Here is a 144,179-nt window from a genome sequence, read left to right as displayed (position 1 = left end):
ATAGAACCTGTTCTAATTCGGTTCATGTATTCGTACATGTTCCGTTCCGGTCCACAAAAATCATTCACGCAAACAGGCATTAACTCGTACGTGTTAATGTATCGTGTAAACAGGCCTTAATGACCTTATAGTTAGAAATTCTTAATACTGGATGTTTGTCCTTGTAAAAGTCTTGCTCTCGAAAGGAAATAATTTGATGCAGTAGTTATTCCTTGATTTATTTTTAATTTGGCAATTATAAGGATTCTCACTGCAAAAAATTTGCTTTTTTCCTCGAAATTAGTCATATTTGCCGTATGAATGATGGAAAAAATTACTTGGGGAAAAGTTTTTTCCCTTGCATAGGTACTTAAAAAAATGTTGGTATCAGTTTTGCCCTTACAAAAAATGTGAAAGCACTGTTAAATGTGAGTTTTAAAGAAAGCAGTGGCAAATATGAGCCATTAGTTTTTACTAGGTGAGAAGCTGATTGATTTCTTACAGTCAGATAAAGGTAAATAATTGCTGAATGGGTCTGTCAATAAAGAATAAATTTGGATGAGTTTGGCTGCTAACAAAATGCACATTTGATTCAATTGCTTTTGATTTCATTTAGGGTATTGTTACTTTGTCTTGAGTTCTCATTCATAAATCCAATTAAGTACTGTTGTCAACTACCTTGAAAAGTTAGTGATTTTGAGGTTAAAATGCAATTATTGCTGGAAAGAGTTTTGTTGCTGGATTAATGAGAAATTAAACTTTTTTGTCCTATTGTGCAAGTTTCAAGTGTGCATATTTCTCAGTCATAAGTTATTTTAAAAAGTAATTAATAAAACTCTCTTAGTCCTAATTTTTTCTTTTGTGTATGAAACTGCCGTACAGTGCACTTTCATAATCTCTAAAAAAATATGGCTCAACTTTGTGGCAAAATGCAGTTGCATTATTAAGGTGGAACAAGTAAGAGGATGCATTACTATTGCTCTAAAAGTCATATTTTGTCATGATTTTCTGACATGTTACATCATTTAAAACATAAATTGTCATTTTAAAATTTTCAAGGTGCATGCAACCTCTTTCCTAATTCTACAATGAGTGAGAAAACTGTGACTGGGGGGAGTTGTAGTTGCAGGGCTCGAGATGCACAAGCCGAACAAGGGAATGGCAATATTTTCGCCAGGAAATAATAGGAGGGTGGGAACAATGTATTTAGGAATAAGAGGATGAGGATGGTGAGATTAAAAAGTGATTGGATAAGAAGAGCCTTTGACGCTGAGATTTGATTGGCACTGCAATTTAATTACCATTGAAAAGAAGGAACTGTTAAGATAATACAATGATCAGAAATAGAGTTTTCATGGATGCTGGAGGGTAGGTAGATTTATTTCCCACATTGCTCATATAGTTTCTCTAAATTTTACCCTGGGGGAAACAAATTTAATAGTTCCTATAATAGGATCCTACTCACAAATAAAAAATGTAACTCAATACACTGAGTGTAGTCCCAATAATTTTACTAAGGCCCACACACGCACGCACATAACAGTTCTAAGGGTAGAAAAAAGGCTGAAATACGAAACAGTGGGGTGCTAACAGTATGGCATGAACATTCTCAATTTTTCCCTTGGCATGAACATTCATAACATCTGAACTATGCTAGGACTGGGCAATATCTTACCAGGAGGGAGGGAATTAATGTCAGGAGGCATACCTACTGTGTTCTATTTTACACATTTTGGTGTGGAATACAAGCACAGTTATTGGATCTGTGACTGGGTCATCTAACAGTGTCCTTTTGAGGGACTTTTCCAGTCTCTTTTCAATTTCTTTCGCCACATTTTGTGATAGGATTACAACCGGCTATTACCTCCCAACTTCAGTGCATGCCCCCATAATGCATCATCTAAGGGAAGAAGTGGGTAGTAGGAGCACTCCCACGTTCAATGTGGGAAAAGGAGGGAGAATGGGAATAGCTGCATCATTTACTGGTAGCCAGTGTGAAAAATTTGGTCTACTATCTGGCTGTTAACGAAGGTGGTCATGTTTGGCAGGGAAGAAAAACAAAATGAGGGAAGGGGGCATGATATTCATTCACTCACACAAGATCATTCTTTCAGAGTATTTTCCCAACCCTACTTAGGAAAATATATGCTATTTACAAAAAAACAACAATGGCTCTCATCAGCCCTAGCAAATCCCATTCAATTCTCCATTTAAGTAACTGGTTTATCTTAGTTTTTATGCAACTGATAATGTATTCTTACTGGTTCAAATTTGATCAAGCAATGTAAATTTGACCTTTACGAACCCACAAATGGTATTAAGGTTATGAGTTACATCTCAGCAATTAATTTCACAATTAAACACACTGAAAATTGTGCATTTCATGACATTGGTTCTTTCAGCAATGCAGCCATTGTGTAAGTAAGATGAGGGTAAGAGAATACACAAAACAGGTGAAATGCCATGTGGTATTTTTTGGGGTTACAGCTGACCTTTATGAACCCTTATCATTATTTTTCATTGCGGTACTGGTACTTCTATAAAATTTTCAGTTTTAGATGCATAATATTGTTGATATAAGTCTGCTGTTTATACCCTCTAAAGGCCTGGTTACACGGTACATTAACACGTACAAGTTAATGTACGTTTGCGTGAATGATTTTGGTGGAACGGAACATGTACGAATGCATGAACCAAATTAGAACAGGTTCTATTTTCCGTTCATGCATTCGCACAAGTTGGGTGGTTACACGGTGCATTTTGGCGTTCATTCTCGCATTCATCCATTTAGACATTAACCCGTACGTGTTAATGTACCATGTAAACAGGCCTTAAGTAACAAGATTATAGTGTAAGTTTTAAGCAAGTTAAGTCTGGTAAACAATAAAAAGATAATATGATCAGTCAAGTGGGGAAGTGTGTCGTCTTAAAATTGTCTTTAATTAACAAATAAAGTGACCATAAAAGAGAAGTTTGGGTCATAAATGGCACTTTCCAGCCGCATGTTGAAGAGCTATTTGCGGAGGAAATGAAGTTTTTCAAGTTAACTTTTCTTCTTTTGGAGATAAAAATTCCATTTCTAAGCATTTACCGTCTCTATTATGCATAATTAATTCACTACTATAGGCTTAGTAGAAATTCAATTGGATTTAATGATGCTTGCCAAGTCCAGTTTTCTCACCACTGCCTAGGATAAGCTGGTAGCATCGTCTATTTTCTCCATCCCTTTCATTCATTACATTGAGTAATTCATCATTTATTTTTTTCATGCAGATGGACAGTTCGCTTGCTGACTTAATTTTAGAGGTGGGATATGGCTTCTGTGGCTCAGTCGAAGAATGTCGAAACAACCTGGCAAACTTGTGCATGCGAGGAGGAAACAGTTCTGGAGGTCCAGCTGGAAGCACGGGAAACAATGGCTCAAGGGCGGGGGAAGGATTGGCATCTGTGCTCACTCCAGCTGCAGTTGCTCGAGTTTTGGGGATGTTTGTTCGGACTCATGCCGGATTGGAAGAGCACGTTGCCCTGCAGAGTTTGAGAGGATCCACAGGAACGTTCTGGCCGGATGGAGGAGGGGGGAAAGAGAAAGGGGATGGAGGTGGGGGCAATTCGAACACCAATCACCCAGTCACATGGAATGTTGAAGTATTTGTCCAGTCACTCAAGGAAATGGTATGATTATATTTCTCTTAAGTATTCTAAAATGATTCTTTTAATTATGATAAGGAATGGTTAATTTACTTTAATCAATAAATGTGTGTTTACAAGTGTTAACGAATTAATTATTTTCTTTGCCTGTGATCACAGATTTCATTAATTTTTGTTCCATCTCTTTTTCTTGAAATACAATGTTATGAAGAAGTTATCCTCATTCCTGATCTTAATTGTTTTTGTTACTCTCTCCTCTTTTTCTTCCCCCTATTTCTTCTCAGAATTTAATTTCTTGACCCAATTATTTCTCAAATGTTGGGTAATGGTACGGAATGGTAGTGGATATTTATTTTTTCCATAACCTATGTGTCGATGTACACAACCCACCGACCAAGTGTAGCAAATGTCCATAGTCCTTTCAATTTTGAAACTAGTGTCTTAACAATAGTCTAGCAGATCCTTGGACAAGCATTACCCTGCACCCATGAAATCTATGGGAGAGATTTCGCTTCCCCCTCCCCCATGACCCAGCTTTTTATTTCCAATGAGTGATTCAGAATGATTTTCCGTGGTATAATCATGAATTATTATTAGCCTGTTTCATTTTATGGAGGTATAACCCCAATACATAACTGATTTTTCTCTTTTTTTTTAGGTTTCAAACTTATCCTGGAATGAAGTAATAATGGAACTGGATCATCCTGAGTTTGTTGTGAAAGATAGGAAAGGGTTGAGTCTCTTGTTCACTGCATTACGTCTTGGACTGCAAAATCAAGGCTTCCATCCAGAAGTGTTTCCTGTTGATCTTTTGTATAGGCATTGGAAGAATGTAGATGGACAGGTATGAGAAGTGACAAACCAAAACGTGCTCTTTATGTAGTGTGCACCCATTTTGAGTTCAAATGAAATTTTTCATTTGTTTTGTGAATTTTTATTTCAGTTTTCACTCATTCAACAAATTCTAAATAACTCGGATATATTTTGTTTTGCTGACTACCATTTCCATGCTGTACAAGTAGACATTTTGAAAGCACCACCTGAGAGTGACAACAAAGAAATAGCAACATGGTATTAATGATATTTGCCTTATATGCTGCATCCTGCTTTATTGCTGCTACTGTTTTCTTTGAGACTTTCAATATTGTTCATTTTTTTTCAGGCGGTCAGTTGAACTCTTGGAAACGCTCTTGTTTTTGTCGGATCGAGGCCTTTACTCACAAGTACAAGAGATCTTCAAATTTCCCTTGCAGCATTGTCCTGATATTTTGCTAATGGGTCTTTTGCAAATTAGTCCATCCATGACAGTTTTACGCCAAGAGTTGCTTACCAGCCTCATTCCAATATTCCTTGGCAATCATCCTAATTCTGCCATAGTCCTCCATCATGCTTGGCATTCTCAGGTAAGGGCCAGTTACATCACCTTGTGAGCCATTTCCATTGCATTGTCAATTGCAAGGTATTGCTAATAATATCAGTGCTATGCCAGAGTGTTGGTTAGGTAAACAATAATGTGATAAATCTATCAGGTTAAGTGGTTGCTAAGGGCATATTTGTGTTAAAGTTTAATTTGATATGAGTTTAAAAGGAAATTCTCAATGTGTTCCATCGTGCATTCCTCAAGCCAGGAGTTTTTTTCGGTAGCTTTAAGAGGTAATCTATGATTTATAAATAATTTTGAAATATTTTCACATCATTAATAATCACTTTCTTATAATGAAACGATCAGCCCTGAATTAAAGTTTTCTGTTCAGTGATGTCACCAAGATTAGATCATTTACGGGTTATGATAATTTGAAATTCTTGTGATTAGTGGAAAAAATATCGATGAAGACATTGAATTGAATTTTAAATTTTAATTCAAGTGCCTCCATTGTGTGCATTGTGTTTTGCTTGGGAAAGATTAGTCTGTGTCATTGAAGGTATTCATTTTTAAATATGTTTGTTCAAATAATGCTAGTTTTCTATAATATATTCAAGCTCTTATTTAATTTATTCGTTTGAGCTCACAGAGATTCTACTTAACTTGATTTGAAATACATTAAATATTATTGGTATTCTCATACTGGGTAAATTTTGGATACAGTACAAATTGTCTATAGTGAGATACCTTTCTCTGTAATGCTTGCATTAAGATGGAAAGATGCCATGATGGGAATTTTTTTCATGTGGTCTTGTTTCTTTTGGAATTGATTTAGCAGTGCACTAACTGTGTATTTTTTTTAAAAAGCAATTTGCTCCTAAAGTGTGTTGAGAAATATCACAAGTTGTTTGAAGGGTATAGTGACGATCCTATGGTGGCAATGAAAGTTATTTGAACCAGATTGGTTTGGCCTGCAATTGTGTCCATAGATGTCCTAAGAAAGATTTTTCATCAACCTTGAGAAAGGATAAATATTTGTTTTTAACTACAGTGGAGGTCAATTTAGGTATGGATCTTTGGTACTGAATAATCACCTGCAACATTGAATTTTTGTTTAAGATAATTAAATAACCTCTCCATTGGCATTTCAATGCATATATTTGTGAGTGAATACTATTTACGAATTAATTTAAATCATATTTTTGATTTCAATCACCGTTAAAAAAATGTGAAAATCTTTGTGGTATGCCATATGCTGAAAGTTAAATATTTACTCCAGTGTCCTTGATTCTGGTAGGATTACTATACTGTGTGATATCATATTATTATTGCCCGTATTCAAAAACTTCACAACTGCATGCCACCCTTTCTGATTCGAGCATCTTGTCGTATACCTTCCTTGCTACTTAACTCCTCACTTTCACTGTACTTTTAATGCCATCTGGGGTGTACCTTGTGGATTGGTTACTGGTCTCCTGTGATGCCTGCAAATGGAATAATTTTTTATATATTCCATTGATTGACTATTACAAAGAAAGTGCCTTGGCAGATAGAGGAATGTTATTTAAATTTACATCTTTGATCCATGGCCTTTACTGATGATTTTCCTAGATGTAGAGACATTTGTTACAATTGTATATTTTGTTTACCTCACTACCTTTCAATATGAAAAAATTTTGCTTTCAGAATGTGCCTATTCGGCCAATTGTTATGCATGCAATGGCTGACTGGTATGCTCTTGGAGATAATGACCAGAACAGGCTGACTCGCATTTTTGATGTGGCTCAAGACTTAAAAGCATTGTCATCACTCCTCAATTCGCCCAATTTTTTGTTTGTGATTGATTTGGCATGCTTGGCTTCTCGGAGAGAGTATATGAAATTAGACAAGTGGCTGACTGACAAAATCAGAGAACATGGTGAAACATTCATCAGTGCATGTGTGAATTTCTTGCAGGTAAGTAATTCTCTGCAAGCATGGCTCTTGATATAAACGAAAGAGCGGAGTTTGGGTTTTGTTTCATGAAAGTGTATCATAGTAAATTAATCTCCGTACTAATCAATTCTATTTTTTCTTAAATTTTTATATTTCCTGTTTTTTCCTCTTAAAGAATTTAAAAACAATTGTGTTCATTTATGCTCTCTGTAAAAATAATTAATGTATTTTTTCATTGAAATTTTGTAGCTGTATTCATAATCTTTCATTTCTACCTTATTCATGGTCATAGCCTTTAATAATGATTTGAAAATGATTTTAATCAGTTTGAGTGATGCCTTATTATTCCGTATTTCAGAGGAAGTGCCCACAGGCTGTTGGTGGAATGGTGAAAGAAGAAAGTTTGCCAAAATCAGCTCAGTTGCCTCATGAGTCTTTAGCAACAATCCTGGCATGCCTACAAGCCTGTGCTGGGTATGGCTCTATTATTATTTGAAATTTTTAACTCTGTTGTTCAATTAAAATTACAGTCAATTTTCCAGTTTCTGTGCTATTGACATTGTTGTGTATCAATGAGGCAGAAAATAAAACTCAGTTTTGATATCTACATATCACTTAGCATGATGAAGATAGTTAATATATTTAAAAATGAGTGTAGTTGTTCTAGAAAGTCATAGAAAAAATAAGTATGACTAGGTCTCCTCCCTTTTCTCTAATTTTGACTATATTTGTTGACTTTGCCAATAGTTTAGCCTGTGTTCCAACTGGCATCCTCAGGTTGCCTGTGTTCAGGTGTTAGTTTGACCAATTAAATGTAATGCATCTGCCTAAACTTCTGCTTGGCTGTTCATTGACTGATGGTTTCTCTTCAAATTAATTTCCATACTTCTTGGAGAGGCTTTCACACTTTTCAATTAATTTTCTTATGTAATTTTTAATCCTAATAGCTTCTTGTGTCAATTGGTGACTATAGTGTTTCTTTTTCCTTACTTTGGCATCCTCCAAAAGTGTCTTGTTACCAGGTTTTCTTCAACCATGCTCGGCATTGATACAAAATTTGAACTTTTTTTAAATGAAGCGATTTAGCCTAATAATTTCTTGAACTTTGCGGCTGATATTAAGTTAGAGATGGGAGATATTTTTGAGAATAGGTTAAGGGTTGAATTGGGTGGTCGTTGAATTCAATGCCGTATAATGCTGTGCTTTGCTTGAATCTGCTTCGTTTTCTATGTTCATGTGTGTATTTGAAAATTCAGCCTTCTTCATAATTCTCACTCATTAGCAAAATGTTTATTGTTTCATTAAGGGAATACTGATGGTGTATTTACAATTTTTATCCCATTTATTTCAAACTTTGGGTAAAAAATGTTAGTGAAAGTGGATATTTTATATCATTATCATATCAGCCCCCACTTCTGTTATCAATGATATTTATCTTATGCCTACTGGGCGACTTATAAATTTAACCCGCACCACTTGATGGTGATTTTCTGTTCACAAACCCTCTGATTTACATAGTTTAGCCAATCATCAACTTAATGAATTGCATTGGAACCTCGATCTATGGTTTTTCAAGGGGAAGGGTGAAAAAAACTATGAATCTGGGAAAATGATCAATGTGATAATGTTTGACTAGGTTGCCTATGCAGCAGGAAACATGGGATTTTGGCATGTAATTGTGATTTTCTTTAAAGGATTCAAACAGGAATTTAGCTGATTAATAGAATATTTGAAAATTATGGAGAAAACTTGGGGCATATTGTTGATTCGTCTAACACCTCTTTCAAACACCTTAAGCGTGCACACCACCTCACGAAAAAATGATTGCATGCTGTCTCAGTATTTACACTGCTACAATGGATTTCTGTCGGGTGTATGTATTCTTATCTATCAAATGCCATTACAGTGGCATGCCCATATGTAACTTGGGTTTATCCAACTTCTTGTTTTCAACAGGTAGCTCGCTCTACCTCCACCTCTGCTATCATGTGCTAGCGGACAACCCAAGGTGTTTTGCAATATTCTTTTGCTTCTCCCTCAGATTTTTTTCTTCTTCAATTATTTTCAGTCCATCTTTGAAAGTTCTCATCAGATAAGCAAATGAATTCAAATGGCTAGCCGGCAGAAACAAAATATCCTGAGAAAATATCACTTCGTTTGTGTCTTTGACAAGAGAGATTTATAGCATAATTCATAAATTGTAACTTGATATCTTTTTCGGAAAAAAATGGTGCATCAACTTCCGAGAAGATCAGCTGCGAGGATATCGAGTTTTGCCAGAATGCTAAGTCTCCGTTGTATTTTTCTATTTATTTTCTTGCTTAACATGCTAAAATAATTTCAGAAATATGTTGTGTTTGGTCTTATTCTTTTTTAAATTATGCGCACAGTACTAATATTTCAATCCAATAAAGGTGTAATATCAATTTCTGTAAGTAATTGGTAGACAGCTTGCAGCAGTTGACCTCCAGAAATGGTAAACTTTGAAACAGGTCAGCTGAAAAAGGTCAGTGGGGGAGAAAGAGGGAAGGGTGGTACACGTTTCTGTTATTCTCGTGTAACTTGATATTATCTTTCGAAGCTTTTGATTTATGGTCTTCGTAATACGAATCTTGTGTGAGCAGGGGTCTTTTGTTTGATTTCGGAGAGATGGATGCGGGAAAATTATACATGGGGTTAGTGATCTTCAAAGGTTGAATGCGGGAAAACGATACTTTGGGGAACGATAGATGTGGAAAAAAATTACATTGTTTGTATTGGACTTGAATGCGGGAAAATGATCAAAGCAAGAATGATAGGTCGAGGTTCCCCTGTGGACATTCTTATTTACCTGTTAGATCAATCATTCTTGTATTTAGGTTGTTAGATTTGCCATTCATCTACTGCTGAAGTGAATGCTGACAATAAATCTATGTTCAGTTGATTGATAATGTATAAAAAAAGCTATGCATCATTTCATATTGCCCATTTATATTTATATTCACTTTGTACTCTTTATTCACTCACCAAATGCTCAACAATGTTGTTTTGGATGTTAATCTTATTCAGTATTTTAATAAAGAACAAATTTATTGGGATTTGAGTGTGATTCTTTTAAAATAATCATCTCTTATAATGTAATTTACTCTTGCAGGAATGTATCTCAAGAGCTATCAGATAGGATACATACCATACTGACTAATTGCAACATACTGCTCAACAAGACACGGCATCCTCCTCCTGGAGTAATCAGGACTCCCAGAGGAATGGAAACGGCTTTTAATCCATCAACCCTTGGAGGCCAGGTATTTATATTCACTTATTTGGTATAAGTGAATCTTTTTCATACTTCTGAGATGCTAAAGTACCTTATCTATTCCCTCAAACGGTGGTTCATTGCACCATTTATCTAGGTATTCATTCACTTCAGATACAGATTTGATAATGCTTAGTAATTATCTCTCTTTTTTAATGTAAGGCATGTGCAGAGGAAGCATGGCTATCAGGTTGAAAAAGTTTTTTATTTTCATAAACCAACATGGGTCGTAATGGTATTTATAATTATTAATTATTTAATGAAATCATTTCCGTAATTATAAATGCTGTAAATTTATTTAAAAATTTATTTAAATGCTATTAAAAAATTCAAATGTCTTTGTTTGTTACACAGTCAATAGATTTGAATTAATGCAGAATACAAAATAATTTGATCCTGATTTACCAAGTTTCAGTCATCCAAATCTTCGTTTGTAGCCTCCAAAATTGCTCTCTCAATCAACCATTTGTGCTTTTTTTGGTTATCAATCATGTTCGTGTACAATTTTTTGATAAGCTCATCTTTCGATGATAAGAAATTGCGAAGCCTCCAAGGAAATTTAATCAATCCGCTCGATTCGTCGACAGGTATATGGCCATTACTGTTAATCAACAATGGCTTGGAGATTTGTTTACACACACGGTAGTCCATCGGGGTGATATCACTTTGCATGTTTTTAAAATACAATGCCGCTAATTGATATTCTTGCTGCAGAACATTATCCTTCATTTCCCACCAAATTATTTCTGTACATCAAAGTTGACTTCAAATCGAGGTAACTTGATTATTGGCTTACATCACCGTTCTGCATTTTTTTCATTGATAGTTGTACCTTACTATGGATTATGAAATTTAAATATCACATTCACATGGTTTCTTACTATGGAAGAAGAAGGAGCTCCTCCTTCCATGGTATTATTTGCTTACCTTTCAAAAATTTAGTTCAGAATATCGATGACGCAATGGTTGGGGTGACTTAACTGAGTGTTCCATTATGTGGAGATAGCATAAGTATTTTTTTACTATCATATGTTTCATAAAATCTTCACAAAATAGCATTTTAGAAAATCTCTTTCTCGGATAACAACCAAATAAATTTTAAAAGATATCCTAAAGCCAAAAGAAGCTAGAAAAAAAACAGTAGTGAGCATTTTTGCGATGTATGTAATTAAATTCTAGAATTTAAGGAATTTAATATTATAAAGTGGAGATTTTTTGGTTCTCATGACTTTTTATTGTCAAGGGATTACTATGTTTCTATTCAAACATACTGCAGTTTTTTTTAGAAATAGATTAGAATTAGTGAAGTATGCTTTCTTACTGGTGAGACTTCTGACTTGCTTGCTTTAGACGTAGCAGACTCTGGCTTGGCTCACTAGCTTTTGCTTGAACCCCCTCCTATCATACAGCTCTTCCCCGCCAACCAGGTGGAAACCATTGCCGGCCTGAGTTCAGGCCTCTCCAACATGAATCTCGGAGCAGGAGTCTCAAGCACAGTGGGAGGGTCGTCCAGCAGTGGTACCAATGCTGCTCTGGGACCACCAAGTAACTCCACCTTTAACCTTCCCGGCACGCTTGGCCCTCTCGTATCAGCCCCTGGTTCTCCCTCACGCCTCCTGGTGCCACCGGCAGCACCACCTCCTGGAGCACCCGTCGCACCATCACCCAGCCCCTTCCCGATGATGTCCATGGGGTCCCAGCAGCAGCAGCCTCAACAACAGCAGCAGCCACAACAGCAACAGCAGCCGCAACAGCAGCAGCAGCCTCAACAGCAACCACCACCACCACAGCAGCCTCCCCAGCCGCAGCAGCTGCATTCTCGGCCTGTGGGCACACCACAGCAGGTTGGGCCTTCACCTGGGATTTCCCTAGTGCCAGGTGTGGGTGTTGGTGCTGTTGGGGCTCTGGGACGTATGGGGCCACAAGGAGGCTCGGAAAGGACAAGATTGGGTTGGTATCCACTTGTTGTGATGGCTCAAAATTGTTTTCCAGCTTAAGGAAATTTCTGTGTGAGGATTTTTAAGGGATGCTTTACACCTCGTCCTCAGCACCTGTCATGGTGACTGGCAATGAAAGTTCCTGCCACACCATGCTGGTCGGGGTGACTTGTCGTTTAGCCTTTGAATCACAGTGGATTTCTGATGCCACGGGTGACCAAGATCAATTTTTTAGGCGTGGATTGTGATGGAAGTGGTCCTTTGACCTTAGCACTTCTAAACAAAGTAAAATTCATGTTAGATTCATTTAAAATGATGTATTTGTGTGTATTGAAGCAACAACAGGCAACTGATACAAAAACGCCTATGGTGTCACAGGAAACATGTACTAAAACATCACAGCCTTTCATACAGTCTGGTTCTTTGTCATTCACTGGCTGTGGGGTGTCAAAATGTTGTGATTATGCCTCTGAGCATATTCTAAACAATCACTGGCTTGGAGCTGTATGTTACAACCCTCCCTTCAGAGTGGTGGATTATGAAGGAATGGGGAAGGGAAACACTTTCACATTCTTCTAGGGGTTGGGTAGGATTTTGACAGCTGTTATCACTGGATATCTGAACATTTTGTTTTGAGTGCAAGTCAGGGTATTCATAGGATGTTGCATTGAAGTGGAGGTGAAAGTTTCCTTGGTTTTGTAAAGCTGTTTTTAGTTCAGGAATTCATTCTATTATGTGTCTGGTTTAAAAAAAATATATATTGTGTATTGAAATGGATAGTGGGCTTGAGGTCACCCCAGTGTTTCTCCAATGTATTAAATTTAATTTAAATTTGCTTCTCATGGCAGATTATTAGCCATGAATAACAAACTGGCCAGATCTCTTTCCAGGCGATCACAAACTTAAATGCTTTATTTGGTGTACAGTGAGCATGCATGACAGTACATTATAAATTATCAAAACAAACTCTTTGTGATTTTGGCAATGTTTTTCTGTTTTCAAAAAATAATTTCAGTTCATGTCTAAGTACATCAATCCATTCTTTCTTCTTCTTTTATTAAATCACTTATTTGAAAAACAGAACATTCTATGCAATGCCATTTTTATGAAGTTATACTTAAACGGTATACTTAAAATTAGTCAAGAACGAACAGCTCTGTGTTCAAAGTCCGGGGCTGCTCTCCGGCTGTGGCCCTGTCCGCACGATTCGGACTGCTTTTGGCATCATATGCTCAGCAGTCAGTAACACCTAGTCTGGTTGTGTACACAAATATCCACAGAGAGGAATAACGCCTCGGTAGCTTAATTGGCTAAAGCACTCGACCAGAAATTGGGGGATCTGGGTTCTAATCCTGGTCAAGGGGAATGATTTTTTCTCTGTGGATTTTTCATTCTATAATTATAGCAGTGTTTCCATATTTACAAGACTTCAGATATTTTAACAGTTGAAAGTTAAACGTAACTCTTACAACTAATTTCATATCAACATATATTTATTTTCTGCCTATTAATTTATTTTCATTCATTCATAGGTGACAATTCAAATTTGATACCGGAACTGCCTCCAACTGTGTCAAAAGAGGTAGAGGACGAGGCCAATAGTTATTTCCAAAGGATATACAATCATCCTCCCCATCCAACTTTAACAATTGATGAGGTTTTGGACATGCTTAAGAAATTTCAAGAATCTCCTAATAAAAGAGAGCAGGTAAATATTATACTCACTACTACGGTTAACAGTGAAGTTTGAGTGCCTTCTTTAAATTGTATTTTGGCGTTGACTCAATATGACTGATATAACATAAATTCTATATTACTATGTACAGTAAAACCTCACCTTAACGAACTCCCGCTAAACGAAGAACTCCGTTCAACGAACAAATGCTATTGGTCCGGCCAATTGCCTATGTAAACTCATTAGTGAAAAACCCCGATGAACGAACTCCTCTTTTACGAAAACTCCCGATCAACGAAATGAAATTTCGGCGCGATCGAGTGAAATTCACCTCCCAATAACCAATTTTTCCGGTTAAATTTTTATTTTCATATGAATAATTTAATATTCGTAGCGTTGGAGGGCAAATCAGAGACTTCCACTGAATAAGCCAATCAGAATCGTCATTATTAACCGTAACCATAGCCTTCCGTCGTGTGTTTCCGCCGACCCCAACTCGCGGCGAATTGCGAAAAATGTTAATGCTGACTTTCGTAAATAACTCAATGTCCCAATATTTACACGCTCAAAGATATGATATCTAGAGCTATGTACTTCGAACGCATTCTTTTGACGGTTGTTTAAGATACTTAACAGAATTACAACGCGTAAATTCCGAGAAGCATTTTTTTTCACTGGCCGCCATCTTGGATAACTTCTTTAAAATTTAACTAAATTACGGAAGATACAATGTGCGCGCTAGAAGATGAAAGCCAAAATTTGCATCTCTTAATTATCTTTAATATATGACTCAGTAGTTACTCTTGTTTCATTCACACTGTTTATTTCAACATCATCTAAAAAATAGGAGAAACTTCTGCATTTGCCGCAATCTTGGATAAAAAATATTCGCACTTAAGACACGAAAGCCAGCATTTCCCATTGATCTAGACGTTACTTGAATTGAGTGCTTTATACTAAAGGTCAGTCTCTGTCTGTCGGCGATTGTAGCGATGTCCTAACGTGATGTGAAGCGGTGTTGATTTTCTCCTGAGAAAAAGGTTTGTGACGCCCGTCAATTGTTGCATGAAGAAGACGACACAGTCTTAACATGCCATGTTTAGACTGGGCCAATGGTGATGCCTCACCCCTGTGGTAGCAGCAAAAATCCATGAATGACAGCGGGATTAATTCAGCGGTGGTTGGCGGGAGTTGATGCACTCATGGGGAAAGTAGATTTCTTCCTCGATCGCTGCACGGGCCCAAACATAGGACTAACAATAAAAAATGTGCGTGTTATTTTCTTCCCCCCAACTGCAATAGCTAAGTTGCGACCTCTTGACCAAGGGGTCATTTCTGCGGCAAAGCGGCATTACCGTCGGATTTTAGTGGAGTTTTTGGTTTGTCGAATGGATGTAAGGGATCGGCGAAATTGAAGAGGACCATTTTGCAGGTAATGCAAGGGCTTTGCAAAGCTTGGAAGCGTGTCGCACCTGTCACCATATTTAGTTATTTTGCAAAAACCGGGTTTGCAGTCAACAGCATCATTATTGTGACTTATTTTACTTCAAGAACTCCTGCATGAGGCCTTCCAAGCTGTTTTCTTATCGGGAGTTGTCAATTCGGTTTGCAGTCAACTGCGACCACGCGATGGAGAGTGATGACGAAAGCCGTGAATCCTGGCAGGGTCTCTCAAAAGTCATGAATATTGAAGGGTCGTTTGATGAGTTCACTAGAATAGACTCAAATTTCGTAATCCGCGAAGCCAGCGAACTGAGGGTTGCAGAATATAATTTCTCGAAAACTCATTTTTCAAAATCGTGACGTATTTTACATCGAGAACTCCTGCATAGGGCCTTTCAAGATGTTTTCTTATCGGCAGTTGTCTATCCGGAATGCGATGGAAATGATGCTAGTACAATGAATTATTTACGAAGCCCGCGACCGCAAATATTGCTATGGAGTATTCTGGATTCGACTACTATAAAGAAATGCTGCCACCCACTGAGCTTTAATGGGTCGACGAAAGTCGCACTCGCGCCGTTATGGTAGAGCGATCTTAATTTCATGATGAAGCTATAATTGGCGCTGTTACTTTAACTTTATATTAGTAATGGTCAAATCTATCGAATTCTTAATTTTTCAGTGTAAACTTCGCGAATACATGTACTCTATTTCAAATATTGAGAATAAAGGGATGGCCTCGCACTCACCGCTACGTTGCATACATTTTTGAAAACCGATGAAAAAGCATGCGAAGTGATTGAATAATACGAACTGAGGCTTCCTAAATGTGGTCTATTGCCCGCGATTTGCATTGCAGCTGAAGAAATAAGCACTGTTTTGAAGTACAGGCATCCCCCGAGTTACGTAAGAGATGCGTTCCGGCAGACTCTGCGTAAGTCGAAATTTACGTAAGTCGAACCTTTGCGTTAGTGCTTCAGAGATTGCGATCGGAGCGGTGAAATTCTCAGCGGAGAAATGCGCGGTAAATTCTCGGTGAAGTTTCATTCAATTCACTGCGATATTCATGAACTCTACCGCGTATTCTTACGTTATTAGATACAAAATCGATAAACATTAATATAGTCTGAGAGTTGCATCTCGAGCATTGCCAATCAAAATGCGTAATATTATTCCCAGAGTTGACATCGCGTGGATTCAGGAAAGTGCGGTATCTCAACGCTACATTACTAAACTGAATAGGTACTTAAATTGATTCATTATGTTATACAGCGATCTAAGGCCCCAAAGAATGCATTATCTACCTACCTATAATCATTATATCTTCTGCCTTTTATATATTACGTTGATCGATGAATCTGGTGGTTTCACTGTCACAGTTAATACACGTAGGAGTGTCTAGGATTACGAGCAAATAACACACAAAAAATACCAGTAACTTACTATATTCTTAGATTCACGCACATACACTCAATCTTTCACGCACGGAAACATACTGTCATTCTCTCAAATCTCAATAAAATAACGTGAAAATATCATCATTTGAATATTTACTTCGCTGGAAACATCGAATAGTATTTCCAAAGCACGAAGCTAATTAAAAGTGAGCATTTATTCAGCCAACTCCGTCATAAACGTGCAACAAAGTTAGTGGGGAAAGCTATCAATGACGCAATATTAATTCATTTACACAATATGAGAGAACGAGAAAATGCAGCTCAATAAAATTTTCCGCCAGAAGCATGTAAACAATTACGCAATTAGTATCGTGTGTCAACTTTTTCGCGGAGTTCATTGCCAACACTCAAATTTTAATGCCGTTACGTGGTTACTAAACAATTCTTTTCCGCGTTAAAGATTTCTGCTTGAACTTCATTTTCTTTTAATTCCATAGATGGAAATTTCCAAACTTAAGGATACAATTTTAAAATCGTTGAAAGTCTGAGTTCGGGTGTGCATGCTGTATAACAAGTTGTATCGTACAGGAATGAGCGCAACCACATCCATCGCTAGAACTGCAAATTTTCACGTTGATTGTTGGCTTGGGATTTATAAGCGATTTTTATACATAAATTAATGAAAATTCTTTCGAGGAATGACAAAAATGGGTCACTTTGTTATTTGTAGCATGTAAAAAACTCGATAACTATTCGATATTTTTTCTACCATAGGTTGTACGAGCGAATATATATTTCTTCCTGCTCGCATTCGAAAATTAACGTAATCATTTTAAATACGGTTATCGCTTACGTAAGTACGGATTTACGTAAGTCGAGACATACGTAACTCGGGGGATGCCTGTATGTGAAGGTAGAATGAAGATAACGCATGCAGACTTGCTTCAATTTCCGAGCCCCTAGGATGATGCAACGTGCGTATCACCTCCGGGGAACGAACTCCCGATCAACGAAACGGCAAAATTTCGGTCCCTTGAGTTTCGTTTAAGAGAGGTTTTACTGTATCAGGTAATATACTGTGTCAAAATTGGACTCGGTATTTCACTATATTATTATATCATGTTGAATGGTCTTTAATCAATTCAAGTGTAGTGTGGTCATGTTTTTCCTTATTTTCTTCATCTCACTTTGTTTAAATTTGGGAAATGAACTGATTTTTGTGTTCCTTGTTTTCCTCTTTCAGGATGTCTTCAACTGTATGCTCAGGAACTTGTTTGAGGAATACAAGTTTTTTCCTCACTATCCTGAAAAGGAGTTATATATTACTGCACAATTATTTGGTGGTATTATTGAACATGGCCTAGTGAGGTAAATAATGTAACTGTAATGCATAATACTGCAGCAATCTCACTTAATTCATTGAAACGTCTAACATAATAACTAACTTCTATTATGATTTTACATAAAATTAGAGTGAAATAAAACTGTTGCCTCTGTTGAACATAGTAATGGATAGACTTATTACTGTGGCCACGACTGCTATCATTTCATCATATCTTATATCCATTGATCAGAGTAAAAGTGCAAAAAAAAAAAAAACAACCAACAAAAAGAAGCTAAATAAGTGTCAATGCGTATGAAAAGCTTTCAAAAATAAAAACATTATTTGGGTATCAGTTAAGGATTAGATTTTTTTTAAAGTTTGCTTTGTTGGTACAAGATACTGCTAAAACTAATCTCATTCTAATAAACATAGGAAGTGAAGGAAAATATGTGCTGAAGAATGCTGGTTAAAAAAATTAGGAATCTGTGAATAAATTAATGTTTTAAGGATTCTCAAAAAAATATCTGAATGAAATTAATCTTTGTGGTACTATAGGAGAATAGATAAAAGCTTCGCATATCCTTTTATTTGTTTAAATTAAGAGAAATTGTCACTGCGTGTGGAAAACATGATTTATCATGTCTGTCTTCTCGATAGCTCTTGCTACAGGAGCCAATTGAGTAATTTTGTGTATGGATTTAGACTAAGAAAGAAGAATTAAGTGATTTCTTTAAAAAATTCTAAATGGCTCTGATAATTTAAGTCAAAGAAGAAGTAGCTTGAAAAAATGATTGTTCCTTTGTTTCACTCATTTTGACTTTTAAAGAAAATCATGAAAGTGAATAATTGTTAAACATTTAAATACTGATTTAAAAGACACCTGAACCATCCATTGCTGTGTAAAGCTAGAGGTCCAAGAACAGAGTTTTGTGAAAGCCACTGTGGGTTTCCATCAATTCAAATGAGTTAAATCTTGGTCCCTTTGAATTCTGAAGATACATTTTCATTTAGCCTGATTGCTTAATTTCTTATTTCCTTTGTATGCTTGTATTTCTAATAAGTTACATTTCTTTTGCAGTTATCTCTACTTAGGTTTGGCACTGAGAATTGTTCTTGATGCCTTGAAAAAGCCTCATGGGAGTAAAATGTATTACTTTGGAATTGCAGCCTTGGATAGGTTTAAAACCAGGTTAAAAGAATATCAGAAATATTGTGAGCACATAGCAGCCATTCCATCATTTCATGAATTCCCTGCCCATTTGATTGAGGTAAGGCATGAAGGATAGTGATAGTGATAACAGTCAAGGTAGTGTTACAAAGTACATGCATTGAAAAGTAGAAATCTCATACATTTCTTTTTAGAAAAAAATTCAGTTGCCTTTTTATTGTCGGTGTCCAAGTCCTTTTAAGTTGATTATTTCAAATACAGATAAACTTGTCAAAGTAAAAGTGAATGAACAAAAAAGATTGGATCGTAAAACTATCCTATTTCTTTTTCATGTGATTCATAAGTGTAGGGTGTAAAGTTTGTCTCAAAAATATTTTTACTAAGGAGGTGGCTAAAATAGTTTTTTACTCTTAACTTGCTCCCTATTAAATAAGGAATTTATTGATTATTGTGTCTTGTGAGTGACCTTGTGGAATTTTTAGACTAGTGTTTGATAATAAAATAGTTTACTTTTAGGCATTGTTTAATTTTTTCATGGCCTTTATGTGGATGTTATTTCATAGATTTAATTCATGTGCAGAAGGAATTATAAAAAAAAACTTCAAATGCAATGGATGTAACTCATTTTCTCAAATACCTAATCATCAGAATAGCTTCTTCACTTCCAGTGGCTGTTGGGGATATCATGTAATAACAAAGTTTTTTTCTTACCCTTTCCAGTATGTGGAATATGGTCTTCAATCACAAGAACCTCCTACTCGACCTCAGGGGCCTGTATTGCCATCTAATCTTGCTGCAATGGTAGCACCTATTCCATCTCCAGTGGTCACCACTTGTTACAAAACTGTCACGTCCACAACCATCACAACTACCACTACAATGGCTAAGTCTACCACTAGCACAGCACCCATTACAGCTAGGGTAAGTTTTTTTTTGATGGTTGGCAAAGAAGAAATTTTTTGTTCTCACAAATAATTATAGGGCAGAAGACAGTTGGGTCTAGATATATAATCGTTATATCCACAATATCTGGTGTCTTACCCAAGCCATATTTTTTTACAGTAGCATAACTTGGGATAGGCTCCTGAAAACTCCTGATAAAAATTATTTTTGAGTATCTCTAGTAAACATAGCGTACCATATTGGTTGCATTGGTTTCTTCTATTGAGAGCCCAGTGAGATTGCAATAGCATTGCCAAGATGACAATGCATGTTTCTCGAATCTGTTGAGGAAATGTCACAAAATGAAATTGTGAATTATTCATGCAGTGCAACCACGATAAAACGAGACCCCATGGTGCTCAAATAAACACTCACTATCGCGAATTGTCACTTTACTGGAGGTGGAGTAAATAATAGCCAATATACCTATTGCGGACAGTTACACAGGAACAGGAGTGGTGCGGCGACAGAGAAATTTATATCCGATAGAGATGGGTCAAACAGCAGATTTCTCAAACTCGAATATCGAATTCGAATAGTAAATCATAGCTCGAATACTCGAATATCTCATTTTTCGAATACCTAATACTAGAATTGCACAAACCATATTAAATGTCTTTCATCTATTTCACTTGATGAATGTGTAAATAAATAGGTATATATCAAATACATTTTAAAAATCAACTTTTTATTTCAAATTTAATGAGATAATTTGCATCAATAACATCATTAAAAACGGTAATTTAAAATAATATTAAAATGAAGAATCATTAAAAATTAGAGATGTGTCGAATACCAGATTTCTCGAACTCTAATATCGAATTAGAATAGTATATCATAGCTCGAATACTAGCGTTGAATAAGAGCGGTCCCAATTTATAATTTTCCCGCATCCATCATTTGACGAAAATGTGACGAAATACACGCAGTGTGTCTTTATTGCTAATTACGACAGGCACATAGTTTGAATCTTCACCATGAGATTGAACTACCATAGGGAAAAGCTTAGCGCCATGGGAGAGAAATATTAGCGTATTTCCCAAGATCCGCTATCCCCCTCTATTCAGCACTCGCCTCCCCCCTCTAAGCTTTCCTTTTCTCCAAAATCTAACAAAAGATTCCAGCTCGCGCATGGATCGTATTGGGAAGACCTTAGCTACGAAAGAAAATATCAAGTTACTCGAGAACAAAAGAAACCCTTTTTTCATGCCTCCCCCTTTCTCGCCCGCTGACCTTTTAGTTCTTGGGCAGTTGGTATTATTATTTTATTAGATTGAAATATTAGTAATCTACACGTCATTTAAAAAAGAATGAGACCAAAAACGGCATATTTATAAGGTTATTTAAAACATTTTAAGCAAAGAAATAGTTGGAAAAATGCAATGGAGACTTAGATTTCTGCCTCCACCAACGGTACACCCATGCCTTGCCTAGCGCAATGTCGATATAGCGCAAATTCGTTCCTCACGGAAACATCCCAACGCTGTGTTGCCTAATCAAATACCTTTAATGCTCTCTTGATAAAATGTGAACTTGCGCTAAGTAAACATGAAATTGCTATCATTTTATGCAAATTAATAGTATTACTTGCCTCTAATCTTCTTCTTTGTTCTTATATTAATTGAAATCCATTGTTGTGCAATGGCCAAAATCATTACTCGTCACCATCACTTGGCTGAAATCATTACTGGTCCAGATAGCCGGCCTACCAAAGTCATTAATCTCACCTCAGTAAAAGAATGACATTAGTGAGATCATTAATTAAGCTAGGAGCTAGTGGAAATTAGATTTTTTGTAAGCAATACTGTTTGAGATGTAATTTTTGCCATCTAACGTTATTGAGCGAATTGACTTCAACGTAGAGGGTCCATGCCTCAAGCCTTCAAGGCCATCGGTATTCACGGAGGAAAAATGGAGCGGTGGCCAAGTTCCGTACGAATAGCATCAACACATAGAAGGGTCCACTAGAGAGTCTCAAACACAATGGCTTCATTCCCTCCCAGCAGCCATAGGCCCTCTGCATCTCAAGAATACAGCGCAGCAGTTACCCAGCAGTAGGTGATTTCGATAGAGCCATATGGAGTACAAACCAAGAGAACAATGACAAAAAATAGGAATGTGGGTAGAAAAATCAAGAAGCTATCATGGAAAAGCATAAACCTAGAAGAGAAATTTAAAGTGATCAATTGCTGTGAAAATGGAGAGCGTCAAAGCGATATTGCGTGTTTATATGTTTAAACTAGAGATGGGTCGAATAGCAGATTTCTCTGACTCAAATATTAAATCATACCTCGAATATTCGAATATCTCAAATTTGGAATGCATCGAATACTAGAATTGCGCAAAGCATACTAAACGTTCATTTTCGGATTTTTCCCCCCGATCATTTTCGGTTCCCCACGTCGGACAATATATGTTCACCACTCTTCCGTGAATTTGATGTAGTTCGTCAACTTGCCTAAAACGGCACTTCATGCATTAAATGAGTAGAGTCCTCTACATTGTTTCTGAGTCAACTACCAATGACTTGCGTGTGACAGTGTATGGCGCAAAATTCAAAGTATTCGAGGTCGTACTTTTACCATAATTATTCGAGTATTTGTGGATACTATTCGCACATCTCTAATATCCGATAAACGTAAGCATAAATCCAGACGAAAGGTGATTTTTTTTGCATCACTAAATTTCCTTACTTAAATAACAACAAACTATTCAAACAATTTATAAGTGCCATACTGAATAAAAATCATTTGTCTGCTAGCACTTGACAGTAGGAGTGAGGGTAAAGCGAGCTACCTGTTGATAATAAGAAGTTGGATGAAGCCGAGTATCAGATTGGCGTGCCGCAGAAATGGAGTTTGGTAGATAAGAATATATACATTAGACAGAAATCCATCGTAGCAGTGTAAAAGCCGAGATGGCATGCAATCATTTTTTCGTGAGGTGGTGTGTCCCCGTTGGATATTTGAAAGAGATGTTAGTTGAATCAACTATTAGCCCAAATTGTTTCCATAAAATTAAAATATTCCATTAATCAGCTAAATTCCGGTTTGAATCCTTTAAAGGAAATCTTAATTACTCGCCAAAATCCTGGGTTTCCTGCTGCATAGGCAACCTAGTCAAACATTCCCACATTTATCGTTTTTCTCGTCCCCCCTGAAAAACGATAGATCGAGGTTCCACTGTATACCTTTTTATTTATACATTCATCAAGGGAAATAGAAACTTAGTAAGAAATAAGAAGCTTAAAGAAATAATATGCTTTGTGCAATTCTAGTATTCGAGGTATTCGAATATTCGAGCAATGATTTAATATTCGAATTCGATATTCGAGTTTGAGAAATCTGCTATTCGACCCATCTCTACAGACAATATATTATTATTATTATTATTATTACAAAACCATTGCTCGACCTCGGAAACTACACTGTCAGGCACCACACCACGTAGTCGCGTCTCGCACAAATCGCCCAAGTTGCAACTGCTGCGGGACGCGTATCTGTGATCACGGAGCGCGGAGACTTGGAGAACAGGAACAAGGTGCTCCCGTGAATGCATCTATCGTGCGATCGCTTCCATTTTACGAAGAGGATTCTAACAGAAATAATAAACCCGGTGTATCCTAGCATTAATGCAGTTATTCTGATGATTTTGCGTCCGATTTTATTTTTTTATAAAGATCACGGGAATTATTGAGCAAGAGTGAAAATCATGCACGGATATACCGCAGCTGGATAATCGGGAGTCTGCTGTACTTAATTAGTGCATTTACGTGATCATTCGATTATTTTGGTATATTCCACTGAAAATTCAAAAATAACTGATAAAACTGTATCGTGGTTATTTAATGCCTCAAATGCTTCCATTGGTTTATGTTTATTGTTCTTGTACGTTAAATGGCAGTAAAGTGAAATAACGTATTGCATTTGTTTCCGCAGATGAAAATGGTGGAAGGTTGTAAAACGATCCTGCCTCGGAAGACTTTTTTTATCACATAATGTAATGTCTTCATTATCTACGGTAAAAAGTTCGCTAAACATGCAAAATAATGTGATTAAAATTGTCGTTGTTAAAAAAAAGTTCCTTTTTGAGTATTATGCTCGCGACGCATTTGAAATAATACACTTGAGTATATCACGGCACCGCAGTAAAAACGATTTGAATTAAAATTGGTAACATATGAAAAGATATTCACGTGATATTATTTCACGAATAAATATAATGCAGATATTATGCTGATATCACTTAAGTAAATCAAAAGCAAGATACAAGAAACTGGGACAAATATAACTCACATTGGTAATATTTGCGGCAAAGATCCAGAAAGGCATATGCATCTGATGGAGCCCAAGGCCAATAAAACTTACAAGCATAAATTTATTGATTTAACATTCTCAGTAATGCCTGAGAAACATTAAAAGGAAATGCAGAATTTTTTAAATTATATAAACTAAAAGCGCAGCATCAGCTCTTCACATATGCCATCTGTGGCAGTGCCAAATGCATACGATATGGCACCAAACAAGAGTCAGTTGTTGTGTGAGTTCTTCCCGGGTGATGGAGGAGAATGCCAGTATGACTCTGACCAATGACCCGTGGTGGTGTATGTAAAGAGCTGATAACGGAGCCAAATGCTGACGACATGGCACCAAACGAGAGTCAGTTGTTCTGTGAGTTCTTCCAGTGACCACCAGGGTATGCTCGGGTGCCCGGGTGACGGAAGAGAGCACCGGTACAACTCCGACCACTGAGGCGAATAGTTCACCCTTGTGAATAGTACATTGTGATCGTGACTATTACTTTTAAATGCAACAGAGAATAAATACGTCCATCCGGACAATTCATGCTGAGTACCATTGTATCGTAAATCCTACATCATTGCTAAGGTGCACTACCTACATCTAGAAGCATCATTGCAAGAAATACCTCGTACTGTGAGGATTTTGTTGGGGAGTAGGTTGTAAAAGAGTTCCATTTCATCTATGTTATATCACGCAGGGAATACTTCTTAAGATCCTAAGGATCATAGTCCTTTTTTTCACGACTTCGGGTTTACACCGCAGGCATCATCAGCAATTATGATGGGAGATAACGCTTTGGTGATTTGTAGTAGTATAACCAACCTTCCGAACTCTTGAAGTTCTCAATTCCCATTCTATCCCTGAAATACAGTAAAACTTCGATTTTACGCACTTTGATTTTACATCAAGTCTCGTTTTTACGCAGCGACACTCAAGTCCGGCCGGAAAGCATAGGGAATTGCAATGGTGAAACTTCGATTTTACATCTTTTCTTGATTTTACGTAGTTTTTCGATTTTGCACAGCATAACCCCAGCCCCAAAGAGGCCTCTAATCTTGATTTTACGCAGTTGTATTTCGACTTGTTTTGAAAATCCCGACTGAAGCAATATGAAGTTAGGTTATTTATTCGTCTCAATGGGTTGCAAAAATGAATACAGGAACGGTTGAAATGACGTCGCGCTGTTGAGCGAGAAACTAAAAACATCGCGAATCTAATTATTGCTTCCCCCTGCGCCCTCTCAGTAATATTTCAGTCTCCTTTACGAACGCGAATATCGCTCTTAGTTAAAATTTGCCGTTGAAGGATATCGAAACCTAAAACATACGGCAATCGCCGTGTATTCGTAACTATTATTGATTGACAGATGATCGCCGGAGATATTAACATTATCACCTTTCGTTTATTATTCGACTTATTGGTCGACGCTGTTTATAACATATTTATTGCAATTACAGTAGATGGTCGTTAATCAGGAATTATGAACTACGGAATATCTATCCCCAACGGAAGGTTTTCTAGAATTTTGCCAACGCTATGCTTTCCGTCGCCCCAGCGAAATGAGTCGTTAAAAATCCTCCCGTGCCAAATTTTGGCTTCCAAGATGATCCAATAAAGATAGTCGTACTCTTAGTATGGACGTAAGTCGATGGTGATTCAACACGATGGTAAAAGCAGCATGCGTTGTCTTATTCCGCGGGCTAACCCCACATCTGCGGGACGAATGGAGGCGAGGGAAAGTTGATTGCGCGGCGCGCTTATCAGAACTGACTCAACTTGTATCTCATTGTCAGTGGGTTTAAATGAAACATGGTTGGATCTTGAATAGCTATTAGCTTAACTCCGTTAGATGGCAAGCGTTTATTTTTAACGGAACTGGAGTTAATGCCCTCGGAGAATAACTCGCGTCGTCAATCGTCATGTAATCATTGAAGTCAAATTCAAGACGTGAGTGATAAGGCAGTCCCTTTAAATTCAGGAATGGCTTAGCACCATTAAATCGAAATACAAAAAGTGTCCGGTGTTGTTATCAGATATGGGGAGCAAAATATTACGCGAAGATGAGTCACACATCGGCTTGTGAGTCGAAGGTTCCGGCGCTGAATTCGCGGAAGAATGCCGACAGAGAAGCTATCCCCGGTAGATTCAATCTACTAATGCTAAAATTTAATGGGAAAATGATTTTTTAATGCGTAAAAATTATAAAGAGGGAAAATTTTTCCGGACTACTAATCATTTGTTATTCATCACTGGCGGCATGACGGTAGTTTCGCCGTTATTTAAAAAAGTGATCTTAACACCGGAAAAATCTGAATTTCCGAATATCCCGGGTCCTGCGTGCTCCGTATTACCTATGGTATGCTATTTGGAAGGAGGTAACGGACAGCTGGGGTCATTAGCGCCATGAAGTAAGGGCTGGGGGGATAGGAACCCTATGTTGGCATTAACCAGGTTGTAATGATAGGCTCAAAAGGGACCAGGACTTAATGTCCCATCTAATGGACAGAGTGGTGCACTGGAAGTGCAATCCACATTACACTCAAGTAGGGATAGGGCCATCTCTGGTAAGTGTCTGCCTCTTCCAGGACTTGAACCCAGGCCCACAGGGTGTAAAGCCTTTGTGATGTATAAGCAAAATTTTGCTCCCTGTCAATGGGGTTAATTTGGGTGACTATCCTCATATATCTCATTTCTTCAATCTCCAATCTTTTTTTGTCTGCAGGTGGTTTTCCTGAAAACTGCTTTTTATGAGTATATTTTCGAAAATTAGCTTCTCTGCGAGCATTTAGTATCACCATTCCGAAATTTATCCAGGGTAACAGAAGTAATTTTAGTGCCAGAAATGCTAGCAATTCTACCATGTTATTCAACCAAGGGAAACACTGTTCAGGAATGCAACGTTGTTTCTCTTAAGGTAACACGTCATCTGTGGTGTTGCTTGTGAGTAAATGAGATTATTAGGCTTCAATTTCTAACCTCCATATGAGTAATTGAATCTGGGAAACATATATCTGATGCGATCGAAAAGGATTTCATGGTCTTTTATCGTAAAACCTCACATAGGAGACTTTTTCTTGTTCCGGTTCTGGCTTAAATCAGAACTATACAAAAGTGTAAGACGAAGCATTCTAAAAATAATGAGCAAGTGTTATCCTGAAAACTATACTCCACCTCAATACCAACTCTTGATTTTACACACTTTGATTTTACACAGTGCCCATATTTCGGTCCCTCCAAATGCGTAAAATCAAAGTTTTACTGTACTCCACATTAGGCTTAGACATAGCCTCTTTCTTAGAAGTTCTCGCAGATTGAAGTAGGCCATACTACCCGAACAAAGCTCCTTCTAACTCTTCATGGTCTACATTCCTTGGGCGCTTTTTTTTTATTGTGAAGAGCAAATAAGAAGATAAATTAATCATGCCACTCTCATATTACTCTATTATTTTTATTTTCTTGCTTAGCCGTGTTCGGTGTTTTTATTCACGGACATGCGGGTATGCTTCCGACTGCTTTCTGCCGCCCGAGGAACAAAAGAAGTTGAGCATTCTCAAGTTTTAATGCCACAATATATTCATCAAAATTAACTACTTATTTATCAAACGACAGAGTATTACATGAATTTGAGACTGAGCACTCCATGTTAACTTCATTTCTAATAGATTGCCAGAAATTTCAGATATTAGGGATTCTTAGTGAAGGTTTTCCGGTGATGGAAACTCTCGCCATGGGGAGTGCCAACACCAAAAGGGCCTCGCAAAAACGAATTTTTTTACATGCTTATTATAGGGTCAATTGACGGTGCCTCGGCTATCTCTCATAATGGTGGGGGTCTCACAATAGCTTGCTTTAGCTGGGTTCCACTGTACTCAACCAAACTTATGGGATTGAAATCATAATGAAATCATAATGAAATCATTTTGAAAGCATAATCTCATTGTGATTATGATATTAAAGGGATATTGTTACAGGCGGTCCTCAACTTTTGTACACACAACTTCACTACAATTCACACTTTCGTATGTTCCAAAGTGACACCTTTTACTTGACTTTTGTACGCTAATTCCGGACTTTCGAGCAATAGTCTGTAAGTGATTTTTTTTTATAGAGAGACTGCCTGCTATAGGCTCCTTTATCAAGAGGAGAAGAAAGCTGTAGTTCAGCCTTCATTGGAGAGATTTTTCTAAAGAGTTAAAACTAAAGCTAAAACTAAATACCATCAAACAGCTTTCAATAAATTAATAAATTAAAGGGCTTCTTTCTGTGTTTATCCGTTTGAGTGCTGTTTAATTAATTTAATTAATGTATGACATTTACACCTTCATCGCCGTTATTGCAAAAAATATCATCTGAATTCTGTATGTCCTTGGTCTTTTTTAAAGAACATGCAATAAATATGTGCAAAGACATGCTAAGGATACACAATCACGAGCTGTCACCCTCCAAGGAATTTTGATTTTAAAATTTAAAGGTATCAGGAGTGAGGGTTCAACAATTGGGTAGTTTCCTTCATCAAAGAAAACAGAAGGCATTGATTGTGATTCGTTACCCACCATTAGGGTATTCATAATATACAAATTATTTGGTTTTAGAAATCCTAGTTTAGATGAATGTTAATGGTCAATTTTAACCTCATTTGAAAAAGGTCAGATTGGCGGCCATGCGATGCCACTCTACATGACGTCACAGGGACGTGATGCTATACGAGTAGATAGGAGTTTTACATCATCTGAGATTACCAATGCATGCATGAGGCACAGGGCTCAGGGAAACATCTCTTAATAATCACCTATTAAAATTGCAGAAGGTTGGAAAGTTATCTTCGTTTGATAGGGTATTAATAATCCTTATTTAAGCCGAGCGCTATCTGTATCGTAGCTGCGCTCGAGGTATTCGAATATTCGAGCAATGATTTAATATTCAAATTTGATATTCAAGTTCGAGAAATCTGCTATTCGACCCATTTCTAGTACAGCGAGTCCTCGTTTAACGTCACTTAACGTTCCTGAAAAATGTGATGATAAACGTAATGACATTAATTGAAACATAATATCCCATAAGAAACAATGTAAAAAGTGAATATCGGCTCCTAGACCTCACAATTCCTACGCGAAAAAATTTTAGCGTATCATATCTGGAGCATTTTTTACAATTGGAATGCCAAACTATGGCATAAATACGAGTTCCTGTCTTCATCGAAGACAATAGCAGCAGTGACGTAAATCCTTCCCCATTTTTGTACCTTCCTGTGTTTGCTTTTCGCCTTCGCTATGGTGGTCGCCTGGGCATCATCGCTGAAACATCGTCGCAGTTACAGGAACCAAAATTATTGTGAACACGGCGAAAAAAGTGATGACAAAAACTCAAGTTCTACATGGAAAAATTCCTTGAAATCACTTTTTAGGTTCCTGAAAACCATTATTTCAAGTAAAGCCTTGCGCACCTACCTAAGAATTCATTTTGCAGAAAATTTGCTAAAACCGTAATCGTAATTAACAATAAACACACCGTTTTAAACTTAGTTTAGACCGACTGTATTACCGCCCTCAAAACAAACAACCTGCAACGCCCGCCGCTTCGCGTTTTTTCTTGTGCGAAATTTAAAAGACTTGACGTTATCGCGAAGCAAAGGAGCGATAAATGAATGACAGTCTCAAAATTTTCGTGACGTTAACGCGAAATGACGTTAAACGGGGTGACATAGAATGAGGACTCAGTGTATTGATAATCCTTATTTAAGCCAAGCATTACCGATTAGCAGGGTACTCTGTTACGTGCTACATTGTGCTGCATTGTGATTTTCCTACTTGGCAATAGCTGATGATGTCTTGATCGAATAACATTCCGATGCATATATGAAATATCGAGATATGCATCGCCGGATAGCATGCAGCAGCAGGTAATGTTGCTCTATATAGCTTTCCTTAAGTCTGAAGTCAATGAGTCAATGTAAGGGCGCCCATCTAACTACAACAATGTTGCACTTTCAACTTCCATACCTCACACTGGAAAAGATAGAGGGGGGTTCACTACAATGTAAGTTCCCGCGCATAAGACATAGCCTATTATAGTATTATAGCGATGAAGCCAGCCAAAGAGGAGGGGGGAGAACTAACTCCCTCTCCCGCTGTCATCTTCCTCCCATTCCCCTCCCACTGATAACTGGGCATAAGAAAAGAAGAACGTAATATGGGAGCGCACGGAGCATACTTAAGGCCATAAATCAAATAAATGCTGGGACATATCTGGTTTTAGGTGTTGTAGATCTCACGCACAAGTTGTAGTTTTAGTTTAATAAACAGATAATACCTAGCATAATAGTTAATGCTTGCTCAGCATTGCATCGCCCTCAAGAAATATCTGTCGTAAAACTGAGCGTACACTGTGGAAGGAACTTTTTGACCTTGTGAAATCTGATTTATTTTACATGTAAAACATAGGCCATTTGGCGGGACAAAGACTATCACTCGCAAAATAAAATGACGTACTTGTAAAACTTGGATTCAACTATATAACGTTTTAAACCTCAATGCAAGATAAGAGATAGAATTTATGCTAATTTGCTGCCGTTAATGTGCCGAAATGGTTAATTGTAGAAAAATTCATTCCTAAGGTTACTTCTTGAATTCCTAGTGAATTAAGGGTTTTTTGCTGTTTTGAATATTATTTCAAAAATGAACCTTAACAAATTTGGAGGGAGGAAATTATTTGTTGATATAGAGTACTTTTCCAAACCCAGGTACATACTGCCTCAATGTCATAATTTATTCTTGCTCTAATCAATTATAAGTTTTTCCAGAGAAGAAAATTGGTTTTGATCAATTTACATCTTTTGAAGGGTTTTGATTAAAATGCATAAATTTATATGCAATTTTTTTGCAGCCTTCCATTGCAAACGCTACAAACATTGACACATTGTTAGTTGCTACAGAAAAGGAGGAAAAGATGACAGCTCCACCAGAGTCTCTTCAGGATAAAATTGCCTTTATTTTCAACAACTTAAGCCAGTTAAATCTTTCTGTAAAGGTTGGTGGCAATATTTTAGTTTTCTTTTTTTAAATAATTTGAAGTTGTAGATGGTGAGTAAAAATTGTTTTTTTTTTCCTTCCAGTGTGAAGAATTAAGAGAAATAATATCTGATGAGTATTGGCCGTGGGTATCTCAGTATTTGGTTATGAAAAGAGCTAGCATTGAGCTCAATTTTCATGTCTTGTATTCAAATTTCTTGGATGTACTTAAAGTTCCTGAGGTTAACAAAATAGTTCTGAGGGAAACATTTAGGAATATCAAGGTATGTATGTCTAAAACTTAAATTTTACTCAGTTACACTTCCTAAATAGTGATACCCATTAAGGTTGGATTTATATGTAATTTTCAGGTTCTTTTGCGGAGTGATAAAGGAATTGCCAACTTCTCGGATCGATCGCTGCTAAAAAATTTAGGCCACTGGCTTGGTATGTTGACTTTGGGAAGAAATTTGCCCATTCTCCAAATGGACATTGACTTGAAATCATTGTTAGTGGAAGCCTATCACAAAGGTCAACAGGAGTTGTTGTACGTAGTACCATTTGTTGCGAAAGTCTTGGAGTCATGTGCTAAAAGCAAGGTGAGAAAATCTCTCAAAATGATGTATATTGGGCATGTTTTGTTTATTTTGGTGTTAGCTTTGTTCTTCTGAGGTAAAAAAATTATCTAAATGGCATGCAATTTTGATGTGTATTTAAAATTAAAATTATTCATTGGACTAGACATTTATGTTGGTTTTTTCGTTGCTCCAGGTCTTTAAGCCTCCAAATCCTTGGACCATGGCCATCATGAATGTTCTTGGGGAATTGCATCAAGAACCTGACCTTAAATTAACTTTGAAATTTGAAATTGAGGTCCTTTGTAAAAATCTCAGCATTGATGTTACCGTAAGTATTTTTGATTGAGAAGCCTATTTTTCACTGCAATACTGCATTTTTACTAATTGAATGCTGCTTTTTTTCTCAGGATTTGAAACCTGTGGTGTACTTGAAAGACCAAGAGAAGATAAGGAACATTGAATACCAGCTCTCACATCCTAATAATAATGTAGAGCAGATCACCCAACCTGCCATCACTCAGGCTCCCAGTCAACCTCAACAAGGTATACACTTTTTTACTTTTTTCGGTAGCAACTTCTATCATAGACTCAGCATGGCTGATAATGATTTCTTCCACTTCCACCTCAGCAGTGGAGGTTTAGCCTCATCTGATAGCATCCCCTAATTTTTAATCATATTGTTGGATTATCATATTTTAGTCTGTTAGTTAAAAAATGTTTGGGATTGTTGTGCACCTGAGGGCTTAGGCCTTAGGTCACCGTAAGTCATCTAAATTAATACCACATAATGAATAATGGCTTGCCAATGGAACTGTTATCTTGGATATTTGAACATCCATAGATCCTGGTTCCAATCTTAGTAAAGACATGATATTCTGTAGCAAATATCTTCCTTTGTTTTTTTTTAATTGTCTGTTATTCATGAGAGCCAAATTAGGGTTTATTCCTTAGGATAGAGGATAATTTAGCACAAATGCATTTCTAATGTTACAATTCGGAGTGGTGACACTGCTTCAACAGCACAGAATAGTTTTTTCAGCCATACCCCTGAAATTTCCTTCGGAAATGATGGTTCATTTTATTAATGGTAGCATAATTCATATATTAATGGTGTATCTGACCAAAAATTGTTTGATGTGTATCTGACCAAAAATTGTTTGATGTGTATCTGACCAAAAATTATTTGATCTCGGTTGGAATCATAATGCAATCAGATGATTAATTCCTGTTTATTTTGTCTTTTGGCATATATACAGGCGGTCCCCGACTTTCGCACACTATACGTTCCTGAAAACTTGTACGAAAGTCGAATGTACGAAAGTTGAACCATTGACTTCCATACTAATTAGGGGTTACGTTCCAAAAGAGTGGAATATACGTAGTAAAACCTTTTTTTCACAGATTTTATTTTAATTCATTAAATTTTAGTAATATGTTAAAAAATTCCTCGAATCATCTAATTTCTTTCGAAAATACGCAGAAAATGTAAATAAAAGTTAAAAAAACAAGAACTCTGTTGGCTATCGAGTGAAACTTCCTCTTGGCGTTTAAGTTGACATTCCACTTATTACTTCCACTATAAATAAAAAGACATATCAAGAAGCATAGCAAAATGTAATTGTTGAACCAGCACTCTGGATACCTTTTAATTTTCACACCAAAATTTGGCATTAGGCTGGTGACATTCGTCACCGCGTATATTTCGCATGTTATTAAAAAAAGACAAGAGACAAACAGAATTTGGGTGATATTTCGTGCAATATTGTTGCCAAAGGTGTACATGAATTAAACAGCACTCAAACGAAAAAACACAATCAGAAAGGAGATCTTACTAGTTTTATTGAAAGCTATTTGATGATGTCTAGTCAAATTTTTTGAAAAATCTCTCAAATGAAGGCTTTCTTCTTCTCTTGATGAAGGAGCCTATAGCGGGCAGTTTCTCTCCCAAATAAATCACCCAGATTAGAGTCAACTACCAACAATTCCCTTCATTGTATACGTTCGTATTGTTCACATATACTGCCATTTGAAACAATTGAATGTTGGGATGCGCAGTAAACATCGCGGGAATTTAAAAAAACTACTGACATACGTCCGAAAGTCCGAATTTAGCGTATGGAAGTCAAGTAAAAGGTGTCAATTTTGAGCGTACAAAAGTGCGAATTGTACGAAAGTCGAGTGTACGAAAGTCGAGGACTGCCTGTATCTTTGTACTGTATATATCACATATGGACTGTGTATGAGGTTACTTTTTTGTGCATTCTATTATTGTATTTTTACTGAAGGAATGCATGGTAGCATATTGTAAGAACATGGCCACTCCACAATTTGGACTTAAATCAACTCTATCATCGGCAAGTAAACTTTGAGGAAGTCAATCCAGTGTAGAATAAGATTCAAACTTGTATGTCTTCAAATAGTAATTGATTGAAAGAGGGCCTTTAGAGAATGGCAAGAATTATTACGTCAAACCAGTTAAGGTTAATTACAGGAAAAACATTACAGGGTTTAATGTCTCCATGTTACAGTATTACTGCCTGTAGAAATTTGTATTTTGCTACACACCTGTGTGGCAGTAGATGTGATTTCTTGACAAAATTGCTAGATTTGATAGCCTTGTTAATTTTTTTTAAACATTTTAAGTACCAATTTTTTTAGAATCCCCTTCTATTTGACAGTTGACTTTAAATTCTCATCCTAATGAAAGTCTTACTATAAGTATATCTATAAAATAGTATTTTATTATGGGTAAATTTTGTATGAAATTCTAACCTAATCTAATGATCAGTTAATTTTTATTTTTTTTTCAGTAGCTCCCAGTTTACCATCAGAAGAAATGAACCAAATTGCAATAACTTCACCTTCAACACCAACTACTTCTGTTACTCATACAAATACAACACCAACCACAAACATGCCTAATGGACCACCTGAGCCGAGATTACCTAGGTTTAGTTACATGGATATAAATGTTTCCAGTATTGCAGGGCTTGCTCCTCACATAACTGTAAATAACCAGGTAGGTCACAAGGAATATGTTATAAGGAAAACGTATTTTTTTAAATATTACAGCTATGTTTTACTTATAATTTATTTCCTAAATCTTTTCTAATTTTTTCCTGGATTAGCTTGCCTTGTTTCAAGCACATCCCCAGCTGAAGCAGTTTGTACGTCCTGCGGTAGAAAGGGCTGTACAGGAATGGATCCATCCAGTTGTTGATCGGGCAATTAAAATTGCATTAACAACATGTGAACAAATTGTGAAGAAGGTAAGAGTTATATTTGATATATTCTCTAGGTAGCTATGTTATAATAAAATCAATCGAGTGTTAAAGTAATATTGAAATATATTTTTGCCTATAGGATTTTGCCTTGGACCCTGAGGAATCTAGAATGAGAGCAGCAGCCCACCATATGGTCAGAAATTTGACTGCTGGCATGGCCATGATCACTTGTCGAGATCAGTTACTTGTCTCTATTGGTACAAATTTAAAGACAGCCTTTGTCACTGCCTTAATGGTGAGTTGATTACTATTTTTGTACATCTAAGTGCCATATCATTGATATATATGATGATCTATGACTAAATGGTAATTTAATTATTTTTGTACTTTTAACTCATTACCTGCCAAACATGTCTATCGATGTAATCTCCAACTTCTACAAACATCTGATAACCTCAATAAATATGCTCAGTGGTTTGAAGCCAGTGTAAAGTATGTTGTAAGCCATGAAATTGGTTGAAAATTTAAGCTATTCTCCACATTTTTTTTTTTTAATCAATTGAGTAAAAAATAAATGTGTCCTTTGAAGGTTTTTAACCTTGAAGAATTCCACAGTCAAGTGCTTTTTTAACCTTGAAGAATTCCACAGTCAAGTGCTGGAATATATTTACCAATTAACATATGTCTTGCACTTAATTATTTTCCGCTGCATGTGGGGAAAACCTCTTTGAAAAACCTGAGTAACTCCTTGTACGTATGTTGTGTTAGAAGTTTATTTTTATGACTATTTATACATAATTATTTTGGAATGCTATTCTTTTCTCAACACGTTGTGTACAGATGGCGAGAATTCTCGTCATTTTTTCCCAAATGTTCCGGACGGATCGCAAGCGATTACGAATTGTACGCTTTAAAATTGTTTAGGTTGACGTGCCTAAATGACGAGAATCGTCGTCATCCGTCCGGAATGTTCGGGAAAAAAATGACGAGAATTCTCGCCATCCGTACGCAACGTGTTAAAACCATTGTTCATTTAAAAATCATCTTTTCATCAATGAAATGGCAATAAAATGGAAAATTTTAGACATTTCAGAGTGATATCCATCAGACAATTTATCTCAAATTCATAATTTAAAAAAAAAGCAATGAATTTCATCACCTCATTTGCTTTGCCTGCCAGTAATTTGCATTTCGAATGGAAAACATTTTCGATGATTCAATTTTGGGAAGAATTTTGGGTGGGAGCTGATTAGTCCACTATTAGATCACATTTCAATGGAATGCTGACCTACCAAAGATATTGGCATATTTGGTGCACATATTTAAAAAAATTAAAAATATAAAAGCTTAAATATGCACTTAAAAAATATAGTGGTAAGTATACGAGTTAGTATGGAGCAGAGGAGTAACTTTTACCCATCTTAAATACGTAGTAGAAGATTGATAACCCGTAATGGTTTGCACCAGACGTATTCCGGATTGTCGATATTTCCTATGCATAGATCAGTTACCTGGATGTAGGCAACACACTGCAATATACAAGAATTGCCATGAGAAAAAATTCCCCTGGACCGGGAATCGAACCACGGACCTTTGGCTTACCGCCGTTCACGCGGCAGGGTTTGAAATATTACACATACCGCTTTGCGCGGCTTTAGCGCAGGTTTGGGGCTCTCAACCGGTTGTGGCTTCTTAGAAGTCCTTTCTCCCTCGCGTTGCCATCCTTGATGGACCGCGAGGGCCTAACACCTAGTACCAAGAGCCTCGGTATAATTGCCATGAGAATTAAAGAACCTGGATAGCGTAGTGGTCTGCGCAGTGGCCCGGAAAACCAAAGGTCTGTGGTTCGATTCCCGGTCCAGGGGAATTTTTTCTCATGGCAATTCTTGTATATTTCACCGCCGTTCACGCGGCAGGGTTTGAAATATTAAACACACTGCAACACAGGATATTTTCTTCGGGACATGCATTGGCATCAGCAGAAATTAAGCATTGTCGAGTTACGGGTCAAGTATTGAGAAAACACCCTATCAAATGTTACATTTATAAAATTTATGATTAGAGATGTGATTTTAAAAGATTCAAAATATTTGAAAAAGTTCATCGTCCGTAAAGGCTAACGTAGATGTTTTGAAAGTAAACTTGATGAGACCACTGGTAAATGGAAGGAAAATGGCATAATATTTTTACAATCAGACTAGAATATTTTGCCACTATATTTTTTAACGTCCACCTGTCGCAAATTCCATGTCATTTTTACGTCTATCAACATAACCTTATTGGTAATTAACAAATCCTCTGATCGGAGGTAATCCCACTTCGAATATATTACCATAAATGATAACCGATTTTGAATTTTAACCAATAAATTTAATAGAAGTAGTCGTAACTTGTAAGCCTGGGGAGTTAAGTATTTTGGAAAAACTACTTGGTATTAACTTCATGAACAATCTTCAATTAGTGTGTATGACACTTACTAATAGGGGCCCTTCAGGCTGCGGGCTTTGCAGCAGGGGTCGCCTACCTAAGGACAAACTGCTGGTTAGCCTTTCATTTCTCTCCTACTTATCTCAGCCCAAGTTTTGTAACATGGGCCATTAAGAAGGGTTGAAAATGTTTTGAAAATGCCTACTTGTGAGAAGGGATTGACACATCCGATATAAAAACTACTGTAAGGCTCCTGGGCTTGAAGCAACTGGCTGTTACACTTGAAGGTTAAAAAAAAAACTTCTGTTCTTAAAAAGTGCTTTCACCTGGGAAATCAAAATCTGAAGAAATGTGTTTTCAGCAAAATGTTGAATCTCCCTGCTGCAAAATGAGTGCATTTATGTAGAATTTGTCTTCATGATGGTTGGCGGAATTCGGCGATTGAAAAAGTAGAAAATCGTATTTCTAGGTGGAAAGTAAACGATTATCATTCATTTGTCTCTCATCTTTAATGCAACAGCAGATTCCTCAGACAGATTTAAAGTAATTTTTGGCGTACAATGCACTCATTTTTCAAAACTTCTTACTACTTCCTTTCTTCTCTAGTAAAGTCTGGAAAGTTTGAGGAATAAACATGGTACATTGATGCCATGAATTCTGTTGCTCGAAATTACTACATCTAGGAATCCTAAGTAATGCAATGAAATTTTTTGCAGAAGAAAATGGCATATTAATTGACTTGTGGATTTGGCGTGAAGAGAGCCAGGCTCTGAGACAGCATTAAACCACTTCGTTTGCGGAATTTTCAGCGATATAATTTAAACAAATAGATATTTTGAAAAACTCAGGAAAAATATCAGTTGTTTACATCATTCTGTCTTTTAGATTTCCTGATTACTGATCTTGTAATGTAGTGATTCTTATCTTGTAAATGTCCTGTTTACAGGGTGCGTCTTCTCAGCACAAGGATTTTGCTGATCAGGCTGCCAATGTTGCTGCCCAAGAAAATATGGAATTGGCTTGTGCCTTCATTCAAAAGACAGCTATTGAAAAGGCTATTCCTGAAATTGACAAAAGATTAGTTAACGTAAGTGACTTTTTATGTGATTATGATTTTCTTTCAGATATATTGGCTCCTCGCACATAATATGTGGGGTATTCATGATTCCCTTTACTGGCTGTTGGTGTTTTAGAATTAACCAGAATTGTAAGTGAAATGGTTCAAATAGATTCCTTAGTTCAAAAAATTTTACTGACATTTTGCAATTTAAAAAAATAGTTTATTTCACTAACTTTTTAATGTGACAACCAGTTTTTCATTTTCTAGTCTGAAATTCGTAAAAAGTTTCCTCACCGATTATTGAGTTTTATATTAGTCCTTTAAAATTTTCTTAATTCAACTAGATGTATCTTTTAGTCCTTGATTTTGAAAGTTAATTCAGAGTGATGTTCTATTTTTGCATGTTTCATTGCAATTAATGAAATGATATGGCAGATCTTATGTATATATTGACATATCCTCTGGATCAGTCGGGCAATTAAAATATTGATGATTTTTTTCTTAAGGAATTTGAATTAAGGAAGCAGGCTCGAAATGAGGGGAGAAGGTACTGTGAAACATCTGTGCTCACATATCAAGCTGAAAGGATGCCTGAACAGATCAGATTGAAGGTTGGAGGTGTGACACCTCAGCAAATGGCTGTTTATGAAGAATTCGCACGACACATTCCTGGTTTCTTACCTCTAACAGAGAGAGATACTGCAATGTTCATGCCCAAGCCAGTTACTGTGAGTGATGAGACATTTGATTGCTTTTAAGATTGTTAAGAGTTGAAAGAATTTTATAAATATTTGTATCTTTTACTTCAGGAAACTGTAACACCTGCAACATTTCAAGCTACAGCTCCACCTCAAATGGTGAGCTAAGGAAATTTGAGCTAATTTAATTGTTTTTATATAATTTTTTGCCTCCTCATTTAATGCTTATTCTTTCCATTTGAAACAGTCCTATGCTACAGATGATATTGGAAACATCTACGATAAGCTTGTGACTGAATTGGAACATTGTCTTCAACCTATTATTGCTTCACAAGGAGTACATCCATCTAACTGTCTAGTAGTCGCCATGAATGGGCTGTTGGAGACGTTATTAATGGCCAGAAGAAATCGAGATCCAGTGTCTGCCATAACATTGATTCAGAAGGTAACTTATATTATTCATCCACTCTTTGTAAGTGCATTTGATAATTAGTTGGTACTAAGAAATTTTGACCTAAAACTTTTTCTGAAGTACAATAGAGCACCTTATCTCTATGAAATCTGGTGTTTTGGGATCCGAATAATGTCAGATTAACAATATTGCTGGATTGTGGGTGATGCTTGTGATAGTAGGTCCCTTTTATATCCTGGGGTTTTTATTTAGGTTATAGAATCAAATAATAAACTGGTCATGCATATAAATGAGCAGGAATATTTATTATAACTAATGCTAATATTGACTAGTACACAATGTCAAGCATTTTTTTTTTGTAAATAATGTGGAAACTTTTGGAGGACGAGTTTGGCCGCTGATCTCATAAAAGTTTGTTTAATGTTTTTTGTCTATTTGGTGACTATGATATTCTATTGCTTGCAAAGCTTTCCTTGATGAAGAAGAAATTTTTTTTAAGAAAGTTTTATTTCAAAATGATGGCTCTGATGCTAATGACTTGGTCTATTGCAATTACTTACCAAGATGGGTATGAAAATGTTTTTTTCACCAAATGTATTTCTTTCCTTTTAGGCTGTAGAAGGTATTTTAGGTGTGTTAACGCAGGTCCCTAATGACCCAGAAACGAAGTTAAGGTTCAGGAATTTCCTTTTATTAGTCTTGAAAGAGATGCAAGACCCTCGAGCATATGGCATGCAGTGGACAAATAAACAAATTACTCGGTGAGTATTTTGTTGCAAAATACGTACATTTTTTGAGGCTACTTTTTGGTGTCGAATGACCTTTTCAAACGTTAAAAGTAATGGCTAATGTCATTAATAGTTTCTTGTATATTTTGGTCTGGTATTTGCATTGCATTTTCCTAATTGGTTTTTAATTTATTGGAAGAGTTCATTCATAATAGTGAGTATGAATTCGATAAATTCAATCTATTTTTTGGCCATTGAGTTAGAATGGATAATCTCCAGTTCTCTCAGATCTGAAGTGACAAGATGTCGGCCAGTTGGGGGTGAGTAGCCAAACAATGGTGTATGAAAATTAAGGTTACCTTATATCGCTCCTTGTGTGCAATTATGACCTAAAGTAAAGGTTCTTTGGGTTTGAGTGTACAAAACTTCAATCGTTCGTTTTGTGTCGGAGGCAATGGGAAGCCACCTGCTGTTCATGCCTCTCATGGAACTTGAGGAGAGGTGGTCCCAGTAATGTATCACTTCTAATGCTCTGTGATTATAAAATCTATTGTGTTAGTGAAGTTTACTTTAAGATTTTCCATGTCGTTAAACCCTGATTCAACCACAGCAATGCAAGCATAAGTAAAAAGTCACTATTAGTGATGCTGTCATGGAGTTCCATTTGGTGTAACTGTAAACTATTTAATGTTTGTATAAGGCCTTATTGTGAAATAAGTGATCCTCCTTTTTGTTGTTGCTTGACTTTTTTCAGATGGTTTTGCATTCTGTTGGTTCTTTAGGACCAAACCATTCAAAAGATTCAGGTTTGTAAATTAGTTTCTGTGAATGCATTATGGTAAAATACCTATATTTCAAGTAATTTATTTTCTGGTATAATCTTGTCCTCTAACATTCTAATGCTAGAAATTGGGGATTCGCGAATTTAATTTTTATTTTACTAAAATATTTTTGTGTGGTAAAACCATGAAAGTTGAGATTCATATAAAAACTGATCCATTAAAATGATCGCTACTGTAAATTATACTGAAGGATATTTACTTGCTTCTATTTACTATCAGAAGAGAATGAAGTTTTCACTTCAAAATTAATCTCCAGAAGAAATTCTATCATTCACAATGGATAAAACTTCACTGGTGATGGTCAATAGTATAAGTTTGTCTTCTCAAGAAAAAATAGAAGAGCATAGTGATATTATATGTAAATCTGCAAAAATGCCTTGATACCTACTGCACATGGACCAAGTTTTTCTTTACTCCTGCTCTGTTGAGGATAGAAGTGTTTCTCTTTGTTGATTTTCACCGATGGTTATACACCCATGCCTCGCGTAACGCAATTTCAATATAGTGCAAATTCGTTTTATGGAGAAACATCGCAACGCAGTGCAGGCTAATCAAAAAACTTAAACACTCTCATGATAAAACGTGAACTTGTGCTAAGTACACACAAAATTGCTATCATTTTAAACATATTAATTGTATTGCTTGCCTCAAATCTTCTTTTTTGTTCATATATTAATCGAAATCCATTTCCGTGTATTGGCCAAAAGTATTACTCATCATGCAGTCGAGATCAGCCGGCCTACCGGAAGTAATTTATCTGTATGACAATAGTTACTTAGATCATTAATTAAGCATGGAGCTGTGGAATTTTTTTTTTTTTTTTTTTTTTTTTTTTTTTTTTTTAGCAATACGGTTTTAGATGTAATTTTTGCCGTCATAGGTTATCGGGTGATTGACTTCCAGGCAAAGGGTCTACGCTAAAGCCTTCATCGGTATTCACAGGGGAGAAATGGAGCGGTGGCCGAGTTGCGTATGAATAGCATCTACACATTAAAGAGTCCGCTACAGAGTCTCAAACATAATGGCTTCATTCCTTCCCAGCAGTAGGCCCTCTGCATCTCAGGAATACAGTGCAGTAGTAGAAGGTGATTTCAATAGAGCCGCACAGAGTAAAAACCAAAAGAACAATGGCAAAAAATAGGAATTCGGGTAGAAAAATCAAGAAGTTATCAAGAAAAACCATAAACCTAGAAGAGAAATTGAAAGAGGTCAATTGTTTTTTAAATGGAGAGCGCCAAAGCAATATTGCGTGGAAGTTTAAACTCACCATTCCTTATTTTGAAGAAAGACGAAGTTAAAACATCATTGACCTCAGCCGCACCAACTTCAACCAAGCGGTCAACACATATGGAAAATTCATTGTGAATCTGTACAAAAAAACGAGGGTGGTAATCGCTCTGAGACATTTAGTGAAAGCTCGGGTTATTTCCAGACAGAACAGCAAGCAGGTATTTTCAGTGCAGCGGTATTAGGTGAATCTGCGAGCATTGATAGTGCAGTCACCGCGGCATTTTCTGATGAACTCCAAGCTGTGATTGAAAGTGGCTCCTTCCCCCTCAACTAGTTTTTAGTGTTGACGAGATGATATTGTTTTGGAAAAGAATGAAATTTCGTTCATTCATTTTCAGGGAAGGGAAACCTGGGTCAGGTTTCAAGGCATTTAAAGACTGTTTCACGTAGCTGCTAATGCCTCAGATGACTTCAAATTAAAATGATTTATCATTCATAAACTCCGCTAGCTATGAAATGGCATTCAAAGTAGCATTTGCCTATCATTTCGATGAGCGACAAAAGGGCCTGTGTGACACAATAATTGTTTTTAGACTGGTTTGAAAAATAGTCAACTGCTGGCAATGCATTACTAACCCCTGAGATAGCAGATGTTAGTCTACCCGCATGAAAGGAGGGAATTTCAAAAGCACGTATGAATTTTTTTAACGTGAATAAAAGTCTTTGAATGCGTGCGTACTATCTTAAAAGATATTTTAATGAATTATTTTAAACAAGGTTTTCTAAGGATATTTATGGGAATATATATGGTTTAGAAGAAATTAGATACCAAACACCTATGCTAACAGGAACGCATCCATATCTTCCCAATGTTAAAACGCTCTCATATAACGCAAATTCGTGTAGCGCAAAGACCCCAAGGAACCAAGGGACCCAAAGACCCCTTGCGCTGTACAAAGCATAGGTGTAAAGGTTTTACCCTTGTTTAATATAAACCTAGTTCTCTTAATAGACAATGCTAGCCAATTTTTATTGGCACACTGTATAATTAATGTATGTTTCCCCCACCTTTCATTTGTCCCATGGGGAGGTGGCATCAGCAGAGGAGCTAGTGGTGGATTAAGATGGGGGCTGGAGGGAGGGTGGCCTCCCTGTAACTTTCAGATAAAGAAAAAAGATCTTTAAGTTGGTTCTTCATTTCAAGTTTTTATTTCTCCAGCTTATTGAACAAAGTTTAAAAATTATTGCTGAATACCTAAAAATCACTTGTGTACACATACCAGACCTCGGACATATTTTTTTGTGAAAAATGTGTGTGCTAATTTATATTTTATCTTCACAGGTCACTTATTGAGTCAAGAGAGGAATACAAATTCAATGTGGAAGCTGTGGACCTCCTTATTCGTGCCCATATGATAAATCTTCCGCAATTAGATGTACATATTGCACAAAGTATGGAGAATGGCCTTAATTTCCTTGCGGTAATGTTTGCAATGAAATTGGTTCAGCTGTACTTGATAGATGAAAGGCACAATAACCTCTTGACGGAAACTGATTTGTGCAACACTATTGAAATGCTGGCTAGGATATCAGTTCATGCACGTCAACCTCCAGAAGGGTGAGAAATTTTCTGCTATGTCCCTAATTATATTGAGTTGTATTTCATTCCTTTTTAAGATTAGCATACCATAGTTCCTTTAACAGTGAAGTGTTGATGTTGTGCAGTGTTTTTACTAGAAATAGCACATTCCTGGTTACTATCTTCCCCCATTCTTTGTGGTAGTGATATTATTGTTAGTAGTGTTGTCCCCTCTTAAAATATGGAAAAAAGGTCTTTTTCCTATGCTGTAATTTTTCTGTTTCATTTTCTTTTTCTGTTTGTTAATAAACGTGTTCTTGTGCTCATGTTATTAGTTATATAGTATTGAAAAGACTTCAACGTGCTGTCCCTTTCCCCTCTGTCATGCGTTGCCATTTAAGTTAATTTATTTGAATTTGGACAATTAATTTAGCAGTTGACATGTGTATATTAAATATATGTTATAATTTTTTAAAGTAAACTTCTCATGATTTATTATAATTATTCAAATTTAACACTTTTAGATGGGAAGCGACTGAGTACGTGTAATTGAGTTCAAGAATACTTTTTTGATATTTTTTCTTTCAATCGTGGCGTTTTTAATAATGGAACTATTATTTTAACCACTCATTGTTTTCTCTGTATTTATTACTACCTTAACACATCTTTTAAATGTGAACTTTATACTGTAGAGGGTAAACTCCTTTGCTTTTTGAAGTTAATGATTCCAATACTAATAGGAATGTTCTACGAATGTTGAAGCTGCCAGTATTTTTGTAAAAGGCCTGTCAATATTTTTTAACACCAAATTCATTGTGCTTAAGTAGTAACTTGATGGAAATACATCATTCCATCAATGCTTAGTTTTAATTTCTCTAACTTTAGCCAAAAATTACATGGTAAGTTGTTGTTATTTGATTGTAACTGTAACAAGGGACTTCATGAGTATTTAAATGTGTGCTGGAAATACCATATAAGCACGTATAAGAGACGCACCACTATTTTGAGCATCGAAGCTGAAGAAAAAAAATTTTGTGGCATATTTTTTTATTCTATCGCACGGTACCGTGCTGCACACATATGCCTGGACTTTTGACTGTTATCAAAATTTCCTCTTTCAATGCTAAAATTTTACGCAGAATTTTTTCAGTTAAATTTACACGATATGTATGGTGCTTGGAGATATGTAGGTATTCACTTGTCTTAACCTTATGATGCTTACTAGGGATGGTCGGATCGGATACCTCGGATACAAATATCCACGGATTATGCCCTTCACCATATATTCTGGATCCAAATTCGTCGAAGAAATTAAATCTGAATCCGAAATTTTAAATCAATGCTTTCGTGAATGTAACGTCCCATAATAGGGAGTAGAAAGAGTTCCGATCCTCTCTTTGATGCTTGTCCTACTCACAAACAATTTTGTTTAAAAGCTCTTGTAGGAGTATAGCAATAGAATTGCAGCCGTGGAAAATTTTAAGGCAAAATATGACAGGCACATAGCATGAACCTTCCCAAGAGATTGAACTACAATCGGGGGAATCTCAGCATCGTAGGATAATAACCACGTGGTAGAATTCACAGTACCACATTCAGCCCTCCATCACCCAATGCCTCTGCCTTTTTTTTCCTTTCCGAGACACCCCAGACCATAAATCACTTGCCTCTTAGGAAAATATTAAGTTACAAGGGAGCAATAGAAATGTTTCATCCCTACCCCATCTCACCAACTGTCCTTTCTTGGTCTACAAGGTTCAATTCTCCCAGTTTCTGGAGGCAAAAGGTGAGTCACGCACTGAGCTCGAAGATATCTCGATAGCTTTAAGCAATTGCATGATTGTATGACACTCATGAGGGTCAAAAAAGAATGAGACATAACGCGACACATATCTGACAGTGTTCAAGTTTTTTATGCCCTAATTTATTGACCCAAAGATTTATCACATAGAAAATCACAACAAGGCTACTACTATTCAGCGAAGTCCAAACAGAACCATTTCGGAAGAAACAAGCATAGCATGAGGGCATTCAAACAAGATGAGACGGACTGGAAACTACAGGCAATGCAAACTGCATATATCACATTGCTGCGTCTTCATCCCTTTGCTTTGAAGGCAACAACGTCACATGCAAGATCGGACGAGTTCTTCCCTTGCTCCTTCGCTCATAGCCTCGTTGTTTGATATACGGAGGGGAGGGAGCACGCTCCTTCCCCTCGACCTCTCCTTCAGCGCTCTTCACTTATAAGCATTTCCGATTTCTTCTCGCCACCATTTAGTCCAACAATGTACACACTCATTCAAATTTTTTAAACAGCAGGTTTTGACACCAATATAATTTTTAGTTGCAATAATCCTCATAATAGCGTGTGAAGATGATTTTTGAAAAATCAGGTTGTTCGCATATTGGAAATTACTCGGCAAGACAGATGATGACTGTTATCCAGGTGTCCTTCAAAACCAAGCATTTGTCTATGCTTGATATGGGATTACTGTTTGCAGTATGAATGCAGCGGGATGCCCATGTGTCAGTAAATTTAATGCACCCTCCGGAGCGAAAAATCCCTTGCGATCTTTTCCGTATTCACCTCTGAAGTACGGACGTGACGGCGCGATGCTTACAAGTAAGAAAAGCAAACAGGAGCTTTTTAAAAATACATCACTAAGGGAAAAACTCCCCTGCCTGCCGCTTGTTTTTGACCGACTCATGCTGAAAACCAAGGCCACTCATTTCCCCTTGGACTTGCGACTGGTGAAGGGTAGGGGGGAAGATAAGAAGTTTGGGTAAGAGACGCACCCCCATTTTCAGCTGCAATTTCTGAGAAAAAAGGTGTGCCTCTTACACGCGCTTATAAGGTATTAATTGTTACAAGGGGTGGTTGCTGGATTGGAGTTGTCTTTTAGAGAGGTTTCACATTATTTGCTACATGATGGCTCTTCAATGTGAGTTGGAAGTGATTCCCTTAATTTAATCCCCGTATTTTGGAATTGCCTTTCTAGTTAGTTTTACCAACTTAAAAAGAGATTTGGGTTTCGAAACCCCTCTCTCTCTTATTTTTACTTAGTCTGTCTTTAGCGAAATACTCCCGAGATGTGGGTAAGTGAGAACAGAAAAGAACATAGGACTTTAACATGATTGTTTATCTTCGTAGAAGAGAATTGGTAGCCACCAAGAGATGTTTTCTACTTAAGTACTTGATTCTGGTTACAACCAGATGATGGGACTTACACAGTCAGTGGCAAACATGAATTGGCTTTGAAGTCCCAAAACCATTAGAATCAACTCAATTAGAATATGTATTACTAATGTTTCACAGTTGGCGATAAGATTTGTGAGGTTAAAAGTTCAGATCTTAAGGTGATAGAAAGTAACACTGCATTCCTTTGACTCGAGGATTTGTGAATAAGGTTGTGTGTGGGATGAGCTCTTTGGTTTTCAAAGTAGATTTTAGTACTTACACCCAGTTACCCTTATTTGTGGAAAATGCTTAATTAACTATATTCTCTCTTTGAGTTATTGTTAATGTCGTTTGTTTTCTTGTGTTTGCTTATTTTTAGCCTCCCATCACTGATAGAAATGCTGCGTGCTACCCATGACCCAGGTTCTCTTGTTGATCGTGCACCAGGTGGTCCTACAGCTCACATCCATTCAGGAATCTTACAAGTGAGTCGTGTGAGTGTTCGTCTTAAGTATTGTTCCTCCTACAAGAAATAATCATCCTATGTTGTTATTTGTTTTGACTTTTTATTTCAGGCAAGAGAATTTGATGATCCTCCTGGGTTACTGGAAAAAACTGAATACCTTCTGCGGGAATGGGTGGAAATATATCATGCTCCCTCCACTAGCCGAGATCCTGGCAAAGCTTTCAGTATGTTTGTGCATCAGGTAATTAGTCATTCTCTTAATCATTTTCTTAATTAAGCATCTGATATTTTTTATAATTTCTTGCCTGTCTGAAACATAAAGTCCTAATCATAGATAAATTTTCCATATCCATGGTCTTGATGCACAATGTGTAACAGGTTGACAGATTTAAGTTCAGTGATATATTTTAGGCCTGTATTAATGGTTCCATGTTAGTGCTGACTAGCTTTAGTCGCGGAGGCTTTAGTGGGGTTAAAGTAAAACCTCTTGCTATAAGGTTTAAGGCGAAAGGTGATTGCCCCATTAAACAATTTTTCTAATTGGAGTGATGATTACGATACTATTGACGTGAAACCTTCACTAATATATAACCATCACTGCATTTTTTCTGTTTAGCTTATCTAAATCGAGATAAATTGGAAATTGTAAGTTTTACGTGTTGTAATTAATTGCAAAACTGGGGGTTGAGCTTCTACAGCCTCGAAACTGTAAAAAGGAAAATAACTTGTCTCTGTGTTGGTGTGCGGGAAGGGGGAGAAATTCACCGCAGGGACCAAACACCAGCCTCTCAACCGGGAAGCTCAAATCACACACAAATTCACTCACAACAAGCATACAAAACAAGATCCTTTGTGGGGGCTCTAGGGACCTCCACTAAGGATTCTTGCTCCACAAAAAACTGGGAATCTTCACAGGATAGGCCTGCTAGGGATAACCAGTGATTTGCGGAAACACACGCACTCAATAAGCAGTCACACACACACACATTCACTCACCCACAGATGGCTTCAATCTTCCGGGAGAAAAAATAGCTCCAATGAGAGCGTGGTCGAGGATCGGCAAGGGGACGAAACTGGGAGCCTGGTTCTTCTTCTAAATAAAATATCAAATTACTGGGAGTAACTTGATATTTTATTTCGAAGGGTTTATGGTCTTTGTAACATGAAATCTGAGGGAGCAATGATCTGGGGTGCCAGAGGCTTGTTGGGGCGCCACGGAGGGGAGGGTAACGTTAGGTTAGAGGAGTGGACTGAGGACTGATAGGTGGGGAATAATGGATTTTGGGAAATGTGGGACGTAGTTACTGCTATGCGGCGCTGAGGTTCTCCCGATGTTAGTTCCATCTCATGGCGAAGATTCACACTATGTGCCTGTCATGTTTAGCCTTCATATTAAGGTCAAGCTACTTTCCCAATGTCTTCTAATACAATCGCATCAATTTGTAATGAATAATTTCTCTTGAAACAGCTCTGTTCATGACATTCTGTGATAAAAATGCAACTTTTTATCATACGGTATTAATTGAAATTTGTGTTGTTTGGAATCTTATATTGTGCATACCCTTGTTGAAATAAATGAACTTTTCATCTTATCAGTACTTGATTATTTCAGATGAATTGCCATGGGATACTGAAAACTGATGATCTCATCACCCGCTTCTTCCGATTAAGTACTCAGTTGTGTGTGGATCTGTGTTATCGTGCTCTTGCCGATCAAAGTACTGCTGCCACCACCATGGTTCGAGCGAAATGCTTTCATACCCTGGATGCATTTGTACGGCTTATTGCATTGCTTGTTAAGCATTCTGGTGACTCAAACAACTCAGCAACTAAGATTAATCTTTTAAATAAGGTAAGCTGTAATGTAGGTTTGGTCACATGAAATGTTTTTAACATTAATACTTCTGTGAAACAATCTCAAATTTAGCCTACTAATGATCTTTGATATAGCTATTCCTTTCAAGTGCTCCGTGCTTATGCTAGTGTTGAGGACCACCTACGTATGGATTTCTTAAAACATACTTAGGTCGAACATTTGAACTACAGCAGACTCCCAGTTATCCGGCTGGGGTTTATCCGTGTTGTGGATTATCCGTGCATGAGTTCACACTACATCGATGTATTCTGCGATCTTTATAAAAAATTAATATTGGACTCAAAATCACCAGGATATTTGCATTTTAATGCAAGGCTACAATGGATTTATTTTATGTACTTGCTGACAAGTTATGTTTCACGTTTAATTGGACATCTACTCTAGCATTGCAGACGATGATCAGTGATGGGAAAAAACTCTTGATTAATTTTAGAGGATTGTTCAATATTTAACCGATCTTATTGTCCTGGCATCGCATGTGGTTGCAAACAGCCCAAGGGAACTGGAGATTTTGTTGCACGCAGGCATATTCACGCTGTGGCTAGTTAAGGCAAACTGGAGATGAAGGGAATTGTAGAAGTGAAGGCAGCAGGGAAGTGGAAGTAGAGGTGGCATGAGTCATAGCCAGGTGCTGGCCTGTGTAGACAATTTGGCGTTTCCTATAATCACTGCTGTGTGATGGCGTGATCACGTGCCCGTTGCATTCATTTCTTGCTTTTCATCCCCTCCATGACAGCACTTCACTTTGGTTAATGGAATACCTATTCCTGAATATTCAGCTTAACTTTGATTACTGTTCTACTGCGGCAAAATATTCCCTCATTCATTGGGTTTAATATTTGACAACTTTTGTGCTTTTCTAATTAGGCTATGGAACCGAAGCTTGTTTTTGCTGGACATGTAATTTTTACTCTCTTCACTCATTTTATCAGATGAAATCGTGAAAGTTAGCAATTTTCAACTTGATTCAAGTAAAAACACTAAGAAAGGTGTTCATATTTACATGTATTGTCAAGCAAACATATGATGAGGCTCTATGAAGCAGTTAAATGCTGAAGATCACTAATTAGGGAAATTAAAAAATATTTATTATTTGCCTTTGAGTGCACAAAAGTCAAATTGTACGTAATTGATAGAAAAGACAAGTCAAGTATCCTAAGTAGCCATATGACAATGTGTAGATGATGCGAGACTACATTATTTTGTTAGGATCTCTCCCATGGTGACAATTCTCAAATTCTTACTTTTATTTAAACCTGGAAAGCTGTAGAAATTTAATTGTTCAAGAAATCTCGGAGAATTTTTGGGCGCCCTGGAAAAATCAGCTTTTAATGCATTCAGAGTCCGGTGAAAACTTGCCCAGTGCTTTAAATTCTTGTCACACACTTGAAGTGAAGCTAATATTAAAATAATTCTTATTTATAAGAGTTTTGTTCTAATTTTTCCAAAAATCCTAATCCCTATAATGCATGTTCCTCTTTCATTAAAGCCTGCTCATTACTTCTGTTGTCTTCAAAAACGTGCTGATTTGAGTATACTAAAGTTGTGCATTTGATATATTTTCAATATACATTCCATTTTAAATAAGTATGGGTAAAATCATTTTATAATCAAATGTCATTGTCTTCTCTCGCTTACTTGATTTTTGTCTGTTTATAATTCTAGGTCCTTGGTATTGTTGCTGGAGTTTTACTGCAAGATCATGAAGTACACATAGCTGACTTCCAGCAGTTGCCTTATCATAGAATTTTTATTATGCTTTTCTTGGAACTCAATGCCCCTGAGCCCATTTTGGAAGCAATAAACTTCCAGGTAATATGCGATTTCAGTTGATGTGTGTCTAAAATTTTAATGATTTACTTTTTTTATAATCAAACATTGATGAGGTCATTAAAAGGAAACCAAAAATGACAGTTAGTTGTGGTCCACTGAATATTTAAGGTGCGAGTTGAAATTTTTTCTCTTCTATGAAGAGATTTCTCATCCTAAAGCCAGTATTTGGCAGTTATTTTATGTTTTCTAATTGTCCACGTGTTTTGTAGGATCCATGAAATAAATGTTTAGTTTCTTCTTGAATTTTTATATGCAGATGTAATCAAATTATTATGTGTGTAGTAAGTATCTGAAAGAGTGAGATCGAACTTGATTATGTTGTATGGAGTTAATTGGTGGGAGCATAGGCGGATCCAGGGGGGGGGCACGGGGGCACGTGCCCCCCCAGACCCTTAAAAATATGCTAGATTTTTAATACGGTCCCATTATCATTTCGTTCGTTTTGTATGACGAAGTATCCTTGTGCCCCCCCCCCGCCGAACAAAATCCTGGATACGGCCTTGCTTGTGCCCCTCCCAGAAAGAAATCCTGGATCCGCCCCTGGGTGGGAGAATGGGTGGAGAAATGTTATTGTTTATTATTATGAATAAAAACTCCTTTGGATCCCTATGTAGTTAAATAACTAAAAGTGCCTGTAGTATCCAATGTTTGTTACTCTTTTACTCAGAATAAAGTTGCCTTTGTGCATTAATCGCTAAATTGAAAGAAGCGTGGGAGTGCACTAGCCAAGTAATTTTATGCTATTAATTGATTATATCTTTCACGTGCGAAGTGGGTACTATTTTTAATTAGTGAAAATATTTTATTAACTGTTATTTATTTAGGAAAAGAATTTTTTCCTGGTTTTAATATGCTTATTTATTTTTTTTTTCAGGTGTTGACAGCATTTTGTCATACCTTAAGTATTCTTCGTCCTTCAAAAGCTCCAGGCTTTGCATATGCATGGCTGGAACTTGTGTCCCATCGTGTGTATATTGGAAGAATGTTAGCAATCACTCCACAACAGAAGGTAAAATTTTAAAAAATGTTCGTTTGTTCCCTCATTCCCAATTAACTTAAAATAAGGTTTAGATATTTTACTGTCGGTGATAAGCAGATTTTCATTGGGTTTTGAGGAAAAGCCCATGTATTTTTTTTTAATAAAATACAAACCTTTAACCAAACCTTTTTGAGTTATGTATTTTATCTCTCTGTCCGAAATTTAATTGAAAATAGTATAAAAATTGCTTTGATGGTAAATGAATTCATTTCTTTTAAGATTTAATCTTTTAATGTTCAGGAATTAGGTCTCATATTTTAAAGTGCAATTTATACTGTCCTAATTTTTGATGTTTTTTTCCTATTAGGGTTGGGGCATGTACGCACAGCTCTTAATTGATCTCTTCAAGTTTCTTGCTCCATTTCTACGCAATGCTGAACTGGCAAAGCCTGTCACGCTGCTGTACAAAGGCACCCTTCGGGTTCTTCTGGTGCTCTTACATGACTTTCCTGAGTTCCTGTGCGACTATCACTATGGCTTCTGTGATGTCATCCCCCCTAATTGTATCCAGGTAAGTACAAAGGTAATCTCTGAGTGAATTTTGGTTTTAATGAGACTACGCAGTAGTAATTAGTCATAATTTTGCATTGGTGGATGTGGATAATTCCTTTCTATCTTTAAAATATGCCTTTTACTATGTTGAAATTTTAGAATGCTTTCAACAGTGTGTTACTTAGATGGGGCACTGGGTATTTGCTTCAATGGTATTGTCTTTACCTGGTAGTACCTAATAGCATAGTTTGAAATGCCAAATGTGGCATTCATACCTCCCATTAGGGATTTATCCTGCCCATACACACTCCTGAGGGAAATAAATTGTATTCAGTGAAAAAATTGATTAAATCTTAAGCCACTGGATGTTATGTCCCTGTGGTTGCCCTTCACTGCTGGATTTAATTCTAATTTGTCCTTTCATGCCCTTTAAATTAGTTTTCATACAAGCACAATATGTTTTCGAAGGTTAAAGCAATCAGAGGGGCACACTGTAAATTCAAAAGTATAATATCAGAGTTCGTGATGAGGAGGCTCATAATCTATAGGCCAAAAACATGTTACTTAACTCAGGTATGCCAGGAGAAAACATCAGCATAATGTTAATATCAGTGATAAATCTGTGTGTGAAATAAAATTAATTCTGATTCAACCAAAACGTCAATCAAAAACCAGAAGGCCTCAACGTGGGATCTCCCTTCTCCCCGCTTGTAGGGGAAATCTTTGTTGACAACCTCAAAAACAGAATATTCAATAAAATGGGAAAATGTCTGCCACATCATTACTGGTTCCACTATGTTGATTATAATAGCTTTAGATGGAAGGGTACAGACCTATAATTGAAATCCTTCACATTTTTCTTCATGTTCCTTAATGTTGTGCTCCATTGATGAATTTTTTAACAATGTGTCTTTTAGTCTATATATTTAGTTCCTATAACCGGACATGTCTTATATCAGTGTAACCATTGTAATTACTTGATCACTGGATATTATAATTATTGTCATTAATCCTTTGCCTTTCTTTAGACAATACAAAATGTCAGTATGTTTATCCACAATTTTGTACATAATATAAAAATTGCATGAAAGCTAATTCTTGCAGGGTATTTCATGATTTCTTCCATTGATTAGACATTCACTATTATTTAAATTTGAAATATTTGTTGCTAAGCCTTTCCTAATTTTTTTCAGATGAGGAATCTAATACTCTCAGCATTTCCAAGAAATATGAGACTTCCTGATCCCTTCACCCCCAATTTGAAAGTAGATATGCTTCCAGAAATCACTCATGCACCTCGTGTAGTGACCAATTATATGTCAATGATCCAGCCTGTTATTTTTAAGAAGGTAAGTGTTTGTGTATTTTCTCGATTTTAAAATACTGGTGGATTCATGTGAATTATCATCAGATACGAATAAGTGATTTGTGAGGATAGTTAATGGGTGAATTATTATTACTCCACAAGAGAAAATTATCACCGATGGTTAAACAGTAATTAGAAGTGAGCTGTAAAAATTTGATGCCTTTTCAGTGAAGACAGTTAGATCCAGTTTACTGACGGATTCTCTGTACGCTTTGCATGGTATAAATTCTGCTGATATTTTGCACTCATTATTAGTTATTTCAGATTCATAGCATACATTCAAAGGCTAATGTGCTCATTAATGATAATTTTTATTTACTTTCTCACTAGCGAGTTTCTCACTGTTAAAGTTGCTTGCTTTATTGAGGCAAAGGCTGTGATAATTAGTGCTTTCACAATTTAACTCAAATTATTTAAGGAAATTTTCCATATTTAATCTTGCTAGCATTCATGATAATGAAGGCTTCCAGGCTGCTGTGTGATAACTTTCCTATGTAATCTTTTTCATTCCATCAGGAGCTAGACTCGTACCTGAAAGCAAGAGCACCAGTAACTTTCCTGTCCGAGCTGCGGAGTAATTTACAAGTCTCCAATGATGCTGGAATGAGGTATAACATTCAGCTAATGAATGCGTTAGTTCTTTATGTGGGCACCCAAGCCATCACGTACATTCGCAGCAAAGGACTGGTGCCAAACATGTCAACAATTGCGCATTCCTCTCACATGGACATTTTTCAAAATTTGGCAGTCGACCTAGACACAGAGGGTAGGTCTTAATCTTGTTTCTAATTGAAATTATAACTTTAATGTTTTCAGTTTGGAAATTAATGCTATTCGTTAAGTGTTTTCTTTTATTTTATAATTTTCCAAAAAATTATTTCTGCATAAAATATGTTGGTAACTTAATTAAATTATTATTACTACCAAGAAAAAGAATTTGTATTGGAACTGGCTGGAAAAGTTTTTAACTGTTATAATTCTGCATAAAATGGTAATGGAGCCAGTTATTTTGAAAATTTCATGAGATTTTACTTGAAATGAATCTTGTTCCATGTGGTGCACTGCTTAGATCCCCCATTAAACTCCCTAACTTAGTTTGCAGTGTTTTTCAACCAAAAATTCTATGTCATTTCTAAAGAGACAGTGTTGGAATCATGATTTAATTTTCAAGAAACTTAATAGTTTTAAGGCATTCTCACGTCTTAAGCTTCCACTATTGTGATCAATTTCAATAGCTGTGTGAGTTAAAGAATGTCTGGAATCAATTCGACAGGAATATTTTTCTTCACATGGATTAAATTATGTAAATTTAAAGTCTAATATTCTAATGGTTCAGTAAGTTTTTTAAATTTTTTTTATAGTTAAGATTCGGAATTGTTTCTAGATTACTATGCTTTGTTCTCTTCACAATGTTATTAAAGGTGGAATATTTTGTTATTGAATCATGGATGAATTATTTTGATGTGACTTTTTCTTCCAGGGAGGTATCTGTTTTTGAATGCAATTGCTAACCAGCTGAGGTATCCCAATAGCCATACGCATTATTTCAGTTGCTCCCTCCTTTATCTTTTTGCCGAAGCAAATACTGAAGCAATACAAGAACAAATTACAAGGTATTTACTTGAAATAGATCTAATGAAGTATTAATGTTAGTATTTGTGTATATGTTGATATTATGTAATGAATTTTTTTGTTTCAGGGTGCTACTCGAAAGATTGATTGTGAACAGACCACACCCATGGGGCCTTTTAATTACTTTTATTGAGCTTATAAAGAATCCTACGTACAAATTCTGGACCCATGAATTCGTTCACTGTGCCCCTGAAATTGAAAAGTGAGTACAATTTTGTTCTGTCTCTTTAACTTGGGAGGAAAAAATTAACGTATTTGGAAACTTTAGCTATCATTTTCATCATTGACTCATGAAGTAGCACCAACAAAGTTTCATTTTGCTTTCCAGGTTGGAAAAAGGCATCCTATGCATTCGAATAACTTAGTCATCAGCAACTTTTTAGTATCAGTTACTATTTCAATTGCAGGTTATTTGAGTCGGTGGCACGTTCCTGTATGGTGCAAAAGCAAGTTCAGCCGGTGCAGGAGAGTGACCTGCTCCCCGAGTGATGACAAGCCAGTGTAGTCAGTGCAGCAACGTCATGAACAAAGCAGCTGTCCATCAAACCACACCACCTGTGAATAATAATCATAATATAGTGGGTGCGAAGATAAGGGAAATCTGCAATTGTACATAGTGAAAAGTATGTCTAGTCCAGAAAGTTACTGGAGGTCTTTGTTTTCTGCATTTGTAAAACGTAATTTTATATTGTTAAACACTTACTTAAAATGATATGTGAATAAGGGATCTGGTTTTGGAAACCAAAATAATTTCATTCTGATATGTTTAAGGAGGATGGAATACTGAGGATATTTAGTGAAATGATTTCATTATAGTGTGAAATGTTAATATGATGCAGTGGAATTGTTTATGCAGGACGGTCAGAGTGCTTTGTAAAGTTGTAAACTAGGTGTAAAAGATGCAAATTAAACTTTGTGTACAAATGAGATTTTTCATCTGAAGAAACAAGTGCTTTCAGTTTATAAACCAAATGTGATCAAGACAAATATTTGTCTCAAGAGGGACTACCTATTTTTTGAAGTATCTCTTGTGATGTTGGAATTATTCATGTAATATAACTTGAGAGTGTATGGAATTCATGCAGTCATTCTCTTATTTTATTTGTTTGTAGAAGGCTTGTTTGTCCTTAGTAAAACTTCCCAGCAATTATAATATGTTTCATTTAGTGAGTATAACAGTGCCCTCTTCCCGTTGGTGGTCTATGTATTTATTTTTGCATTACCTTGAGGTGAGACGTAAATTTTATAAGAGAAGTTGATGTATCTGACGATGTGGAATAAAATGGCAGCGGCATGGTCAGTGAATGCATAATCATGGTATTGGTGTAATGGTGTGGAATTGTCCCAATTGAATGAGTGGTTGCCTTTTACCCCTTCCTCCTAGGATTTTCTGCTGCACCCACTTGCACAAATTTGGGGACAGTGGTTGCATATTGGGTCAAGTGCTCGGCTGCTGACCAAATGGTCCTAAATTTAAATCCTAGGTGAAACATACCGAAAAAATTCTCCAAAATGCATGATATTCTTATATCTGTAGCTCACTCTGAGGTGAGCTCTACCCTCACCTAAGCATTTTTCCCCTTTATTTCAATCAAGGACTTAGGGCTAAGAAGGTTATAAGTAATGCAAAAGGTCATAGGCAGCATGTCAAACCTTCCTGAAATATTTGATAGATGGTAGACATTATTTGTGGCAACAGCCTTGCTATTGCCAATTTAAGTGATAGAACATATAGTGTGAATTGTGGAGATCTGGTTCAAGTCTCTGTCAAGGCAAATGATTTCCGCTCTGTGGAATTTTTACGCTGTATATGAACTTGCGGGTGACTCCAGAAGTATTCCATTTGCTAGTCCAAGGTTAATTCCTTGAATTGTGGTGAATCTTTTGAGGTCTATTTGCCAAACTATTATATCAACAACACCATTTACTGCCTCGCCTCATATCTCATAAAAGGCTGTCACCTCTGAAGAGCTGAGATGCTGATCATTGGACAATATTTCAACCCAAAAGTTATCATCTACAAACACTACCTGTTGAAGGTTCGATTATTGCCCCTACAACTATTGGATCAGAGGCTATACTGTAATAAGTGAGGTGGATTAAGGGTTTCTAAGCTCCCTGAAATGTTTGGGAGAGATATGTTGAATGTTAAATATCCCATCCTAATTAACTCCCAAACATTAATTTCTGGCAGCTGCCTACGTCAGAAGAGGCACAATCAAGTAGATGTTAAAAGAGAATTTCACTTTTTCACAGCCATACTCTTTTTCATAATTTGTAGTATCAGTATCTAGACAAACTTAGTCCAATCTGACACAACTGTATTTATGAATGTCATCACCATATAGCTTGAACAGGAAGCAAATGAAGGCCCACTTTTATCACCCATTATAGGAATTCTTGCCACAGGATGAGGAACTTGAGTTTCTTTGCTTCTTTTGTGTTGAATAGCATATGAAAGGATAGAACTTGTTATTATAATATCATATGTAATAATAATATAGTAAAATATGATAATAGAAACCTCATACATTATATTTCGAATGATGATTGCTAGCACAAATGGAAACATGTTCAATATCGAGTTTGTTATACAAGTCACATTGTGAAGCCTCCCCTTTGGTTGAGCGAAGAAAGATTGTAGCCATATATTGTTTTCAACTGAATACCAAGGATTAAAATGCATGGAAGATTAATATGATTCTGCTTTAACTGCTTTCCCTGGTTTTTTTTATTTCATATAATTAGAGGCTTGCATGTTACTTAGAATCACTATCCTAATTGTTGATGACAACAGCTTACACTGATTTCAAGAATTTGTACCACTCGGGTTGACAATACCACCATTACATGATTAAAAAGTATTTTTAGTTGAGTTGTAATGCCTTGAAATTATGGTCTTCCTCAGCATTGATAGGGCAAGTCAAATAATAATACCATTGCAATGAATAAGTTTTACATTTTTGGTTTGCGTATTCAATGATGTATACACTGATCATAGCCACCTAGAAAATTACGATACAAACTGGGCATTTAATGAATATGAGCGCCTATTGCCAGCCTTACCTCGTCCTCGTCACATAGGGATGCCTCCTATTCATATGGCTTTTCAAATGCATAAGTGGTATTTCCACACATGAATATTAGTTTGCCACTTGTGTAGCAACTCGCACTATTGTCAAAGTTGTTGAGAAAGAATTTCCAGAAATGGCTTTGTAAGGGATGCTATTTGAGAGTGTCGCCAGGTATTCAAATTCTTCCCTGTAAAATTTCAATTAGTCTATTTCTCGAAACACCGGAAGTGCTCCATCCCAAGGAAAATTTCAAACACGACTACTCCCTCCGATTTCTTTAATAGGTGCAATGAATTCATTTACAAGGTGCAATATCATGCAACTATCAAATCGCCCGCCAAAAATCAGAAGAATAATCGAAAGAATTCGGACGATTTGGATTACCATCGGTGTTTTATTAAGTTAATATCACCATTTATACATTCAATATTTATGGGATAGTATATAACCAAGAACATTCATATAATATATAGGATTTTCATGCCGAACTCCTGCGTTGTCACCCGCCGCGCGTTTTTTATGTTTTACAAAAGTCGCCACGAATGTCGCTAATATGCAAAATGATCTGGGTTTCACATATAAATAAACCATAATGTGAGCTGTAAGCCAAAATTTATATTGCTAATGATGTGATCTTATATAAATCACACTACACTATTCCTTGCAATTTCAAGTACGAATCTTCAAAATATTTGAAAAAGTGGATCACTTTGCACTCATTGCCGCTCTGCGGACTTTTTTGAAAGCCTATTTAAAGCGACCGAAGTGGCGACTGAAATCATCCTCCACTGTAATGAGGAATCAGTCTCCTTTGTTTCAGACAGAGAAAGGCGAAGAGGCGTCATAGAGGCAAATTTGTTTTTTATAGCCATGTTTATAGCTTTGTCTATGTTTGTTTATGGCACTCAATATTTACTTTCCGTTGGTTTGCAGTACTTTTCCGATGTATCATTATTTCTGGACGTAACTCTGAAGTACTGAGTCATTCCTCCCATATAGTTCTTTGATATCAAACCTGATTGCTCGGTTAAAAATTTGAAAAGTCAACTATTGACTTAATATGTCGAAAGGTACTTGATGATTTCTTTTTATATTTGCCACTCTTATCCATTTTCTTGTCTATCGCTCTTGGTCACTTACAATTTTTTACCTTTTTTTCAGCCACAGTCGTTGAGAGCGCCGAAGGTGGTGTGAAAAATCCAATTAGGTGTGATAAATGCCATTCACCTTATGCAATTGACCCTGCTAAAAGGAAAAATATTGCTGGAGGGAGCCAACAGAAGCCAAAATTTAGGAAACGGTTGGATGCCGAAACTAATAAAATTTTGATTTTGTGCAATAAATGTGGACTCAAAATGAGCAGAGTAAAGAAAAGGCCTCCCAAGGTTTGATTCGTTAATTTATTTTAAATCAGTTGACATTTCTCTGTTACAGCTGCATAAATACGAAATATATACTGTCCGAATGTATACGACTACTTGACAGCAAGCGCTTAAACTTGCCTGCTGTTGGGTGAATGAGGGAAAATAACTATGCAATATGACATACCAACAACACATATTATAAACCACTCTTTCAACATACGTGTTGTTGAACTAATGCCTTCAGTCCGACGCCTAACACCCTAGACGAGCACTTAGATATTCCATAGGCATATCTTGGTCTTAAAATGCTTCTTATTATACAACAATCTTCCCCTTAAGGCATCATTAGCACCGTCGTTTCTATGTTAATCATGTCATTGCTCCTTCAAGAATTAGTTTTCTACTTCCATGTGTGTAATATTAGACTTATTTTATCTCTCCTCGATTCAGCATGAAGTTCACCTCCTCTATAGAATGATAGGATATATGGTAGAGATACCTTTTCTCCCTTTTATTTACATTTTAAAAACCACAATTTTCATGTAGTTATTTTTCATTATCTTCTATATCATTTTGTAGATTACAGACAATGTAGAGCATGCATTATTATTAATGTCAGATCAACAAATTTGGTGGCCTATAGGCAGAACAAGCGATAAGGTCTCATAAGTATGTACCTTAGACAATTGCATTAAAACTAAGGTTCTCTGTGGCCTCTGAAGGCTCAAGACCGACAGGCTACAGCCTACATTTCCGTTCCGATGATCAGGCACTGTTTTTTATTATCTTAGCTTTGTCTTTTTATTATTTTAATTTTTTCTTGATATTTGTTATTCTTCGTGACATCTGTTGCAAATACGCATTCCCCTCATTTTGAGTGTTGCAGTGCCAACGCATAGTGACGATCATGACTAGAGCTTGGGGTTTACAGAAAGGACCTTTAGTCTTCTATTGGAATTTCATCTCCATTTTAGCAATTTTTCCATTAACCTACCCTGCCATCATCTTTAGGATAACTAAAACTCATGATTCTGGAACTGTCAGTTTTTGTGAGTTAGTCGTCAATGTAGATGTCAACTAAATTCATGATGATCTTGGAGGAATGCTCCCAATTTTTCACTCTACTACCAATTGGGTGCCTCCACTGAGTGTAGTGTTTATAATACCTTATGAAAATTCCTTTATTATTAATTTTCCATGCTGTGTTGATAATCCAAATTAACAAGGATTATGGACACACTTACTACATCATCAAGTCATTCAAATTTTCAAAATTACTGAATGAAATAGCAGGAAGATGTCTATAAAGTAAATCAATCTGTGCATATTCCATGGTCTAATGAGCGCCCATGTCATAGCTTTCTTTCTTACCCCAATTACTTGTAGACTAGAGGTCTGTAACTTTGCAGAAAATCCAGACCTTCCGTAGCTAGAACCCTTGTTTTGCAGAAATCCCTCCTGGTTTAAAGCTTTGAATTCAACTGATCCCCAACCCTCATTCCTGAAGTCAGAGTCTAAGTGGAGGTGAAGATTTTTCGGAGGAATTGCGATGTCTCTCAAATTGCAGTGTGGGGGGCACTTCAAAATAAATCTATTTAGGATGGGGCATAATAGTATGGCCCCATATGTATGCATTGCTTAGATCAGGCTAACACTGATTCCGAGTTTGTCTTGGCATGCGTGACTTTGGATGGAGGTTACTGCCTTCAAATGTGATAATAATAACTAACTGGTGGCACTCTTATATACCTTCAATTTTTAAATTATGTTTCCATTTTTCATCCATTTCTATAGAATATACTAATACTTTCATCACAATAATCACAATGAAATCATTACCTGTAGTCTTTTTTTTTATGCTTATACTTTTTAAGGTGGGTTCGAAACAGCGATTCTAATGTTTAAACATAAGTTAGCAATTAACTCTTCCATGACTGTGTGGGGTACCTCAGTTACCCCAAATGATATTAATGTTGTATGTATAAGTTTTTTATTTTTAATTTTATCCCTGTGATATTTTTTGTATTTGAGTTAGAAATGGTGTTGACCGTTGAATGAATAAATAAACCACTTTGTTGTTAATTGGGTGAAAAATGATTTTTTTGTATATTTAAATTTTTTTTTGAAACATTCAATTTTTATTGGTAGGGTAACAGAGTTGCCTCGCACAGCTGTTGGCGGGAAGAAAAAGAAACCTTGCTTGTTATTTGAGTGCAGGAATAAAAGTTGAATGCTATAAATTTTATTATAACTTCAATTACGCAAATCTTCTACATGATGGCACCTTTTGTACTTGTGTTTTCATAGCATGTTAGTCAATGCACAGTTACAATAGCAAAATATGAAAGATTCCTGCCATTTCGCTCAAAATGAATGTAAAAACCTAAATGTAGCCTACAATGTATTTATAAATTATACAAAACAAGATATGGTATCATTAAAAAAAAGAGCCATGATGTTGAATTACAAGAAAGAATAAAATACAACATATAATTTACGAATTACAAATGGGGTACCTGAGATACCCCACTCAGTTCTTTGAGTCTTTTAAGTTTTCTTGTCACGGAAGGGTTAAGTGAGATTCAGAAGGTAATGCATAAACAATGAAAGAGAGAGTGAGTCAACAGGTCATAGCAAGTCAGCTATTAACCTTTTCCTTACTGTACATGTATATATACGTGTGGACGTTTCCTGACCCGGGAGACGACGGGGGTACATGTACGTGTGAGATTTTCCCGGCCAGGAGAACGAAAGCCGCATATACGTTTTCTAGCTCTCTCCCTTCTAGGATGGTCGTGGGTTTACGCCGTCTTTGTCTTGGGACCCAACGCTTCGGGGTTTAGGATTAACCCTCGGAATCCGGGAGCAGTTACCCGGACCCTTCGTCTTTTATAACCCCTCTCAGTGGTAAGGGACAGCAGTCATACAATTGTTTATACAGTAAATTTTCGAATTAAATATTTGTTCATTTCTCAAGAAATATAAACTAAGAATTGAATTGTTTGTCTTTTGAGCAGCGTTTACAATTTTTAAACGAAATTCTACGATAAATATTAACTTATATCTCGATTCCAGTGTAATTACCATATTACGATTGATAATGCTTACCCGAAATTGTTTTTATATATTTTTTGCGTTATCACTCGCAGAATGAGAGCGTCAAACGTCTGAACCCAAGAACAACTGAAACAGAAGTGAAGGGAAACTTTATAATCAAAAAGAATTGTGGGTATGTGAACGGAAATGAACTTACCCATTCTGAGAAATACGTTTCTATACTGATGGGTAGAATTCCAGAGAAGGTCTTCATGAGTTATTTCAGCCCGTGGTGGAGCATATTTTCCAAACAAAATGAGGGATTTTAAAAATTCCAAGAAAAAAACATAATTATACTGATGTATGCAATTCCAGAGAAGCTCCACAGGTGTTGTGATTGCCCATGTGGAGCGCAATTTCCAAGGGATACCAAGGTTGCCCTGTGACAGACAAAGAGCTTTTCTTGCGAGGATTTTTTTTACCTTGAGTAATGCATTTTGGAGAAATAGTTAATGAGATTTTTGGAAGGGTTTGAATTCGATAAGAAAAATTTTAGAAGCATATATTTGGTATTGAAATGATTGATGCATTAAATCCGTTAGAACTTCGAACCTTAGAACTTCGTTTAAAATTTGACAATGCTCAGAAGAAAATGAGGAATTCAATTCAAAGTCTACAATTTACGTGCAAGCAACAATTATCCATTTGATAAATACATATAAGCAATCCATAAGTTGACCGCAAACCAATGCCGCAGGTATGGTCGTAAACCCAGAAAGGAGGGAGCACATCAACCCTCGGAGTCCGAGATAATGTGGAATCCCCCTGCGAGGGGGCGAAAAAGGTTGGAGCTCAGAGGGTGTAATAATCCGCTAGACCCTTCTTAACGAATGCCCTCCATAAATGCTCCGTACCACGAGAAAGAAGAGTCTCTTGGGGCTCAGTACAGTAGTCATGCTAAGACGAAAACTCCGCCGTCTCGAAAGGGTTAAGAGGGATGCCAACTTCTCTTAATACATAGGTACATAGTACCAAGGGCCTGTATTCAAATTACTGCAGTGATGGAAAATTTTCATAAGAATTGATTTTCCTTTAGTGTAGATCTGCAAAACTTGATGAATAGTGTCTTTTAATTCGAGGATCTTAGGATAATAATATAGTAAATGTATGCAATTTATGTTTTTGGTTCATTAAGGTCGTCTACTGTGTTCAGTAGAGTGGTGGATACTGAAAATTACCTAAGTCTCAACCGTTTGAACAACTTGAAATTCTTGAGGATCTGGCATCAAAATTTTGTAATTTTCTTCCTTCCTTCTCATTTCATCTTATTTCCATGCCTCCCTGAATATGCACATACCCAGGCCTTGTTTCTTTATGGTCAATATTAATATTTTATTCTCTATAATGGTGACTTTTGAATTGATACAGAAGACTATTCCTCAGATGCCTGCAAGGCTGAGGAAGAGTAGCAAGGTAGAGGGGAATCTCAGCTTGACGGTGCCTATATTGCATCAAGTCTAAATTTCTGGAACTTAGCTGCTAACTAGGTTGTTTTAACATAGTTTGTTCCCATGAAGTTTTTCTCAATTGTTTGGTATTAAAAATATGAGATGTATCACGTTGGTACCACTTTCTAATGATTATATTTACATTACTCTTTTTTAGTTGTTGCCTACTGGCGAGGAAAAAGATTCTTATCTCAATGAGGCAAGGGCCTTTGCTGAATCTCTGGCTGTAACACTTCAGGATCCTGATGCAAAATTATTGTTTTGCCCCAATGTGCAATCTAAACCATGTGGCTGCATACAGAGCTACGTTCAAGGAGGTAAGCTCAAATTTGATCATGCATAGCCATTTCTTTCAACAAGAAGCGGCAATTTTTAATCTTCATGCTGTAATAATTTTAGGTGAAGATCTAGCAACAGCTTATGAGCGAGCCTTTTACATAACAAGCTTAATAAAGACTTCTAGAGATTTGAGTTTGGAGAGAATGCACAATGCCAGTTCTAGTGGGGTAAGAACAACTCTCTACTCTTTACCTATTTCACTTTTAATTAAATGTAATCAAGGGATAAAATTAGTAACAATCAGTTTTTGTATATAATATAAAATAATTTCACTTCTCTCTGAGAGCAATGGCTTCCAAGTTGTACCTGTTTTTCTATGATTTGTTTTCCTTTGATGGAAAATCAGCACATATTACTTATTTAAGAGTATAAAATATTCCACATGTCATATCACGTGCATAGCAAAACTAATGCCTGTCATTTTGACGGGCACTAAGTATTTTTATTATTTGCCATTTTCTTCTCCTTACTGGGGATGAGTTTGTGTTATATTACGCTGTACTCCATTTTCAAGCAGAGAAGATCAGTTTAAAGCATATTAAGTTTTAAGTTTACTTTAAAAATGTGTAAATGTAGACAAATTTCCTATTTATGATTGTTAACAAAGGCATGTCTTGAAGTTATTGGTTTGCTCTGCTTGTGCCTACTGACTTCCATTCAACTCCTACTTGACGGCTTTCCTAATACGCATCAACCTATTCCTCATTTACCCTTCCCTCTTCTCCTCCCCTCCCTGATCACCTATTCCTTTACTATGTCCATTTTCAAAATGATTACAAAATTCCAGAAGTTGTCCGGGGAATTTGACATCCTTCAAGTAAGCACTACCAAATCCATCCAAAAACACTCTTGCCATTTTCTGTATATTGTGTAACAATTATACCTCCACTGCATTAACGCTCAAATATCGCCCACCGAATCAAATCCGCTCATCTAGGAGCCCAACAATACGAATGTGCTCAGCTGGCCGTAGCCGGAGCATAAACACTCACCTCCAATTCTCCAAGCTTCGGAGGTGAGTGTTTGTGATCCGGCTGCTGCCAGCTGAGTGCATTTGTATTGTTGGGCTCCTAGATGAGCGGATTCGATTTGGTGGGTGATATTAGAGCATTTATGCAGTGGAGATATCGAAATTGAAAGCCACTTAAATCATGTAATTGGGTGTGAGTTTTTGTTAAAATACATGTCTTTTTTATAACAGTTATCTTTTCTGCTAATGAAAAATGTTATTATTACTTTTATTAATATTATATATATTTATTTTAGATATTTACAATTTACCAGTAGAAAATTTATTTAAAATTGTCATGAATGATTAGTTTTCATATTGATTATGGTCTTTATTTTCAAGGTCATTGGACATGCTACGAAGAGGGGTGGTGCAAAACTCAGTCGAGGATTTGGGAATCGACATTCTAAATTGTTTGAGGAGTTTGTTCTTGCTAATAGAAAGTATTTGCGGGAGCACTTGAAATTCTGTGAAAAAGCTAGTCAAAGAGTCCTTATGTATTCAAATAACTTCCTTCATAAGGAACTGAAAAGCATGAAAAATCAGTAAGCTATTAGGATTCTTTACTTTTGATTATGTGTCATATCAATATGTGGATTGAACAATCCGCCTTACTTAATGAATTATAAAATAATATTTTTATGAGAGCTCAACATGCTTATACTGTTAAAAAACATTTTATTTTGAGTTGGTTGTAAGCAACTTTAAAATAGCCTCTTGCATCACCATGAACGAGGTTAAAATTTATCGATTACATTATGGCTTATTTTGCATCCTAATTATTTCTTTTTAGAATCAGAAAAAATTAAAATTGCAAAATGTAAAGACTATGCATATCTATCCCCTGTAGGTTAATTTACTTTAGTACAAATAATTCCCTTGATGTGGATATCTAATAGAATTTTCATTAGAAAACAATCCCATATTGTGTCCACCCCTGCTTTTGTTTACAAATGACACGCAAGTCTCATTCTCTATGCTTGGAAAAGCTTCCTGTATTTGAATTTATTTTCTGTGTCCTAATTAATGTCCTTGAAAATCATAATTCACAGACGAGTGGAGAAAAAAACACAGAAGTATACTAAAATGAAGGCCATAGCTGATTTAGCATCCTTGAAGTGCTGCAAAGAGCAGTGCACTCAACAAGCGGTCACAATACCTGATTCTCTTGAATGCTGGAGGCTTAGTGCCCAAGAAGGACAAAAAGAGGCCAGGCGAGTCATTGCAGAGATGCTAAAAGCGCCAGTAGGATTGAAGCCAAACTGCTACCGATTCATTTCAATGGTCACAGGTAATTCTATTTATTAAATATAATAATATCAGTAAACGAGCTTTAGGTGAACAGGAAATCATGGTTAAGTGTCGAACATTTTCTGTTGCGAGGTAGTTTCCTCACACAATTAGCAAGGTTTTCATGTGCTCCACAGCCCATAAGAAAGCAAATGATATACCAATTTACTTTTTACGATATGCTTTACTCATTTTTATGGAATGAAATATTTAAGTACACAAGTTAAATCTTTCTTTGAATTCATGAGCCCATTCAGTGTTCATGCCAGTTATCAGGTCAAATGCCTGTCATGAAAACCCAAGCACTTACTACCTCACTTCTTAATGAGTCTAACAGTCTGGTTGGTAGTGTTGAGGAATGCAAAGGGAAAATCTGGTGATATGGTATGGAAATAGCAACCAATGGAACATGAGTTATAACTAGGGACATGCAAAAGGTGGGGTTATTTTATAGCCAAAAGTGGTGTTATTTTTCTACAAAAGCGATGTTATTTTGCCCTGAAATCGGTGTTATTTTAACGGCAAAGTAATTTATGTTGATTGAGAGCCATCCTTCCAGTGGCCCACCCATTGCCCTAAATTTAGGATATTACTGATCGGGAATAATTAAAGCAATAATGTACATGAAGTATTGACTGAATTAACCTATTTTACATATTTATCCTTCGCGTATACATGTATCTAGCTTACATAGAGAGAAATTACTTTTAAATGTCTGTAATTTCAAATGAAATATTGCTATTGTGATCAAGTTGTCATCTTTTACATTTGTTCTCTTATCTGTTAACACAGTGCTATAGCAGGAAAGAAATCTTTCTCAGTCCATGTTTGCAGAAGGGATCCAAATTGCTTAAAGGCACTTAGATGCAAACGATGTCTCAGACATTTGAGCTCCTGGATTGCTTTAATTACATCCACTGAACGGCGGGAATTTTGCTTTTGTAGTAGTTTCTGTAATTCTCCCAACCCCAACATCAACTTCTCTGTCTCCATTGATTCCAGGCCATGAATTTTTTGTTTTTAAGTCAGGGTTCATGTCTGTAGACGGAACTTCTTGGGGATCAAAAACTGAGATCTTTTCAAATACCTATTTTTCTGATTAGGTCTTCTACCATAAGAGAACTAAGTTTGGTTGACGCTTTTTCAGCCATCTGCATAGGTATTGACTTAACAGCAGCTGCTTTAGAGGTTTTCATGTTTTGCAGATGTAATAAGTGGTTTTATCTAAAAAAAAGTACTCTTTATGAATTTTCTCGAGGCTCATTTTTAACTTCCTTAACTCTTTCTAAATGGTGGAGTACTCTCCTTAACATGAATGCGGGACTGCGCTCCATGAGACTCTTCGGTCCCCTCTGTATGGAGCATTTATGTTGGACATCTGTTAAGAAAGGTCTTGCAGATAATCAAACACTCTCAACACCAACCTTTTCTGATCCTTCCTAGTGGGCATTTTGCATTATCTTGGACTCTGAGGGTAGTTGGTCTCCCTCCTTTCGTGGTTTACAACCCTACCAGCAGCATTGGTTCGCTGTCAACTCATGCTTTGTTTATGTGGATAGCTATATGGATGATTGTTGCTTGCACGTAAATTGCAGACTTTGAATTGAATTCCTCGATTTATTCTGAGAATTTTAAAATTTTGAATGAAGCTCTACCGTCAGCATTAACGAATTTAATGCCTTAACAATTTCCATGTTGATTTTATACTTAAATCGAGATATAAGTTAATATTTATGGTAGAATTTCGTTTAAAAATTTGTAAACGCTGCCAAAAGACAAAGAATTCAATTCTTCGTTTATATTTTTTGAGAAAGAACCATATATTTATTTCGCAAACTAACTGAATGAACAATTGTATGACTGCGGTTCCTTGCCACAAAGAGGGGTAATAAGAGACGAGGGTCTAGGTTCATGCTTCCGGATTTCGGAAGTTACAGATTTTGCCAGTCCATGGTGTTGGCCTGTGTTGGGTCCCGAAACTAAGACTTTGCGAACCCACGAATGTCATAAAAGGAGGAGAGCAAGGAAACGTATTTTCGGCATTAGGCCTGCGTAGGAAAATCTCAGACGAAAATTTTCGCCATTCGTCTCTCGGGTCAAGAAACGTCCTGCCGCATATTTTCGTCATTAGTAGCGAAAGGGTTAACTCTTTATAGACTGTGAGTATTTGGATAGTTTGAACCCTCCAGTAATTTTATTAAGTCAACCATCAGATTCCCATGGCATTTTTGCTACTTTGTAGATATCGTGAATTCGGTTTAGACATCCTCCGGACAAACAAGTCGCCTTATTTCCTCGAGGGTGTTTCTTTGTGGAAACCATGAATTTTCTCCAATTCATGGGCGATTTTCACCAACTCAGACGCAAATTTCATCGTTTTTTCCTTCTGCTCTGCATGAAATTGTTTTTCGATGCGTAAATTTAAGCCGTAATTTTTTCACGGCATTGGCCGCTCACAGACGCGACAAATTTCCGCGGGCCGCCGTTCCCGCCACAGTGCCGTGAAATCCAGAGAGTCGTCTTGTCGGAAAGTGGCCTGAATTTTACGGCGCTGTGCAGGGAACGGCGGCCGGCGATAAGTCGTTTTGGCACAAAGCTGCCACAATGTAGCTCCGTGTGTATTTCACGGAATAGACGGCGCACAGCCACTTTTTGCCGCTTTCAGACTTTTGCTTTGCTCCGGCCGTCGTCAACGGCACGGCACTGTGCTTTCAAATAACCATTGGTCTCAATGCATGTCTTCAAGCGAGTCGAATCGCGCAGTTGACGGCACGGCGTTGTTGACGGTCAGCAAGGCAAGGCTCAATCCGGCCCGGCGGTGCGCCGTTTATGCCGTGAAATACACATGGTGCTACCTTGAGGCTACTTTCAAACGCGACGACTTTTCGCCGGCCGCCGTTCACGGCACGGTTCCGTGAAATTCAGGCCACTTTCAAACAAGACATCTCACAGCGCTGTGCCGTGAACGGGGGCCCATGGAAATTCGTCGCGTCGGAAAGCGGCCAATGCAGTGAAAAAATTACGGCTTAAATGTACGTCTCGAAAAATAATTTCGTGGGAGGAGCATGAGCAGAAGAAAAAAATGGTGAAAATCGCGTCTTGAGTTAGTGAAAATCGCCCATGAATTGGAGAAAATCGCAATTAACACGAAATTCGCGTATTCGCGGGAAAACCCCGGAAATCGCGTATTTCACGGGAAAATCCCGGAATTCGCGTTATCGCATTTGCGACTTTTGCATGTCCCTAGTTATAACTGCAGTCTGCTTAATACTCGTTTTGGTCAATAGATGACTGCACCTATAATCCTTCCTTATCACATCTCCCTGCTCGCTATGGAACTTCCATACTCTTCATATAGGCAGGGCATAGGTACAGATGAAAGGAGGCACACTGGTTTCTGCATCTAGACAGCATATATGCGAAAGAGATGTTTCTTGGCATGTGACAGCTAGGTTATTACAAAATTTTCATTATCATGAAGTAAAGCCATGGTCTTGTCTAAAGGGTATGGAAAAATAAATTATGTATACATAGTACAAAATCTAAGTTGCTGTCTCAAAAGTACTGTTAAAAATTTTATCACAAACTTGATTTGCACTTAATTACAAATCACATAGCTTTGCCGAATGCTCCACTTCCCAATTTGTATAGTAATAAAACAATCTCATCTAAAAACCCAATTTGAACCCAAACCCTACCGAGCAGATTTGCCAAGGGAACAAATTTCTGCATAGGTCTCAATCACATAACCGCTCATGTTTACGAAGCTTTCTCTTATGCTAGTGACATGTTTTACATTTTCATGAAAACAACAGACGACATCTCTTGGAGTAGCATCCTGAAAGCATTTCTGCTTAGGTCTCAATCACATAACCACTCAGGTTTATGAAGCTTTCTCTTATGCTAGTGACATGTTCTACATTTTCATGAAAACAACAGACGAAATCTCTTGGAGTAGCATCCTGAAAGCGTCTCAACTCGTAAAAATGTATGATAGACTCCAGGATTAAACTCTAAAAAATTGATGAGGAATATTATAGCCATCATAAAATCAACATGTTTGAAATTCAATAAATATTGGTTCCAATTTCGCTCAGGCTTTCAATAATCAACTATGTATCAAAATAATTTAGTCTGCCTTTCCGTTTTACTTGGAGTTTCATTCATTGCTCATTGATTCAAATATGTAGGTTGTTCACTCACCAAGATATGCTCAGTGAACAGCCACATGAGGAACACAGGTGGATCAGCTGGCCCTCCAGAGCATGGTTTGAAGAAGTGGAGGCGAGAAAATCCTAAAGGTAGAAGAACAGAGGAATCTGTGAGCGAAAAAGGTAATAAGCATTTTGAAAGGCAAGGGCTAGAGAACATATCATTCTTTTCCTTCCTTTTTCATTTATCATGTTAAATACACCTATGTTAGCCATTTCAATTAATTTGTATGTCTTAAGCAAGATTTGAGTTTCAATATTATGATGAAATGTGTGAATTTATTTTGACTGCATTTTAATTTGTCAATGCCTTGCTTTAGGGAATGAGCCATGATTTACTTTAAAAGAATTATTTCACCATAATGCCAATTTTACTTTGAAAAAAGGTGTTTATGGTAGCCTAAAATATTTTAGAGCCCTTAGTAATTAATCACTGCTTGTAATTTTTTGTGACTTCACGTGAAGAGCTGACTGCCAGTGAAGATACTTTGCCAGCAGAAAAGACAATTATTCATGCTAATGCCATGGCCAACACACCTGGAATTTCTCCACCTCCATATGACTCTATTGTCTTCTCAGAGGAATCTGTGATACAGGTAGGGATTTGGAATATTACACTTTTGATAGTGCTTAAAAACTGCTATAATTGAGCTCTATATATAAATAAAATCAGTGAAGAGATGAGAGAATAGAAGGAAGTCAATTTGTCTGAATTCTGTTTAGTTAAATGCTTAATGAGTGATTAATGGTATTTTATTTTCAAGCTGTTGAACATATTGTCTTCTGATGAAAAAGCATTAATATGTGTGTGTCAGAGAAAGACTACTGTTATGAATATTGAAAGACTGGCCTCTACGAGGGTAGCCTTTTAAGTGTCAGGAATGAAGAAAACTATAAGAGGTACAGTAATGCAATTTTTTATTGTTTTTTGAAGTACTCTCCACGATAGTCAATGCACTTTTGCATTCGATGGAACCAGTGGTTACAGCATTCATTCAATTTCGAAGTAGGGGTAGTCAAAATGGCTGTTTTGTAGGCATTGACTGCTTCTTCAGATGCCTGGAAGATGTTTCCTTGTAGCATAGTCTTGATTCTGGGGAATGTGAAAAAATCGTTGGGGCTTAAGTCCGGGCTGTATGGAAGATGATCAAGAACTTCGACGTTTTGCTGTTCCAAAAACGACTTTGTGACTGGAGGGGTGTGTGAGCTTGCATTGTCGTGATGGACTATAGTGCGTCGATTTGGGTTATTTTTCCGAATCTCGGCGATCACTTCTGGCAAGCCAATGGTGGTATACTATTGAGCATTGACTGTTCTTTGATTTTCAAGAGCAATCATCGCTAAATGCACTGATTTGGCTACGTGCGATGCAACCATTTTCTTGGCAACGCTGCGAGAGCGAACAACTTTTGTCGGTTTGAGTTCGCTTTGGAAGACCCATACTGAAGATTGACGTTTTGATTCAGGCTCGTAGCTATAGATCCATGATTTATCACCACTTACAATGTTGTGAATGTGCTTTGATGCTCCTGAGTTGAATATTGGAAGAGTATATCGACACCATTTGACTTGACCTGCTTTCTGTTCTTCTGTGAAGAGGTGTGGTATCCAGTGGGAAACCAATTTTTTAGCATCTAAGTCTTTGTGTAAGATCTTTTGAACTGAGGTCCCTGAGATGTCCAATGATGCCTGAATCTCATGGCGTATAGCATGATGATCTTCCATAACCATGTTATGTACAGCATCCACGTTTTCTTGAGTGACGTCGGTTTTTGGTCGCCCTTCAGGCGGTTCGTCACTGAGGGCAGAGCATCCTCGCTGAAACTCTGCATTCCAGCTATAAACCGTTGTCTTTGATGGTGCTTCTTAGCCTGAAACAACAAAAAGTTCTGTTACGCATTCTTGCTGGGTGAGGCTTCGTCGAAAGTTACAGTAAATTATCATATGGTGCTGTTCATCACTTAATTCCATCTTGTACAGCAACTTGGGAACTTTGGCATACATACCACCATTTTAAAACTATCTGGCTGATCTTAATGAAACTTTGCATGGGAATTAACCCACTCAAAATATGTTTATAAACACCATTCACAGTTGCTTCGTGATGAGGAACATTCTATTCCCGACACGTAAAGGGCTACCCTCATAACAGACTGCATTACTGATCTCTACTGGTGGCACTGATAGACTGCATTGGCAGAAACAATTACTACATACTAAGTCATAATTCATATGAAAAAGAAACTCAATGCATTGATATGTATAATCTCGTGATTTTTTAGCAGTTAGAAACTTTAACGCAATATCCATTCCTATTAAGATTCTTTTTCCGACTCCTAATTGTCCCTGACATTATCAAGTATCACTGCTATTATTTCATGACATTAATGAGCTGGCATTTTAATATGTAGATGGAATCACCGCAGGAGCCTATAGCAGTAAATGTTAATATGCCTCAGCCGCCAGTGCAGGATTATCAAGAAGAAATTGAGGCGCCTGTGGAACAAAATCCTCAGAACACCCTAGCCTCAAGCTCACCGTTGCTGCAAAGCACGGTCCAACAGCTTTTGTTGGTGAGTTACTACTTGTTTGATTCAAAATATGATCTTTCAATATATCTCCTTAAATTCATTGATTGTAAATTATATTCAAGTGGTTGGCCATCCTAAGTTAGGTTGCTCCCGCCAGGATGTTGGTCCGGTGGGTGGGTTCTTGATTGAAGTAGCTTTCATAGCTCTACTTTTTATAATACTGCATGTATAAGGCTATAGTTCACATTTTTCTTTTCTAACTTTCAATCATTTCAGTCCTCGGACATTGTGTCAGTGACTATTCTACCTGATTCTAAGTCCCCGCCAGGAATTGGAGAAATTACAGCCTTGGAAAATGTGGCTGAAGGGAACATTGTGCTTACTCCAGTTATTGAGAGCAGTGAAGGAGTTGGGTCAGCTAACATATGTCAAGTGATTCAGTTGTGTCAACAGGGGCCATCATTCCTAATGAACACTCAGCAAAACTTGGATGGGGTTAAGGAGTCATCTGGAGCTGGCAGAAACTGTGCTATAGAGCAATCTATCAGTGAATTAAATACTAGTGCTCAGTCTTCAGCTCCTAAGTCTCCTCTTGATACTGTTCAAAGAAGGCAGCTGTTACATGTATTTGAGATTCCTCATTGTGAATCAGCCCATCATGCATCAGGTCAGTTTGTTTCTCATGATTTCATTGTATGCTTCTGCATTGGTGGGTTTGAAGTCACCGTTTTTTTATGGATAGCATTTCCTGAGGAATTTTGCAATGGTATATGTATTCTCTCCAGTGCATCACTACTAGGAAGGTAGAGAATGCGCTGCATCCCCACTATGACCCCACACCCTCCCATGCTTTTGCTATACCCCCTTTCTCTTGCTGAGCAGACGAGTCGTTCTAGTTCCCCCAACTTGCCGCTGGCAACTCCCTCCGATGGGTCGTGTTTTTGTCATTCTTATTCTTTAATGTATTTGCTGAGCGGACGAGTCGTTCTAGTTCCCCCAACTTGCCGCTGGCAACTCCCTCCGATGGGTCGTGTTTTTGTCATTCTTATTCTTTAATGTATTACTTGGAACATGCATTTATCTTGGATTTAAAAGTCTTCTTTGACTATTAACAAGAATTATTTTGTTGTGATTGTTTTTGCCAAAGACAATAAATTCAATTAATTACCACATGTAAAACTTACAATTTCTGATTTATGCCATCTTAGATAAGCCAGATAAAAAAATGCTGTGATTTTTATGTAATACCGAAGGTTTCATGTCAGTAGTTTCGTACTCATCACTAAAATTAGGAAAACTGTTAACGGGGCAGTCACCATTTTCCTTACGAGGATGCACCATTCCCAGTTGATTGGTTGAATTTTCTGACATGCAGTTCGAAAGTGGTAATCCATTACATACAAAACTGTGACATGGCCGGATTATCAACAATGTCAGATTACTGGAAATATATGGGGAAAAATGCAATTTGTCAAATATGCACCTACTTTTTTTAATATAAATTTAGTATACGTCAACTTTAAAGTAGACCATCTCTGCTAAAGTATATCTATACTACCGTCTGTTCTAATTTCACTACATAACTTTATTTTCCCAAAATTGTGTGTCTTGTAACCAAAACTTTATGCAGGTTATAGGTGAATAGAATGTACACACAATTACACACCAAGTAGCAAAATACTTTGAATTACCTTACCTTTCATGAAAAAACTGAAGAAATTATTTTAGCTGATGGAAGGTTGCCAGCTTGCGATGCTGGATTACTAGATGTTTTAGATTACCATAGGGCTATGGTAGATTGAGGAGTGGGGTGGATAGTACCCCCATAATTCCTAGAAAATTTGTAAATATGGTGATTATTTTTAAGATAGTTGCCATATGCAAGTTTTTATTTAACCAGGTCAGCAAAAATATTTAATATGATAGTTGAAGAATATAAAAAATTAACTTGTCTACACAGACTCATTATTGGTAAAGGTATTGCATACCTCCAAGGAACCATGGAAAGTGTGGGGAAAGTAAGGGAATGAATGAATGATGTATGGCTCGAGTTGTCCCATTCAGAGAAATTAGAGGGGAAAGATTTTAATATTACAGTGATATGTACTTTGAGATACGAGTTTAATTTGTTCCATAACCTTGCTTGTATATCAAAGGAATTTTACCCATTGAAATTAATTGAAATGCCATTAATCAGTTCCAGCCCCAAAAATGCTACCCCTATTGTTTTTGTTGCATTTTTATGAATAAGAAAAATGTATTTATAAATGGCAAATATTGTATGGTAAAATTCTTATCAATGATACTTCGACAGAGAGGTAAACATGCACATTAGGGGGGATACGTGAGATAATGTGAGGTGTAGGAGGTGCAGATACAGTAAACTGGTGGCTGGTGGCCTGTGTGCAGTAGGGCCAAGCCCAAGACTCGCCTATATAAAGCGGACAGTTTGCATGTAAGTTTACAGCATAAGATCCAGAGCCGAATGAAGCGACGGACTTGGGAGCTTCGAGCATTGATGCAAGGTGGCACCACTTGGGGTATCATGCGCTCACTCATGAGGCCATAACTCAGGAACCACTGGTTACAATTGGAAAATATTTTAGGTCTTGCATGTTAAATGCCCAATGTATCGTTGGTTACCAGAGAAAATCAGTTGAGATAACTAGTACCTTCTTATGGCCATTCATCCAAAAAATACTAAAATTTCTCAGCCTTTAGTGTGATGCGGCACTTCTTCCTGTTATCCAATTGCAATAATATTTTACAGGATGTTTTTACACAAATTGGCATAAAATGACGGGGTGTCCCAAATGAAATGTGACAAATCAACTAATAAGGACCATCCTAGTGTGCAGTGCCGCAGCTGGCTGTTCCTCTTATTTCAAATTTCACTCGTATTTCAAAGTGAAACCTAGCTCACTCAAAAGCTCGTATCTTAAACATCTCGTACGTCAGGGCTCTTATATCTCGAGGTACCACTGTACATTAAATTATATTCACTTAATTATAAATAGAAGGTGCCATCACTGTTGGGGAATTGAGACCCCAACAAACCCATTTAAATTTCATGTGTGTGATCTTGCGAATGAGGATATTGCACTCTACAAATTATTTTAATGGATTATTTCATAACACACTGCCTTCGATCTAGAAATTATGTCTTCTCTTTTATGTATGGATCTTGAGTGCAGCTTATATAGGTTGTAATGAAAATTATATATTGACAGAAATTAACTCAAGTTTTTTTTCATGATATTCTGCAATTTATTTTGTTATGTATAAGGCTAACCTCAAATTTTATGCATTTTCTTTCTTTTCACTAAGGTTCTGCTGTCTGTGAGGATAGTTCCTGTCTACGCAACATAATTATTCTGCCTGAGACCATAGTTGTGGAATCAACTGAACCAGGATCAAAAAACCCTTCATCCCATAATGAAGTAAGATAGTTTGTTCATTTCCTTTTTTTTCAGCCTAGATGCCATCTTTATTTCACAAGCTGTTATGCATATAGTGGAAACTATGAATACATTAGGGCTGTATTGAACCTATATTGTTCCTAAATATTATTAAATGATTACTTCACAGCATTTTCATGGGCTTTTTAGAATTATGCATGAAGGTTAAAAGTATTGGACTCAAGTTTGCGTAAGTAGTCTGCAGTGATGCTTTCATTTGTGTGAGATGCCTAGCTTGTGACATAGGCTTAAATCCTTACTTGGGAGACAAGGAAAGTGCTCCCATTGTCCTTCAGCTTCAAACTGGACGGTCTTGATTACCTTCCTTATTTTCCTTCAGTATTCTATTCATTAAAGTTCGTTTTATGATTTGGTTTTTAGCTTTTCTACAAGCGAGGTAGGGTTGTAAGGTATACATATTCCATCCATTTTGGCCAGTAATGTTGGTAAAGTTTAAAAGAGGGGCATGGATTCTTGCTGTTGCTGGGTGGCTTGACTTCCCTGTTTGGTAGATGACTGGTAAAATGTGTATGGAACCCTGATGATTTTCTGGTTGAACACTCTTCTGGTTGTGATGGCTAGGCCAGGAATGTGAGCAACTTTTGATAAGGAAGAAGCATCTAAGGTTCTCTTCAGGGTAGAGAGAGACTGCCTTGCCTTTGCATATTGCGAAGTTATTGTCCTTCTTGGGATTCATACTCTCTCGAATTGCACAATGAAATGACTTAATAAAAAGAAATTTAAGGGTATGGAAGTAGAAAGGGGCTTGGTCTCTGGTGAGAGTTTAGAGTATCCAACGCCTTCCTTCCACCATGGCAGATAAAGGAGAGAAGGGTAATGCTGCAACATTGGAATTAGAGATAATCGTCCCTCACTTGTATTGCCCAACAGGAAAGGGGGAAGGAAAGAGGGTTTGAGGTAGACTTTTCCAGATTGTTACCATATTTTCCCAGCATGATGAGGTGAGGGGTGATGATTGCTTGTCACTTTCAGAGGAGTGGGTGTGTGAAATGTCTAGCAATGGCGAGCCTCATTGGGGCGAGAGAGACCATGAGTGTTATTTTCAGGGGCCCAAGGGAAGGTAATAAGGCTTTTGCTGGATGTGTTATCAGTGACTATCTTTCCTTGTGCTTTCCAGTGGAGGATTGGAAATACAAGCAGAAGGAGTGGGAGAAAATTGGGTTTTTCTCCCAGACGAACTTTCGGCCTTCGTATATGAAGATAGGTTAAAGTGCATATCTGAGGCCATGTCACAGGTAGTCCCCCTAGTTGGCTGTGGCCCATGCCTGGAAGGGTCGCTAATCTGCAAACCTTTCCTCGAGTTGATTACCTTTGCTAGCCTTTCTCCTTGGCCATCAGAGCTGAAAGGAAGGGCCCGAAAACTGACTGCTCTTACTGCAGTTTTAACATTTACAATCACACAATACAACAAAAAATGATTTTTTTCATTTTATTTCTGCCAATTGTATTTCGAGTGCATCTTTGAACTGTGTTTCTCTGATAAAAATGAACAGTTTTAAGAAATTAGATTAAAATGTGGCTCTATGTACGACGGAAAAAAAATGGCAGCTTAGGAATAGGTGAGTTAGTGGGGTATCTGACTGAGTTTAAAGCATGATTTGGCCATCTCGTACCATTCATTTTCCCGCAGAGGCTTCAGTTACTCAAAGGGTGAAACTGAGTGACAAGCCAAGATTTAAAATGGACACACTTTTCAGTGAGTGATGGATTAGTGCCAAAAAATGTTCATTGGTTTTTAACAGGCATTTTTTATTTATTTCACACACCACCGAAAACAGCACTGTTCGGCCTTTACATCGGGGTTGATAACATTTAGCAATCACAAACATCCATGCCCTGGATTGGGGTAATTTACCCAGGCGGGACCCGAACCCGCGACCTTCGGGTTGTCAGGCGAGGACTTTACCCCGCCGCCACCGAGGCCGGCGCTATTTTATCACGAGCTACAGTAACAGAGTCCAAAAAACAAGAAGACTAATATATTCATTTACGCATTGGATGTATAGATCTAAATAATTTCTATTTTTCTATCTCTGATAAAGCCCTTCATGAAGTAAGGTCCTTCCTTCTCTTCCTCCCTCTCTGTCCACTTGCATTCCATGTCCATTTCAATTTCTCCATTCCTCTCGTTACCCTCATCTTGAATGCCTTAAGCCAGTTCTTTTCCTCTTTCGTAAGTGTCCATGTTCCCGCAGTGTAAGGCACTACACTCTAGGTAAGATTCTTCTCTAGCCTTCCTTTTAAACTCTTACATAACAATCCTTTCATCTGCTCTTTCCTGTCTACGAGCTCCTCTTTTGATGATAAAGTTCTTCGACTGGCATGAACCCTGCTTCAATTCCTCCAATAAAAAAAGGAATGGAATCTATTTTGTTGGAAATTTTAATAGATCACAAAGTTGCATTCTCTGTTTCTGTAACTTTTTCCTTAAAAAGTTATAAATTATAAACTAAAGAAAAAAATCAATATTTTTCAATATTTTCATGAAAAGCATTGTTTCCCAGTCAGAACTTTTGTTGGAAAATTCCGATGTGTATTCAGCTGTCAAAATTATATGAAGGTACAATGAATCATCTTTGCCTCATAATTACACAGTTTCAATGAATCATCTTTACCATACAATTTCACAGTTAAACGCACAGATGCCTGGGCTATATGAGGAAATACATAATGATAAATATTAGATCTCCTGGTTTACCTTGAGACATCTAGCAGCAGCAGCATTAATATTTGGATATGATTTGATGAAATTTACAGGAGTCATGGGAAAATGGCAAAAGTAGGTATATGGAAATGATTGGACTACGTATAATTAGTTGATAAGGGTTATTACGAGCGTATCAAGAATGTTCGAAATAGGCATTTGACTGTCATAATGTGCAGAAAAAAATTTATTTAGCATTTAAAGCCTTTACATAGAATGGGACCTCAAGTTTACCTCTTGTTATTCTGAATGACTGCAGGTGTAGCAGATTTTTGTCCTTGCTAACATCAATTAATTTTAAATTAAAATTATGGTGTTTTAAATTCATAGTTCATTGGCTATTTCTTGGAATTTTTACCTTTTTGACAAGTGTAATCTTTGACTATTGGGCTGAATTTCACCCTGCAAATGACCTTTTATACATATCAAAATTTTTCTCGTATAAGAATTGATTAGCTCTGCTTAGATCTTGATTTTTTGGTTTTTCTATAAATTACCTTTTATTTTTAAGCAATTCTTTTTGTAATTCAATTTATTGCGATGAAGGTCTTAGTCATGAAGTACCTCATCCTGGCGCAGCTCTTTGAAATATACTGTTATAGTCCACTTACCACATAAAATAATTCGTATTTTTAAAATCTTCTTTCTTCAGGCATATCCACAGTGATGTTGGTGCTACTGTTGAGCTGAATCATATCAGCCACATTGATCAAGAAGATCATCTGGAAGAAAATAATTTTAGAAATTTTTTTGCCAACCTGTGCCTTATTATATGGAATGTTTATTTTCCATTCCTGTCAATTCGCAAATGAAAAGGACATGCATATAATGTAATCTGGATAAATTTTTAGCTGATGAGCCTATTGGCTTACTTAACTACATTGATATTCATTTTTGATTGTGATATCTGTTAAAGAAATGTGAACAGAGTGGAATTTTATTACCTGTAAAAACAGAACTTTAAGGGTATGTCAAGTGCTTTTGATTGGGCAGGGTTAACCCTGATTTTTACAATGTTAAATGGCTGTGAATTTTTTTTTTTTTGCTGTAAATGGCTGTCAATTTTTAAAGAAATTATTAGGCCCTCCTAACTACGTACTGTTATTCTGCTTATGGGATTCAAATGAAGTGAAAGATTTAAGGGGTAAGGATTATTCCTCACTTGCCTCCAAGAATTGTCTCTTTACGTGGCCCTTAATTGGTGTAAAGTAATCATAGGTTCATTTTTAAATGGAGGCATTTCTATTATTTCATTTGTGGAAAATGCTTAATCCAGGGATGATGACTTGTGAAAACAATCATATATCCTTAATGTTATTATTATAAAAATTATTGTGGCATAATTATGAATTTAGCAATTTTTTGCTGGCATTTGTGAGGCAGCATTTCCATTCACGAGGAGCTGCTGGAAAAAAACAGTGTAATCTCTATAAGATTCTAGTTTCATGTTATATTTCAGAAAAAGATTGGAGTAGTGTAACAAGAGAGAAATAATGTTTTATGAATTTTGTTTTAAAGATTAATTATTATATTTTTTTGTTACTTTTCACTATATTTCTCCTATTTCCAAACTGTTTGTAGCCAATTGCCTTGATTGAGTTCATTGCTTTATGATTTTAATTGATATTTCAGTACTCTCAATAATATAATTGTACATAAGTGATTCAGTGCTTGTACTTGTTGTACACAAATGCACACCCAGCTTACTTGCCTTAATTCCATGATTTTATATCATGGAGTTAAGATTAGCATTAATGTAGAAAGTCAACTGTATTTGGCAGTCATACATGCTCTAAAAATTGAAGATCTCTATTTCTTGTTGAATTTTTCTTGATGTATTAGCATTCTGTGATATTTCTGGTGCTGCTTTTATTACTCTGTTCTAGATTATGATTTTTTCATATTTTATATCTATCACTGTTTGATTATAACGACTGTCACAGTGTATGTGAAATTTTAACAAATAAATGATTATTTTACTGAAGTAGAATTATTCGAAGGAAAAAAAAATACTTGAGGTGATGCACTTCAATGGTCAAATACCCGAATACCACATCACTTGAATAACATACCATATGGCAGTAGCAATTTCATAATTTTTGGAAGTAATGCTGTAGTTAAGGGGACCTTTTAAAATTAATAATTTCAAATTAACAGAATATAATTTAATGTAATATTTATTTTCCGATTTTTGCTGGATCTTTGCCAAATTTAGGATTTAACAAAGCATGACACTGAAATAAAGAGTATTTTTTTAAAGAAATGATTGATAAATCGTTTTGAATTTGGTTGGTTAGGCTCAATCAAGTTGATCATCTTATTTGCCACACACTCCACATTCATCTGTACAATGAAAATAAACTGCTGATTGATATTTATCAAGGAAATTTATGGCAAAATCTTTTTATCCTCATAGTTTAACAAATTTCATTTCATGTCACAGGAAAACAGAAAATCTACGACTCACGATCATTTCACTAATGACACTGTTTTTAGCGATTTTTGAATGTCGCTCTCGTTTCAGATTTCGATAGTAGACTGGATTCGATATGTCGAGAGATCGAGGTTTCCGACTCAACAATCGCATGCCTATGCATCGAAGTGGACAACGTGTTTGCCACATTGAAATATTCGTTGCTGGATGTGTTTATTGTTTTTGTTTATTTTGTCCAATAGCTTAGAAATTCCGCTACCAAAATGAGCACAATATTGGACAAAATTGCTGCCATCGAGGCGGAGGTATGTATGCTGTGACTGAAGTCATTGGCCTTTTTTTCGTGGTGGCCTGATTTCGGCAACTTCTTTTATTACTTCAGATGGCAAGGACTCAGAAAAATAAAGCTACAGCTGGACATCTGGGTTTACTTAAAGCTCGCCTAGCTAAGTTACGTCGTGAACTTATTACTCCGAAAGGCGGCGGCGGTGGTACTGGAGAAGGATTCGATGTTGCCAAAACAGGAGATGCTCGCATCGGTTTTGTAGGTATGAGCATGGCATTAATTCTAAGACTCTACATACCCTATGGATTCACTTTGATTAAGGGATCGGTTTTATAAGCCAGGTGTCATCCTATCTCTTCTTGTGTACGATAAACTGCTGTGTGGTGGATTCAGAATTTGTTTAATTCTTCCCAGAATATGGATTTTATTTTAATTATTAAACATTGCCCTACCACGGTGACAATGCCGTAGAGAGCATGGGGGTTCCAAGATTCTAACTCCAGCATTTGTTTTGGGAGATGTATTTCACTCGAACTGAACCTGCCCTGCCTCTGAAATGCACCAATCTCTTCTCATTGTGTACTCCTCCCCCGAGTATTCTTCTTATTGCGGCCTATTTTGGCGATTACGAAGACTTGCATTCATTTCCAAGTTAGAAGTAGGTCTAAACGACTTGCACACAGATTATTGTTGTGTGGTCAAGAACGTGTTCGTATTTTATGTGGAAGATAATGTATCGTAATACATATCACGAAAGAATCCACACCAAAGCCATGTCAGGAATAAATGTGGCTGTATTTTTATCCATTAAAAGAAGTTAAGTACTCTTGAGGTCATCGTACTTCGAAGTCGAGCTTTGAGCTATCGAAGTTGTTTTTGTGGGGTTTCATGGACTATTACATCCAGTGCTGTAGTTGGAAAAAAAATTTCTCACGTACTAAAGTACTCACAAAAACTTCCAACAGCTGAAAATGTGTTGTACATCCGGCTGCGAAGGTATTTTAACCGGTACGCTTATAACGAATTTGGATTCTAGGGGGTATGCCGTACCTGCCCAACGACAGCACTGATTACATCTAATACTTATTCAGTGAAATGCATCAACGATTAAATTATAGAGAGCTTGTATCAACATTATTATGTTCTGTCTAAATTGGTCCAATAATCATGTGTCAACAGAATGCAAATGATTGTCATAGTATTCCATTTTAACTCGCTCAAAAGCTAGGAACCCAGCTCTGGATGCTGGAAGCTGGCTGTACTTAAGACTGAATTACCTCTTCTAATCCGGAGATATACTCTGGGTGATAGTGACGTAGGAGATGAGGCATCTTCAACGTCTTGTTCTGTAAATTTGTCTGTCATTTAATCTGCTAAAGTAGAAAAATGAAATCCCTAGCTATCATCAGTAGCATAGCCAGGATTTTGACATGGGACATGGAGGGGTTACTGATGATTTTGGGGCCCTTCTGGGGAGTCTGGAAAACATCCCAGGGCAAAGGGGGGGGGGGGGGTCCAGAAAATTTTCCATTTTCAAAATGCCCAGATCATGGCTAGTGCAGGTTTCATGTTATGAAGACCATAAATCATTGGCATTGAAAGAAAATATCAAGTTACGCGAGAATAATAGAAACGTCATTCACCCATCCCCCTTTCTCGCCCCCTGCCCTTTTTCATCCTATCTACATCGAAGTTCTCACTTTCTGAAGGTCAACTGCTGCATGAGTCACCTATTGGCTCAAATGGTGTCTAACAATGACTTTCGGGAATTGGTATCATATTTTATTAGGATTGAGTTACTAATAATGTGCACATAATTCTAAAAAGAATGGGACCAAACATGACATATTACTGGCATTATTTAAGCAAGGAAATAGTTGGCAAATAGGACGGTGGATTACTATGCCGGTGAAATTCGAGATACTTGCAGTGGAGCTTCTCGGCAGTTGATGAGGCATATTTTTCTGCAAACAGGGTATAAATTTACAAGTTATACTATAAATCTCACTTGTCAGAGTCACTGACTAAGGGATATCTTCTCAGGATATTTTGTTACTCCCTACAAGCCATTCGAATTCATCTGCTTATCTGGTGCCACGCTACGAAGTGAATGAGGAAGTTTCTGTAAAAACTGTCTTCTCTGTAAAACTAATTTTTAAAAAAAGGAAACTAATTAAACTGTATTTTTTGTTCTAATTTCGTGTCGCAGTGCTATGGTAATGCTTCACCCTCTGCACTCAGTTCTGCATTTGCCGTACACGTTAGTATCACTTCTGAACTTCACCTTGCATGTGTCACCCTGTACTTTCCAGTGTGGGTTGACTTCAAACCAGCGATTGTTTTCAGTGTGGATTTAATAATTTCAGGTATCATTTTTATTAGTTTTAGTTTTGTCTTCGGACCATGGCCCTGCTGAAAAAGTAAATGAGAACTTAAAAAGATGAACTGAAAATAATTGAAGAAGAAAAGAATCTGTGGGGGAAGCGTGCAAATATTGCAAAAGGACTCGGGTTAGTGTGCTAGAACATGGCAGTAGGGGTGGGGGAAAATCAAGTTACCTGATGAAAACAAGAAGTCAGATGAAGCTGAGGATCAGGTGGGCTTGCTGCTGATGATTAACCCAACATTGTTCATGCTTTACACATCGCCTGAATTTTATGAAAAATATATTTATTAGGAAGGAAAATTTCAAACAACAGACTATTTTTGGTTTTTGTGATCCATCTCACAACCAATCACTGCGCCGGCGAAAGCAGTTGTTTTAGGTATAACATGCACAGTGCTCTTGTAAATACATGTACTTGTAATGGCGTTTGATGGATAAGAATTTTTACATCAGATAGAAATCCGTGATAGCAGTGCAAATGCAAAGTGGAGTGCAATCATTTTTTAGCGAGGTGGCGTGTTCCCATAGGATATTTGAAAGAGATATTAGTCGAATCAAAAATACGCCCGAAGTGTTTCTATAAAATTCAAATAACCCTATAAACTGGTACATTCCTGTATGAATTCTTTAAAGAATATCACAATAACTCACCAAAATCCTGCGTTCCCATCCACATCCTGAGTTTCCTGTTACGTAGGCAACCTATTAAAATATTCCCACATTTACCGTTTTTTTTCGTCCGTTCCCTTGAAAAGCGATAGATTAATCTTCCACTGCAGATGGGAATCAAAACAGGTGTTGTGAGCTGTTAAATAAAATCAGTGGGCCGTATGATATCTTTGTTTATCATTCAATAAGTTGTTCTACGATATCTATCTGGAGATTGTTGACTTTATTCGAGACAATATGTTCGATTTCAGCAATTCTATCAGACCTATCTAGGGTTTTTACACGGTGTGCATTGAGTCATGAACCAGTTCATGGGATTGGACACCCGAAGCCAATCGCAGCTTTTATACTGTGGGCAACTGGGCTTGGGGAAAATCTCCCGTGTACAGAAACTCTCTGAGCACTATACCTATCCATGGACCCTTACATCTTAAGAAATTCGGACTCATATTTTATCGTATTTTAGGCTTTTTAAGGCATTACAAATCAGATAATTATGATGATCATAAATCTTAAGAGCCCATCTGTTGACACTTCTTTGTTACTTCGGCTGATATTGCCTATCAGCCATAGTTACTGCTTAAAATGATATTTAGATAGAGGCATTTATTAATCTTGATCAAGTTGTACATGATGAATATAAGAATGGTAGTGACTTCCAGTTTTTGATAATTGTATTTGCCTATTTCCCACTATATTTTTATGGTATATGCTAGTATATCGCTTATGGATTTACCTATATTATTGAAATAGGTTGTAGCTTGTGTGTGTGTGTTGGCAGTGGAACCGATTCGCGATCTCACATGTGGATTGTGAGCAGACTGTTTTGCTGTGAATTCGCACCATAGGACGGTACGAATTTCTCCGTTAATACAGCATTGCCAAATTCAACAGCACAGCTTGTAAGCTTACGATCGTTATCCTCCAGTATTACAAGTGCCGCTGACATATAGCAATAATTTGTCATAACAAATTCCATGAGGATTGTGGCATCAATTTTTGGTGTCTTAAAAAAAGGCTGGTGTCCTAACACCCCCTGCCACATGCCTTTTAGGCGGCTTGCGGGGTATTATATAGTGTAGATGAATTTCAGGTGTACTATTCGAACGAGTGGCAACGTTATCATCCATTTTTCTGATAACTAAAACATACGAGTGAAACGCTTGTACTTCATCATCCCGATGTTGCATTATTAATATCCTAAGTAATAATTGTGGCACAATAGCAATAGGAAAACTTGCCCAAGAATAACAGAACAAGATAAAGTGACAATGAGCGGCTAAATATTCCCTCAAAACAAATTTTACAGCATGCGCCCAGCGTATTTCCCAACTCCCTGCGGTTGTTTAGGCACCTATGACATCATGTCTGGCCTTGGCAATGCTCGGGTGTCTTCGCGCAATGGTCGGCTCAGAGAAATTTTTCTCAGTTTTAAAGTCAATTTTTTTGTTTCTTTTGATGATGGATGGAGAATCTTTAGGTTTTTTGCGAGCTAATGTATCCATTTTACTTATTCAAAATAGTTTTTAGATCAATCGACGATCCATGCAAGTTCCCCGTTCTCCATCATTTATGGGACTTTTTAACATTCACAAAATTTTAATTTCAGGGTTCCCATCGGTGGGGAAGTCAACATTGCTGAGTAATTTAGCTGGAGTTTACTCTGAAGTAGCAGCATATGAATTTACCACGCTAACAACTGTGCCTGGATGTATCAAGTATAAAGGAGCAAAAATTCAGGTAATTCTACCCTTGTATGCTTAAGCATACCTCTCCTTTTGTTATAATATGAATTATAATGTTGATCTGAGATGATCATTTATATTGTTGAAGTTCTCCTATTACCAATGAAATAGGTGGCGTTGACAATATTTTATTGAGAATGTATGAATAAATTGAGAATTGTGTAAAGCTAGTTCATATGGCCCCAGATATGTTTTTTTTTTTTAATTCTTCTGCTTCTCATTTAAGCATGAAAACTTCTCTTTTGAATTTTATGATAACGCCTAACACTAATTCTAGGCATTAAAAAGTGTTTGTTGCAATCAGTAATTTAAATAAAATGGTTTTGTTTTTGAAGGACTGCAGTTTTAACAATACTTCTACTTCAGCTTTTAGATCTTCCTGGAATTATTGAAGGAGCTAAAGATGGCAAAGGTCGTGGTCGCCAGGTTATTGCTGTGGCTCGTACATGCAGTCTTATATTTATTGTCCTTGATGTGCTGAAACCTCTTCAGCATAAAAAACTAATTGAACATGAGCTTGAAGGATTTGGCCTGAGGCTGAATACCACTCCACCAAATATCGGATTTAGAAAAAAAGACAAAGGTGGTATCAACTTGCAGCAGCTGGTACGTTGATTTTTAAACAGTTTTATGCAACTTTTAATAATTATGCCATTTCATGTGCAAGTGATTGGCTCCCATACTTACAGATCTCAAAAAACGAATCTTATCTGTTGTTTTTGGCGTAAGCCTCCTATTTCATAGTATCCATTTCTTTTTCACATGTTGATGTGTAACCGTGATCACATTATCTTATTCAGTTTTAAGGTATTTCATGCAAGTGCAGATTTGTGATGAATGTCTCCGAATTTTTCCGTTATTTCTTTGATTTTTAACATTTCAAATGGAAATGTGTAAGCAGCACAAAAAACTGCTTCCTTTCAATAAAAATGAGTTAATTAATTTTGATCTCAATAAATCATAGTGCTATGATTTTTTGTCAAAAGTGGCAATAGTAAGCAATGGGTGAAGCTGAAAGGGCAGTGTTCTAAGAGGTTTCACCAATAAAAAAATAATATTATAGATAAGAATTCTAAAAGTGCCACTCTTTGTATTTTGTAAGTAAGATAGAAGTCTGTTATAACAAGTGGAAGATCCCTGGAAAATCACTCGATACAATGCAAACTCCTTATAGCTGATGACCGTTGAAAATCTCTTCTTTTTCCAGTTATCTCAACATAATTCAGGAATTTGGCATGTATATGCATTCTATTCATATAAAAGTAAATACATTATACTATAATAATAATGGTAATAGTTGTTTCTTGCTAAGATTGCCATATTTGTCAGTAACAATCTTGCTTAAATGGTTTAAAACAACATTAGAATGCAAGCAATTTACCCATTAATATAGATTGATCTATCAATAATCGATCAGCAAATGCATAAATGCATCAAATTGTTAATTTAAAAAGTGAATAATTTTGCATTAAGAAGGTCTTATTTTTTGTATAATTTATCGCACTTCACATATATTTAATACGTTTTTACTAGTATATTCAGCCAAGAACAATGATAAGCACTGAAGTGAACTACGCCCTTGCCCTGTTTAGCAGAAGGGATGCGTTCCTTGGGGTCTTTGGACTAATGGAATTTGCATCATTTGAGTCCATTAGAACAATGGGAAGATAGGGATGCTTTCCCAGTAACATAGGTGTTGGGTATCGAATTGCCTACAAATCATATATATTCCTATTAATAGCCATAGAAAATCTTAATTACATAAACATTTATAGATTAAAATATCTTTAAAGAAAGTAGGCATGCATTCAAAGACGTTTTTTCTCGTCAACAATCATTGGTACGGGCTTTTAAAATTCCCTATTTTCATGTGGGTGGGCTAACATCTAGGGGAAAAAATGGATGTTATTTACGGGGTTCGTAATGCATTGCTGGCAGTTGACGTAATTTCAATCGCCACCCTCATCTTCTTTTATAGACTGAAATCAAGCCAAAGCTTTCGCAAAAATCTGCTTGTGTTAGAGTAACATCATTTGACTGTTTATTTAATTCTAGGTAGTTTCTGTTTTTTTTCCAGCAATAATCTTCTTGCACATGTTGACTGCTTTGCTGGGTGTGGCTGATGTCACTGAAATTTTAACCTAGTCTTCATTCAGTGCGGACTGTCGACGTCGTGAGCTTAACCTTTTCCCTACTACACACGTATATATATATATGTGTGGACGTTTCCTGACCCGGGAGACGACGGCCATATATTTACATGTGGCATTTTCCTAGCTAGGAAAACGAAAGCCGTATATATACATTTTCTAGCTCTCCCCCTTTTAGGACGGTCGCGGGTTTACGTAGTCTTTGTCTCGGGACCCAACCCTGCGGGGTTTAGGATTTACCCTCGGAATGCGGGAGCAGGTACCCGGACCCCTCCTCTTTTATAACCCCTCTTAGCAGTAAGGGTCAGCGGTCATACAATGGTTTATCCAGTCAGGTATCGAAATAAATATTTGTTCATTTCTCAAGAAAAATAAACTAAGAATAGAATTATTTGTCTTTTGAGCAGTGTTTACAATTTTTAAACAAAATTCTACGATAAATATTAACTTATATCTCAAGTGATGTATAAAAATCAACATGGAAATTGTTGCTGCATTAAATGCGTTAATTTTGGCCTTAGAACTTCGATTATAATTTGACAATGCTCAGAAAAAAATGAGGAATTCAATTCAAAGTCTGTAATTTACGTGCTGGCAACAATTATCCATTTGCTAAATACATATAAGCAATACATAAGTTGACCGCGAACCAATGCGGCCGGTATGGTCGTAAACCCGGAAAGGAGGGAGCACAACTACTCTCGGAATCCGAGATAATGCGAAGTCCCAGCGTGGAGGGGTCGAAAAAGATTCAGCGAGACCCTTCTTAACGAATGTCCTCCAAAATGCTCCGTATCACGAGAAAGAAGAGTCTCTTGGGGCTCAGTACAGCAGTTGTGCTAAGACGAAAACCCCGCCGTCTCGAAAGGCTTAAACTAACGTGCAATATCACTTTGACGATCTCCATTTTAAAGCAAATGATCACTTTCAATATCCCTTCTGGATTTATGCTTTTTCTTGATAAATTCTTGATTTTTCTATCCACATTCCAATTTTTTTCCATTGTTCGCTGGATTTTTATTCCTCATGACTCTATCAAAATCACGTTCTGCTGGTGAACAACTGCCACATTGTATTCCTGAGACACTGAGGGTCTTCGACTGCTGGGAGGGAATGAAGCCAATGTGTTTGAGACTCTCTCTTGGATCCTTATATATGCTGATACTGTTCGTAGGCAACTCAGCCACCACTCGATTTTTACCCAGTGAATACCGATGACCTTGAAGGCATTAGGGTGGACCCTTCACGTGGATGTCATTTCGTGCGATAACCTATAACGACAAAAAGTACATCTCAAACTGTATTGCTTTCAAAAACTCATTTCTACTTGCTCCAAACTTCATGAATTATTTAAATTAACTAATGTCATTCAGTTAAGGAGACGAGGTAAATGACTTCGGTAGGTCGGCTATCGGGGTCGCATGACGGGTAATTTTTGGCCATTGGACAGCAGTAGGTTTCAAAGAATTTATAAACAAAGAATAAGACTTGAGGCAAGCAATTCTGTTAATATGTGTAAGAGGAGCGTAACTTCATTGGTACTTATCACAAGTTCATGTTTCATCATGAGAGTGTCAAAATTATTTGATTAGGGTAAGCAGCATAGGGATGTTTCACTGAGGAACGAATTTGTGCTATATCGAAATTGCACTAATCGAATTTTTGCTAAGTGAGGTATGGGTGTACATACTATATAGCATATTGTCTGGAAAACATTGATTGAGCACTTAAATATATCACTTTTGAATCATTCAGCAACCAATTGAGGCTTAAAATTGTGGAAATTTGCTGTATCCATAATTAAAATTACTCAAATAAATTTTTTGCATTCAAGCACTTAGTACCATCTACTAGGTCAGAGGTAAGCACACTAATTCAACTAAAAACTTCTTCGGTGTTGAAAATTGAGCTCTTTGAGAGCTAACTTAAGAATTGAAAATTGAAGTCTGGTACCATATCAAAACTGGAATTGAAAAAAGTGGAACTCATCCACCGAGGTTTATAGTATTGTATTTATAATAACTTTGTTATTAACCACATACTTTTTAAAACCTCATGATAAAACCTCATTCAGAAACCCTGAAGAATGCTTGGTCTAAATATTTAGGAGGATTAGATTAATCCTTGCATTGGTGAGGAGGCCTTAAAACCACCAAAGTTTTAGTATGTAATTCTAGAACATCCTCTCATGATAGAGTTAACTTTTTTTTGCTTGGATGGGATTTTTTTGCTTATGGAGGAATTATGTGGAACATCTCACTAATCATCATGTGTGTGTGTATATGACATTGGATATGGTGTTCACTGTTTGCCATTTTTTACAGGTGCCACAGTCTGAGTTGGATTTGGACATGGTGAAGTCAATTTTGGCCGAGTATCGTATTCATAATGCTGACATAACACTCCGATATGATGCCACGAGTGATGACCTCATTGACGTAATTGAGGGTAACCGAGTATATATCCCATGTATTTATCTTCTAAATAAAATAGGTATGTTAGTGTCTTTCTTGTTTTATATTGTAAGGGAATTGTTCAATTTTAATATAAGCTGTTGTTTAATTAGTGCAATTATTAACTCTCAATAATTACTGTAGTCAATGTGCTATATAACAATTTCTATAGGCATGCTTTTATTATGGTTTTTAAGGGACAATTTTGTTTTGCAACAAAATTTGCATGGTAATAAGTATGATCAGTAATGCATTTTTTATTGATTCAACAGATCCTCTTTATTAACCCCTCAAGTTTGTACAATATGGTATTTAAGTCCCCTGAAGTGCTTTAATTTTATAGAATAAATATACTGCAAACATGTCAATTTTTTAGCATTATGATACCTTCTAAAACAATTTCTACCAACCATTTGTGAATAAAAGCCCAGATGGTGGAGATCCATAGCCGACAGAGAGGTGGTCAGTAGCAATTTGGTGTATGAATTGTGTTGGTGACTGGTGTTTATTTACTAAAATTTAGTGATATTCTTTATTCTTGATGGTTGAAGTGCAGTGTAGAGTTGAACAGTGAATTAAAGTTTTAGAGAACTATTCCTTTAGAACTACAGCAGACTCCCGATTATCCGGCTGCGATTTTTATCCGGGTTGGGATTATCCGTGCTTGATTTTCACTCTTGCTCATTTTTTTCTGCGATCTTTGTAAAAAAAAAGGGTGCAAAATCATGGAAATTATGGCGTTAATGCTAGGATACACCGGGCTCAATATTTCCGTTAGAATTCCCTTCATAAAACGTAAGCGATCACGCGCTAGCTGCATTCGCAGAAGCACCATGTTCCTGTTTTCCAAGCCTCGCAGTATGTGACTGCGCTCCTTGATCATGGATGCACGTCAAACAGCAGTTGCGACCCAGCCAAATTGTGCGAGACGCAACAATGTGGTGTGGTGCCTGACAGTGTAGTTTTGGACATGTAGCAGTGGTTTTGAAGCATTCGTGCTAACCAATTTTCTGTATCCGTGATTACACAGCCACAGATGTGTGGTTTTCGAAACCAGGCCTTGCATGGAGCATTAATAGTACGAGTACAACCATGTTATTGTCGCTAAAAAGATCGTGAACTGATGAAGAAAGCTCTCAATGAGTCTGGGAAGCACTATTAAATAACAGTATATCTGCATGAATGATAATTTGTTTGTTTTACGTAAATTGTGAACTTTCAAAGACACTTAAGTGGAAGTTTGGACTATCCATGTTTTCCAATTATTTGTGCCGTATCTCCCCATCATTAGCCCGGATAATTGGGAGTGTACTGTTGTTCATTTCAGTGAACAGTTAATTTTGGCTGTGTGGTTCTTTTTGACCCATCTGTAAGTTTTTAGCGAGTGAAGAAGTTATTTTTCTCATTGAAGCTTTTGACTCTCAATTACCTATTTGAAGTTTCTATCTCAGAATTATGTGTGTATTGGCGTAGTGATCATGTATTAATCAAGACATATACTATAGCTATAAAAGTTTAACTGTGCTGAATTAACCCTTTGGACTCATCTGAGTCATCTGCATGTAAAATGTGTTACTAACCTTCAGCAGTACTACAGTACAGTAAAACTTCGATTTCACGCTCTTTGATTTTACATCAGGTCTCGTTTTTACGCAGCGAGTCAAGTCCAGCCGGAAAGCATAGGGAATTGCAATGGTGAAACTTCAATTTTACATCTTTTCTTGATTTTATGCAGTTTTTCGATTTTGCGCAGCATAGCCCCAGCCTCAAAAAGGCCACTAATCTTGATTTTACACAGTTGTTTGACTTGTTTTGAAAATCCCGACTGGAGCAGTATGAAGTTAGGTTAACATTTCGTCTCAATGAGTTGCAAAAATGAAAACAGGACCGGTTGAAATGACGTCGCACTGTTGAGCGTGAAACTAAAAACATCGCGAATCTAATTATTGCTTCCCCCTGCGCCCTCTCAGTAATATTTCAGGCTCCTTTACGAACATGAATATTGCTCTTAGTTCAGACTTGCCGTAGAAGGATATCGATACGTAAAACACATGGCAATCTTCGTGTATGGGTACTTTTGATTAAGACAGATGATCGCTGGAGATATTAACATTATCACCTTATTATTCGACTTATTGATCGATGCTGTTTATAACATATTAATTATAATTACAGTAGATGAGCAATAATAGATTACAATCATAACGAGCTTCCTTTTCCCGACCCTGATCTTTGAAGCAGCGATAACATGATTGTACCTGTACTCCTACTGCTCTGTGTAATACCTAGTTTCTGAAGACCAGGCATCCGTGGCTGCAAGATCATGGATTCAGGAAAGTGGTTTGCACAAATGCTTCGAAACCACTTCACGATGTTGGAAGCTATACAAATCAGGCACCACGTCGCATAGTCGAATCTCACGCAAGCTGCCCGGAATGCAACTGCTGATGCGTGATCACTGAGTGCAATTGCGCTCCTCGATGGTTGACAAAAAGGAGCTCATAACTCCTATGAATGCTACGGGTATGCGATCACGCCATCACACAACAGCAGTTATAAGAAACCAGGACTTAATGGCAAATTAACTACACTGGCGAGTGTCCGGTTATGACTCATGCTATCTCTATTTCCACTTCCACCGTTGACTTCCCTTTGACTTTTCCATCCCTCTCTATGTAAACCTTGTCTAGTCGCGGCATAAACATGCCCGAGTGCTATGAAATCTCCAGTTCCCTTTGGCCCTATTCAACCGCATGCTAGGCCACAGCAATAATTGTGCATTTGTGATGTTAGATGTACAATTAAAGATAGCAGATAGCATTTCTCTTAAGTTACCATTGGTTTACCATTGAAGAATCTTCTAAAATTTATCAGGAGTTTTTTTCCTGCCGCTGATCATCATCTGCAATGCTAGAGCAGACGGACAAGTAGATTTGAAACATTCTTCGTCAACAATTAAGTAAAATAATTCCATTTTACGAAGGGATTCTGATGAACATAATAAGACTGATGTAGTCTTACATTAAAATGCAAATGTCCTGGTGCTTTTGCATCCGATTTTTTTTATAAAGATCGTGGAAAACTTTGAAGTATCACAAACTTGTGCACGGATAATCCGCTACACGGATAAACCGCAGCCGGATAATTGGGAATATGATGTATCTACAATTAGCCTGTGCTTATTTTAGGGAATGAATGATTAGAATACCTAGTGAAAAAGCATGATCATATGCTGCCTTGAGAACTGCCCAGATTTGAGCCCTGTATGCAGTGGATGTAGATGTGTCACAGGTACTCTGGGATTCTAGTATGCTTCTATTTAAAGATATGCTTAAGAGGTTAAATAACTTATATTTCGGAAAATTGTCCTGCCACACCTAAGGCAATGAATTTTTTTTTTATGTATAAAAATGATTCGGATAATTCTTTTCTTATTATTTATTAAGCACATTCTATTTTCAGATCAAATTAGCATTGAGGAACTTGATGTCATATATAAGATTCCTCATTGTGTGCCAATATCTGCCCATCACAAGTGGAACTTTGATGATCTCTTGGAGAAAATGTGGGTGTATCTGAAGCTGATCAGAATGTAAGTTGTTTCTGTATTATCCTAAAGTGATGAAAATTTCACTGCATTTTAATGTGTTCTCCTCTTGGCTGTGAGGTGGTTAAACACCTTTCCCCTGGGAAACCGGAAATTCTTTCCCTAATTAGTTACTGACTAGATTTTTGTAGTTCTTTTGTTGCTAGTGACTGAAATATTTTTGTGGTGAGAGTTGAAGACACTCAACAAGACCTGAAACGTTGTTGACTCTTACCAGTTTCCCATATTCCTCTGTGAGCATTTTGTTCTATGTCTAGATGATGTAGCTAAGAAATCCAGTAGCTAGCTCTCTTTCCATTCATCTAGTGTGCTGTGAGATGGGTAAATTTTAAACTTGATATTTTATTATATTTTAATAACGTTAAAGATAAAGTACTTGTGGAAAAAATCTGGAGCGACTCCACATTTTGATACTCACGAAAAAAAATCGAGAGCGATGATGCATACAACCTAATGCCACTATTGTTACCAGAATATCGAGTACTCCCCTTTTCGTTTGTTTCGCGCAGTCAACCAGAAATTTTATTCATTATTACGTTACTCTCATTGTTTCTTCATTTCATCTACAAGAATTATTACAAGGTCTTAATGATTTTTTTAAATGTTAATATAAAAACTACCTAGAATAATCCGTGTTTTCTCATTTAATGTTGGTCCCAGAACATCACGATGTGTAATATCTAATGTGCTCTTGAAAATTTTTCTGAGTTTTGGTGAAATTTTGTTGGTACCAATTTGTTTTTTGCTTTAGTTCCAATTGTAGTCTGAAACTTGATAACTGGCAGTTCTGAGGATGGAAAAACCAAACAGACGTATTCCTAATATGTATGGTCTTTTTTCAATTAGGGGGTAGCGAAAAAAAGCCTTGGTGGAACTTTTTGGAATATTTTTCTTCTTATAATATTTATTATTGACTGTATTAAAGTGTTAAGGTATATTTAATCAGCAATATTCCATTTAGTTTCATATAACTTGTAATAGAAAATGTTTGTGATTGGGACAAAGGCAGGATGGGGTATAGTGATCATGGAACATCGTGGAATTTTTAAGAGCCTTAATGGGGTTAGCGGTTGTCATGCAACAAATGCTGGCCCATGCTGTATGACATGCTGTTGTTGTGAAGGCAGTTGCATTTATTGGTATGATAATCAGTTGGAAAGGGCCATAGATATTTCCAGTTTTAGGGAATATGCTTCTTTTGGGAATATTAGCAATAATTTGTCTTTACTAATGCGTAATTTCATTAAAATTGTATTTTTGATTTAAGAGATATGTATCAATATGACTAACATTCTCTCTAGCTACACCAAGCCCAAAGGTCAGCTGCCAGATTATGATGCTCCTGTTGTACTGCATTCAGAACGCCGCTCAGTTGAAGATTTTTGCAACAAGCTCCATCGCACTATTGCTAAGGAATTCAAATAGTAAGTTGAAATATACTTAATCAAATCAATTAATTAAATTGAAAATCCAAAATTGTGCTTGTATTTGAGGTCATTTGGGCAAAGCACTAGCTACAGTATCTCTACATATCCCAAACAAATCATAGTATGGAGACTTAAAATTTTAAACCTATGGATTTACATTTTTTTGTGTATATGTATTAATAGTCCAGACACATTCTTTTAAAAAATAGAGCTATTATGAATATGAACTTCCCTCTTTGAATAGATTAATGTACAGTGGAACTTGGTTAGTACGTTCCTCCTTAGTACGTTTTCCTCCTTAGTACGGCGATTTCCCTCGGTCCCGGTACCATCCGAACAAAATACAGGTAAAAGAATTTGGTTAGTACGTTTGAAAAAATTGCGCTTTCCTGGTTAGTACGCTCAATTGCTTGCCGTGACGCAACCCGCAATTCGTTCTCTAGTGTCTTCTTAAGGGTCGCAAACGTCTGAATTCATGATTTAATTTATTATTATTAGCCATTTACATTCTTCCATTCATTCCACATCTCTTTCTTCTACCGTAATTTATCCAAATGCATTTCTGAATTCTTGTGACGTGCTGAATAATAAAATGCGGCCATTTTTCGGGAATGTCTGACTATGAAAAACTACAGCCAATAAGAAGCCCCAATTTTCCCCACCCCGAGCTCCTCACCTTTTGTTGCCTTTGGAGCGCTTGGGAGTGCCCACTGCTGCTCACGAAGTTCGAGTGGGAAATTGTTGCTATTGCAAGAGTTATCATGATGAAGAAATGAGTCTTAACGGTATTAGACAATTCCCACATTATCTAAAGCAGTACTGCTCCATAAACTCGACGTCGTGCGTATTTACTTGACTACTGTTGCAGGAGCAGACGATCCTCTGGATCTCCACGCGAAGCTTAGCTTAAAAATACTTGATCTCGGAACGAAAGCAGACGACATTAGACAAATTTTGAATGTAAATTTCAACTGTTTAGTATAAAATTTTCTTGTAATTACGTCGTAATCTAATAATCTTGCGTGTCATCAGTCGATATATCGATCGATTTTACAATCGAAATGGTATCATTCCAGAAGCGAATGTCTACGGCTGTTGCCGTAATTTGAAAGTCAATATAATTTTGCCCAATTTTTATGATGTTTAAAAAACCAGTTGACCTACTCCGGGTTGTTGTTATATTCTCCGAGTATGCTGTGAGAAAGAAAAATGACTTGTCTTCGCTTGTCTGAGCTTCACTCGTCCTCGTTCTGTAAATATATATAAATCACGGGAGATAGACGCCGTAATCATGAAATCGTCTCCGGGATGTCCATGAAAAATTGCGATTTTTATTCAGAAAAGGGTTTGTTTTTCATGGTAGCGCTCATTTTCTTGATTTTAAATGTGAAAAGAGTTCAGGTAGGCGATCCTATGAGAACTACCGATAGTAATTGTAATTATGACGACTTTTCCACAGATTGCAATAACCCGGACTGCTATTATTTACTTTCCTCGTTAGTACGTTTTCCTGGTTAGTACGTTCATTTTTCGTGGTCCCTTCAGAAACGTACTAACCAAGTTCCACTGTATTTGATTAATGCAGGTAAGTATGGAATTTGTACCTATACAATACCTTGGTGTGGTTGACCAGTAGACTTGAGCGACAAGAGTCAACCCTGTGCCCCACTGTCCTAGACTGTAACAGTGGGACCTTGATCTATCATTTTTAAGGGGGATGGATGAAAAAAGCTATGATTGCGGGAAAACGATGAATGCGGGAACGTTTACCTAGATTGCCTATCCAGGAAACTCTGGATTTTTGGCACGTAATTATGATATTCACTAAAGAATTCAAGCAAGATTTAGATGAGTACAGTAATATTAGTTCTTTATTGAAACACCTGGGTCATATTGCCGATTTGACTAATATGTATCTCTTTCAAATATCCTAAAAGAACACGCCACCTTGCTAAATAATGTTTGCACTCAACTCGGCATTTGCACTTCTATTATGGATTTCTGTCTAAATTCTTATCCATCAGACCCCATTTCAAGTACACGTATTTACTAGAGCAATGTGCATGTTATGCCTAAAACAACCGCTTTCGCCGGCGCAGTGATTGGTTGTGAGATGGATCACTAAGGCCAAAAATAGTCTGTTGTTTGAAATGCTCCTTCATAATAAATACCTTGGGTGTTTCGGCCCCGCCGCAGAAACCAAGAAAGAGAATATCTCATAATCTGTGCGAAACACTACCCCTTCCAGTGCATGCTTTTACGAAAGGGGGCTTGGGTTTTTCCTCAAGTTCCGTTCATAGGGTACCATAAAACATCTGCACCAGAAGCGACCCTAGCGGAAGGGGCCGGGGGAGGAATTTACGGAGGCGTTCAGTTTGTCGTTGCATTTTTTGAAGTGAACAAGTGATGTGTGGTCTGCTGAATTTGAGAGCTGTGAAGTGCGTTTTACACTTATCTCTGCTCTCACGCACCCAATCACCATGTCCGATACAAGGAAGAGAAGAAAAGGTGAGAAGCTCAGAAGCCGCGAAAGACAGTTGGTGCTCAAAGTCTTCTCGTACTTCAGGAAATCTCTCAGCATTAGTTAGGCCTGCCGAGAAACTTTGAAGGTTACTGGGTGCTCGGACTCCACTGTTTACAGAGTGAGGAAGGAAAGCTCCCGTGTCCATTGGTTACTCCTTCAAAAACTAAAGAAATTAGACAGCCTTACAAAAATTCGAGAGCAGTGATTTTCAAAAGTGACGATTTTGTGAGATCGGGAATTAGAAGGAAGGCACATGAATTCTTCGTGAAAAATATTCCTATGACTTTAAAATCCATCTTAAACTTGGTAAATATGGATAGTGATCTCCCAGATTACAAAAGGACTACACTATATCGTCTTCTTTTGGACATAGGCTTCGTGTACGGACGAAGGGGGAAAAGAAGCATCCTGATTGAACGGGATGATATTATTCGTTGGTGGCACAATTATTTAAGGCAGCTAAAAAAAATATCGTTGCGTACACAGGACGATTGTATTCACAGACGACACTTGGAATGATGTTGAACAAACAGTGAACATGACTTGGCGAGACAAACAAAGAGAAACTCCGCGTCAAGCTTTCCTTGCTGGACTAAGTACAGGGCTTAAGGCCCCCACTTCCCGAGGAGGGTGATTTGCAATTATACATGCAGAGACGGAAAAAGGGTTCATAAAAGGAGCATAGCATTTGTTTCTGTGCAAAAAGAACTCGATGGATGATCATGACGAAGTGGATGGCGGGTGGTACGAGAGATGGTTTGAGCACTCACTTCTTGCAAACCTACCCGAAGGATCAATTACAGTGGTAGATAATGCCTCTTATCACTCAATGAAATAGGAATCCTTGCCTACTACAAGCGGTAGGAAAGAGAACATCAAGGAATGGTTGGCTGGCAAAGAAATTAGCTTTGATGGTGACAGTTTGGAAAGTGATCTTTTATTTACAGTAAACAAAAGTACGGGAAAAATTTAAGATTGATGAATTAGCAAAGGAATACAGCTTTGCAGTTCTAAGATTACCATCATATCATTGCGAATTAAATCCAATCCCATTGGTTTGGGCTCAAGTGAAACATTATGTCGGCATGAAGAATACAACGTTCAAGGAGACTGAAGTGGAAAAATTTTTTTATTGACGTTTTCCGAAAAGTAAGGTACCAATGAATGCTTAGAAGCTAGGTATCAATCAGGTCATCTTTCTTACGGCACACGTCTTACAACTTATGTCAGTGGAAATGACGTTTCGCTTACAGTAAATTTTCATGATAACATTTAAAAGCCAATTATCCGTCTGATCTTTGTCTAATGCAACATCGCCTTTCATGTAATACTAGCCAGAGTCAAAAATTTGCATAATATGTTAGGAATAGAATTTTTGTCGCATCGAGAAGTGGCGATAAATTTTATTATCCTTAACTTTATTCTTATTTTTTTCATTACAGATTATTCATTATTCAGCTTGTGCATTGAATAAGTACATACATAAAATAACGAAAGACTTTTCCTTTTATATTGCAGCAAAGGTATTTTAATTACGCTCTAAAATTTCTTAATTTACGCCGTCTTTCGTGCGATCCCAAACTCCTTTTTAAACTACACCATTTTGGCACTCAATTATGTGTGGTTGCATACGCTATCAGGATGCCTGCCGGCAGAGCGGAAGCTTGGCAACACTGTTATCCATAAGGTCCGTACTGTCAACTAAATGTGGAACGCTCTATAGTAGGGAGAAACAAAATATCCTATCGATTAGTTAGCAACTCTGAGACTTATTGTATAACTCATAAATTGTAACCTGATGTCCTGTTTTCAGAAAAAAAAACAACATCAACTGCCGAGATGCTCAGCTGCAAGGATATAGAGTTACGCTAGAAATCACCATCATAATTTTCCGACTATTTCAGTGCTTACAATGCTTAAATAACTCTAGAAATGCATCGTGTGTGGTCTCAAAATTTTTACTAATTACATGCATGTAACTAATATTTCAATCTCATAAAAGTATAATACCAATTGCCAAAATTCATTGTTAGACACCTTGTGGGCCAATAGGTGGCTCATGCAGCAGTTGACCTCCAGAAACAGGGAACTTTGAAGCGAGTCGGCTAAAAAAAAGTCAGCGGGCGAGAAAAGGGGAGGCCTGAAAAAGGTTTCTTTTGTTCTCGAGTAACTTGATATTTTCTTTCGAAGCTAAGGTCCTCATAATACAATCCGTGCGCGAGCTGGGACCTTTTGTTTGATTTCGGAGACGAGAAAAGCATCGGAGTGGGGGAGGTGAGTGCTGAATAGAGGGGGATAGCAGATCTTGGGAAATACGGTAATATTACTCTCCCATGGCGCTAAGCTTCTCCCTATGGTAGTTCAATCTCATGGGGAAGATTCAAACTATGTGCCTGTTGTTATTAGCCACAAATAACACATTGTAAATACTTCGTCTCATTTTCGTCAAACGATGGATGCGGGAAAATTATAGGACGGGACCACGATCTTCAAATAATCAATGCATGAAAACGATACTTCGGGGAACAATGGATGCGGGGAAAAATTACATTGCCTTTATGGAACTTTATTTGGGACCAGGAACAGTGAACGATGAATACGGGAAAACAATAATGTGGGAACGATAGATCAGGGTTCAACTGTATTTTAAATAGGGTGGAAATATATATCTTATTGCATAAAAAAATCCACATTTTACTGTTTTTCTCTGTAAAAATTGTTTTCCTTGAAAATCCATCAGTTATAGAATTACTGTTGGGGTTGCTTGTTTTTTTTAAGTAGTTTTTTATTTGTGATTTGCCTTTTCCCACTAATGTGGAAGAGTTATAGATGTAGTAGATTGATAAATTTCCCAAAGCTGTGTAAATTAAATGAAATTATTTTAAAAAATTAATATTATTAGGAGGTCATTTTGCATATTTTTCATTGCATTGCAATTCTTAAAAAGAATTTTTTAGCTTGTCATTATGTTAAAGATTAGAAGTCCTTCTTGTTAAGCCATGTAATTTTATGTGAATTTTCTGCAAAAAAGTTGATGGTAAATTGATATTGTTGGAAGTATTTCCTTCTCAATAGTACTTTTTATTTCCTGTGTTGATAAAAATAGTCATTTGATAAGTCATGAAAAAAATGTGTAACACATTCAATCTCATGTCTCTCTTCAATGGGTCTATCTCTCAGCCTATTTTAACACTTCTGAATCATTTTTGGTGCTTATTTTTTATCTTTAAAATATTAGTGTGTGTCCCAGCTTTTTTGCTGTGAACTTCAATATATTCTTTGTACATTTTGTTCAATAGATTCTGTCACCAGTTAAGTATACAAAATACTCGGAAGTATTAAAGAGTTTGTGAGGAAAATTTTATTTGCATATATCATTCATTATTACTTGATTGTTATGTCTTTATACTTAGACATAGATTCATTTTCAGCGAACTATTAAGTAAGTTCAATCATGCCTAATTATGATGATCTGTTTAAACTCACATTTAACATATTTAAGTCATAAATGCTAGTCAGTGTCATGGTATCATCTTGTGTGAGTTTATTACAAGAGTCATATTAACTTGCAGTGCTCTTGTCTGGGGTTCATCGGTGAAACACCAGCCGCAGAAAGTGGGGAAGGATCATGTACTCAATGATGAGGATGTTGTTCAGATTGTGAAGAAAGTTTGAAGTGCAATATGGGCATTATGAAATTTGGCTACTGTGTAGCCCATGGTGATGTTTGCCTGGTATCTGGAAACCCAGTACATAACAATTTTCTTTCCAAGCAAATGAATCAATTTAAAGCTCATTTTTATTTTTAATGCATCTTTGCATTAAGTTGTGAGATTGAACTAATGTATCGAGTGTTATGCAAATAAAATCGTGCACATTTTCTAACGTGACCATTATGTGTTTTTATTTGGTGTTTTGTGATATTCATGATTCAAATGTAGGGATGTGCGAGTACTTGAAGATTCGAGTCAAGTAGTTGGTACTTGACTCGAGTGCTTTGAGTACCATTACGAATGTTGCGCCAAGTTGAGTAGTTTCATTTGCAGAGTTGTCGAGGACAGTAGGTTCAGAAATCTGCCGACACGAGGCGCTGTCCTCAAACTAATGAAAGAATATCGTTTGTAAAGTTGATAAATCATTCTATTGCCTTAGCCTGGGAGTTTCAGCTTGCATTATACGTAGCAATCAACTACTACAGCAGTTGGCGTGGGTGCTCAATACCTTTTCATCAGCGGTGATGGCTGACCCTCTTCCCACTGGGCAGCATATTCAGAGTGGATTGCTGCATCATTCATACTCTCTTATGTGGTAATTTCATGCGCTACCCTATTTTCTTTACCTAAGCGCTGAGAGAATATGTAGAAATTGTTATGAGTTCTATGAAGAAAATGTAACTTTTTGGTTTTCAGACAGCTGGTTTCCCGTGTTTGACAACGCAAGTAGTTCGATCTTTTAGCCATTGGAGCACTACATACGTCCGATGTTAATGGTTGCTTATTCCTTTGCTGATGTTTAGTTTCCCTCTTGAACTCACAAAATAAGAGTCGCGAAGGTTGGTTAAATGAAGTGAGAAGTAAAGAATTGTTTACTTTGGTCTACAAAGCTAAATTCTACAATTCTTCGCTTCTATGTTGGTGGTTATGCTGCGTGGATAACATTATCTGCTCGACGTTTCACTCCTTCTGGGAGCGTTTTCAAGAGAATTCCTTATAAAAGAGGCTGAAAATCTTCATTAAAAAAAGTTCTTCGCTTAGTTCACTTAAATTCCACGAGGATTAAAGATCCATAAAAATTGTTTTTATAATTTTTATAAAAATTCAGAAGGTTACTAAATCTTACGTTTTGGAAAGAAATTTTCCGTGTAACCTACCCAATTGTATAGCGAAAGAATTTTTGCAGGCAATAGTACTGGTAATACCATAACTGTAATGTGGAGGCGTCAAAACCTGCAGCCTGAATATTTAGAACAATTGGTTTTTCTGCATGAGAATTTGAAATTATAAAATCCTATATTATTATAGTGCATATAATATCTTTATTATAATTACACAAATTTACTCAGGGCTCTTCCCAGAAGTTTGGATACATCTTTAAATAAAAGATTCGATATTTCATTTCAATTGTGCTTATGGACTGTTTAAGACAATTTTCTTACAACTCCTGCTTCTGACACAACGTTCTTCATCGATTTTTGCTTTTTACATCAGGCTATTGATAAATTACATTTAATTTAGATTATATCTTAATATCTAAATATTTTTCCTATTCCTCCTTATTGCTGTAGAGTGGAATGATAATGCCATTATCACCAATCTGTGAAATTGTGACCTGCTGAAGCCGTTAAAAAAATAGTCACGTATTCCAGGGCCAAAAAGGGTAAAATTCATAATTTCATAAGAAAAAATTCATCAAGGTACATATTGGAAAAATGAGAATATGTTGGTGCATGCATTACTGTATTGCCAGATCCAGAATTGCCTACCTGACTCGAGATCAAAATGTAGGCACTACTTGCACATCCCTATTCTAATGACATGGAATATTTATGGGAAATATTTATAGATTATATCAATCAAACCTAAGTTTTTTCATTCTACTATTTTGATTTGAAATTGGCTACAACCTCTTCCTTTAACTATAAAGGATTAGCAAATCCATAAAAATGTGTGGCTTATGTGTAAAATGGTGTAGGACAATGCTTATGTTGTTATTTTCCGATGGATTTAATGCAGTGCTGATTTTTTAAATTTACTTTTGTCTGAATTGCTATTTTTATGGGATTCCTTAAAGTGAAATCTAGAAAGATATCAATATCAAAAATACAAGCTAAGAGGAATGGTTGGTATGTGTGAGCCATTTAAATTGTGATTTTCATTGTTTAATAATTATATTGTAAATTCCTCTATTTAGAATTAACTAGTCTATTTTCGGTGGTGGAGGAAGTGTAGAGCAAATATAAATGCACAAACAACGTTGAGGGAAGAAGAACTCGGGGTTAGCTACGTTTTCAGCGCACCTCCGTCAAGTGGCTCCTTCCTCATACCCTTCTTCTGCGGTCGCAGGCCTCAATCCCTCAATCTGGTCAACCTTGTCGACCTCAGGAGGAAGCGTCAACGGGTAAAAACTTCGTGCATGAAAAAATCATTTGACCTCACTCCCTCGTTGACGTCTTCACAATAGTCCTCGCATACCTAATCTGATTACCAACGGGGAGGAGGGGCAATCCTTACAGTTGTTTGCTGTTTGAAGCTGAGGAATCGTACCTGGTATATTCTGTTCCCGTAGTCATTCGAGCTAAACCTTTTCGGGTAGTTAAATATAATAAACAAAGGACGCAGTCCGTGGATATTATAGGAGTTGCTTCGTATTTTCGTAACTAACATTCTGATCGTAAGTGTTGTAAAGGAAAATTATTTGACGGAGATGTTTTCCGACGATCGAAAATAACGATTTCCTGGAAGTTGAGAGTCTCTCATCCCTACTTGTCAGGCTGTCCAATTATTGCCAATGCAGTATTATGGTTAAGACGCCGAATGAAGACTTACCGGTGTCTCCACTGCAGGATGACTAAGTCTGCTGTTTGCTTTCATCAATTAGAATTTTCTTCCCTAACAGAGGCGTCTATTTGACCCGAAAAAGGCCCTACGACGGAATTTAGAATGATCCCACCGTTTTCTTGCGACTGCAAGAATGTCGCTAGGCCCCCGTGACGATCGCTGCGCCTTATGTGTAATTGTGATAAGGGGATAAGAACTTTAAAATTCTATCGGTCATTGACATCGCGTCAAGCTGTTATTTTATTTTCCGCGGTTGAATCTAATAATGTGTAAAGTATTGTACCAAAAATGGCTATATCCGTCTTAATTTGTATTCCAATAGTTTGTGCATATATGCAATCGCAGCCAATTATATAACTTCATGGCATGACTGAGTTATCATTTTGACACTTTTACTTTACGGAGAGGAGGATTACTTTTTTTACTGAATTATTTTTCCTCGAGGTAACTACGTTTAGCTATCGTGAATATCTTTAGGCATGCTAACCGTCACCAAATATATAAATACGGAAGTCAAGGCGCGTTTTATTTTACGTTCTTGGCTTAAAATATCCTCGTAGCTGAAAACATGCACCGAAATTCAAGGGCAGAAGAAAAAAATATTGGCCAGAGTCGTAAAACTCCCGTCAGCTTTGTGATCGCGGAGCATCAAGGTCGCCATAAAAAGGCGCTTATCTAAAAGTGGCGTGGGTTACAGCTGCGTCTAGGGTACCTACGTGTAATGTAAAGTATGACTAAACTCGCTTGTGCGCTTACATTATGTGACATTGTGATTATATTGATTTAAGTCGACTGCTACTTTAATATTCGAAGAAAGCGCGTCCCTGTGAGTGGCATGGGAGCGGCCACGTTTACGCGTATACGCCTCCTTGGTTAATTTATTTCTATTTCGCTTTTATAGCTCGTTCTCCAATCGTAAAGGCGTTCTCTCGGTCCGAAATTCCGCTTGCGGGTCGAGGCATGAAAAAGTTTCTGATGCGGAGTAGCGAATTCTGGAATCAGGAAGGGACGGAATATCCAGTGGCATTGGTTCGAGGAAACGCGGAGAGGAAGATTACTTTACTGTTAGTATTGCATTTTATTTTATAAGGCTATATCATTTAGTTTTACTGGAAAGTTTTATCAAGTTATGTCCATTAAAACATCGTGGTAATGATCATAGTGTAACATAAATGCTTATGCCAGAGCATAATATTTGCAAATTTTCAAGGATGGCTCATATACGCCCGTCTTCAGTGCGATTTCGTGACCGACTAATAAGGCCGACGCACCTATCGTCGAACCGTCACGTATTTCGCAAACCATCGGCATACTAGTGATAATTTCTTTTCGCGACTTAATGTCCACGCAAATACATAATCTGCGTTATTGATTTTTTGGTGGCTCAATGTTTTTCACTAACTATTGTATTTGTAATTTATCTGATAGAAGAATTTTATTTTATTTTGAGTTACTAGAAGTGGTCTTCGGACCTTCTAGTGCTTGTATATCCGTCATCTTCGAAATTAATTCGCTCTAATAGAGTGGTTTTTGTTACGCTCGTCATAACTTGATCTAACAAGCAAACAGCCGCAGATATATGATACCCCAAGCGCTATTTTCAGACGATGTCAGAAAACAAATTTTGCCCATTCCCATCTCAGACTCCAATGGAACTTGAAGGTATAGAGGGTATAGAGTATCGCATCATTTACATATTAGTGTAGATTCTGTGTGATAAAAATTGACATTATACAGAAAATTTTAATTTGGGATAAAAAATTCCTCTTTAATTAGCTTTGATTGTATAATATTTAAATGGTCAAATATTTTGAAGGTCATCTAAATTGTTTTCATGCTGTGCGCGCTTGCAAAAAAGATTGCCTTGTAGTGTTCAAGATTCTTTTTCGAAAAAATTTAAACGCGCATTAGCTCGCGGAAAAATATTCAGAGCCATCTACACGTCAGCTTGAAAATCGTCGTTGCCATTGGCGATTGTATAGCTGGAAAGTGGGCTGGTCTCTGCGGTTAAAGTGTTCCTAAGGCGATTTTAAAGCAACTTCTTCGTCCCTCTATCTGGAAGGTACATTAAAGTGGTTAGGCATTAAATTAATATGCTCGTAAATATTATATTGACTCATTTTAGTGCGATTACTGGGAGATTTTTAGCGTGTGTGTCGGTCTTCCGCATATTTATGTCAGCCTATCATTACTATCGATTCACCTCTTCTGTCTACCGTATAATTATCCGGTCATTATACTTTTTTATGCTGTTGAATCGCGGAGTTAATACAAAGCTGAAGGTGAAGGCTGCTACTTTCGTTTTTTTTCGTTCCTTCGTGTGAGGCAACACTGGTGTCAAAATTGGTCACGTACGATTAGACCCGTAATAAAAAGTGAAATTGAGTGATTGAATGAATTTTGTTTTGACGCGCCTGTTTACCGTTTCCCTCAGGTCAGTGCACTCATCCCCATAACATCCACTATATGGCAAGCTTTTATTCAAAGGCGAAAGAAGATATATGTGAGTATCCTATATTTCTCTTCTTCAACGGTGTTGGGCGTTGATTTCACCAATTGTTATTTTTAGAAACTGAGTGATGCGATTTCTAGGAATTGGCTTTTACAGTTTGCTTTAGCTCATAGAAGTACCTCATGTTTATTGTGATGCCAGAATTTTAATTATCACTAGCATTGTGTAGATTTTTATTTTGGATTCTAACATTTACCTACTCACGTCAAAATCATCTTGCCTGGTATTAATTTTCTTTATAACTCTTAGTGGGAGTGAAGATATAGCTTACGGTATTAGCATTATTAAGGAAATTATTGAACACCCACGTATGAATTTTTGAGGAGTATTATTCGGGAGGATGCGAAGCTACAAGATTGTCATAAAATATTCAATTGTTATCTTAACTGTAAATATCTTTACTGCCAATAAATTACAATTTTAATTTCAAAGGCTTTATTACTTCGACTGCGAGCATGTGGAAAAGATCTTAGGAATAATTTTCAAGGCACATATTTTCTATGAATCACCAATTCCATTTTTTTCTCTCGGGTACTAGTATTTTCGTTTCGGAATGCGAGAATAATGGTGCAATTGTAAGTTTTGCTTCTTGGTAATAAAAAAGAATATAGTTGCGAGGAGTGAGTACGGCGCTGTATTGTAGTAGTATGGTATAGGCGCTGAATATGCGGTAGAATGAGTATGGGCCAAAAGTAAAGCTGTGTCATAAAGTAAAATTTTTAATTTCCCTCTTCCCTATTTTTTCCTTTTATGAGAAAAATGAAGTATCTCGTTTCTACATTGGTAGATATTTTTGCAATTAACTTATGACTTGTATGTCCATGTAACTACCGATTTTCTCTTTCACAAACTAATAAAGTTCAACTTTATCTAGCGATAGGTTTCTTAATATGTAGAAGCTTAATGGTGTCCTTCATAGTGGGCTTTTATTATTGGGAAAGAAAGGGACTGGGTAAAATAATTGGAGTTCTTCTTAGAGAATCTCTGAAATTGTTTTAAGATATTTGATTGATTGATTGGGCATGCGTGTATTTGGTGTTCATGATGTGATTCGGCATCAAATTGCCCAAAATATCTTGTTTGGCATAACACTATTTTGTCACACACCTTCCTCCTGCTCAAATATAGTTAAAATGTAATGAAAACAAAACTATTTCCCTGTATATCTTCCTTTTCTTGTTTTCTTCTTTGCCTTTCAAAAAAATGTTTCCAAAACCATCATTTGATGGTAAGCAATATTCTATGAAGGCTTGCTGTAATTTTTCATTGTCATGTTGTCCAACTTAAGGCACTTGGTATTCTTATGGTTTACATTTCCATAACTTTTATTTTTGATGCATGAAAGCTTCATCTATCCCTGTGTAGAGAAAACAAATTTTTTACACCACTAACATTAAAGAATTGGTGGTAATTGACACAACTCACAGGTTAATTCGAAGGATTTCAAAATCAATTAGTACTTCTGTGTGCTGTAAAATGCACTTAATACAGGTATATACCCTATTGGAAAAATTCAATGGGAAAAAATTCAATTGAAATGTTCAATTGAAAAGTGGCAAATTGCAATTTATTTTTTTTTTAATTGAACAAAAATTCAATTGAATTTTTGTTCAATTCTATAGAGTATTCAGGTAGAATATTAGCTGTGTATCGAAGATTGATTGATATTTATTTAAACTGTAAACTATGGATATAGATTTTCTTTCACCTAGCAAGGGAGACCAACAGAAAAAGTTTCTCATAGCCAGCCATATGTAGATGCCACAATGTGCATTTTGATGCACAGAGTCAAAGGTATCATATAATTTATGAACTTTAGCTATTGCCTATTTGGATGCAGGTCTTTCCTTCTCCCTCTCTGACAGCCAAACTCAAGATACTGTTAGCAAAACAGTATGCATAAATAAATGCATGTAAATAACAAACGATATTGGCCATGTTATAAGTATCCAATGTAAATATTCTAAGTATCAAAATTGCCTAAATTGTACCACGCACGATAATATCAAATATTTTTCAATTGAGCCGTTGGTTTTGAGGAAGTGGAGGTTTGCATTGTTTGTATCAACTTCTTTAATTTAAGTGGTTTAAATAATGTGTTTTCTGCAAACTGTAAGGAATACATTTAGCTACCGCGTACATAAAAATTTTAAGTCATAGGAGCAAACACTGCGTCAATATCAAGAAAATTGAGTCCAAGAAACACTATGGAGCAGGTGATATATACTAGATATGATCTAATAAACCATCTCACTGTATGGTTTTTGTTGCATTGAATTTGGTTCTTTTTTTAGACGATAGGGCTCCTCCAACTCTGGTGTCTTGCTTTTGTTACAGACTGGAAATTTTTATTTGTTGTTATTATTTCCTTTGAATATGTTGATTCTAGTTGGGAATATGACAATATATTTCTTAGTTTTATCGATCACATAATTGTCTTTGAGGCAATAATAACTGGAGAGGAAGGCTTTGCACTTTTTATTAAGATTAAGGTATCAGGGTTGCTGGTATTGTCAAATTTGGTCTTGGAAAATAAAGTTTCACAGTTTTTATAAATAAACTCCATTTGAAGTACAGTGATAATGACAAAATAAAACTCTTACTTTCATCTTTGGTGACCCTTGTGTCATACTTTCCAAAGTTGAACTTAGTTCCTCTTGTGGTTTCTAATCCTTCCATAAAGTATTGTTCCTCAAATTACCTCTAAAAAGAGATAAAGTACTGAGCCCATAATTTCTTATTTGTGGTCAAAATGACCGCATGTGGATTCGAGATGCTAATGCTAAGGTATTCTAGTGTTAGGATAGTTATCATTGCCTTATGTGAGGTCTACAATATCCTCTTCAAAGGTGGCTACTAAGCTGGCTAAAGGTGGCTGTGTATTGAGTGAAGTGCCATAGTACATCAAAGCTGTTGGAGGTGTTGGCCAATATCTTAATGCCATGTATGGGAGCAGTTCATCTATGGGGCACTGATCAGTATCATACTGCTCAACATGAGAGTTAAGGTCAGAATCAGATGTTGAAAACTGACCCTTTCCAGTATGTATTTTGAGAACCAATGGATGAAGAAAGAGGAGGGCAGATGGGGATGCCCCTGATATTTACTAGCATATTGAAAATATGGCAGTCATTAAGGTGGCTCTCCAGTGAAATTTTTTATTTCACCAGCTTATTAACAATTTTTAAAGAAGATTGGAGAATATAAAAAAGCCACTTTTCAAGCATTCGCATTATCAATTAGAGTTGTTGGATACCACCAAGGTGCAGAGTAAGGAACGAACCCCCAACACAACAACCGTATTGTATGGCACTTGGAGGAGGAGACTGACAACTGAGGTCATTTGCACCACAAGGCATCGGCATTAGCCTGCTCTTAACCAATGGCGCCATGGGGACCACGGCCTAACGTCCTATCCAGTGGACGGAATGTTGCACTTGAAATGTCCCACCCCACCAACCCGATCCCCAAATGATAACCGTTATCCTCCACTGCCAGGAGCAAGAGTGCTTTGATGGTTCTTTTAATTTGGTCAGAAATTTGTCTTCTTTTGGCATCTTACTTAGTCTTAGGCCTGTTTGGCAAATATTCTTCGATGTACTTATAGTTGGCTCAGTAAAATGCTGTGTGGTGAAAAAATCTGGCATTACTTCATTATTATGTATATCTTGTGGTATATATGTTGTATCTTCTTCTATTTTCATCAATCCACAGATATGTCAATCAAATTCTGAAGTAATTTACTTAAGCAGTGTAGGTTTAACAGTTTCAATTACTTAGGAGACTTTGTCATTATTTTTCAGTGCATGCCTCCAAACATTCAGAGTTGTTAGTGCAAGGGTCTGTTGATAGACCTTTAATTGGTTTGGGTCATCAATGGCAACCTAGTTACAATTCTGAGTGTTGGAAAGTGGCATTTGCTCCTGATGAAAGCAGCTTCGCATGGATACATGACAGGAGGAAGGTCTCTATCATTCCTTGGAACCGCAGTCAGCACTGTCCGTAAGTAGAGGCTGTAGTGTTTTGTTGATATACATACTTACATTCTCACTCTCATTTTACCCTATCCGTAATAAAAGGTTTTTTGGTTGATTTTAAATAAAGTTTGTATGCCTATGCAATTGTTCAATCATATGTCCAAAAGTGAAAGTGTTTCAATGTTCTGTTTGGGCTTAAATTTGACACTATTTTTGATGCCTTGTGATCTGAGCTGATTTACCATGCCCTTTTTTAAATTAAAAATTTTTGCCACTTGCAAAATGTGTCATCAGTTAAGTAATTCCATGCCTTATTTGTAAACAAAACAAGGTTATAAAATAGAAAAATTTATATGCACTGATGCTCTTTAAACGGACTCCTTTTATGGAAATAATACGATTCAAAATATTATGGAATCTGCTTTCTGACAGGACCTCCAGAATGGATTAATGTTGTTAAGCGAGTGTCTACTATATATCTTTCAAATCCTTATGCTATCTAATCTCTGTGTTTATTAAATCTATATCATACCCTCAATCTTAATTCAAGCTTATGTAGTTTGTAGCAATAGAAATCTTTCCATGGATTAGTATGGCATCAGTCTTTACATTTTTATTCACACTTTTTGCAGAAACAGGCATATGTTTGCTATCCTTTTCAGGTTTCTTTTTGTTGTACATATATATTATTATACTTCATATTATTTCACCAATTAAAGAAGGGATTCTTTTCTTTAATATTGAAATGTGCTCTGAAATGTTCTATCTCACAATGCATCTCAAAGAAGAATAGCCATCTTTGTCATAATTCCCCCTAAGTTCTCTATGGGGATTAGGTGGGGTGAATGAGTCGGCCATTATGTTCTTTTTGAGTTGCTAGTGGTGTTCTCAGAAGGTGAGGCCATAAGATTTCCAAATAGAAATGATTACCGTTTCCGTTTCATTATGGTTACCCAAAAATTATTTAAAAGTTGAAGAAATTGATGATACATTCACCAATAAAAGTCAACGACGGAATTTATTCAAATCAATTGAGTTATAAGGTCATATTTATTTAGAATTGCTGATACTATGATTGGGAATTTTACTCAACATAGATATGACAGTACATAATAAGCCTCAAGGACATGAAGATGCAATTACTGCCAATTCTCCTGCTTATTTCTTCTCAGTAAATGAATCTTCTTAGAAATAAATATGTTAACTTAGATAAGAGTCATTATTTTAATAAATTAAATCTTTTAAAAAATTGGTATTAACTTTTTCTTGAGTCAATTACATCGATTGTGTTGATGTGAAGAATGCATCTTTCACAAAATGTGAGAAGTATAGTAACTTGGGATTTGAGCCCTCCCAGAATGTCACTGCAACTATGGTGCATTGCATAAACCTTCTCTGGTACGGAACCTCGTCTTCATATGACATTAACAGTGAGTCCAAATAAGAATCTAAAGAGAAAGAAAAGCTCAACACAAAACCCAAAAGAAAACATTAATGGCTCAACCTTTGTGTGGGTGTGAGTTTCCTCAATGTATTCCTTCTGCTAAGTTTTGCCTCTAGAGTTAGACTCCTGTTTTGCTGGCCCAGTTGAATCCCCATCCGTCCGTGTAGGCCCTTGGTGGTATAAAAGCAAAGGATGCAGCTTGCCTTGCCTACCAACCCTCCAAGTTTTCACTGATCCAGCTCGATCAGTAAAATTCAGTCTAGTGGATGTTTACATATTTTGGAAATCAATAATACGTACACACATAATTGTTATGTATGTATTATACTTGAATGTTATTGATTATTGAGACCAGAGATAAAATCATCAATTTAACCCATTATTCCCCAGACTGTATGTAGGGCTTTTAACTTCGGTTTTTTTTGCATTTTCCGATTTATTTTGGCCTATTTAAGATGAATTTTTGGAATAAAAATATTTTCATCATATTGTATGATTTTCAAAATGCTGCTTATACGCAACGCTGGTAAAAAAAAGTAATTTTTAAAACTCAAGTGACATCTTTTATTTTTTATCTTGATTTGTGCACTCGACATCTTCGCCGGGAGTCATCAGTATTCTTTTGGAAGAAATTCTTCTTTAACGGACATGCTGGGGTATGTCATTTTTCCTTGGGTGTCTCGTATGTGCGCATCGATTTTTATGCCAAACGCCATCAGTCATAAAAATAGAGTTAGATGAATGAAAATGTTGGTGGAAAGTACAAAATTAGAACTAGAGATACTTAAAAAAAGTCATTAATCGAAGAAAAAATTATTCTGAGGTAGAAACTTGTTCTGAGAATTAGGATTCAATAATGTTGCGATAATGCAACGCTGGGGATTAATGGGTTAAGAAGCTTCTTCAGATGTTTAATTGACTTCAGAATCTGGGATAAGCTTAATTATACATTGAAGGTAAAAATTGTTTGAGTTATAAAATTCTGAAAGATGTTTATGTTGTTACAATTCTTTTAATGTCTTTTCCACTACTTTGCATTGCTTCAACAGTCTTTTATTTTTCAGCGTGTATCAAAATACCCAGGATTCAAAAGGAGATATATTGAATGATAACAGTGATACTGTTACAATAGAGGCACTCTCTCCTGTGGTTAGTGTTGCATTTGGATGTGGCAAGGATTATAAAGGGTCTGCAAGTCAAACATCAGAAACTGAAGGATGTGGACAGGGAAATATATCTGGCTTGAAGACAGAGAATGTGACTCAAGGATACTGGAGGCGATTCAATTTTCGTCAGGGGCTTATACTTGCCACAGGACATCAAAATGGCAGAATTCTTATCTGGGACGCACACACTGGTAAATATTAATCTTTGTGGACATGTAATTTGTGATCATTTTCATGCAGCATTTCAAGACTGTTCTCTCTCTTTGTTTTTTATGTATGACAACTTTTATAATCATGCTTTGTGGTAATATTGCAGGGCAACTATGCGTGAAACTTCTCGATCACAAATACTCTGTGACAGATCTGGCATTTGCTCCCGATGGGTCATTGCGCCTAGCATCAGCCTCCATGGACAAAACTCTGAAGGTAATTTGAAATACATATGTATAATTCTATCGATCCTACTTTGATAATTGTCATCTTTTCCTTGTTTTGTACAGGCATTCAAATAGGATAATAGGGACATGGGACAGTAACCAGTCTACATTCTCAAACATTAAATTTGGTGAGGTTTCTTGAAAGAATCTTAATTTCCCATGAAATGAATAGTGGCGCAATAAATACTTTTAAAGAGAATTAAAACAAAGAAAAAGAATTCTAAGAGAAAGTAGGCTAAGATGTGTGGAGTAATTGCATTGGAGTAGGGAAGATAACAAGATATGTATGGGAAAGAAAAACCTAATGATAAAGAATAAATGAAACTTACGTAAATTGAATAGTTCAACTAAGCAACCTATAGAAAGAAATTCTGTCATAAGATTGTCTTAAAGGATATCAATCAATAATGATGTATAACTAATAATGATAAAAGTAAAATTAATGATTAAAAAGAGGGAGGGAGTGAAAAACTGAGCTTAAAACATTGCAGAGAACCTTTTTAAGGATTGTTGAACTTGGGTAACTATAGGCCAGTCTGAAATAAATGGCAGGAAAGCAGAGAGAGTCTTAGAGAATGGGTAGAGCAAAAAGCTTTAGTACGTAGAAGATGAAATAATACAGAAGAGCCACAATATTACAAACGTGAACAGAAAACAAAATTTTGCAATGAGCAACTATTTTCTGCATTCCTGGCAGCGTATGCTTGTAAGAGGGAAGCCTCATTATTACAGAATTTTACTGATGTGAAGGAGGTCAAACTTAGTGGAAGTCAATGGAAGTTAGTTTTCATATCAAGATCCAAATGTAACACACTTGGTATTGTTCTTCCCTTTTGTTGCTTTTTTCAGCCTAGTTGTGCAACTCTATGACTAAGATTAAGCCGTTAATATGTATGCATTTTATGAATAAGTGGAGTAAAAGTTGTTATATAATTGCCATAGGAAATGTAGTTCCCCTGTGGTTTTGAGGTCCTCTGAGCCTCAAACTAGTTATCGGTTGGATGAGGAACATAGTGAATAATAACATCCTGAATACAAAGAATGGCAGGAAGTGGGAGGGAGGGTGCATTTGGGAGAGGAATACCAAGCTATACACATCTGTGGTTGGAAAGGTATAGAGGAGAGAACAGCCGTCAGAGCGAGTTGTTCACAGAAATGGACTTATTGAGGTTAAAGAGAGATTTTTAGTGCCGTGGATGTTAATTTTTGTATCAAAGTATGTACAGTTTTTAAGTCATTGTACGGTCCTCAAATGTGTTACTTGATCTTTGTTTTGTGGAGCCACTGGAATTATTTCATTTAAATGTTGGAATAATTTCATTGTTAACCTTCAATTAAAACCATATTTTTTGCAGTTATGGGACCTGGAGGATGATGGTAACATGTTCAAGACTTTAACTGGAAAACACCAAGGTGTTGTACTGGGGTGCTGTTGGTCTCCAGATGCATCCATGCTGGCTTCAGTGTGTCAGCCTAAAGAGGTAAGGTATTGAAGCACTCATTGGGGTACCTTGTTCAGAAGAATAATCTCTTCACAAGGTACTCACTTGGTTCATTATGGTAAGGTCTAACCTTCTTCCTTTGAGTGTTGCACCCACCTAGGTGGAACTCAGTATTTTGATCTGCTTAAAAAACATAAACACTTTAAGTTGAATGGAAGCTCTTTATTAAGTTACTGGTTAATATTTCCTCACACTTGACCATATTTCAGGAAATGATCCCATGTGGCATACCCTTTATGTCATCATTGTGTCCCTTTCACTGCATGCTTTTCTGTACCAGAGCCTCTTAAGATTGGGCATTCTAATTCAGTTTATTAAAAAATTAAAAAGTCAGTTGTTACTTATTTTAACCCTGTATGTATGTACAACTCTCTACTTACAATTAGATTGAAATCATTCTCTACAGCCATATCTCTCCAATTTTAAATTTCATCGAAGATGTTTTAACACATTCAATGCGGGCCCGATTTTCATTAAAGTCGTCAAATACGGCCTTTAAAATAAGAAAGAAAAATAGAGGTAGGTTTCCTCGCCAATACTTCCGTTCAAATACTTCTATTGACGTGCTCTGTATCTTGGCTTGGATGGGATAACGTCAATTGAAGTGCTCCGCACTGAATGTGTTAATGGCTAAAAGTCCTTGTATGTTTATAAGATAATCAACTTTTTAGAGAAGGAACCTTCGTAGAACTTAAAAGATACTTATCATAGTCATTTTTAATGCTTTTTACGTGTTAATTTTTCATTTATTCTATTGTTTTTGGACCAAAAACATACTTTCTGGGTCACCTTGTTTAGCAGAAAATTTTTTAATTGAATATGTTTTCTGTTGTATAACTGTAGCTTGCTACGCTTAAATATATTTGTGTTTTTGCTATGCTTCTCCCAATCATAGAATAAATTCATTAATTAAAATTTCTATTATTTATTTTACTGGTTTTATTGAATATAATCGTAGCACATTTTTTGTTGTGCAAAGTAGGTGAGGGAACATACCCTGAATGTTTTAATTTTTATGTAGAAATGTAACCTGCTAGATATTTACTGCAGTGCTTTCTTTGTGTTTTTATCTTCCACGGTAGCTTAATAATCAGGTTCCATTCAATGGGTGTATTTAATCCTGCTCTCACTTTAAGGGACTAAACCTTAATTTCAATCTTACCCTTTAAATTGTGGAAACCAATGTCAAAGTGGAAAATTACCATTCAATTTACCAATCATTTGTATAAATAGAAGGAGTTATGCTGATATTTTTTAAAGATAGTGTCATGTATGCCTGAATATTAAATGTCTATTGTGTATTCATTACTTGGTGTGAATATGGGGAAAGACTGGTTGTCTAATGAAGCTTGTGCAACACAATTATTCTTCAAGTTCATTGGAATTTCTTCATGCATGTTTTAGACACTGGCAAAATTACCCTGGGTCAATCCATTTCAAATCACCCAATATAAATAAAATTTGTTGCTCAACATTTTTAATTTTCTTGATTTTTTAATCATGAGTTCCCTATGGGTAGACAGTCACAAAACACTATTTGAAAAAAATTTAGAAGCTATATTTTTTTTTTGGCAGCCATTTTTAAAAGGGCGGCTGGGCAAATTTTGATGAAAAACGTGGTTTGCATAAAGTTAAATTACGAAGCTATTTTAAAAGATATCAGAATAATTCAAAAACCAGTGAGTTTAGCATGAAATGAGCTATCGGAATTCATTGTTTTAATTTTTCTATCATGAAAGAGAGTCAGTCAAACTCTTTCTGCAAAAACTCGGGAAAAATTTGTCAATATTAACTTTTTAAGACCTAAAATTTTTATGAAGGAAATGAGACTCACTAATCAAATTTTATTTCTGTGTTAAATACTTAAATAACTATTTGCAGCATAAGTTTTAGTTCTGAGAATGCACTCCTTTTTTTAATACGGGTTATCAAAAATGGCTGAAAACCTTTTAACGTCAATTTTCGCAGGTCAATATCTAAAAAGGGACTGAGTGAAAACAAGCAAAAATTTTACATAATGTTATTTAGACACATAAAAACATCTCCAAATAATATTATGACTGAGACTCTACTACATTTAGAGTAGTGGAGCAGTGAATTTCAGAAAAAAACGCTACCGTTTCATGCGCTCGTGCAGTGCAAGTGAGCAAACAAGGGCTTGATTAAATAATTAAATTAGCAATAATTTTTATCTACAACAATTACTTTACACATAAAATTTTATTTATTTATGTAGGTCTGCCTTACATTAATAATAAAAATTGATTTATAACTAGAAATATTTTGTATCAGCAAAAAAATACTGAATTATAACATAGCAAGAAGTTAATGCACTTATGTTTATTTTGTGTTCTGGGTATTTCTGTTTATAGAGGCTGTAGAGCTCATTCAGTGAGAGAAAAATCAACCTTTTCTGCTTCTGCACCTTAACATTTTTAATCACAGTTGAAACACATTCCTTTTTACCCGGACATAAGCAACTATTTTCATTATCCTCATAAAATTCTTTTACACTGTTAATAACAACTTCACTTATTTTGTTGCCTTGTCTTTTTGAAAGATGTGGGAAGATACCTTGATCCTTTACTAGCTGCCTAGTTAATTTCACCATGTATTCAGATGCACCAAATTCCTCTATTATTCTTTTCTTTGACCATGAACGTGTGCAAGAGGCTAATTATCTTTATTTTATCGTCTTAAGTTGGACGTAAAGCTTGTCCAGGAATTAGGTCAATATCAACATTTTCTTTCTTTGAAAGGTGTTCAAATAGAATTTTACGCAAACCATTTTTATCTGTTTTTTTGTGAGTACCGAAGGGGTCACAACTTTTGTTTCCAGAAATGTGATAGTATTTGTCTAAATATTTATCCCTGTGGTAATGGCAAATGTTTGTAATTTCCTTCGAAACTCTTAATTTAAGCAACAATTGTTCATCAGGTGGCATGTCACTCACTCTTATTAATTCTGCAGGCACTTCTTTCTTGTAGTGTTGTTTATGGCACTGTTCACTTAATAGTTCACCCACAAAACAACTCATACTGAATCCTTCACCACAGAACAATGAAAATCCATTTTTAAACTACCTGGACAGGACACATTCTTAAGTCAAAGATCTGTAATCAACTGAGCATCACCTATCTCCAACCCCAGTGAAAATTTTGAAATAAAATGTTTATATCCTGCAAATCCAGAAACTTAATTTGTCATATAAAATGTAAGCATTGTCCCTCCTATAAAGGAAAATCATCAAAGGCATGCAAACTACGCATCAACAACCACAGGGCATCATGGGCATCTCCTCACTCTGTCTCCTTCAGTGTTGCAAAATATTCAGCCACTGTCACTTAATGATTGCTACAATGTAACTATTTTGGCCTCCCTTCCCACAACATACCACCTACTCAGTAGACTTAGTTCACTGAAATTAACTTACATTTGACTTTTAAAGCTTTTCATCCTCCTGGATCAGCAGGTAATTACTTTAATTGCTTTTACCCATTCAATTCTTCCCCTACCCTGTTACCCCTTACTATCCCCCCTCCCTCAACTCTCCCTAGTCCCCATCCAGCATATTCATACTTTTGTTCCCAAAGCTGAAGGTGGTAGTGCCACCAAAAATTTAAATTCCGTGGTTTGAGTCTTTATTTTATCGTATGCCTTGTGCCTGACCTGGATGCTGATTGACTAATCGTTAATATTGGATACATTTTACATAAATTATATACAATTTATAAATCTGTACACAAGGTGTACTATACCATAAAATGTTTGCTTTTTCTTCAAATGATACATATAAGTATATAATCAGTTTACTATTCACTACCAGGGTTGAGATCAATTTATAAATAACTGATTATGTAGTTGTAGGCTGTACAAAGTGTTGTAGATGGGAGAATTTAAGACTACAGTTGCAAAACTCTCTCTGACTTAATGACACATGATACTTGATATGTCAATTGAGAAAGGTTATTCACTTGCAAATGCATTCTTGCATATTTTTATATTCTACACATATTGATATGCATGGTTTTTTAGTTCAATAGATGAAATAAATACTTTTTGTAAACATAAGTGCATTAACTTCTTGCTATGTTATAATTCAGTATTTTTTTGCTGATACAAAATATTTCTAGTTATAAATCAATTTTTATTATTAATGTAAGGCAGACCTACATAAATAAATAAAATTTTATGTGTAAAGTAATTGTTGTAGATAAAAATTATTGCTAATTTAATTATTTAATCAAGCCCTTGTTTGCTCACTTGCACTGCACGAGCGCATGAAACGGTAGCGTTTTTTTCTGAAATTCACTGCTCCACTACTCTAAATGTAGTAGAGTCTCAGTCATAATATTATTTGGAGATGTTTTTATGTGTCTAAATAACATTATGTAAAATTTTTGCTTGTTTTCACTCAGTCCCTTTTTAGATATTGACCTGCGAAAATTGACGTTAAAAGGTTTTCAGCCATTTTTGATAACCCGTATTAAAAAAAGGAGTGCATTCTCAGAACTAAAACTTATGCTGCAAATAGTTATTTAAGTATTTAACACAGAAATAAAATTTGATTAGTGAGTCTCATTTCCTTCATAAAAATTTTAGGTCTTAAAAAGTTAATATTGACAAATTTTTCCCGAGTTTTTGCAGAAAGAGTTTGACTGACTCTCTTTCATGATAGAAAAATTAAAACAATGAATTCCGATAGCTCATTTCATGCTAAACTCACTGGTTTTTGAATTATTCTGATATCTTTTAAAATAGCTTCGTAATTTAACTTTATGCAAACCACGTTTTTCATCAAAATTTGCCCAGCCGCCCTTTTAAAAATGGCTGCCAAAAAAAAAATATAGCTTCTAAATTTTTTTCAAATAGTGTTTTGTGACTGTCTACCCATAGGGAACTCATGATTAAAAAATCAAGAAAATTAAAAATGTTGAGCAACATTGCCTGGGTGATTTGAAATGGATTGACCCCCCTTCATTTTATTCAGTCTATAGCCAAAGTTGTCATCAGGAATGGATTTGGTGGTGGGAAGCATTGCTTTATGAATATCCATGTTAATGAAATGAAAAACTTTATTAAGTTAAACAGAATTTTTAATGTCCCCGTAACCCATTTGTTGACTTTCAAAATGGCCGAAAGATAGATTTCAATTTTTGAGGTTTAGTAGAGTACATGAATATTGAAGTTACGTATGTTATATATTTAAAAAATTCTAAATTTTTCATGTGAAGAAATGTCTCTATTGTTCTTCTTACTAAAATAAATCGTAAATACGAAAATCGTCGTTTTGGTACAGTGCATTGCCACAGGGCGTTTATCGTCTTTTTGATTTATTGTAAGTAAGAAGAACAACATGAAAATTTCCTTACATGAGAAGTTTAGAAAAATATTTTACATATAGCTTATGTAATTGTAATATTCATGTACTCTTCTAAACCTCGGAAATTGAAATCTACCTTTCGACCATTTTAAAAGTCAAAGAATTGGTAAAATTTAATTTTAAAAAGGTCTTTGTTATGCGAAGAAGTTGTTCTCTCTTTACAAATACAATGAAATGCACTAATATTTTGCCGGTGATGAGATGAAGAAGAAGGCCGTTTCAGCGTTTTCATAGTTTTTCGCATGTTCTTCTTTACTCTTTCGACCGTAGAAGCGAAACATTTACGTTTAAACAATGTTTAATGATACATTGTCATAACCGAAGAAACAATGAGTAATATGATGTATGACAGGACCCTCTATACCCGATGGGTATGTGGTATTCCCTCATCGGGCAATATTTCCAGCTTATTGCTAAATCTTCTGTTGTAGCATTTTCTCAGATGTTCAACTCATAACTTATGCATTGGTGTAACCTTTATCAGTAAAAAAATTGCAATTAAAAAAAAAAAAAATCATTTGCCTAATGTGGGTTGCTAATTTCTATTAAATATCAAAGTCGGGATTTCGCAGTGTGTGAAAGGAAAACTTATGCTCTTTCTCATGGGAGATACTGTGCAAAATCTCATATTCAGGCATATGTGACCCTTTCTTTACTTATTAAATGGTGAAAAGGCCATGTGTTGAAAGGTCAGTGATATGTCTTTTTTTATGCTCTTTCAAAAAGAAAAAAATATTATGCTTATTGCTGTGCATTTTTCTCATAATGTGTTTGAGGAATTGAAACATAAAACTTAATATGTTACTTCTATGTAACATTTTCCGATTGCTTTTTTCAGTTGAAAACTATTTCCTCTAAATTTAATGTTTTTTTTTAGAATATGTGATGCTTACACTTATTTTTTCAGTTATTTATGCATTAAATGTCTACCACTGATATATGGTCTTGTTGGAAGTTTGACTTTTCAAAATGGCCTTTGAGAACAGAATGGATTCTTTATGCTACATCAATTGAGCCTGTTATCTGTTAATGCTGTAATGGAGATTCTTAGCTTATGAAGGGAGCATGGTATACTAGTGGGTAGAGCGCTTGGCTGCTGATTGAGGGGTCCTGGGTTCAAGTCCTGGGTGAAGCCTTTGTGCACCCCAAACAAAATAATCAAAGTGCAAGGTGGCCCAGGGAATGGAACTAGCCCTCCTACCCTGAATGTGTGAAATTCACATGCCTGTGGCTTAGTTTGGGGTGAGCTCTACCCTCATGTATCCAAACCAACCTTCAGGTTGAATGACTAAGTGCACGAGCTTGTCAAATTTAAGCTATATATTCCTCTGCAGTGCTTCACCTAGCATTTGTGCTCTTCCCTGCAGTGATACAATCTGTGGACTGGTACACTCCTAATAAGCCAATTTCTTACGATGCACTTATCACAACCATATTATCATCGTCATTACAGTTTTGTGCCACTGCCTAATTTATGCATACATCATCACATTTGCCTTTAATAGTGGTCATTTATTATATTTTCTGTAAGAACATCAAGAGTTGTGCAAATGGCAGATTAGACCTTACATTTGAGCGATTCAACCTGTAATCTTTGATAAAAAGAATGATGAATTTTTATGATCAATCTCAATTTTTTTTATTCCTTGCAAATATTATGAAAGCAATTTTTAGGAGAAATCTCAATGGTATTAATTATTCTCGCTTTCTTGTCCCTGTAAAATATTTTAAATGTTGGGAGTTAAAAAATTGGATGTAAGTACAGTTGAGCACCCCCAATCTGGAATTCTCTAATCCATGAACACCCTTAATCCAGCAATATTTCCAAGGTATGCTTCGAGCGAAACATGCATTTGCTAAATAATTGAATTGTCTTTACCTGCCGAAACTGTTTCCCACTACAGTACTCTCGTTTATACGAACAACGTTATTACGAAGCAAATAGTTGATCCCGATGGAAAGGCCTATCCAATCTATAGTAAAAGAAACGTTATTACGAAATTTTGAACCTCAGTCCCGGTCCTGGCAGTTACAAAATAAACTTTATTAAGAAGTTCACGAAAGCAAGCAAAGTCCACGAATAAGCAACGGCATTTAGGTGGATGTACAGTACCCTAAGTTTTAATTATTGTGCCACGTTTAAGTTCTCCTCCTGTATTGTGTCCAAGAGCATCATTTATGGTTCTTTCTTCAATAGACACGCAACATCATATAATAAGCATCATTCCTGTGGAATCATGATTACCCACTCATATCCGCTCGTAAATTGGACTTAAGAGTTAGTCCTTCTCACACACATTCGATTACGAACTTTCAGAGAGACGATAATTCAAAATTTTCAAATATGGTATTTGGCACCTTTCGATTAGGCCGATGCTACATGGTGTGGCATAGAGGAACTGTAGGTATAATCTGAAAAAAGTATCATTGAATCCGGTGTGAATTTAGGAACTGTTCAGCATTTTGCCCGTTCTTCCTTACAGCAAGGAGCGATTTTTTTTTGCTGCGGCTGTGCCGCACGCCCAACTAGATTAGTTTATATAACCGTACTTCTCAATGCCTTTCATACAGTCCGGCCGGCGAGAATTGCCCGATGATGGCACAATAGGAGGGACGGATAACCCTATGCCAGCACGGTTTACAGCCAGCCACTTTTTCTCAGTATATTTTTTTAACGTATTATATTCCGTAAATGTCTTCATGTAGGCTCAAATCCCCATGCCTGTTGAAGAGTAATATTCTCCTTTAATCATGGGAAATATAAAAAAATGAAGTGATATCACATCTTGATACATAATAATTATTTAGAGCAAATTCATTTATTTCTTAACTCTGTCATAATAACTACATTGTCTATATCACTTATTACAGTCTATGTTCTTCTTTTGGACTATTTTTGAATCTCTGTTACTAACTCAGTCAGCACATAAGATAGATTACTCCATTTTCACCCTTAATTTACATGCGCAGAATTATGGTTAAAGATGGTAAACTTACTAAATATACAAATACGACATCTGTATAATGAAATAACCACTTGGTGAAAGAGGAATAATTACAAAAATAAAACCTAGGTTCATGGGAATATTCAAACTCGTTGAAAGAGAAATGACCGAAACAAATAAAAGCTATGTTTTTAGAGTAATTGCCGATATGATTTCTTTTAACCAGGAAACATTGTTAGACTTGGAACTAATTTTCTTCCGTTGAGCAATCGGTGACAACATATTCCACTCCAAAGGCCTTTGGACATGGTTATGAGGAAACTAAGTCACTCAAACGAGGATCCAATGAACAATATGCTTTTCCAACTTTTTTCATCGCCAACGATACAAATCAATGAAATAACTGTAAATAAAGAGCACTATACTTTAGCAGATGTTGGGGGAACCATATTGCAGCTATGAAGGTTATAAAAAAGTATTGCCTCGCCATGGCATCACTACAAAAAGTGATGAAACTCTCTGGTTAAATTTTCCACTGAATTATATTTTACAATTTTCAATATTATATCATGTAACTTAGTTTAGTTTACTTCTTGCTCCAGTAATAGTTAGAAATTATAATTGCCGGGCACGTTACTTTGGAACTTGCAGTCGTGTTCATGTTCCTCCTTCATTATTTATTTGTCCACTCGTATCCAACATTATGGCCCACTAGTAGCGAATTGCAACTGAGGATCAATTGTAGACAACCGTCAAGATGTGAATTTGATTTCTCATTTAATTATTTTAGCGAAAATAATTATCTGAAGCATATGTGTATTTTAGAAAAGAATCAGGGGCCGTATTCTGTATTTCGTCGGTGCCGCACCGGTCGGTTTCCCTTTCAAGCCCACCGACTGGACATCAAACCGTACCGACAACGGATTCCGCACCGACGACGACACTTTCAGCGATTCTGTAAGGTCGTCGGTTTCAAACCAGTCGGTACGGTTCCCTCTCCTTCCCAAACAGGGAAAATCCGAATATATCCGAAGTTTCACGTGTCTCCACCAATGAAAGAAGGGTAAAAACAAGAGAAGACTCATTGGCACAGTTTGTTGTCGTCATTCTCAATCTTTTTATTTGCGGAAATTACGACTTATTGCTAGATTAAGATAAACGATATTGGATAAGTTGTTAACAATGCTTATATAATGTGTGGTAGTAATGCTGTACCTACAGAATCGAAGGAAACAATATTACAACATCACAATAAAGTTTGTATGTGATGGAGATTGTTGTTGCTGGAATGAATTATTGAAACTATCCTTGAGATCGTAGTTTCTTTGTTTAAATATTGGTTCCGTATAATGCTATTTATTCATGATTTGGTAATATAGTTGTCATTAAGTAAGTTCCGTATAAATGTTATCAACGGAAGGTTACCCGTAGCAGACGAAAATAGCATACCATGGAACGTGAACGTAGGATTCAAATGTAAATGTCATATTAGAGGAACAAGTTAGGAAATTGTTATAAAAATATGGAGCTGGGTGTAATTAAAAGAAGTGTAATGACGAGGAAGTAAATAAATTGTGATTGGGTGAAATACATATGTATAAGTTGCGCATTCCAAGTGAGAGAAAATGATAATATTGCGGTAAACCTCATACTTATTAACAAATATCTTCTTTTATCGTCAAGGGAATCAATGGTTGACGATGAAATGAAATATAGTTGCCCGTTACAAATGAAAGAAACTGATACCGTGGTGGCAAACTTCATACTTAAATAAAAAGATCTTATTTCTATGCCGAGAGAAACGCCAAATTGATGATTGAGTGAAATAACAGTCGCCTATTCAGAGTGATATACAGTGATAACATTGCGGCAAAACTCATATTTAATCAAAAATATCTTTTTTATGTCAAAGGAGCAAATAAATGATGATAGAGAGAAATAAAGCCTATTACAAGCGAGTGAAAGTGGTAACATAAATGAGAGAAAGTCATTATATGTTAGCAAACCTCATTTTTATTAGCCATTATCTTATATTTCTGTCAAGGTAATTAATATAGATGATGACACAGTGAATTATAGAGGCGTATTCGAAGGGGCAGAAAAAGATAACATTGCAGAAAACCTCATTATTTACTCGGTGGTGAGATAAAAACAAAATAAAACGTACAATGTGCACCCACGATTCATGAAACCCACTAGTCGGTGGCCGTACCAACACCTTTTTGCTGTCGGTACGGCTACCGACGATCTCCCGTCCTCTCGTCGGTGCCGCACCGACCGGGTTCGTACAGAATCGCACGACTTCTTACCGGGAGTCGGTGTGACGTCGTACCCGACGAATCGGTGCCGCACCGATCGGTTTGGAGTTACAGAATACGGCCCCAGGTAATTTTTAAGTACTTTATTTCTGTTAATGACATCAGCCTTTCATCTATAGCGTGCAGTATATAATGTGAAATTTTGCTGAATGAAATAAAAAATAATTTGAAAAATATCACAAGATTTTGCTATGGATACATTTAACTTTATTTTTCTACTTTAAGCTTTTCTTATGCACATAAAATTAAGTAAATGCCTCAGTATTTATGTTTTATACTTCACTGTTTGCAATTCTGCACGTGATTAATTAATGGGTAAAGAAAGGGTAAAGATGAAAAGGGTAAAATTGCCCCAAATTACTCAAATAATTTCCACCTAAATTATCTTTTGTGCTGGCTGGGAACTGGTAATATAACTAGCAAAAAATTCATCTTCTAGTTAGAAATTTCTCTGACGTTGAGCTTAGATAAATTTTGCAAGTGTAATCAATTTTTCCATGATTTGAAAAGAAACATTGTTATGAATTCCATTTAATGTATCAAAGTCCTAGGTTTCGAAGTGAATTCATCAGTGATATTGTAAAAAGGAATGTGTCAATGTTATGATGATCTATAATCCTGAATCCTGCAAAATTAATGGAAGATATCAATACCCATTGCCTCCTGTTTTTGCCCATGAATTTGCGGATAGGTAGTGAGTGAGTAAGAGCTCAAGAATGCCCTTTTCTGTATTTTTCACTTAGCTCATCATACTAATTCATAAGAAATTGGTTGTACAATGTTAGCGTTTAAGGTAATTTTTAAGATCTCAGTACCTATTTATTCTCTGATTGGAGCCATTGATAGGCAATGTGCGACTCAAGAAATAAAAAATAAAAGTGACGTGGCTGTAAAAATAAGGGCATTTTCAATTTAATGCATATTTAAAATTCAAATATTGAGACTGGCCTTTTGAGATTGAGGGTTTAACTCCACAAGGAAGTATGTTGGAGGAAATTTGATTGAATTATGATAAAACTCAATTGTGACAGTGGTAAAAAGTAATAATTTTGATTGTTAAGTATATATATTACGTGATGCCAACTCATAAAACTTGAAAAAAATGGGTGTTAAGAAGTCTGCATAGGCACAGGATGATAAAATTAAGAAATTCTTCCTTAACTAGGATTGGTTTTCAAGGGATTCCTAGATGAGGCTTGAAATATTCTCAAAATTAGAAGTGTGAAGATTGGTAAAATCTATAAAAATCTACCTCTTTTCTTTAAAAAATATAGACATTTCAGTCATTTTCATGGTAAAAGACTTGTGAGACATTCCTCTCGAGTAAAATGTGATCCTCATGTGATTTTATTTGTCACTGATATTATTGTACCTTTTCACAAATTATGGTGTTAATTTTTTGTTTTAGTTTGTATTACCTAGATGTGCTAACCAATCTTGATTGATGAAATTTTTATAATAGTATATCTGTTTTGACTTGAATTTGTAGCCCATTGTGGATATAATGGAAGCTTATGCCTCCCAGTGATGACAGTTGTTGCTCTAGGAATTCGCTTGTGTCCTTGACGTGCTTGTCTCCTCCACAGGTTTCTCAGGGCCGGTAGCCATGTGGCTCCCAGCATTCAGCGTTGTAGGCCAGCAAGTGTATTGCTCTGTAGCACAATTGGCAAACAAAAAAATACTTGAAGGTTCCTTGTCATGATGATGGTGATGACGGTATGCTTATATAGTCTGAGAATTGTATTGACTTATTTATCATGTTTACCTTGATTCTTTTAGCTACAGGTTTTTTTTGACATGGTTGCAGAATAACATTAATGCAACAGGAAATATGTCTTTTCGGTATCCCATATCTGTTTTACCACCTTTGTAATTATTACTAATGCCCACTTTCCTTGGACTGTCTTCCTTGCAATGTGCAAGTCACATGTGCGTGGTTGCTTATGTGTTTGTTCATGAAGAATGAGTTTTTTTGTTAACTTCATTATAAGTGGTACCATATTTTATATCTTACCGTAAAATAAGGAAATTTATTTTAAGGATAACAGTTAAGTTTTGATGTATTTTTTATGTTTATGAAATTCTACTCACCTTTTTGTTTATTTTTGTTTATTAATGTTTATTATTACATATGTGGCTTACTTCAATAAGTGTTAAAAATATGGAATCTGAGATTGCTAAGGATTTATTGGTCTTATGAGTCATCGGTATTTTCATGCTGTTGAAGTCCAAAATGGAGTGATGACAAGGAAAAATGAATTAACAGTTTCATGTATGGGTCAATGTATGGTTTTTAAATATGCAGTGGGATATCTAACTAGAAATCAAATTTAATTTGAATTAGCTTTTGAGATCATATTACAGAGTTAAAATATATTTGTTGGTTTCTTCTTCATTTTTCACATTTCAATTGTTGGTTCAATGGCCCATGGTTTGTGGCATTCGAGGATTTTAAGGGACAAGTTATTTCATACACTCCTACATGTGCTCAATTTTCTGTGGTGGAAGTTATCTGTTAACAACATTTCTCCCTTGAGCATGCTCTTTGCTATCCCACCTCTTTGTGATTTGCTAAGTTTTAGCATCTAACCCCTTTCACTGCTGTGAACTCACCTGGTACGTTCGTACGGCAGGCTGCTGTGAACGTGTCTTTACATCCTCCCAGCCATGCGCTTACGCATGTGACGGGTAGGTTTCCGTGGAGTACGCCGCTGTGAAAGGGTTAAATATTTAAAAAAGCATGTTTGAGGAGGATGATGTGTCTGTGCGGTGGTCCTAAAAAATGGTGTCAATGGCATCACTTGTGTAAGACTGTTGAAAAATGTTCTTTTTTTTTACCACTTTGGAAAAACAAAATTATCACCTACTGATGTCTCTTTGACCCTGATGACTTCATTATATTTTTACTGTCTTTTTCCCGTAAATCATAAGAAAGCATGTTTTTCTGGTTTCTCAGCAAAGCTGGGGTGAGTTGAAGTAGTAAGCTTAAAAATGCTTGTTCCGCTATTAACCAAATTGGGGTGAGATAGCTATAAATTGTGGTGCATATGTTTGATGGAGTAGATACTGCCTGGGATTTGTGAGTAGCTTAATTTCATGATCGTGTTCAGCTCTCATTCAAGATATCTTGTGTTGCATAGTACATAGTTATAATAAGGCATTCATGGTTTCATGCATATTTATGCATAGAATATTGAGATGAGTGAGAATATGAGAAAGTGATAACATATATCCACAGAATTACACTATTCACTCCTTGGAAATGTTTTGAGGAATTATTTAAAATGTGAATCAAAATTTGTAATACTGACTCCATCTAGGTGTTTTTGTTTTCTCATTCTGAATGCTTGTATACTATGGTGTTCAATGTTCTTGCCATATGTAATACCCGATCTAAGTTTCCTCCAAATTTTATGTTATTACTTCCTAATTCCCATACCTTTCTTGCTTTTTTGGCAAATTTAAGTAGCAACAATTAGGGATGAAGGAATATCATTTCATAGCCAGGCCACTATACTGAATTGATAAGCTTGTTTACAGGGACTTAATCATTAGCTTGGGGTTGGAAATTAAGTATAGCAGACTCCCGATTATCTGGCTTTGGTTTATCTGGGTTGCGGATTATCCATGCATGATTTTCACTCTCGCTTAATTTTTTCTGTGGGGTTAATAAAAAAAAAATATCGGACGCAAAATCATCGGAATTACTGCATTAATGCTAGGATACACTGGGCTTATTATTTCCGTTAGAATCCTCTTCGTAAAACTGAAGTGATTGTGTGCTAGCTGCATTCACGGGAGCACCGTATCCCTGTTTTCCAAGCCTCGCTGTGCGCGACCACGCTCCATGATCACGGATACACGTCCTTCAGCAGTTGCAACCCGGGCAACTTGTGTGTGACGCGACTACGTGGTGTGGTGCCTGACAATGTAGTTACCGATGTCGAGCAGTCATTTTGAAGCATTCGTGCAAACCATTTTTCTATATCCGTGATCTCACAGCCACCGATGTATGGTTTTCGAAACCAGCCCTTACATGGAGCATTAATAATAAGAGTACAACCATTTTATTGCCGCTAAAAAGATAGTGAACTGGCGAAGAAAGCTCTCATTGAGTCCAGGAAGTACCCTAAAATAACAGAATAACCGCATAAGTAAAAATGTATTGCAGTGAAGTTTTCTCGGGATTCACACCGGGTCAGGTCCTCCATTTCTCCTTGAAACCCGAGAAAACTTCACTGAAATTGTTCGCGGGGAAAAAAACCAAAAATTATATTAAAAATATATTGTTTGTTTTAGGTAAATTATGAACATTGCAAGAAATTTAAGTGAGCGTTTGGATTATCTATGTTTTCCGATTATTCGTGCCATCTCTCCCCATCATTAGCCCGGATAATCTTGAGTGAACTGTAGATAGTTTAGTGTGTGCTATGAATGAGTATGGATCTTAAGAGTCAATTTTTGGAGTTTGTGGCAGAACTTACAATCCTTGTGTATCAGTAGCAGATCCAGGGGGTGGGGAATTTATCCCTAAAGCTAAGGTAAAGGCAAACAATTTTACCCTGGGTTAACCATGGGTCAGAATGAATGTGGGATGCTCAATTTGTAATCGGAAAGAGGCCCTGAATTAGGAAATGGATGAGATTTTTCCTCATGTTTGCACAGTTGCCAGAAGCCTTCATTTAGCTCTCTAACACTAGGTGTACATTGCAATTGCTGAAGCTCCTTAGAAAAAAAAAACTCAAAAGGTGTATGGATCTATTTTTTATGCAGCTGAGGGAATATGATATTGAATGTTTCATTGAAGTCCTAAATATACTCTTACCGAAAATTTTGTTTGAATAAGGTTCTTAGTTAGCTTAACTCAATCATCATTTTCAGTGTTTACACTAAAAATTATTCAATTCATTACCGAAGATGTGTTAATGTGATCCTGATGGCTGTTTGCTGTGGACTATGCATACTCTAATATATGATGAATACTCTATACTCTAAGTAGTATGTGTGAATGTTGGTATTTATAAATATTGTGTTAAAGTTTTTTACTCTATTTTGCTTAGTATGCTTAACAATAAGTTATGAGTAGCTATAGTATAGCTGGTATGTTATAAACTGAAAATAGTTATCCCTATTATGAATGTTAGTGGTCACCAATTCCAAGTGTTGAATCAAATCATCATTACATGTGTATTACACTTAAGTTAAGTTCGGGCTTTGCTCTCCGGCTGTGGCGCCATGCGCACGACCTGGACTGTTAGTCGCATCATATGCTCAGCAGTCCATACCACCTTGTCCGGTATAGTCCACAAATTTCCACAGGGGAGAATGACGCCTCGGTAGCTTAACTGGCTAAAGCACTCGGCCGGAAATCGAGGGATCCGGGTTCGAATGCCAGTCAAGGCGAATGATTTTTCCTCTGTGGATTTTTCGCACTATTTGTGCATTGTGGGTGACTCCGTAAAAAGTTATCACCGTGGCTAGTCCCGGTACACTTAAATAAGTCCAGAGCGAACACCTCTAGTGTTCAAAGTTCGGGCTTTGCTCTCCGGCTGTGGTGCCATGCCCACGACCTGGACTGCTAGTCGCATCATATGCTCAGCAGTCCATACCACCTTGTCCGGTATAGTCCACAAATTTCCACAGGGGAGAGTGATGCCTCGGTAGCTTAACTGGCTAAAGCACTCGGCCAGAAATCGAGGGATCCGGGTTCGAATCCCGGTCAAGGGGAATGATTTTTCCTCTGTGGATTTTTTGCACTTAAGTTAATTTTTTAGTTTCTGCCTTTGAATAGCCTAAAATGAAGCACAATAATAGTTTTACTTTTCCCAGCTTTTTTTACTTAACAGCTTTAGTAATTGTTTAAATTACTGAAGCTGTTAACAGCTAGGCCATGTATATATTAAGTGGTAAAAGGTGTCATTAAGAACTACATAGTAAATAAAACATATGCTCCCTATTAATATACAATGGCCACACATGTTCCTGTGGAATTGCACAATTGAAATTTTTTTACCCTATCCATTATTTCATATTTTTAACGGATTATAAGTTTTGTATTATATGAATACAGTTTCTTCTCCTGACCTTCCTTATTATTACAACAATGTAGTGTTTATGATTTTGGAGTATAGGTCATGATTTAAATTAAATACACTTTTTGCCAACGTTTCTGAGATTTATTCTCCTTCCTCAGGGCTCTTAATTATGATGAATGTTTACAAAGAAAATAAAGAAAATAAATTAATTAAGTGGTTACAAAAATTTTGAATACAATTGTGCAGTACAAATTCATTGGTAAATTAAAAATTGTGAACAGAATTAAACAACACCTAAGTAAAATTTATTATTATTTAATTCATCGAAATTAGAATTGTTTAGTATAATTTAGATACCATTTGTTAACAAATGAATCAATATTTATTAGTAACCATGATTAGCCTAGTAACGAAAATTTTCTATCACAGGTATGTTGTTTAATTCTGTTCACAATTTTTAATTTACCAATGAATTTGTACTGCACAATTGTATTCAAAATTTTTGTAACCACTTAATTAATTTATTTTCTTTATTTTCTTTGTAAACATTCATCATAATTAAGAGCCCTGAGGAAGGAGAATAAATCTCAGAAATGTTGGCAAAAAGTGTATTTAATTTAAATCATGACCTATACTCCAAAATCATAAACACTACATTTTTGTATTATATGTTTTTTATTCCAAACTGGTGTTGAGGATATTTCTAAAAATAATCTCAAACTTCATTGAGGGTCTAACATTCATAACCCTCCCAAGAATAAAAAAAATCTATGCCCTTTGATACCAAACTATTAAATTTTTTGATCTAGATTTGTCCATATGCTAACCAAGATTGGTGGTATAGGAATATAAGTTACAAAACAAGCTAAGATGAAGAACAATACTTGTTGGTCCATATATGTGATGCTGATATGCAGGACACCCAAGAACAACTCTTTTATGTAGGTTTAGTTCATAGTTGTCTCTTTTGTGTGCTAATTAGTGTTTTTGTTTTTCATCATTCAGTAGATTGTTAATAGTCAACTATTCAATGAACAATTTGGTAGATTATCAATCCATGAATTCCATCAAAACATTCCCTTTCTCCTCTTTTATACTTCCTACTCTCTACCCTAGTCCTCCTTTCCCTTAAAACAAGCTACAAAATGGAATGGATCGAGGCTCATACAGGGTTTGATGTGAAAACTGAGTTCAAAACTGCTAGAAAAATGATAATGAATGGGTTATCTGTTTTTTTTTCAGTTATTCGTAATGGCTTTCCCCCAGTTAATATGGATAGTTGCTTTACTGGATGAACTTTAAGTCAATCCTCCTCAGTTAATTTCATGGGTATAGTTCAATTAAAATATTGCATTCTGTTATACGTACTTAATTGCTGCAACATTTGCTGGAACATGTATGTCTGCGATATACTACTATTGCCAGAAAATTTATACATGCATGCAATTCCTCTGATTAAGTTTGAACCCTTTTTGGCTTGGAAATTTGACATATAGGCCTGTATTCTTAGTCGACCCTGTAGGGGCAACCGACCCAGGATACGTCATCAGCCCCTACATAAACCAATCTTGCCCTACATACGCCACATCAAGCCTTAAACATGGTCGTTTTTGGAACTAAACGGGCCCTACTTGATGTAGGGTACCCGAACCAGCCCTACAGCCTACATAAACATGGCGACCAAATGTCGTCCGCAGATCACTTCGATTAAAGAATCTACGTTACAATGGATATTAAGGGAGACGAGCTCACACAAGCCATTTTAAAATGTACACTAACACAGCAGAAAGGTAATAATATTACCTTATTATGTCCATCAAGTGAAATAAATAAAAAAATTGGCTGAAGTATAATAAGTATAATACATATAGTGGTATCCATCACCTTGTTTCTGTGGATATATATTAATATTTTTCATGTTTGGCACTTGGTACGCTTTTGAGAAACCAATATCGTTTACATACAACCATAGAAAACATATTTTCATGCCGCTATTTGCCACATAATGAACTTAACTATGGAAAGTAAAAGCAAATGACGAACCTTTGATGATGCAATGTAAGTTCTCACGTCAATGATCATATTTGCCATGTACTTATCACTATCTCAAAGATACCGCTTTTGAAGTAATTAAAAGACAATATGATTCTACTTTTGACTCTGTATGAGAGTATTTGCAGCCATAATCAATGTACCGACACGACCTGATGGACAACACCGACTGTTTATTTACCTTGAGCCGTTGCCCTAACAATGTGCCCGAAAATTATCAGACGTCTTTTCTTAGTTTTTTAGTTAAGTCTCATTACGCAACCACAGTGGAAAACTGGTGCTGTGCCATCAACTATGTCATATAAGAGAACTTGACGACAGAATCACCCCCCCCCCCACCACTTATGTAGGGTAGAGTGAGAAATGCATGTAGGGGCGGATATGTAGGGTTGACTAAGAATATGGCCGATAGTGCTCTTAAAGAGGGAAAACATACTTGAGGAAAATTGAAAGACTAAATGGGATTTGGGTGGGCTGAAACCCTTAGGGGTGGATTGGTGGGCTGGGTCCTTTCTATTCTTTGGAGCCTAACCTTTGAGGGCTCTCCTGGTGTTATGCTCAGAAAGGTCAGACCCCAAAGTGTAAGAAAGCCCATCCATACATGGTGAATCAATCAATTGAAGTTTTGTTATCACATTCACCAGTGTACATTTTTACTAGACAGTCTATCAACTATCATTTCCTTAATTTGCCCTTCTCCTCAATCCTCCCTGTCATTCCATCATCTCCCAGACCACCCTATTATATATGTACACATAAAAGGCTTTACTCCCATTCACACCCCTTAACACACCCCTCTGGGATGTGGCCTCCTTCCTTTTTGCGTATTGAAGCTGTAAGTAAATAATTACTTATTATTCTGGTGATGTTAAAAAAGAACTGTTTACCAATAATTGTAGCTGTGTTATTCTTATGAACCTGTTTATCCCATTGCATGCATTTTACTGATGTGTTGTGGTATGCACTTCTTTTATGAGTATTTACACTAACAGTCCTAGGTTAAGTACTCTTATGTGGTTATTGTTAAAAGTGGGCATTGGTTAATTACAAAGTAAAAGGAAACAGAATTTTTTTAATGGGAATTGCTTATTGTATACCTCAAATAGTGAATCAAATGCATATGCATTTGCAACGAATTAAGGTGGAATGGAGGGAGTGACAATTTATGAATGAATACAATTTAATGAATTTGAGGTGTGAAACAGTACTTTTGAAAATTCTTGTCCATTTCAAACTGTTTATGAAATTTACAGCTTCTTATTGCTAAGCAAAAACTGTGTGGTATTGTACAGCTTCTCTTTGCTGCTGCGGCTGGCAAGGGAAAGCTAAAACAATATCAGTTGTAAAACACATTGTCACATTACAGTATGTGATTTGGATTATATAAGTTATATGGTAATGGAGGACTGTTTCACTACCTCGTCATCAATAAAGCTTGGATCTTTTTAAAACTTCCTCATGAATAAACCTACTTTGACTTTTAGAAAAGTAAATTTCATTCATCAATAAAACTATTGCTTCAGCTTTCTTCAATGCTTTCTCATATCGCACAACAATACATTAATATTCCAATTCAAAGATATTTATTCCATTTCCAAGTAACTTTAGTATACATGTCACGGAAATGTAAAAGTCTATTTAATTGCATTAATAACTCATTTAGATATCTCATTTGAAAGTCTGATGTCGTTTGTTTTTTGCTGCTACTAAACCTATTTTTACTCAATTCTCATCAGATTTTGAACTATGTACTTTCATTCTAATTGAAATTAAAATCTCTGTCTGACACTTTGTTTTGTTGCAATTGGTAGAAAACATGAAATTTTAAGCTTGTATTATCAAAATAAATTTTTAAATATTTTTTAAATTCTCAATTTCTATGGATTTGTTATAATACTTCTCTTCTTGATGTGATGCTAAAGGATTTCCTTGTTTTCCCTTTCCTTTTTACCAAATTATTGAAATGTAGGCTATAATCTGGAATGCCAATGACAATTACAAAGTCCAGTGTCGCCTTGAAGGCCATCAGAACACTGTTGTAGCTGCTCAGTTCACTCCAGATTCAGCACTATTAGCCACCGCATCATTTGATTCCCGTGTCATTCTGTGGGATACTCATACCGGTGAGTTTTGTGGGTTCATACCACTATGAGAATTTCATGTAACAACAATTAAATGTAGAAAATTCACTGTGGTGGAATGAATTGGTGAGAAATGATGTATAATTTTCTATTTCTGGATTGATGCATGCATTCAAAGCAAACCAAAACCCTAATGTCTCTTTATTGCTCTGGTTTTTGATGGTTTGAATTAAATTTGGTCTCATCCTTTGCCCTAAATAACCTGTGGAAGCCACTATATCAAGTAAATTAAAATTGATGAGAAAAAGTGAAAAATATAGCCACCAATAAGAGATTACCAAAAACTGACTGAAAAGAATATACATATGGTACTTTGACTTTGTGGACCAGACATGTTTGATAACTTCTGGAGTGGTGACCCAGAAACATAGGCCTCTGCTTTAAGAATTGGCTCTTATGCTATTAGAAGCCGGAGATAAAAGCTTAGAATGATTATGAAATGATGCTAACGGTCATGGCATTGACGATGATCATATTTAGCTGAAAGGTCTTTGAAGAAAAATGATGATTTTGATTTTTTTTAAGCTTATGTGTGTAGCAAACTATTCTTTGCAAAATATTTATTGTTAGCATCACACCTGCCTAATTTTTTTGAGAATGATGACTAAATGGAATTGAGTATAAAATATAAAAAAAACTGATAAAGTGCACCAGTGTGATCAAACTTTGATGATATTCTCTTGTCACTTGTGCTACAATATGGACTGGTGGAGCATAGAACTTGTTTGTTTAGAATGCCCCTTGGAAATTCCTTTTGACTTGCGATGGTTTGGCAGTTTGCTGGTGGGATGATGTAATGAAGTTTGAAATGTGTATAAAGTTAGTGAATTGTGAGATGAGGGTTACCTGGTGCCTTTGAAAAGCATTTATCCAATATTTTATTGCAGTGTGGTGGTACAAAAATATTTTTAGTAAAGAATTTTATTTATGCTCTTCATAAACAATTCTCGCCAATTTTAAATATTACTAGCAACCTGTAATAAAATTTGAGAATCGTGTGCAGACAATTTTTTAACTTTTATTATTTTAAAGTAGTGTACTACTCAAAAATCTGTGCTTTGTTGTGCAATGTTTGAAATCATGTGCATCTTATCTAATCTTAATTTTTCATTTGTAATCCATCTGACATTTTATTATTTTCTGCCACAGGGAAAGTGGTTCGAATCTTATTTCACCTCCATCCACCTCCGCGACCCATTTTTGCATCTGGTGCCAATGGTGCATGGGTGCATGGTGTTTCTTTCAGTAGAGATGGTAATTACCTTGCAACTGTGGCTGATGATGGGTAAGTATGGAGGAAAGGATTTTTGAAGAATGCACTGTTGAATTTTTGATGAAGTCTCTTTCTCATGTCTCCTCTTGACAGATTCTAATTTAATCTTGATCTTGTTTCCTCCCAACTTAAGGTTTGTCAGGTTTTGGAACTTGCTGGGAGGCATAGATCCCGAAGCCATTGCTGTTCAGGAGGATGAAATGTTATCTTGTCAGTTTTCACCCTCGGGAACTAGCTTAGCTGTGAGGTAAAACTCAACTTAAATCCTTGTTTAAATCCAGAATATTTGTTGAAAGTGAAGTTGCTTAAACGTCAAAGAGTAAATTTTCTGCAAAAGAATCATGTGACTTGAATTTGAACTGGTCAAGTAAGTTATTCATGAAGTGACATGGTTTTTTACTTCCAACAGTGGCTTGATGAGGTCTTTCGGTGGCTATTCTCTTGTCACCTGTGCTACAATGTGGACTGGTGGAGCATAGAACTTGTTTGTTTAGAATCCCCCTTGGAAATTCCTTGTGACTTGTGATGGTTTGGCAGTTTGCTGGTGGTACGCTCGACCAGAAATTTAGAGATCTGGGTTCGAATCTCAGTCATGGCTAATGATTATTTTCACTAATTCTTGATTTACTTTGTGGTATTCCATTATAAGGTTTCCTGGATATCAGATAATTACTTATACCACTTATTTTTTATCAGAGCACGACCCGGGTTTCAATGAATTATTATCATTTGCGCCTGAAGATGATGATAATTCATTGAAACCTAGGTCGCGCTCTGTTAAAAAATAAGTGTTATAAGTAATTGTCTGATATCCAGGAAAACTTGTAATGATTATTTTGCTCCTTATTTCCTCTCTGGGTGCATAAATCTTTGCAACCCTGTGCTTGATGCTTACAACCCATTGTAAATCAGGCATTAGACTCCTTCAGAGGCAATAAGGTAGCTTTTACCACTCAGCATGCCAATCATCGTTTCAGTTTTTGCTACCCCAGTTAGGCATACATTTTGGAATAAGAATTTTTTGCGTGGTTTATGATGTATGTGTATGTTGGTTTATATCATTGTTACAGAGGAATGCTTATTTTTTTATTTATTTCTTTTATTTTTATTAAATCTTCAATCTTTTTCTCCAGCTCTGCCAAAGGAAACGTGGTATTTTATGGAATCTCACAAGAAGTTCCCAGCCTGCTTCATCTTTCAAGGGTTGCAACACGGCAGAAATTCAGTGCTGATGAAGTGGACCTTTGTGAAATCCCAATTCGTCTCAAAGCCTACCTGAAGTATGAATGCTGGGTGTGAGCAGACCTCTGCTAAGAAGATCTCTCCCATTCCATTCTGTTTTTCATAATTTTCAAGATTTCATATGTAATTTAAAATTAAGATGTGGACATATACAATTGATCTGTGATTATTTAGAAGGATTTGAAGTATCATTGTACTTAACTCATAGATGCAATGTTGTGGTCTCAACTTTAAGTGTACTGCATACTTAATTTTTTTCATATGAAGATACTTATTCATATTTACATAATTGTATTTAATGTTAATCATTAACTTATAATATACAATATATATTAGTATTTAATAAGAGCATTATTTTAGTTTTGATCATTCCATCATGCATCATATTTTCACTGGGCGAGCTTTATTAGCATTGCTGCGTAATAAGACTGATGACAGTTTGGTAAAATCAAATCTGTATCATGTGTCATGTATGAAACTTTATTAAAAGTACTTTTCGAAGTTGTTCTTAAAAATCAATGCATTTTTTCATTCTTTTACTTACCTATTTTTACCCTTCTCTTTGTTTCCTTATTTCAAATCACGACTACCAAAATTCTTTCTTTGTCTTAGTAAACTAGTTTCATTCTCTCAATCCATCATGTGCCTGTTAATAGCTATCTACATTGACAATTAAAATTATAGAAAGTGGTCTTTAAATTTATGTAACAATTTAAATCTAATAAGAGATGTAGCATTTCTAGCATGTGTAAATTTTTGGTGATGAAATTAGTGAAAGTTTTCCTATGCTACAATGAGAATTTTGGATCATGGTGAAGGCAAGCCTCTTTGAGCAGGGCATGTCACAGGGTGTAAACCTCTCCCAAAATGTTTGGTTGATACAGCCTGAAGTGAACCTCTCCACATCCCCCATCAAATTTATCTGTCTAGGACCTAGTAGAAAGAGGTTAATTCTTCTTCGCTTTCCTTGCGGTTAGGTTTCTCACAAAAATATCACATTTTGTTTCTCAAGTGTTCACATAGGGATGAAATTTGATAAAATTTTATTTTCAACAAATAATTCAAGTTAATAATTCATAAATAAATGCAAATAAAATGACTTTCTCGATAAATTATCCAATTTATTGTAATGTGATTTCATGCATTGTTGATAGTGCTATTTTTAAGGTACATACCAAAGCCAATCATGAAATAATATGAGTAATGTAAGTTCAAATTTAATGCATTCCATCTACCAGGTAGTGATTCAAAATGTGACCCCTTGGGCATCTTTTGACATGAGCAGTCTATAATACCAATTCTAGGTTTCTCTCCTACTTTCTCCGTAACCTGTCTGTCAAATTGAGGATTCCCGAGCTATTGATTGCCTTCTCCAGGTACCAAAGCACACCATTCCATTTTTATCTGTATGGGGGTAATACAAGAATATTAGAAAAATGAATAACGAGGAGATCCAAAATAAGGGGAAAAGAAAAGATTTTGAGACAGGTGAGCTTGACTATCCATTAATTTGAGACAATTATGTAAGTACATACTATTAACTTGATTCCATTCATGGTAGACCTGTGGGAGATAGATGAGGTAGATAAACTTACTCTAGATACAATGTTTTGCTGTTAGTGGAGATTATAGGACAATCAGCCTAATATTGCACTCGATGAAAGTGAAGTGGTGCTAAGGATTTTATACTTATAGGAATGGAGTCAGGGCAAATGAGTGTTTAGGCTATGATCAGTTTGGTTTCAGGAAAGGAAAGTCTTCTTGTGATGCAATAAGTGTAAGATGCAAAGAGGTCCGTAGTGAAGAAAAACCTAGAATATAACCAGGACCTGTTTGCCTGCTGAGTGGATTTTGAAAAAAAATGATATAGTGGTATGGGTAAAGTCAATGGAGATCCTTAAGATAATAGGCATACATATTTTGGAGGGATTGCAGACTCATTCATAATCTGTAAATGGACCAGAGAGTGCAAGTGAGGGTGACGGACAGAGAATCAGGTGGGCAGGCATTTCCGAAGGAGTAAGGCAAGGCTGTCCTCTATTGCTGTTGCTTTTTTACGAGTACACAGAGGAGATGGTAAGAGAGGCATGGAATGATTTGGATGCTGCAGTTATGAAATGGGGAAATGATTTTTAAATCCTTGAGGTTTGGGGACAATCTGGCATTGATTAGCCAGTCAGTGTTTTGGATGCGATAGAAAAGTGCTGTGAGGAACATGGCATGAGGATTAATCACAAGAAGAAGAAGGTTATGTGGTTTAGTAAAGCAAGGTGAGCTGCGAATGTGAGGCTATAGGTAAAAGTAGGTGGGCAATAGCTTGAGCAGATAGAGCAGTTCAACTATTTGGGCAACATTCAGTGAGAGAGGGTCAAGCTGATTCTCATGTTGGAGAGAGGCAAATATCACATAACTTTTTTCCGCAAGAAACAATTTAAAATTATAAGAAAAATGGGTTGAATTGAGCAAAACATATTTATCAATAAAAAAATAAAAAAATTATTTTTTAATAACTCCAATAAAATGAATCATAGATTAATGTACTCAATACACATTTTGAATAATCTCATATGAGATTAGAGGGAGGGTGGTTGAGCCATATGGTTCACAAAGGGTGGAGCGTCTAAAAATTGCCAAATTAAATCACCTCACACAATTAATGGACCGTGGAGGGCAACGCGAGTACAACAGTTAGTAAATCAAGAAGAGAATTGCATTAGCAAAGGAGGCATTTATGAATAAGGAGCTGATGAGAGGATCTTTAAGTAAGAATTTAAAGAGAGGGCTGTTAAAGAGTCTTATCTGGAGAGTAGTGCCATACTGTGTGGAAATATGGACACTGATACGGAGAAGGACGAGAAAAGGCTGAAGGCCCTCCAGATGTAGGTATGGAG

General features: G+C 36.4%; 4 protein-coding genes across 12 annotated transcripts in view; all 4 read left to right on the top strand.

Moving 5' to 3' along the window:
- LOC124159168 (CCR4-NOT transcription complex subunit 1) overlaps nt 1-57,227 on the top strand; it is a 60,229-nt gene extending 3,002 nt beyond the window's left edge. The window contains exons 6-42 of one of the 6 annotated variants that reach the window (XM_046534789.1): nt 3,253-3,651; nt 4,286-4,471; nt 4,571-4,698; nt 4,790-5,030; nt 6,677-6,946; nt 7,284-7,399; nt 10,059-10,209; nt 11,630-12,170; nt 13,690-13,865; nt 17,916-18,040; nt 19,075-19,264; nt 19,885-20,085; nt 31,290-31,433; nt 31,519-31,698; nt 31,786-32,013; nt 32,186-32,320; nt 32,400-32,535; nt 34,806-35,011; nt 35,121-35,261; nt 35,356-35,511; nt 38,590-38,730; nt 39,210-39,431; nt 39,513-39,560; nt 39,649-39,846; nt 40,426-40,574; nt 43,956-44,231; nt 47,753-47,867; nt 47,949-48,080; nt 49,452-49,691; nt 51,381-51,527; nt 52,423-52,557; nt 52,895-53,098; nt 54,273-54,428; nt 54,962-55,211; nt 55,926-56,058; nt 56,145-56,279; nt 56,485-57,227. In XM_046534789.1, coding sequence (XP_046390745.1) covers nt 3,253-3,651; nt 4,286-4,471; nt 4,571-4,698; nt 4,790-5,030; nt 6,677-6,946; nt 7,284-7,399; nt 10,059-10,209; nt 11,630-12,170; nt 13,690-13,865; nt 17,916-18,040; nt 19,075-19,264; nt 19,885-20,085; nt 31,290-31,433; nt 31,519-31,698; nt 31,786-32,013; nt 32,186-32,320; nt 32,400-32,535; nt 34,806-35,011; nt 35,121-35,261; nt 35,356-35,511; nt 38,590-38,730; nt 39,210-39,431; nt 39,513-39,560; nt 39,649-39,846; nt 40,426-40,574; nt 43,956-44,231; nt 47,753-47,867; nt 47,949-48,080; nt 49,452-49,691; nt 51,381-51,527; nt 52,423-52,557; nt 52,895-53,098; nt 54,273-54,428; nt 54,962-55,211; nt 55,926-56,058; nt 56,145-56,279; nt 56,485-56,566 — 6,813 coding nt within the window. In that variant the 3' untranslated portion in view covers nt 56,567-57,227. Of the gene's footprint in view, nt 1-3,252; nt 3,652-4,285; nt 4,472-4,570; nt 4,699-4,789; nt 5,031-6,676; nt 6,947-7,283; nt 7,400-10,058; nt 10,210-11,629; nt 12,171-13,689; nt 13,866-17,915; nt 18,041-19,074; nt 19,265-19,884; nt 20,086-31,289; nt 31,434-31,518; nt 31,699-31,785; nt 32,014-32,185; nt 32,321-32,399; nt 32,536-34,802; nt 35,012-35,120; nt 35,262-35,355; nt 35,512-38,589; nt 38,731-39,209; nt 39,432-39,512; nt 39,561-39,648; nt 39,847-40,425; nt 40,575-43,955; nt 44,232-47,752; nt 47,868-47,948; nt 48,081-49,451; nt 49,692-51,380; nt 51,528-52,422; nt 52,558-52,894; nt 53,111-54,272; nt 54,429-54,961; nt 55,212-55,925; nt 56,059-56,144; nt 56,280-56,405 lie in introns of all 6 variants that reach the window. The other 5 variants (XM_046534788.1, XM_046534787.1, XM_046534785.1 and 2 more) reach the window with 5 other exon arrangements.
- A 2,753-nt stretch (nt 57,228-59,980) lies between these two features.
- On the top strand, nt 59,981-81,423 carry LOC124159167. The gene is made up of 12 exons (XM_046534782.1): nt 59,981-60,221; nt 60,313-60,536; nt 65,217-65,376; nt 65,459-65,565; nt 66,750-66,952; nt 67,460-67,698; nt 71,888-72,031; nt 72,374-72,504; nt 74,320-74,481; nt 74,716-75,106; nt 77,767-77,879; nt 81,275-81,423. The coding sequence occupies exons 1-12, from the start codon at nt 60,212-60,214 to the stop codon at nt 81,287-81,289; spliced, it is 1,899 nt and encodes a 632-aa protein (XP_046390738.1). The 5' UTR covers nt 59,981-60,211; the 3' UTR covers nt 81,290-81,423.
- Nucleotides 81,424-83,175: 1,752 nt separating this feature from the next.
- On the top strand, nt 83,176-104,193 carry LOC124159166 (GTP-binding protein 128up). Its single transcript, XM_046534781.1, has 8 exons — nt 83,176-83,361; nt 83,439-83,604; nt 88,007-88,137; nt 88,509-88,748; nt 92,617-92,785; nt 96,208-96,337; nt 97,654-97,776; nt 103,876-104,193. The coding sequence occupies exons 1-8, from the start codon at nt 83,320-83,322 to the stop codon at nt 103,976-103,978; spliced, it is 1,104 nt and encodes a 367-aa protein (XP_046390737.1). The 5' UTR covers nt 83,176-83,319; the 3' UTR covers nt 103,979-104,193.
- A 3,585-nt stretch (nt 104,194-107,778) lies between these two features.
- On the top strand, nt 107,779-141,807 carry LOC124159164 (WD repeat and SOCS box-containing protein 1-like). 4 transcript variants are annotated; one of them, XM_046534779.1, is made up of 10 exons: nt 107,779-107,924; nt 109,295-109,363; nt 113,176-113,374; nt 115,858-116,150; nt 116,276-116,385; nt 117,752-117,877; nt 138,602-138,755; nt 139,923-140,058; nt 140,180-140,293; nt 141,180-141,807. In XM_046534779.1, exons 2-10 carry the CDS (start codon nt 109,327-109,329, stop codon nt 141,343-141,345), a joined length of 1,335 nt encoding a protein of 444 aa, XP_046390735.1. In that variant the 5' UTR covers nt 107,779-107,924; nt 109,295-109,326; the 3' UTR covers nt 141,346-141,807. The 4 variants fall into 4 exon arrangements, with proteins under 4 accessions (XP_046390735.1, XP_046390733.1, XP_046390734.1 ...); XM_046534777.1 differs by lacking the exon at nt 107,779-107,924 and adding an exon at nt 108,453-108,522; XM_046534778.1 differs by lacking the exon at nt 107,779-107,924 and adding an exon at nt 108,812-108,922.
- Nucleotides 141,808-144,179: the final 2,372 nt, after the last annotated feature.

This window comes from Ischnura elegans, chromosome 5, assembly GCF_921293095.1.
Source record: "Ischnura elegans chromosome 5, ioIscEleg1.1, whole genome shotgun sequence".
NCBI classification, from domain to species: domain Eukaryota; kingdom Metazoa; phylum Arthropoda; class Insecta; order Odonata; family Coenagrionidae; genus Ischnura; species Ischnura elegans.
Note: the sequence above shows the minus strand (reverse complement) of the source record. Positions and strands in the feature narration are given on the sequence as shown.

What these genes read in the sequence shown, in the direction of transcription:
- LOC124159167 (XM_046534782.1), top strand. An exon ending in ACAATGCCAGTTCTAGTGGG is followed by an intron (nt 65,566 to 66,749) that starts GTAAGAACAACT and finishes TTTATTTTCAAG; the next exon opens with GTCATTGGACATGCTACGAA. An exon ending in CTGAAAAGCATGAAAAATCA is followed by an intron (nt 66,953 to 67,459) that starts GTAAGCTATTAG and finishes CATAATTCACAG; the next exon opens with ACGAGTGGAGAAAAAAACAC.
- LOC124159164 (XM_046534777.1), top strand. Translation starts at nt 108,468, where the DNA reads ATGTCAGAAAACAAATTTTGCCCATTCCCATCTCAGACTCCAATGGAA. An exon ending in TATCTGGGACGCACACACTG is followed by an intron (nt 116,151 to 116,275) that starts GTAAATATTAAT and finishes GTAATATTGCAG; the next exon opens with GGCAACTATGCGTGAAACTT. An exon ending in GCAACTGTGGCTGATGATGG is followed by an intron (nt 140,059 to 140,179) that starts GTAAGTATGGAG and finishes TCCCAACTTAAG; the next exon opens with GTTTGTCAGGTTTTGGAACT.
- LOC124159166 (XM_046534781.1), top strand. Translation starts at nt 83,320, where the DNA reads ATGAGCACAATATTGGACAAAATTGCTGCCATCGAGGCGGAG. An exon ending in ATAAAGGAGCAAAAATTCAG is followed by an intron (nt 88,138 to 88,508) that starts GTAATTCTACCC and finishes CTTCTACTTCAG; the next exon opens with CTTTTAGATCTTCCTGGAAT. An exon ending in TTATCTTCTAAATAAAATAG is followed by an intron (nt 92,786 to 96,207) that starts GTATGTTAGTGT and finishes TTCTATTTTCAG; the next exon opens with ATCAAATTAGCATTGAGGAA.